Source organism: Vidua macroura, chromosome 5 (assembly GCF_024509145.1).
Source record: "Vidua macroura isolate BioBank_ID:100142 chromosome 5, ASM2450914v1, whole genome shotgun sequence".
Taxonomy (NCBI): Eukaryota; Metazoa; Chordata; class Aves; order Passeriformes; family Viduidae; genus Vidua; species Vidua macroura.
The window spans coordinates 19,568,467-19,711,848 of record NC_071575.1 but is presented as its reverse complement, the minus strand read 5'-3'; the positions used below and the strand labels follow the sequence as shown (position 1 = coordinate 19,711,848).

At 44.6% G+C, this 143,382-nt stretch overlaps 1 protein-coding gene across 1 annotated transcript; it reads left to right on the top strand.

The window, feature by feature from the left end:
* Window positions 1-57,228: 57,228 nt before the first annotated feature.
* CACNA1I (calcium voltage-gated channel subunit alpha1 I) lies at window positions 57,229-142,478 on the top strand. The gene is made up of 35 exons (XM_053977999.1): window positions 57,229-57,321; window positions 58,307-58,440; window positions 74,820-74,917; window positions 89,863-90,022; window positions 92,191-92,533; window positions 93,149-93,241; window positions 98,990-99,299; window positions 100,679-101,079; window positions 108,106-108,257; window positions 108,860-109,045; window positions 109,719-109,836; window positions 110,298-110,453; window positions 110,934-111,024; window positions 112,949-113,151; window positions 114,281-114,697; window positions 115,608-115,708; window positions 116,758-116,881; window positions 117,710-117,778; window positions 118,653-118,837; window positions 119,176-119,302; window positions 120,365-120,490; window positions 120,961-121,050; window positions 121,472-121,664; window positions 122,794-122,945; window positions 124,674-124,783; window positions 125,388-125,521; window positions 126,233-126,303; window positions 129,195-129,273; window positions 129,834-129,955; window positions 130,689-131,015; window positions 131,623-131,769; window positions 135,956-136,072; window positions 136,450-136,618; window positions 137,478-137,674; window positions 139,474-142,478. Exons 1-35 carry the CDS (start codon window positions 57,229-57,231, stop codon window positions 140,176-140,178), a joined length of 6,300 nt encoding a protein of 2,099 aa, XP_053833974.1. The 3' UTR covers window positions 140,179-142,478.
* Window positions 142,479-143,382: the final 904 nt, after the last annotated feature.

The window sequence follows — 143,382 nt, the reverse complement described above, 5'->3', positions numbered from 1 at the left end:
GGCCAGTATTTTGGACACCAGGCTTCCTGGGGTGAAAGGTCAGGGCTTAAAGGGGAGACCTGGAGGTAGGATTTAAACAGAGGACATCACTCACTGGCTTATTTAGAATGAGGAAAAAGACCAGGGCTCTGCAGAAGTATGAGTTTATCTGTGAAAATAGCAGATTTCTGCTGTCTCTGGAGGGGATTTCTACATGGCAGGGTGGGATTGCTTCTTCCTTGTATTCACAGGCTGCTTCCATCCCCCTTTAGAGCATTCCTAGTCCAGGTCAGCTGCTATCTTCCTGTGCTCTCTGACATGCTAGTGGCATCTCTGACATCCCCATCCTGAACTGCCAGTGTGCAGGAGCACTGAGCTCATTTCTCAGCAGCAGAGTCCAAGAGGTGCCTCTACCTGGGAGCAGGGACAGGCTGCAGGGAGGTGACCACCTCCTGAGCCAGCCTGGGTGACGCTTGCTGCTTCATCAGCTGGCCCTGGCCTTCTCTGGGATGTAGCTGGTGCTCTGCTAATCCCTGCTAACCATGTCTGGCTCTTGTGGGCTGGCACAGACAGATGTGAGCTCAGCATGCTGGCTGGGAGCTGTGTGGCTGCAATCTCCTGGCCCTGTGCCCCAGCTTGGAAGCTGGGCAAGGTGCTCAAGGATTCACTTGCAAAAGTTGAACCAACAATGCTGTCTCAGCCTTGTTCCTGACCCCTGGACCTTTGTGAGGGCTGTTTCATCCTTACTTTAATAACTTGGTATTGTTTATCACTACTTCCCCAGGGTAGCAAAAAATTGCTGAAAGGGGCTTTAAGCCTGCTTGTAGGAACTGGATGCTGTGAGAGGCAGAGTGAACCAAATGTACCTCTTGGGGGATTTCTCTTCTCAAAGAGTCACGGATTAAAAAGGCTAACACCAGTACAAATTCATCCAGGAAAAAGCTGCTGAATCCAGTGCTCGTAATGCTAGCTCTGAGATTTGCCTCAACAGGCAAGAAGGGAAGGAAGGAAAGAAAACACATGGTAAAATATTAACCTCCCTATTGGAACAGGCAGTTTGCAACAAACAGCAGCTGTTCTCTTTCATGGCATGAAAGATGTAGGAGCTCAATATTTGAGGGTGGAGAAATATTTTCTTCCATGCAGAGGTTGATAGCTTCTCACATCAAAGATCCAAAATATCTGCTCATCTTTCAAGCCCTGCTTATTATTTGGAAGCATACTGAAACATCAGTACTTGGCAAATCTGCCTTGCCCCATCATTCACACACCCCAAAAGGAAATCTCCCTGTCTTTACCTGTATCCTGCATCTTGCTTTGCAGCCAAGAATGCCTCTCTCTAGTGTTCCCCTAAGAATACCATGTCCTTATTTTCTACAAAATGCTCTACAGATCATTTACCAGCCAGCTAGCAGATGTTAACAAGAATTGTTAACAATAATCAAGCTAAAACATATTTGAGAAAAGTAGGTTTTTTGATGTGTTGCAGTTTTTATGTAATTATTTTTGTTCAGATATTTACCAACTTGTGATGTAATATTTGCTTTGAGTAAATGTCTTGGGATTGTAGGTGGTTTTGGAGGGCTCTGCTTTGTCCACATGTGAGATTCAGGCCAGACCTTGAAAATGTTTGTTGTGAGTGAGTTATATTAAAAAAGACAGGCTTAGAGAAGAACAGCAGTAATAATATATTGCCTTTGGTACTACCTGATGTTCAGTGCCACTGGCCAACTGTGATATTTCTTAATGAAAGATTTTTTTTCTCTCAAGGCAATTTTTCCTGCTTTTTTTTTCTTTCCCTATGGCTCCTTTCTGATTAATTTTCTTGATGGAGGAGGATCCTTCCCAGCTTGGGAGTTTGCTCTTCTCTTCCTCTTCTCTTCCTCTTCTCTTCCTCTTCTCTTCCTCTTCTCTTCCTCTTCTCTTCCTCTTCTCTTCCTCTTCTCTTCCTCTTCTCTTCCTCTTCTCTTCCTCTTCTCTTCCTCTTCTCTTCCTCTTCTCTTCCTCTTCTCTTCCTCTTCTCTTCCTCTTCTCTTCCTCTTCTCTTCCTCTTCTCTTCCTCTTCTCTTCCTCTTCTCTTCCTCTTCTCTTCCTCTTCTCTTCCTCTTCTCTTCCTCTTCTCTTCCTCTTCTCTTCCTCTTCTCTTCCTCTTCTCTTCCTCTTCTCTTCCTCTTCTCTTCCTCTTCTCTTCCTCTTCTCTTCCTCTTCTCTTCCTCTTCTCTTCCTCTTCTCTTCCTCTTCTCTTCCTCTTCTCTTCCTCTTCTCTTCCTCTTCTCTTCCTCTTCTCTTCCTCTTCTCTTCCTCTTCTCTTCCTCTTCTCTTCCTCTTCTCTTCCTCTTCTCTTCCTCTTCTCTTCCTCTTCTCTTCCTCTTCTCTTCCTCTTCTCTTCCTCTTCTCTTCCTCTTCTCTTCCTCTTCTCTTCCTCTTCTCTTCCTCTTCTCTTCCTCTTCTCTTCCTCTTCTCTTCCTCTTCTCTTCCTCTTCTCTTCCTCTTCTCTTCCTCTTCTCTTCCTCTTCTCTTCCTCTTCTCTTCCTCTTCTCTTCCTCTTCTCTTCCTCTTCTCTTCCTCTTCTCTTCCTCTTCTCTTCCTCTTCTCTTCCTCTTCTCTTCCTCTTCTCTTCCTCTTCTCTTCCTCTTCTCTTCCTCTTCTCTTCCTCTTCTCTTCCTCTTCTCTTCCTCTTCTCTTCCTCTTCTCTTCCTCTTCTCTTCCTCTTCTCTTCCTCTTCTCTTCCTCTTCTCTTCCTCTTCTCTTCCTCTTCTCTTCCTCTTCTCTTCCTCTTCTCTTCCTCTTCTCTTCCTCTTCTCTTCCTCTTCTCTTCCTCTTCTCTTCCTCTTCTCTTCCTCTTCTCTTCCTCTTCTCTTCGTTGACCCACTGTTTAGCAGCCTTGTGCTGACAACAGCTTTCATCTTCCCATCTTGAGCCCTCTCTGGAAGTGGGATTTTAGTGAGTGGAGGAGGCTCTAGATGTTATCCCACTTGTTTTATACAGGAAAGTCCTTTGGAGACAGCAGTCTTCTCACTGTTTTCTTGTAGCATTTTTTTAAATTCCATGCTACAGTTTCCCAATTTTCTTTTTTCTTGTAGCTTGACCCTTTTATCTTTCCCTGTGCAGAGAAACTCCTCATATTATAAGTTTTCTTCCTTCCTGGGTGCTGAGTAATGTTTCGCCTTCTTTTCCTGCCCAGCAGGATCTCTGAAGAATCTCACACAGTTCATACAAGGGCCAGAACACAAATAGAACCAAAGACACGGAAGGCATAGTTTCCATTGTTACATGAGGTAGTAGCATGGTTTTCAAAAGCTGTCCAGCTTTTCCATTGTAGCAGTCTTTTTACCCATTAATAAAACCTTGATTTGAGGTCTTGGAGGCAGGGACCAGGCTAAACTCTGTGAAGGATACTGAAGTGGGGGACTGAGAAGCTGAGGAGGAAGATAAGGTCACTGTGTCAGGCAGCCAGCAGGGATCTGGAGTGGAAAGCTTATCCACCAGGTATCTGCCCTCCAGAGTGGAGGGACTGGGCAGCAATGGCATGAGGGAGCAGCCTGGAGAGTGGACTGGTTGGGCTGGGTGAGGATAATGGAGGGGTGGGTGAGGAGAAGGTCTGGATGGGAGAAACTGGCTGAGAATGCTGGGGCAGGGAGCTCAAGTGGAGGCAGGGCTGCAGGTCTCAGCCTGCAGCAGGAAGGGGTGAGATGGGAGCACCCCACAGAGTGAAGTCGTGTCCCTATCCTACAGCCTTCATGCTTTGCATTCCTACTTATTTCTGTTTCCCTGCTGCCAGCAAACTCCTGCAAGCTCACAGGCTAAAGTGTCACATTACTGTCTTCACTGATGCCATCCTTCCCTGTGGGTGCAGGGATCCTGAGGGGAAAAAACAAACCTGAACATGTGAACATGCAATGAAAGGTTGTGGTGTGGAGAGGGAGAAACTGAGATTCCACATTCATCCTTAATTCTGTCTTAATTTATTGGATTGAGTCATATCAGACAGTCTCTTCTGAGCATATTCAAAGACCTCTTTTTTTTTTTTTTTTTTTTTTTTTTTTTTTTTTTTTTTTTTTTTTTTTTTGGCTATGGCAGCTGCTAATTTGTCTCCATTTGGATGGGTTGTTAGAGGGTGAGTGAAAGAGGTCTTGGGTTACCCTGCTGCCCAGTGTGGAAGCAGTGTTTCAGAGCATCCAGCAGCAAATGCTAGTCAAAAAAACATCTGGGACGCATAAGAACAGACAAAATAAGTTTTTTATTTGCAGTCATTGACATTCAACTTAGTTTTTCCTCATAGCAGTCATACCTGCTATGTAAGTCTCAGCTCAAGCTGCCAATCAAATGAAGCTCTAAGCAAATGAGACAGGGTGTTGGAAGGAAGAAGAGTTTGTGGTAGGATTAATTAAAATTAGCATTATCAGTGTAGCTGCATGCAGCCTTCCACCATAGAGGTCAGCTCTCTCTGAAGCCTCAAGTTTCCCCTACAATGCCATAATTAACTATTAAAGTAGGTACTTAAAAAAACATTCCTCCTCCAGAAAACCATAACCCAAGATTTTTTTTCAAAGCACAGAATTAATTGCATCCTTCCACAGTATCTTTGAGGTGCTGTTATTTCTTTAAAATGCATTTACAGCATATTGTGATATGTCACACATCCTTTAAATATCCAATAGCTTTTTAACTTTTAAAAATCTATTTCACACTTAGTGGCATGTCTGTAATGCATTTTTCTGGAACGTGTGGCAGATGTCTGGGGAAACTGTGTTTTCTCCCATATGGGGGTTATTTTACTGGAAAATGAAAGAGGGTTGACACTTCATTTGATTTTCCTGAGCTGTCACATCAGGGATTCTCTGTCTGGGTGTGAGACATGAATCCAGATCACATGTAAACTGCACAAGGGAAGATGTGCTCCCTTCCCTGGCTGAAAGGGGACTTCCTATTGAAGGACTTCCTCTGAGGGCTACAAGTGGGGAAAACAGGATGGGGAGGTCTGCTGTAGGATACCCTGCTCCATGGGACATTCCAGCGTGCTCTGGGCATACAGAAGTAACGTGAAGTTTGTCCTTGGACCTTCCTCTGAGAAAGAGGCAGGTGGCAGCTTTGAGAAACCTTAAGGAAACTCCTGATACTTGTGACCCAGGTTCCTGAAGTGAGCTGGCACTTGAGGGTTGTGTGGTGCTGAATTTTGACTCCTGGAGAGGCATCATACATGCCAGGGCTGCAATCACTTTAGATGTGTCAGACTGCCATTGCATGGTTGTGGTTTATGGACAGACAGAAGGAAATTTGTCATCTGTGTTGGCCAACAATCTCTGTCTGCAGATCTGCTTGCAGATCTGTGTTTCTGTTCTGACTCCTTCCTCTCTGCTCTGTCTGAATGTGGCTTTGTGTCCCCTTGTCCTTGTGCTGTGGTTGAGTTGTCCCTGTGTTTTCTTTCCTGTTCCCAGACTGAGCACCATGCCTGAGGCAGGCCCCTCTGTTGTTTCCCCTGCAATGTCAGGGGGAGGGGAGGAAGCTGAGCAGGAAAACTGCTGCAAGCCCCTGAAGGTAATGCTTGTGCCAACATCGCCCCTTTACTGAGACAGATGCAGTGGGGAGAAATAGCAGGTGTCTCTTACCGAGTAGTTAAATGCACCAGCAGTCCCTGTTTTATCATGTTAGGACAGAAGAGCCTTCCAGCTTTATATTTCAGCCTGGGAGACACACTCCTGTGTTTCTGGGCAGTACAAATGCCCAAGAATTATTTGGCTGTGGTAACAGTTGGTGTCCACACTGCTGGTATGTGCGAGCACAGGCTCACTGCTGTTGAGGCATTTCTGGGCAGAGTTTCCTAGAGACTAAGGAGCACAGCCCTGGGGGAAGCTGTCACTGAGGGCACAAAGCTGGGAAAGCGGGAAGGTGCTGGATATCCCTGGAAATACAGGCACGGAGGCATGCCTCCTGTGTGGAAGCAAGGGGATGGGGTGGATGACCTGGAATGTCCCCCACCAGACTGAGGGTGTCAGTGATCCCATCAGTGGAAGCAAAGGTGACAGGTTAGACAGATGTAGAGGGAGAGCACAAAAGTAATTATTTCCTTCCCCAGCCACTTGACTTCTCTGGGTACTTTTTGAGTGTGATTAAGCTGATTAGTGTCATGCACTTGAGACTTTGTCTTGTACCCATGGCATTTCCCATTCTTGTTTGCATGTGTGAAGGATTTCCTCACCCATGGTTGTGACACCTCTCCTCCCTGGACTCAGGATTATTCTTTTCTGATGATTAATGTTTTCATGGGTCTCAGCTTTTCAGGAACACAAAGACGTTCCCAGTGGAGGATCTTTAGTTGCTGGGTTTAATAGTTACACCTGGGATTATTTAATCCCACTGAATGGCCTCTTCTGAGACACTGCTGCTTCCCCCAAGTGGGTTTGTATTTGTAGGCTTATCTCTGCACCCTTTCCCTACCAAGTGTGCTGCTTATGCCTGGTGCCCTGAGGCATGTAGCTACACGCTTGTGCTTGAAAACTGTGGGAAGTTCACCTCATGCACCTCATGGAGTCAGAGAGGTTCTCTGAAATGTGGACAAGCAGCAGTCAGAACACCAAAAAGCATTGAGGATTGGCCAGAAAAAAAGTATAGGAACTGTTAGTGCAATGTATGTATTGCTTTTATACTGTTAGCTCCCACATTGATACACATACACAACGAAGATATTTGACTAAGTGATACAATTACTACATAATAAATCATCTGAGTTCTTTATTATTCTAATTTATATGCATCTGTATAAATCAGAGGTGTACTCACCACTCCTTTGCCATCCCTGAAAGATGCAGGAGGATTAGAAAACATTTGCATTGATGAGTCTTGGGTAAATATTTGACCTACTGGTGAATTCCTCTGCAATTATCCCTTGGAGAGATTTGCTGTGCCTTCCCCTGTGCATCTGTCTGGGTGATGCCAGAGGGAGAAGGAGGGGAGCCTTTCACTGGTGTTTGGAATCCTGGGGGAACTGAAAAGGTTTTGAGGGGAAGGTGAGGATTTTAACTTGTTTTTACTGATCAAGTTGGTAGAGGGAAGTCTGGAGTTATGAGGAGAAAATAGGTCATGTTGTTGGAAATCTAGTGAGCTGCTGTATGTTGGGCTATGTGGAGGTCACTGATTGTGAGGGTAGGGACAGAAAGGCCATGAGACAGTAAAAATCAGTGAGCTCCCAAATGCTCTTCAGGTGTGTTGAAAACCCAGTGTAAATCACCAATGCAAGAAATTGTGCTGACGGTGGGAGCAAAGTCCTCCCAACTCTGGGCACCTACCTGTGGGATGACCTATCCAGACAGCCAGTGAAGATGAGAAGTGTGATTTGGTTAAAAAATGGGATGTGCTACAGGGACTGGAGTCCATATCCAGGAACTGGGCTGCTAATGAGAGAGCCTTGTTTTGGCAGAGGTGGGCAAAGGGCTGCCCCTGCCTGCTGGCTGCATGCAAGGTGTGTTGAGCCTCCAAAGCTGCTGGGTTTAGTGCAGATAGGTGCTCAAGCATTTGAGTTGTTATGTGCTGTGGTTAATGAACTCAGACCACTCCAGTGACTTACAGAGCTCTCTTTGCTAACCCCAGTTCAGGGCCTCTCAGGTTTCTCAAACTGGGTGTAAATTCTAGAAGAGAGAAGAAGCTCTCTCTTGCAGAGATGTAGCCACATTTCTTGTTTTGGTCAGGGTGAGTATACCATAAAGAACAGCCTTTGTGTCTGTGCTGGTTTCATGCTTCTGTTCAAACCAGGCATTTACTGAAACAAAATTAAATCTGAGCTGGCAAGTTGAGTTTGAGTTTCGGCTTCAGTTGGCCTGTGCTTTGTTCAGATTAATTCTCTTTTCCCCCGAATGCTCATACCTCCCACCCCATCCCCCAGACAGGGAGGCAGCTGTTGTCATTTCTCTGCTTTCACAAAGGCACAGTGGGAAGAGGAGACAAAGCAGAACATCATCTGCCTTCTCCTCTGGTGGCAGGCAGGGAGCTGAGCTCCCAGAGGAGCTGCTGCCTAGCTGCTGCCTGTGCATTGGTGGGATGCTGCTCCATGGGGATGCTCATCGGGCAGGTCTCGCTGGACAGGAACAGGAGGAAGGTCCCTGAGAAGAAGCAACAGTCCAAACATTGTGAAGGTTCCCAGTTTGGGTACTTCACTGGTCCTCTGTGTAGCTGTCTGAGGGAGAGCTGCTAGGGAGGATCTCGTGGGATGGCCAGGCAGCCTGGAGCATGGATACAGCACGGGAAAGAGGACATGGGGGATGAGAGGGAGCAGTGTGTTAGTGCTCCTAGGAGCTGGTATGTCTTTAAAGCTGATGTGTTGCCATGGTGTGCCTAGCAGTAAAGCTCCCTTGTTGCTTCTCTAATTCCATTCAGGCAAAGAAGAATGGTGAGGGGAGTAAAAACAATGCAGAGCAAAGGCTTTGTCTCCTGCTGTAGTGTGCTCTCCTTGGCTCCTGCACCCTTCACCACCCAGGCTTCTCTGCAACTCAGTCCCCCACAGGGGTTGGGTGAGACAGCTTCCCTGGTGCCTGCTGCCCCAGGCTAATGCATTACTTTCCTATGTTGTGGGAGCCTGGGAGAACACCTGCCACAGCTTCTGCATGAACAACAAAGCAGAGAGAGAGAGAAAAAAGAACTTTCTGGAAAGCCAGGAGTGTGGGTGTAGGACTGAAGGCAGCAGAACCACTGGCAGTACTTCCACTAAGGTATACAGGAACAGAACTGGGTTTGTGGTGGTCTGATGTTAACTAGCTTCCTGTTCAGCTGTTTTTGAGTGTGTAAATAGTCCTGTAGCAGAAATGTCAAAAGATCCTTGACTACAAGATATTACAGCTAACGGTGACCTAGAAAGATTAGTAGCAAGGAAAAGACACAGTATGACACTTTAACCCTGTTCATCTTGCTTAGCTCTGTCTCCTCCATAGAATTTTCTCACCATTGTCCATCTCACATTGCCTGTCTGACTGTGATCTGACTGTCTCTAGACCTCCTGCCTTCTGGATCCTTTGCTGTCCCTGCCTTGGCCCCTCAGCTGGGTAAGCCACACTGTTCCATTGCAGGGTGCTGGGGACCAGCCCTATCAAATCTCACTGTCTTCACCCCTTGCCCCTCCACAACTCCACTCCAGTCCTCTGACTGTGGCCCAGTGTCTTGCCCCCCTATCTCTCATGGTCTTTTTCTCTCTAAGACTTGCTGTGACACAGGAGCCCCTGTGCAGCCAGCATGGCCCTCACATGTCTGTGCCTACAATCATCCTCCATCTGCAAAATCACTTTCTCCTTTCGCTCCCCTTGTTTGATGGGGAGACAAGAGTCGAGTTGAGCATTTAATATGGGGGAAATAATGTCTACAGTGGGAGTTGTGGTGGTAGAGGGAGAAGCTGCTGTTCTTCCTCTACATGGGGTTGACCATTCTAGAGTTCTTGAGCAGTTCAGGTGATGTGGGATGGAACTGCTGCAGGGGTTGAGCCAAACCCCTGCTCAGGGAGGGAGCTCCAAAATGGTGAAGAAACAATCCTGTTTCTCAGACTGCAGCATGCTGAATCTCTCCTTGCTTTAATAAGCACCTGCTTTTCCATGGAGAGGTTCCCTGTCCCATGCCAGCTCCTGTTTCAAGACAGCCAAAAATACTCCTGTATTAGCCAGAGGCACTTCTAGTGAAAAGAAGCCTTTTCCTGTCAGGGCACAATACAAACAACCTTTGCTTGGGAAAACTGGACTTGAGTCTTGTCACAGGTGAGGTACCCCGGGGGAGTCCTGTTGGGGAGCCCTGCTGCTCTCTTGCCCCAGGCTGCTCTCTGCTTTGTTCTCTGTCCCCCTTCAGCTCTGTGGGGTTCCCAGGCCCCTGTGCAGCTTTTCCAGTGGGTCTTTCTCCTTCACAGTGAACTGCCAGGCTTCTTGTGCCCACACTTGGTTGCTGATGGATTGACAGTGTCTGAAGTTTGATTATTAATCCTGACCTAAGGCAATATCTCATTAATGAAAATAAAACTGAAAATTAATAGAAGAGGAAATAAAGAGGCTGAAAGCTGATGAAAAGGAAATTGTGAGGGAGAAGTGCGAAAAAAGGGAAGAAGAAATTCAGTTTGGGACTTTATTTCTCTGGAGACAGAATGGAGAGAAGGAGAAATCTAAGCCTTAATAGGGCAAGAGAGGACAGAGAGGTGGATGGAGAGAAAGGAGGGTCAAAGGAGCCCTTGCCTAGGCAGTCTGCCATGGGCCTGCTGAGAAGTCAGCAGGGCCAGGCTGAAGCAGATGGGGAGCGAAGGATTGCAAGCCTGAAGGCTGCATGAAATATTTAAGATGCTCCATCAAACTATCTTCTCAATGGTGGTGAGATTCTGGGTAGGAGGGAGAAGAAAAACTTGACTGATAAAAAGAAATAATAATAAAAAAATCTGACAACATGTAGCTCTCTTCTTTATGTCTCTCCTCTTATCTCTGGGGTCCTGGGCAACCTGATCTAGTGGGTGGTATTTGTGGGAGGGAGGGAGGGCAACTGGAACCAGATAATCTTCAAGGATCCTTCCATCTCAAGTCTTTCCAGCATCTTACTTTCTCCATATATGAGATGTCAAGTTATGCTGGACATAAATCCAGGTTTCTTCAACCATTGAGGTTTCAGTTTGCTTTTTCTTGATATTTCCTCACATTCTTCCTCCTCTTTTCCCTATTCCCCAAACTCACAGCACCTGTCACACAGTAACCAACTTCAATCTAGCTGGATATTGCTCCCCTTTCCTACCCCTGGGATAGGGTGTAGCTCTGTCCCCTTTGGACACAAATGTGTCTTCCTTGACCCTCTCAAGCCTTTTCTTCCTCCACTTGGTGCCTGGTCCTTTTGACATCTGCTCTTGGCAGTGGAATGACTTGACCTGTATCTCAGTTCGGTGAAGCTTTGAGCTCAACCGAGGTGATGCAGAAACAGACCCTGGTTGTAAAAGTGTCCACAAGGATTTCTGCCTTTATCCCACGTTGGCTGACAAAGGCAAAAACTTGAAGTGTAATGAGTGTCTGAGGATCCAGAGAATGGCAGAGCCCAAGAGAAATCAGAAAGCTCAACTGTCTCAGCTCATGAAGTTTTGTACCACTGTCCTGCATTCTGCCTATATACAAATACCACCATGCAATTCCATCACCCTTTGCTTTTCCCACTTCCCTTCCCTCCATGGGAGCAGAGAGAGCTGTTACCTTTAGACTGGATGTGTGTAATCACCGTGACCTAGTTTGAGAGCTGAATCTAGAAGGAGAGAAAACCATGTCCGTTAAGTTAAAAAATACAATAAATAACTACTATGTTCCCTCCCCATGCGCTGTAAATCCAGTGTTAAATTCACTTAGTAATTTAGATCAGGCTTTGGTTATGTTAAAAATAAATCTCAACACCTGTAGCAGATGTAGTTTTTAAATGTAGAAGGAGTCCAGACTTAATTCTGAATGCTTCAGCTCTGGAGACCTCATTTAGGGGTGGCGGGTACTGCATCTTTCTTTTGTGATCTTCCTGTGCGTGGTGTGTCCTGGCCACTGTTTGCTGCCTCCCTGTCCCTGTGAACCGTGCCTGATTTTTTTCTAAGATGGTGGAATTGTCTGTTCCTGCTGCTGATCCAGCTGAGGTCTGCAGGTGACAAGTTAGTAGGTCCATGTTAGTTTTTGGATTTGAGGTTTTTTTTTTTTTTTTTTTTGAGTGGGGAGATAATGGAAGGAAGAACATGAAGTGAAGTACATTTGACATAGTTCATGAAGCAAGTGAGCCTGGGGCTGGTCTCCAGGTTTTCTTGATTGCTCTCTGTCTGGCATCAGAAAATATCACAGGACACAAAGAATTGCTACTGCATTTAAAGGCAGGATGTGCTACAGGTCTATACCAGCATGAGTTAATAAATGTGAAGGAGTGAACAAAAAGTAAATGTTATCTCAGACGACAAAATAACATGCTTTCATAACAAACTAGCATCCCTTCCTAGGATTGATGGTTTCCAATAAACCTGAGCTGTTTTTTTTCCACCCTTTGGTATTCACAGAGAGAAAATGTTCAGAAAACCTTTTGAGTTTTTCTCCCATCATTTTTGTAAATGTTCCTAGGTACTGAAATATGTGGTTATGGCTAGACATAAAACAGCCACAGTACAAGACAGTTGTATTTCGTCTGATTTCTTCCAAAGATATGAAACACGTATCTGAATTTGCAAGAGCAGTATGGAGTTCATATCTGAGTAGATTATGCATGGGAAGCCTGCATGTTGATGCTGTCTCTCTATAATCCTGTATCAATACTGATATTCAGCATTACCTTATCTCTCCTCAAATGTTTTTATTCTCTTTGGCTGTTCTCATTCCTCCTTCATTAGGAGGAATCCGTGAAGGAGGAGTGAAAAATATAGTAACCTGGCTCAGGAAGTCCTTGAGCTGCGAGTGGTTGGCAGCTGGAAGAGTGCCTAAGGGAAGCATTGTGTCTGCTCATCCCATTTTTACACACTTCTCTGGGCAGCTGTGTTGCTGCCCAGTCTGGGCAGATGCTTGGTCCAACTTGAGATGCTCATTTTTAGTTCTTTTTGTTATATTATTCTGACACTCCTTGACTTGTGTAGGCTGGGAGTCTGTAAACTCTTAGGTTAATTGTGGTTTTTATTTTGTTTTTAAACATCCTTTCTGCTTAATTCTTATTACCATCTGCCATCCCCCCCTTCCCCTTTTTTTTCCAAGACACTTGTTCTTTTGATGGGTGTTCCCATTTAGGGGGACATGGGACCTCCAGCTCTGAAGGAAACAGTATCTGCTCTACTCAACACCTCTTGATAGAGACTTCTTATTCATGATCAGTAAGTGTGTGAGGTTGGAGACCACAATCTCAGCACCTGGTGGTGCCCACCCCATGTTTTTACCTGCTGCCTGGAGCACTGAGGGACCAGGCTGGACAAGTGTCCCTGTTCTGGCACTGTGGTGTCCCATCCTCCATCCCTCCACTGAAAGCAGATCAGGAGTAAGAGCTCTCCCACAAGAGGGAGGTAAATATAGGTTGGGAAAATAGATGCAACATAAAGATGAACTGCTTGTTTTGAGAGGATGGAATACCCTCCAAGTGGGGGACCCTTGGGTGGGCACATTAGCCTGGCTCTGATTAACCTGTACACAGAATTCTACTTCAAGGCTTGCTTTGTTTGTCATCTCCCTTCCTTTTAGTGTATGTGAGCCTTTGGTCTAAGCATTTAATTATGGTGGCATTTTCCTTCTAGGCTGTGATAGTTACAGTCCATGATTATAAAGAAAGGTCTAGACCAGCTTATTTACTTGTTGGAGGCTCAACCAAGTCTTGAGGCTCATTTGAGGACAAATCTGCACAGTAATCAAGTACACAGGCAATCCAGCAGCCTGAGGCTGCTGAGGGAAAGCACTGCCTGGGCAGAAGTTTTATTTCCACTGCACAAAGGCACAGACCTGTTGCGTAATTACTGCATTTCCCATTTATGGCTTTACACGAGATTTTCAGTGTTTTCTGTACTCTTACAACAGCTCAAGCTCCCACAGGCTGGAGTTATGATTTAGTCATAACACCAATATATGCCAGCAAGAGATGCAGGTGACTTAAATGGAACTGGTTTTCTTTTGCTGTTGGATGGGTGTTTGTGTGAGAGAATCGCTTCCTTCTGGCTTTTCTTCAAAATCTTATTCAAAGTAACTTGTGTTATTTTATGATGTTGTCCTCCTATCCTCCCAACCCAACATCTCTTTTATGATGGATTTAGCTATGGGTGCTGTTCCCAAGCCTCTTTCTTTAGACTCAGCATAATTGGAGGTTTTAAGACTAAGCTGTTTTCTAAAGTCATGCTTACTGTTCAGGAGTACACCTAATAAAATACTGCAAGCATGAAGTAGTCTGGACTGAAGGCAATGGGATGATGAACACAAGCTTTGATGGGCATCCAAGAAACAACCCTGTAAAGGGCTCAGGGTCAGGCAGGAGTGTTATTTAACTTCTTAATGAGAATGATGAGCAAATGCTGCCAGCCTTGGTAAAGCATGCTTTCGATCCCCAGGAGCTGGTCCTTGTTCACAGGTGTTACACTGACAGTAACACAGACCAATGCTAATGGAGGTGAAGGTGATCAAGGCTTTGGAGGGGTGGATTATCAGTGAACCCACTCCTTCTTAGAAGAAGCATCCTGTACACTTAGAGAAGTCAAAAGGGAAAATGAAAAAAATGGATACAGCTGATGTTAGCAGTTTTGAAGAGAATTTAGGTTGAGGGCAGGACAGATGCTGAAGGGAGGGATTAATTCAGAATGGATAAAGTGCCTAATTTGCCTAAGACGTTGCTTAAAGAAAATGACAACTTGTAAAAATTCTGCCTAGCACTGGGCTAGAGTTAAGAAGGTGATAATGATTGTTCAGCAGCCGTTGACAACACGGAGGGAGTTCCAGAGGTGCTCATTTGCCAGCGGGTGGCGCAGCCTGATGGGGGCAGTGGGTAGGGACACTGGTTCATTTATTTATCATCCGGCTGAGCTCTCCCTCGTGGGTCATCCCTGTCTGGACAGAAGGCAAGATGACACTCTGTGAAAGAGCCCTGATTAAAAGAGGAGGAAGGATGAATATTGTGCTCCTTAGGGAGGGGGGTTTGTAGGGAAAGCACTCAGGTGTATGTGCAACATTACCTTGAAGTCTCCTGTAGTAGAATATAAATGTGTTTGCCTTCTTCCCAAACCACTCTCTCAATCTGTTTTATGTTTTAGGCACCTTGGTCCCTACCTAATGTTTTATCACCTTGATAGCTCTTGCCTTATTAAGTATGTCTGCTTCTATCTCTCTAATCTCTTCACATCACCTCCCCAGGGTGCTTTCTCCTTTGTCTCTTACAGTTCTCCTTTACCTGATGCTATTTTTTCCCACCCCTCACCAATGCACTGCAACCTCAGTTGACATTCTGCTTTCCCTTGGAGCAGTGGTGAGAAGCGCTGCTTGGTGGATACAGAAAGGGATTCAAAGTATATGGAGTGCAGCTGTAGTACCCTGGGGGAGCTGGACATCCCCTGGCCTGGGAACTGGCCCCTCCAGGCTCCCTATGTAACTTAAGTCAGCTCTGACCTCTGGCATAGAAAAACCAGTCTTGAAAACCTTGGCTCTATGCTCATGCAAGGATGGAATTGATGGGCTCAGAATCTTTCCCCAGTGTGGCCGGTGAATCTCAGAGATGTTGCTGTAGTGAGCCTTTTGCTCCTGCATTGGCTCTTCCCATGCATCTCATCCCCTGGGTCCTGGTGCACAAAGGCACTTTGGGCAGCAGAGGGACAGGAAAACATTGTATGTCAGAAGGAAAGAGGGCTTGACGATGAGAGCAGAAGATAAAGTAACCTGGAACATGCATGGATTAAAGCTGCTTGGGGCCTGGGGACAGACCCACATTTCCAAAAAGGTGCAACAGGAACTGGCCAGAAGGATGTGAAACTGGCAGGAGGGCTGATGATGCTGCAGCTCTGCAGGATGGTTTTCTATCCACCTTCAGCAGAGTTTACCTGTGTGATCGGCCAGCTCACCTGAGAGGCAGAGAGCCCTAGATGTCTCCAGGAGCTGGTCCTTGTTCTCTCTGCTCTCCTGGAGCCCTAGATGTCTCCAGCCTGTGCAGACCTGTTTTGCATGAGCACGCTAGGGAGAACTGCTAACAAGAGCTGCTTGGGTAGCAAAGGGGCTGTGGTCAGCTGCAACCTCATGGCAGAGCATCTGCAGGCTTTAGTCTGTATTCAAAGCACCTTGGCATTGCAGCAGCTCTTGAACTCAGGCGAGCTCTGTGCTGGTAGACCCAAGTCACTTCAGAGAGCCCATCCCCTAGGAGTGGGTTTATTTGTGTGAGAGTTGATTTCTCAGTTTGACAGGCTTTTCACTGGGGGTGAGATGTGGAGGTGAAGGCCCATGGGGAGATTTCAGTACCCTGCCAATGACTAGAATGGGACCCTGATTTACTAACTTAGACTGCATCCCTACCTTCCCATGGGCTCCCTGTCTCCTGGCTGAAGGGACGTGAGGGGAATCTGAATTGGGTGTGTGTGAGAGAGAGTTATCTGCCATTATCCCATTATGTGTAATGAACTTGTATCGTTTGATTGTTGTCCTGCTCTCCTGGACTGCCATCAGCCAGAGTGCACCATCTCTGTGCTCATCCTATCCTCATGGGGTGCTCTCATCAGGGATGAGGCTGGCATTTTGAGTGCTGGCAGTTGGGCTTTGTTCCCTGGTGCTGGTTTCTAGGAGGTGATGAGGCTGTCAGTGGAGCTGTGTGTGTGTGAACGTGCGGCTGCTCCTCAGGCGTAGGGACACGGGGAACTTTAACTCCTGAGCTCTTTCTGCTGTTGCCTTTTCTCTGCCTTCACTCCCCAGATCCTCTCTATTCTTTGCCTTGGCAGGAAGAGGTGTCCCAGTGTGCACAAGACTTTAAAAAATGCAAGAAAAATTGGAAGCGTTTCAGCTTTTTTGTACATGTTTCAATTTTTCCTTGCAGTTTACAGTGCTAGACGCACTGGATCTTATCATATAAAGATGTTGTTTCTTGTCATTAATCCAATGTGTGGTGGCTGTTGGCGCTCTCCTAATTTGCTTTCTCCTTGGTGAACGGATATCTCATGGCATGTACAGACTTGCTGTAGTTTAACCCTGTTGAGAGTGCTTGCTCTTTAACCCTAGGATAAGAGGAAGTATCCTTTCATTTTTTGGTTTGTTTAATCCTCTTAATTTTATTCATGATATAAAAAATAACTCTGGCTGAAGCAATAGAAGTCCAGCAAAAACTGGACAACTCTTTCCAGGGAGTAAGACTTTCCAGGTTTGTCCATTCAGTTTAGGCAAGAGTTACAGCACTAAATTTTGGGTCCAGTGGAACTGAGCACTGGATTTATGGCCCCAGTTTTGTCTGGAAATGCCACTTTAAACTGCTGTGAGGATCATTTCCCACAGAAAGAAAACAACTATGGGTGCTCAGCTGTTCCTTCTCTTATAACTGTTATTAGAATGTCAGTAGTAATGTTTGAACACTTTTCCCTTTTCTCCTGAATCGGGATGCAGAAAGCATTGTCATTACAGCTTTTGTGTCCTCAAGCCTGGTCTTTCAGTCAAGGATCTGACTAGAGTATGAGCTGCTGTTATGGCTAAATCCCACCTGGCAACCAAGTACCATGCAGCTGCTCACTCATTCTGCCCCAACCCCACTGGGAAGAGATAGAACTTGTGGGCTGAGATAAGAACAGTTTAATAACTGAAACAAAGTAAAATAACAATACTAAATATCACTAATTATGATAATAATTGTAATGAGAAGGAGAGAGAGGAATAACACCTGCAAAATACAGTTGCTCATTGCCCCCAGCTCCTGACCAGCGACTGGTGGCTCCTGCAGTTTATATATTGGACAAGGTGTTCTATGGCATGGAATTTTGCTTTGTCCAGTCAGACCAGCTGTCCTGGCCATGCTCTCTCTCAGCTTCTTGTGAAGCTCCTCACTAGTGCAGAGCACAGGAAACAGAAAAGTCCTCAACTCAGGGTAAGACAATACCTAGCAACCACTGAAACATTGTTGTGCTATCAACAGGATTCTTGTGCTTAATCCAAAACAGCACTGTACCAGCTACTACGAAGAAAATTAACTATTCCAGCCAAAACCAGGATAGCTGTCCTGTTGTGAAAATTTAAGACTGAAATCAGCCAAACTCTCACTTTCCCTCTGAGGTTGACCTTAGGTGTGTTTCTGGACGTGTCTATATTTCTTGCTCACCTGAAAATAAAAATAATTGTGCTTTACCACTTGGTGTCTAATTAAGGCCTCCTTAAGGAATAGAAGGAGAGGAGGATGGAAACATAAGGAACTGTTTCAGAACCCAGTCCTCTGCTGTTCAAAGGGACAGCATTAAATAAGTTGGCTGGTGCCTTTTCTTATGTTTTCACAGGCCATGTTTTTTCCCATTGTTCTCCTACTTCTGTCAGATGCTTGAAGGATGGTGTTCACTTAATGAGCAGCCAGATTACACTGTGTTTCCCTGTGTTTGTTCAATGCGTGGCTCTGGGCCTTATTGACACCACACTGTGTAAGTCCTGCTCTGGAGATAGGATTATTGATTTCCTCATAGTCCTTTTTATTTTTTTATCACAGTAGTATCTGAGTGCTCATCGCTACAGAACCCAAGTGCTTCACAAACATTAATTTATCTTTACAATGCTCCTGGGAGGAAAGGGCTTTTCTTGGCTCTCAGCTTATACAGAGGAGATGGAAGTGGGCACAGATTGAAATCAGAAGCATTCAGTAATTTTGAAATCCTAATTAGAAGTACATGGGATTAGTAATTTTCAGAGTCTGTGGAGTGTAGCACTTGCTGTATTCAAAGTGCCTTAGATGCAGAAGTGAGCTGTCAGTCATGCTGTACTTGGGATTTCTGGTCTGCAGTGCATAATGAAAATAACCAAATTAGTGACTGCATTCTTGAAATGGCTAATCTTAGAATCATAGAATCATGAAATTTGAAAAATACCTCCAAGTTCACTAAGTCCAGCCTTTGACCAAACCATCATCATGTCAATTAAACAGCAGCACTCAGTGCCAAGTCCAGTTACTTCTTGGGCACTTCCAGGGGAGGTTATTCTACAACTTCCCTGGGCAGCCTGTTCCAGTGCTTAACCACCCTTGATGCTGCTTCACACCACACTGGAATGAATCATGTGATGCCCTGGCAGCTGCTCCTTCAGATTACAGTGGTGAGACCCTTGGCTGTGTAGCTCTTGCTGAATTTCAGCAGGGCTGGGAGCTGCAGCCTCCTCAGGGACAGCTGATCACTGGGATTTTGCCTTGGCACTTGGTGGGAGCATCCATCAATTATTGTTTTGGAGCCAAACACCTGTGTTAAACTCTTGTCAGTTTTGCAAGAAGGGAAATATGGAAATATTCTGCTTTTCCTGTTCAGGGAATATTTGGGAAATTTCCCATGTGGGAAATATGGTTCCACTGAAGGAATTCCATTTTGGTCTGTGTACCTATTTGAACTTCTGTCTGCTTTGTCTTGGGTATTTCAGGTAAATATTAGTTATTTGCTCTTTTGTGTCTTTGTATTTTGATCTCTTTCAGAGAGCTTCTCATCACAACTGTCTTTCAACAGAAAGTAGTCTTATTAATTTCATGGAAGCTTTGCCATGAAAAGAGTCTCCTTTTCACAGAAAAGGATTATGTGGGGCAACAAGCACAACACCATGGGGCCTGCAATGATTGCTGTAAGCCCTGAGTATCCAGGCTCTGCAGTAAGTTCTGGCTCATAACAGAGCAGGTCAGCTGCAGGGTATGAGAGCAGCCAGACACCTGTTCTTGATGATGCCTGGCTGCCAGGATTTGCTACTCCTGGCTGCCAAAATAGCTGCCCTGCTTTAAAAAAGCGGTATGAACAAGGACCAAATACAGGGAGAAGTCCAAATGCTGAACAAGTGGATAGCAGCCCCATGGAGCCAGATTTCAGAATTAAAGTAGTTATTTTTTTTTTTCTGTAATCAGTGTTCTGATTTAATGTCAAGTAAAAGTAAAGATTTTTCTTTATTTTTCTGTCCTGCTGCCCTCTGCAGTACATAATTGCATAGCTAGCAGGGCTAGTAGCTTTGCTTTTTGACTTCCAGCTGTAACTGTTTGATCTCAGCCATACTGGTTGATTGTCTAAATGATGGTTTTGTATGTCATAGTAAAATTTTGGTTTATTTTGCCTCTTGCCCAGCTGTGTTTGCAAGTCTGGGGTTGCTTGGATTTGGATAACTGATGTCTTGTGGGGGATAAAAGTACTTGTTTGCCTACTTGTTGGCATCTGTGATGGGAAATCTAATCTTTCCATTGGTGTGTCTCTAGGATCCAGCAGAGATAGATATAGCTCTTTATTGTTAGTTTTAGCTCTTTTTAGTCGTATTTTTTGCTGTCCAATGGGATGTCTGGTTCTCTGTGTGCATCTTGATGAGGAAGTAAAAAGGTGAAATGAATGTGGTTTAGTGTAATTAGAAAACTTCACAGCTAAGAATTGGTCTCCTGTGTTTCTGTTTGCAGTAAATGACCTAGTATGCTGTTTGAGCTTTCCTTCCCATTGGAAAAATTAAGTCACTTTGTTACCTGCATTTTGTTTCCGAGGCAGGAGTAACCGCTATGCATTTAAGCAGTGTCTCTTTCTCAGTGTTGCTCAAGTAATCTGTCTTGCTTCGTGTGAGAACGTTCCCCTCACTGATCTCTTCTGTCAGTGGCCAGTGCCATCCCAAGCTGCATCTGCTGTAAGCCATCTCTGGGAAACTGCTAACTGCTGCTTATGTAAAACAAGGCATTTCTTTGTCATTTGGCTTGAAATGCTGCACATCTGGATGTGAGAGACAGCTGCTTTTCTGAGGCTGTGACTGCCATCCTTTGGATGTGGGCACAAACTCTGATCACCTGCACTCTGAAGTGGCATTACCTGTGGCACTGAAATAAAGCAATAAAGCATATTGAGTGTTTCCCTGTGCTCAGTGCCCTGCTGGCGTGGTCACAGCTTCCCCCTGCGTCAGAGCACAAGTGTGGGGTGTGCATAGCTTTTGTATGAAAAGTCTTAGAACTGAGCAATAATAAGGCCAGGGCAGGTTTTGTCCCTCCCAAAAGCTGTGAAAACCTGCTTATGTGAGTGTTGTCATCTCTGAGTAGTGCAATGCGCACGCACAAGCAGTAAACACTAAAAAATACCTTAAGCTTTGGAGAATGAATGTGCAGTTCTGGTTCTTCCGTTATAATGGTGCCAGTTTTCAAGACTCTTTGCTGAAATTGCTTTGGGTGGAGAGATGTCCTTTGAGGCAGGAGATTTTCTAATGAAAGCTGAGACAGCCAGTTGTAACACTTGCATGAGAACTGCAAGTCCAAGTGTTGGTGGGAAAGTGCTCTTGCTCTACCTGTGGGAGCAGCTGGTCTGCTGTTACCTCCATACTGACAGATGTCACTCTGAAGCAATTGCTGATGTGGGTGTGCTCAGCTTTTTCATAAAATCACAGAATGGCTTGGCTTGGAAGGGACCTTAATGAACATTTAGTTCCAACCCTCCTGTCATGTGCATAAACACCTTCCACTAGACCAGGTTGCTCAGAGCCCCATCCAGCCTGACTTTGAACACTTCCAGGGATCAGGCATCCACCAGTCCTTTGCACAAGCTGTGCCAGTGTCTTTACCCTCATAGTACAGACTTTCTTCTATTATCTAATCTAAATGTACCTTCTTTCCAGTTGCAGCCATTCACTCTTGTTCAGTTGCTATGTGCCCTTGTAAAAAGTCCATCCCCAGCTCTCCTCTAAGCCCCCTCTCAGGGACTGAAAGGCTGCAATGAGATGTCCCCAGAGCCTTCTCTTCTCCACACTGAACAGCCCCAGCTCTCTCAGCCCTTCCTAACAGGAGAGGTGCTGCAGCCTTCTGATCATCTTTGCTCCAACAGGTCCATGTTCCAGTGCTGGGGGGCCCAGAGCTGGGCAAAGAACTCCAGGGAGCTTCTCATGAGTTTTCTCTGTTTGTGCTTTACCTGGAAAAAAAGGGCAATTTTTTGCTACCTCCCATGCATCACTACGCAGTTGTTTTTAGAAAAGCAAAGTGGATCTGTTAGGTGAAAGAAGCTCCATCATCTTTTCAGCTTTGGCATTGTATATTGTAGTCTAGGTGCTGCTCCAAAGCATGCTCTTAAGAGGAGCTCACAGCCATCTGTTTGATATTTATGAAATTGTAATTTTAGATCAGGGAGTTTATTATTCTGTATTAAAAGGTAAGCATAAAATAAACTAAGCTAAAGGGCATACAACCTTTCAAAAGGTTTTCTGCTAGTTAAATCTTTCTCTCTCTCTCTCTCTGCTATATAATACTATGTTTTAAAGCAAGGTTACAAAACACCTGGATGTGTTTTCTCTTAGCTCTGTGTCGAGATTGCAATCCAAATGCAACTGGCTGCTGCTCTTGAGGGTATAAAATGCCTTCTGAAACTTTGGGGTTGTTTTGGGAGCAGGGAGGGAAAGGGATAGATGGTGCTGGCATTACAGCTGACTTATTTAAATTACAGTTTACAGCTAGCCTGTAGACCAGTGTGTTTAACTGTTCTACATCCCTCAAACCAGTTGCTGGAGGCAGGCCAAGTTCCAGCACTTTTCTGGAGTGTTTCTATTGTTTAATAGTAGACTTGCATTTTTTTCATTCAGTTTTTATCACACTCACAAATCTTTGCAGATTGGGTTCTGGTATGGCTGTTTCTCCCATAGCCTTTATTTTGTTTTCAGCTGTATTTGTTCATTGCTAGACAAATTTTATGTAAAAGGGGGATGATCCAGAGCTTGACTGTTGTTTGGCTTCTGGCTGGACATAGGTAAAGAATTCTTCTCTGTGGTATCTGCCTGTATTTCATCAGGAGCTTATGTGTGTGTGTTTGTCCTTAGCTGGGCTTTTGAAATGAAGATGAATTGTGATTTATGTGCAGAGATGAACTGCTTGCCCTGCAGAGAACAGCACAAAGGAATGTCCACATTGTTTTCTGAACCAAAGTGCTGCTGGATGCTCCAGCAGATGTGAAATGTATGCTTTTAAAGCTTTGCATATAAATATATGTCCATTCATATTAGCTTTTCTGTGCACATGTAACCATGAAATAAAGCTGCTTTCATGTATACATGCAAACCTGCACACAAGTTTATCATGTGGAAGATCCATCTCTTCACTTTGTTGCATGGGTGAGTGCAGCTGTGATCAGCCCATAGCTTATGGATTTTGTGTGTGGGTTGCTTGAGTTGAACACGTGGCAAGATTGAAAGCCTGTATGTGACTATTGCAGCACCAGAGAGCACCTATGCCAGCATGCTGAGGTTCTCAGCACCTAATGAGACATGTGAGTGGCCATCCAGTTTTTCCCCATAATCCTCTCCCTCTCAACAAGTAAAGGTTTAGCACCTCTTGGGACCAGAACATTTTTGCCACCCTGAAGTGTGAAGATAGATGGATAAGTGAAGCATGATTAAGGAAAGCCACTGAGATTTGTTACTGTGGCAGAATACTTTAACATCTGTGACCTTTATCTCAAAAGGTGGGGTAGAGTGACCTTGGAGAACAGCAGGAATCTTGTCTTGGGAAATCTGTGATGTGGTTTGGAGTTGAGCTGTTGTGTGGCTTGCTGAAAGCTGTGTCATCTCATGAATCTCAGCTGTGGAGAGCAAATGGATTTTTTCTATTATAAGAGTGCTTTTAATGCATTTACTAGTTAATGCATGTGTATTTGTAGCAAAGCTTGTCTGTAGGGTGCTCTTTACCACTTGTTATGTCATGTTCATGGCAGAATCCAGGAGAAATTAAATAAAACAGGGAGAATTAGGCCCTGTACACTAATTGTTCCTTTAATGGATTACCCTAATTAGAAATGCATTATTTAATAATTAAAATGCACTAATTTGTAATTCTGTAATGATCTAAGTAGTTAGTCTTTGCAAGACCTGAAGAGGAGATTTAAAGCCAGTTAGAGAGCTCTCATATGACATCCAAACAACGTGCACAATCATTAATTTAAGTTTAATCCTTGCTTTTTGCCAAAATGCTTGTATGCACCTGCATATATAATGTCCTGTGTCTTTTGGGAACTTGGCTTTTCTCTTCAGCAGTGAGTTTTCTCAGGCAGTGTTCACACTTTCGGTAACAGACATAAACTAGCTTTACGGGAAGCTTTACTTTTTTTACAACTCCTCAGACTTTCTATACTACTACAGTTTTTGCATGCTGGGAGAAATAAAATTTTTAGCTCTGTCTCCTGAAGGAAAGTTCCATGGTGTCTGTACCATCCATCTCTTGAATCCCTTGGTCCTACTTGAGTCCCAGTTGGCAGAGAAGCAGAGGTAGCAAAGCAAAGCCACTGCAAGGAGGTCACATGAATTTAAAAGACCATACAAAAGTCTTTGCAGCAGAAATCCTGCCGTGTGCACCCAGTTTATCAGTCAGCAGGGACTCCACGTGGCTGCTCAGCCTTGGAACACATGCATGCAAAGGTGCAGAGCTCCTGTGCCTTGGGAGTCTGCTACTCATCTGCTTTAATGTCAGCAGAGGGGAAACCCTCATCCCTCAGCTATCCATGCAGCTTGGAAGATGAATATTTGTACACAACAGAGGTGAGATCATCTTCAAATTATTTTTTTATAAGCTACTTTTTCTGGAGGCTCTGCCTCTGAAATGCATCTGAAAGCTGACCTCCAAGCCTGAAGGTTGCTCCCACCTCCTCTTCCTTCTGCTTGGAATTTGTTTTCCAATCCCAAATGAGTGACTCAGTGGTGATTGGCCTCCATCTTAATGCAGTCCATGAAGGGAGGGCAACTCCACAGAGGAGCCCTGTGTTTCTCTGCTTGCAGGCAGCCACGCTGTACCAGAGGAGTCCTGCAGCCCATGTCCCTGTGTCTGGCACTGCGGTGACGCAGACGTCCAGGTACAACACATTAGTCTGTGTGCACTGTATGGAAAGTTGTCACCAAGTGCTACTGCTAATTTTTTTCCTCTGTGACCAGGGTGAAAATAGTTATTTGCACATGTACTTCGAGTCCTGAATAAGCAGTATGCCTTGCCTTACAATTTCTGTGCATTTTCCTTAGGTATGCTATTTACTTTCGATGATTAATGCTGCTCAGAGCACCAGTGTCTGGCATAACAAGATAGAGTTCTGGCTCTATTCAGCTGTAGCTGCAATCACAGCATCACAGAATATCCTGAGCTGGAAGGGACCCACAAGGATTGTGGAAGTCCAACTCCTGAAGCAGTTTGCACTGTGGTCACCACAGTTACCAAAACACGGGGCCACTGTCCCAGTGCTGACCAAGCATGCAGGAAGTTTTGTCTGTAGCTGTGATGTAACTTGGAGAAAACATTTCTTGTGTGTAAGCACGATGATGTAATTGACTAAATGCTAAGTGTTTTCTGGTTTGGTTTTTCTATTTGTGTAAAGTTTGTTACAGCTGCAGCAGAGGGTCTTCTTTTGGCTGTGATGAGGTGTGAAGTTGGCCCTTTGTAATTCTAGTTTGATCTGTGATTGCTTTAGTTTTCTGTATCTTTTGGCTCTGGGGATTTCTTTGTCTCTTTTCCCAACGATGTCACCTGGAATAGCTGCTTCTGTTGTCTCGAGCCTAAATTTGCATTTAATTGTAAAATGAATTTGCATTTCACAGATTTTTTTCAAAATCTCTGTGGCTTGGGTTAAGGTTAAATCAGCTTTCCACATGAGTCTGTGACTTGCTCGGTCCTTTTGTATTCTGTGTATGAACCTAATCTCTTCACTAAAGAACCATATTTCCTCAGACTGACATATCTGAGCTTTAAGTCTGTCATATGCATCTACTGATTCATCTTTCCATTGATGAAGAATAAAGGAGGAAGGTCCCATACCAGTATCTCTCCACACAAAAGAGGCTCCTTGCCTTGACATCTGTCTGTGCCCTGTGCCTTGTTTTGTCATCCTCCCCTTCATCTGAAAGCTGTGCATGTCTCCTTTGCTGGGAGCCTGCTGCAAGGAGGGATTGCATTGCCTGCTCTTAAAGGTTGCAGAGGAACACCCACCCCCTCCACCCCAATTTCATATTGCTGCTGAGATTTGCTTGGTGGTTTGTGGTGGAGGGAAGGCGTCATCTCTTTTTCCTTTGGGTAGCATCTGGGACATGGGCCCTGACTAGACCAGGGCTTGTAAGCACTGCAGTTGTGCAAACAATTAGTAGTGCTAATTGCAAGGTCTCAGGCAGCAGAGGAACGCTTTGGAGCTGGGCAAAGAAAGGCTTTATTTTGTGACAAGCAGTACGTAGAAACTGCGAGTCTATCCTGGCTACCATCAGCACAGCTCTTTTGTGGTGGTGCTAGCTTCTCTTTAATCTTGCGTGGGCTCTTGGCACTTCTGACCTGTGACTTGGGAGGAGCTAATTTATTTTAGCCTGCTCATAGGATTTGTTGTGTGCTATCCCCAAAACTGGTGCTCTCCTCTCTTCATCAGGTTGTCTCCAAATGAGGTTTGCACCTCTTGCAGGGGGCAGCCCAGGGCTGTAGGGGGGATGCTGGTCTCTTGATGTGAGGTGGTCTCTGTATGGTATGGGTTCCTCTAGCCCTGTGGTGTCTGGTGTGTCACTGCCTGCAGGTCTCTCCCTGCTGCCCCCTCCCACCTCAGTGGCCAAGGATATGCACCAGACCTGGCACACCTTGCTGTTGCACCAAGACTGACTACCTGGGCTTGTCAGGTGGACTCCATGGTATTGGAGGGGGACATGTCCAGAGCAGCAGAAAGGGCTTCTAGAATCTGGGTGAGATACTTTGTTTTGTTGCAGAAAAAAATCAATATGGCCTTTCCCCTTTCTTGACTTCTTGGTTTCCTTTTTTTTTTTTTTTTTACTTTATAGTTGTTTACATTTTTCTCCTTTCAGTTAATGTCCTCTTTAAAAAGGAGCTAAAGAAAATGACCTCATAAAACCTTTGCTCGTGATTGACAGAGCTGCCTTAACACTGAGGAACAGAGGCCTGATTGAAGGGGGGGAAAAACAAATGGTGTTCTGGTTAATCTGAGAAACAAAATTATTTTCTTTTCCTTCTTTTAGTAAGCCTGTGTGAAATGAAAAGGGGGAAAGGTAAAGTAGAGGAGTTTGATTTCTGCACCAGGGAAGATATTGGTGTGTTCCCTGTGCACAGTGTGTAATTATACCCAAAATAGAGCAGTGAACTGAGGGAGGGAGGTGGGCTAGAGGACCAAGCAGGGAGGGGGCAGGGTTACTCACTTCAGGAGCACTATCCAAAAATAAGTCTCTATTTCTTTCCTGCTTTGTTTGATAAATGGGCTTTGTCTCATTAATACCATTTCTGGTTTGCTCTCTTTCTATCTTCATCTGCCCCCATTCTTTCTGCTCTGTCACCATGGGATGTGATGTCCCAGCTCATGCTGGATCTGCTGTGCCTGGGATGCACCTGCAATGAAGGAGACTGGCAGCTGTCTGGGAAGCACTGGGGAGTTATGGGCTCAAGGAACTCAATCTGTGTTGATTGTAGCTTGCAGCTTTCTCTAATGTGTTTTCTAATTAGCTCTGTGGGTTTGGCTTTGTATTGTCTTCCCTGCCCCTCAGACTGGAGCCTTTTCCTCTTGGTCCAAATATATTTCTGTAACTCTTCTTCGATCCACTGCGCCCCCATGACTTTTACCACATTTACATACTTTGCTTCTGTGCCTTATTTAGCTTTGATTTCTCTTTTTTCCTTTTTCTTTGTTCTGTTTACACATCTTCCTGCTTCTTCTATCTCATTTTCCTTCCATTTATGCTCTCTGCTTTATTTTTCTCTCATTGCATTGCATTTTTCTAGGGCATCACACTTACAATATAGCCATGAGGTAAAGGCCAACGGGCTTGCAAAGGAAACTGCTTTGCAAGAAAGTGAGAAATTCAGGTTAATTGGATGCAATCAGGTCAAAATTTAGTTAATCTTTGAGTGGGTGGGTGTGTTAGCACAAGGCTGTGTATGCATGCCCAGTCTAGGGGCTGATTCAGGCATATTAGTTTCCAACTTTGTATGAATATGCACATTCCCTCAGACTGGGAGAGTGATGTGCATCTGGGGAAAACGCAGAAATACAAAAGTGACATCTCTTCGTGTCATAGCAGAGAAACTTCTTCCTTCTCTGGCAAGAGAACAAGGCTGTCAAATCATAGAGTAAGGGTAGCTGTAGAGCTGTAACACAATAAACAAGAATGAAAGATCAAATAGTGCATCTGTCCTCAGGAAAGGATGCTCTCTGTAGAGGGCAAAGGGATACTGCCTTTGTGTAGGATGAAGAGAGGGAAGATTCACTCAGATATATCTATTGATTTTTGTGTGTGTGTGAGATTAAGGAACAGGTTTTGTTTTTCAGAGCTGTTCCATTTTAATTAGCTATTGAGATGCTAACTGTATTTGAATGTCTGGATGGGATTAAAAGTTAAGAAAATTGGTGCTGTAGTTTTGAGGGGAAAAAAAAAAATCATTGTATCCTTTAGACCGGAAGGGTCTTCAGTGTGTCGCTCAGGAGTCTGATATCCTGCTTAAAGCAAGGTGGGCATTGAATTTAGGCAGGGCTTTGTCCAATTGGGTTTGGAAAATCTCTGTGTGGAGTCTGCACCACCCCTCTGGGCAATGGCTGCAGTAGCTGCACTGTCTAATGAGGAAAGACTCTTTTGCTTCCATTTCATTTAAAAACTACAGTTTCCTTTTATCCTTCTACATACTGCAGTAAAAAGCCTGGCTCCATCCCCTTTTTGTACTGCATAGAGGGCTGTTAGTCCTCTCAAATCTCTCCAGGCTGAACAAGCCCCAGTCTCTCAGCCTCTCCTTGCAGGACAAGTCCTTCAGCCTCCTGAGGCCCTTGGTGGCCCTGATCCAGTTTGTCAAAGTATTTCTTGTGCTGACAGATCCAGAGCTGATCCATGCATGGTCTAGCAAGTGTTGAAGTATGAAGGGAAATAACTGCTTTCCTTAACCTACCAGTGAAAGTCCTGCAAATACAGTCTTACATGTTCTTTGTTAGCTGCCTCTGTTGCTGGGCAGAACATGTACTCCTGAACCTTTCCTTGCTGTAAAGCAAGCTGTCTGATGTGGCCAGTATGGCATCTGAGTGGGGATCACCCTGCTTGACAGCTGACTGTCCCCCTTCTAGGCCCTAAAGGAAAAGGATATGGCTCATCATTTCTGCTATGAATTTGGCATGTGGGAGAGACAGCCTGCTGGGAGTGGTAAGGGCTCTGAAGGTAAGGTGGAGCTGCTGACCTTGTCATCAGAAATAAAGGGATGATTTGATACTGGGTGGAAGCTATTGCAAAGGAAATTGCTGCTTGTAAAAGAAAAAAACTTGCCTCTTTTAGGGACAAGCAAACAAAACTCCCCACTTTTCTTATTCATTGGGAATTAGTAACAATTTGGCTTCTATCATTTAGTACCATTAAATCAGGCCAATTAGAAGCAAAGCACTTGGAGTTCCTATGGCCAGGTACTCCTCATGACTGAACACGTGCTTCCAGGTACTGCTAAAACACTGGAATCTTGTTTAGGTCTGCAGAGTAACTGGCATGTTGTCCATCTGTGTAGACAGGAGGGCACTTTAAATAATTTCAGTCCTCCTGCAGTCTTAGGTCTTGCTGAGTGTGGTTAAAGGCACCACTGATCTAGGCTCTGATGTGTACTTTAAATTCCGAGCCCCATTGTGGCGTGACAGATCTTTGCACTTCTTCACACAGTGAACACTTGTCTTCATGCAAGCAGGTGTCCTCACCTGCGTGGCTTGGTGCGACCACTGAGCTGTAGGTTCACAAAAATACAGCCTGTTCAAAAGCTCTTTTACTTCCTGTGCTGGTTTTGACTGTGTGATTATGGGCTAGAATCATTCACTTGTACATCTTTGCATCTCAGTAGCTGAAATATAGTATTAATTAATTAAAGAGCATTTCTGAAGCAATTTGAATATTCAGAAATAAGGTAGAAAATCAGCAAAAGGAATAACAGATAATTTGTAGGGAGACGCCATTCAGAACTGTAAGCTGGGTCCTCTTTCTTTTGAATTTTGTTATAAATCATTCATTATTAGGGTCTGTAGGAGGATGCTAGAAAAATGGAGATGTAGGAAACTTCTAGGAAGCTGGAAAGAGTGCACTGTCCTCATGTAACCTCTAATTTAATAAAAACTTTGTTTCAAACATGTGCTCTGTCCACACTTCAGGGAATCTTCAGTGCAGCCAATGACTTAATGTTGTAAGAGGAAAGGCCCCAGTAATGAATCAGCTGGTGCAACCAGTGGCCCATGAACAGTGAACATTCATGTTCTTCACGTGACTTCCCATTTTGGGTCAATGTCAGAGCAGGGTTTGGAGGATGAGAGAGCTGCTGCACAAGTCATGGCTTCGGGCTGGGGTGGGAGGTGGATCAGGGTGAATTAGACACCCTCCCTCAGCAACATGGTGGCTCTTGGCTGTCTGATGTGGTGGGTTGCCGTAGGAGCTTGGAGGTTGTCCATCTCCATGCTGCAAAGGAGATACCCACTCCATGTCCTGTTGATCTTGGAGACCCCCTTACCCAGGATTGAGGTGCCTTTGTGTCAAGGTGGGAGCTAAGATTTAGTCCTTGAGGAGTGAAGCCCTGATACTTTGTGTGCCCCCTGGTAGGGCCCTTAAGCCCCCAGGGAAGGTGGCAAAGCACTCAAGCAGAAAGGTGGATGTGATGTTGCATCAATGAGGGACTCTGTACCTTTTATCCTGTAGCTGTGCAAAGGCAGCCCACAGACCTCTGGCTGAAACACTTTCAAACATCTTTATCTGTAGCATGCTAAATGCTCGTGATTAGTTTTAATTCCAGCTATTTTGAGCTATTAAAGTGCTGCTTTCCTTGCATGGCCTCGTGCTTTTAATTAGCCAAAGCAAACCCGTGTGCTACAAAATCCTTTCCTTCATCCAAAAGGAGGAGAGTTTTATAATTTCTGCCACCGCTCCTCTTTCAGACACACAAAACATGATCCAGTAGCTGGGCAACCCTCTGAGCTGCCAGGAACCTGCACTGCTGCAGACTGTTTCCCTGGTGTAGGCAGAGAGGGATGGAAGACCCCTTTTGCTCCATGTATTTGCTCCTTGGTGCTCGTGGCCAGGAACGGTGGGGACCAAGGATCTGCAGTACAGACATGCCATGTCCCCTGGGCTGCTGAGTGGCACATGCAGGACCATGAGGCAGTGCCCACCTCATTGCTCTAGTCCAGCTCCCCTCACAGACCCCCACCTGCTGTTCCTGCAGGCACCCTCTCTCCTCCTTTCTCCTCTGCTTTAAGCACAGATTTGCAGATAAGTGATACAATATCATCTTATTTTGTGTTCTATCTACTGTGCTAGCTGTATTCTCTGAACACAATAGCACAAATTACTTTACATAACAGAAGTAGGGAATTCAATAATAGCAACAGTAGAGGGAAGGGAGAAGTGAACCACTGACAAAAACAAAAGATGTTTCCAGCTATGAGCTTTAATATACACAGGAGTTATATTCAATGCAAGATTGAACTTTTTGTGGGCCAGTCATGAAACAACAGAGACACCTTCACAGGGAGTGACATGGGGGGAAATCCAGGTGTCTGTTTTTCCTGAAATACAGTGGAGAAGATAGGGGCACAGGGAATGGCCTTAGGATAAATGGGTACTCAACCTGCAAGAGCTGTCAGTGTACGTCCTCCTAAATTTCACAGTGGGATTGTAGTCATAGCTTTATTTTACTCACCCTCCTCATTTCATTTTTTTTCCCATTTTTCCCCCCTCTTTGAGATGGTGATCAGCACTGCATATAATAATCTGAGTGTGATTCCAGCCCTGAATTATAGAGGGCTCAGCACAGTCTTTGTATTGCTTCATCCTGTTCCTCCTGTGTTCTGACATTGTGGTTGTTCTTTTTTTTTTGGTGGTTTTTTTTTTTTTTTTTTTTTTTTTTTTTTGTTTGTTTGTTTGTTTGTTTTTTTGCCACAGCTGCATAGTAAGCTGAGCTCAGCATTCAGCTGTTCCTATTGCCATCTAGATTCCTTTCTTTGGTAAGAGAGTTATTTCATAAATTTGAAAGATGTGTGAATAACATGCAGTTTTCTCCTCTTTGGAGGTATTATTTGCATTTAGCAACACTGACTATAATTTCTTATCACAGTCTATTTGCTTGGGTCTCACTCAGGTTCTTCCCTATTCCTTTTGGTCTTGGCTACATCAAATAACTTTGTGTTGTTTGCAATTTTGTCACTTGCTGTGTGTTCTCATTTCCAGCTAAGTGTGTTTAAGTAAAATGTGGCACAGCCTAGAAATGAGTCTTTATCTCTCACAAAATTCACTGCCATAGTAAGGATTTTAGCACTGATGTGGTGCAAACATTGACCGATTTTATTAATTCACTAGCTTCTCATGTTTGAAATATTCAGAGGGTGGTAAGACACTGGTTTCTTTAGTGTATTAAAAAAATAGTTTGTCACAGCATATACTTCCAGATGTTTAGATACTATGCTTTTAAAGATTATTTTGTGTCAGTTGTGAGGCCCAACTTGAAATTGTATAGAGGTTTCTGAGATGCTTTCCAAATGTGAAGTGTGGCCTGCTAATTCCCCAATTTGGTTTATGTTACTGACTTCTTTAGTGATGGAATTACCTCATACTGCAAGTTATTTAGAGATCATTGGTGTAATATTTGGGAGTAGAAGCTTTTGGGTTTTACCATGTTGGTTTGTTCCTGAGCTGCTTCTCCTCCTGGCCCTTCAGCCTTCAGCAGTGTTGTTTCACTTTTATTGAAGAAAAGGATGGAAAAGAGGCCAGAGACAAAACTTTTAAAAGGGGAAATTTAAACTAGTTTCTTCTAAATGAATTGGAGATTAATGAATCTATTCAAGACTAAGAAAGATGATAGCTTTTCCTTGTACAACATGAACAATAAGAGTGATACTGGGGGCATGGTAGAGTGAAGTGAGACTTGAGGCAAAATAGGGAAATGGGTCAGGATTAGAAGAAATGAAAGTGTATATGAAGGTTGCAGTGAAGGGAGACTCAGGAAAACTGTAATGATGATTAATTAGGCTTCTCCCTGAATAACTCTGTTCCCATCTGTACATCTGAAAGCCATTCAGATGTACAGCACACGTTTGGAGAGTCCTACAGGTAATAAAGGTAAGTAAATTAGGTATGGAGTTACAAATCAAAGTATCAGGAAAAAGATCATTGCAATTTTGAACTGCACCATTAATGCTATTACTACTGTTATTTTTAGCTCTGTTTCCTAAGGAAATGAAGGTGATCAATGCCCCCCTGTAAGAAGCTTTTGGCTGATTTCAGTCTCAGGTGGGTGGATAGAGGAGAGCAGTCATGCTAGTGCCCTCACCCAAGGAAGGATGGGCAGGGCAGAGATGCTGTCTGTTCTGCTTGATCCACCAACTGCTGAAAGGCAGTGACCTGTGCTGTGCCAGGTGGCCAAAGAGCACCTGTGCAGAGCAGGAGCAGCTCTGGTGGCTGCCAACACTTGCCAGGCTGGCAAGTGCATTTTGTGCTGAGTAGGGTGGGAACAAGGAATGGACCTAAGTATGGTGGCAAACTCTTGAGGAGATGTTGGGAACATAGGGAGGAAGCATAAAATGTTGTGGTGTGATGAAGAGTGCATAGAGTTGTAGGAGAATTTGACCTGAGATTTGCTGGTAGGTGGGCAAACACAGAGAGGATGAAGAGATTAGTTTTGTGAGCAGCAGAACTAATGATGCCTCATGTTTGTGTCTCAGCTGGTAGGAGGGGTCATCCTGAGGAGCACAGGCCCAGAGACCTGTTCCTGAAAAGGAGACTTCCAGAGATAGAGATAAAAACTGCAAAAGCTTAAATTCTGCAGTTCAGAGCACTTTGCTCTTACTGTTATGTGGGAGGATCAGGAACTGGCTGTGGTAGACCTTGTGTAAACATAGGAAGAGAAGATGGTCCCTGCTTCAAAGAATTTGTTTAGGTGCACAGCAAGAAACCACATTGTAGACCTGGCATGTAGTCCTCCTTTTTTCTGTGTGATTGCAGTTGTTACACGATGAGTACTCTGAGTTCTGGGAGGGATTTTGGGAAGAGCAAAACAGGAAAAGCAGTGAAAGAGAAAACAAGCCAAGTGCCAAAGGATCTGGATGGATTGTTTTTTGGGTTTTTTTTTTTTTTCCCTTTCTAGCAAGAAAGAATTAAAAGTTCTAATTATGGGTTCTTCGATTTAGCAACAAGTCAAGGGAAAGCCTGGAAGAAATATACAACAATAGGAAAAGTTTCTGTCGCAGAGATGAGAAGGGATTTACTTTAAGGCTGTAGAAATGCTGGAGGCTTTTGGAAGAGGAAAGGGACAAAATATTTTCAATGTTCAAAGGAGCTGTGTGCATGTGAAGGTGTTAGGCTGATGAATGCCTCGTTGTGGCTTGTGGCACTTGCCACCCAACTCAAAGGCACTGGGAACGGTGTTGCTAGGATCCTTCAAGGGAAAGGGCCTGGCTGCTGCACATCTCTGACACTGCTGACTTGCATCTTGGTGCTGAGATGAGCTGAACTGGTTAGAGCAAGGTGCTAATTACAGCAAGGTCATGGCTTGGTCCCGGTATGGGCTACTCGCTTAAGGGTTGGACTTGATGATCTGTGTGGGTCCCTTCCCACTCAGAATATTCTGTGATTTCTAGGGAGAGAAGCATCAGTTCAAGCACAAATTTAAGGGAATATGCTAATTACTAGTCAGTCAGACTGAAAGCCCTATCACTGTTTCCTTGGCTCTAGCCCAACCCCACAAGCAGGTGTATCACAAATGAGGGGAAGCTGGGCAGGAACAAGAGATGCCAGTGATGAATTCCAGGAGCATAGAGGTGCTCAGCATATAAGGTTGTGCTAAGGTCAAAGAAAATGAGCCAAGAGAAAAGCTCATGGTTTGCTTTGCAGAAGAGGAGATCATTAGCTATCCCAGGCAGTTCCAGTGCTCTGGCTGTCAGAGCCTGATCTAAAAACAGGCTGGGTTTATGCTCTGTATAAAAATGAGAGGCGGTGTTTCCCTCCCCCCTCCGCTTTCCTGAGAAGAGGGAGGGCTGCAAAGTGAGAATATGTTAGGGCAAAGGTGGAAATGTGCAGGAATAAAAGTAGTGACATCTAGCAAGTGGCAGGAGAGTAATGGAGGAGAAGAAATTTGGAATTGTTACAGTGGGGCCAGGAAAGTAGGTGGAGGGGTGGAAGAAGTGGGAAGTGATGCAAGAGGAAAAAGAGATGAGGAATACCCCGAGGGATGTGAGAAGGAATAAATAATACCCTGGGAGCAGTGAAAAGCAGCAGCAGGCAGGGAGCAACGTTATTGAGATTTAGACTAATCTTACATTGAAAGGAAGCAAAGTGCTCTAGCTGCTCATAATATGTGTGTGTAAGCTTCAGTCCTGCATGCATACACCTTTACAATGATAAGGAAATTGCTATCAAATTAATTAGGAATTGGGAGCATTGTTCTCATTGTCTGGCAATCCATAAAGAAAAGATGGTGAAGTGCCATGACTGAAAAGGAGCTGGAAGCTCAGAGAAGGCCTGGGCATTTGGCAGTCAGGCTAACTGAGCTAGATAAAGCAATGCAAAAAAAAAATTGGCTGGCAAAGCAATCTACTTATCCTGAAACTGGCTTGTGTCACTTCAGCAGTTCTCAGTGCAATACCATCTTGTAGCTGCATTTTCCTTGGATGCAGAGTTAAGCAAACATTCCTCTGCCTGCTTATCTCACAGAAGAAGCTGATGTGGAAAGGGATAAGGATGCTGGGCAAGTGTGGTGCTGGATTGAGTCTCATATGCTGGTCTGGCCTCTCTGACAGTGGCTGGTGGGGAAGGTGACAAGCCTGACTGGTGCCTGAAAGGTGTTTCTACCTTATGGGCTGTTAACTAGCATGGGAATCATAGCAGTTGTACTAGTAGAAACAATGTTTCTATAAATCAAAAATGGGGTGTTAAGCAGGGTTTGCTTGGCCTGATCTGTAAAGGTCTGACTCAAAATGATGAGAGGAAACTGATCGTGGGAGCAGAAAAATATGCAAATGAGCATCACAGAAGTTAATGCCGATGCCCCTTTATCTGCTGCGACTCGTAGCTGCCCTTTACTTGCTTCATTCTCTGGCTCAGATGTTGCTTTTCTGCATATGACTCCAATATTCTTAGGCACTTCAAAAAATCAAGCAGTAAATGTGATTGCCTTGATTATAAATGTCATCCAGCTTGGATGAAAGAGGAATGGCTGAGCTGGTGTAGTACATAACTGCTGGTGATTAACCACAGCAGGGAGCACCTCACAAAAAGGTGTCCAGACCTTGCTGCAGGCAAGTGTGGATTTATCCCCTGTGTATGGGTTAGAGATGGGTGTAAGTGATGGGCCTTTGAGTCTCTAGTAATGATAACTCTGCATATGGATTTATTTTCCTGTGAATTGATTGGTTCTGTATTGAGTGATGTGTCGATCCTGGTCTTGCTGCCTTCTGTGGCAGAGTTCTGCTGTTTAATCATATATTGAAATTGGGAGGAGGGGAGTGAGAGCAGAGCAGTATTTCATTTCTGCCAGGTTGGATTTGCCATCTTCTAATGACTGTGTATCCTCCTGGCCCTGTGCTGGGAGCACAGAATTTCTCCTGTTATTGGTTTTATTATTTCATGCACTTCTATAATTTTTTTCTGTTCAGATGAACTCAGGACCAAAAGGGATGGCTGGAGTTGCCTTATCAGGCACCCTGCAATCATGAGCCCCTGTGCTAAGTCCAGAAAGAGCTGCCAAAAATGTACTCTCACACGTCAGAGGCTGTGAAATATTTTTGTGTGCTTTACAGCAGATGTAGGATCAATGCAATAGCAGATCAAAAATCCCCAACAGTAATATTCTGTGGTGACAGCCCTGCCTGGCAGGAATCAAGGGTATTGCTAATGCAGTTGGGGCTTGTAGTAGGGAATAGGATTTCCTTGGTAAAAGGGACAAGAAACCAACCCAAAGTTTTCCCCTCCCTGGAGACAGCAGTGTTCCCAGGCTGTCCATCACTTCTGCCACCTTTCTCTGAACCCTCTCAGGTTCCGCAAAAACTGTTGCAACCTGAGATAACCAATCCTGCTTATTATCTATGTCCCTCCTCCTTCTGGTCCTTTTGCGGCTGGGCAGTTTTTCTGATGACAGTGTGCTTGGCTGGGCAGTGCTGAGCTGGGTGTGGAGACCCCATCTCCTGTGCACTTGCCTCTCAAAATCCTGTGAGAGGACTTGGAGCAGCTTTAATGTGGGTTTTCCAGGACAATCAGTTTGTTTTAATTGACAGTGTCACTTATCATTGTGTTGGCCATCTGCCTTGCTTTGGTTAAGTCTCAATCCAACACCCAAGAATTCTCTCTGATCTTAAGAGGCTGTTTTGAACTCTCCAAAATAACCTGAATCCTCTACAGACTCTGTGACCCCACCACAAGCTCTCTTCCCACATAATTTATATATTATTTAAACCATCTGTACACCACTTGCTTCCTTTACTCTGAATTAATGTCCTTCTGAATGACTCCTGTTGTGTTCTGAACAGTCTTCTAAAATCTAGTGTCATTTGTGTTTCTCTTGATTCACTACCTCCTCCTAGGCCACTGAACTCAATTACATTGTGAACCATATTACTTAAGAGCTCAGATATTGTCACTTCTTGATTTAGTTCCTGCATCTAACTGAAAATTAAGTCAGGAGTTGCTGCTTTTCCTTGTGGGCACTTGAATTAGCTGTTCCAAGAAGCAATTGTTTAAAGAGCTGAGGAGCTGTTTTGTTCTTTGTGCCAGCTTACAGGTGAATTCCACCATCTTAATTTTCTAGAAATTGTCTTCTTTCAAAACTGCATACCCAGCTGTCTTTAGCTACAGCCCTGATGATAGATGTGCAGTATGGGATTATAAATGTATTGCAACTCCTGAGGTTGTGAATTCATGCAGAGTTGATAGTATGATCTTCTGCACATAATTTTCTCCCTTAAGAGTTTTAAGGTTTTCTGAATTAACTCCACCGAGGTATTGAAAAAACTGCATTATTCCTTCAACCCTTTGGCTTGAACCCACTTTTCTGTATAACTTGCTTCCAGGTATTATAACATCTAATTTGCTTTTTAGTGTTCCACCAAGTTTCTGTCATTCATAGTGTATTAGTCATCATCCATTGCCAGGATATCTAGTTCACCTTAAAATCAGCCCGTTTTGAGATGTTTAAAGCTAGGCTTGAAGGGGAGAGAGGGGAGTAAAAAATAAAAAAAGAGAAGTAGTTGTAGAAATGCTAATGTCAAACTTTTCTCCCTTGTTGAAGTCTGGGTAAGGTGTTACTTGACTGGCCTTTCCTGCTTCTGTCTCCTCTGACAATGCAAGAAGTGCTGAGGGAATGTGATTGATTCCTGGGCTTGGATTTGCTGACTAAATGGTTTGTTTCTTTATCTGCTGCAATGAAAACAAGCAAATTGGAGTCAGCAGGTGAGAAAGGACTGACAGTAATTCCCGTTACTTCACCCTGCTGTGTAAACCTGATAGGTTTAAGGGTTTGAGGGCTATGGGGCTTTGCTCTGTGTCCCTACTACCATAATATACTGTGCTGAGAGCAGGGCTGCCAGCTCCAGGGTATGGAAAATGAATACCATCTCCTGCCCCACCCCACTGTCCTTCAGGATTGGCCCTTCCCTAAAAGGGGAGAGTGGGCACTGCAAAGCAGCCAAGTCCAGTTTGGAAAACAGGATTGAGCATCCTGGGGAATCAGGTAGCTTCCTCCGAGGGGAGCATCCGCCATAGGCTCTGAGAGCTATTTTATGATTATGCCAATCATAGATTATGCCAACCCTTTGCTGTAGGGCTCTGCAGGGAAGAGGCTGAGGGGACCTCCCACAGATTAATCTGGTTAAACTGTTCTTCACAGGGTGGATAATCTCTGTGTCAGCATTTGTGAGTTCAGGCCCAGGGATGAAAGCTACTCTGCAGCCAGCTGGGAGCTGGATAAATAGGGCAGATGCTGCTGAACATGATGGCTTTCAGCACTCTGTACAAATATTTGAAAGTCAAAGAAAGGGAGCCCAGTGGAGAAAAAGGGGCCAAAATTGGGTGTTTGAAACTCTCCAGATGTGCACAGTGTCTCAGATGAACACTAGGGAAAGCATGACGATTCCCAGTGGTGCTTCTGAAGAAATTTGCCCTGGAACTGGGTTCAGTTGGAAATTGCTGATTCAGTGAAGTCAGCACAAATTTATTGTCACCCTTCCGCCCCCTGGAAATGATGTGCATGTTTTAATCAGCTAAACAGATTTCCTTTGGCTTTATATGTTAATGTAGAAGTCAACATGGTAATGGTGATAGTCAAAACCCTTAGGTCAAAACAAATGTACTTCAAACAAGTCAAAGCAAAATGCATTCTTGAATGCATTGTTTCAGGCCATTGCAAATTAAGATGACACAGGCTTATGGCCTGTGACGTTTGACTTCCAGCAACCTATTAGGAATCTGTGGCCTTAATGTCCAAACAAATGTTTAATAAGATTCAGTTTGCTTCTCTTATTTTTAACCGAGTTCAGTTTGATAAAGGCTGTGGGGATGACAACTCTGAACAACAAGCCTTAATGCGTTTCTGCAACTCACATCTTTAAAGCTTGATGTGTCCTGGCAACTCCACCCCCGTTTCTGAAGCTATCTTTTATCTTTTTTTTTTTTTTTTTTTTTTTTTTTTTTCCAAAGCTTCTGATGTTTCCTAGGTAGACATGAACTACATCTATCAAAGCCCCAGTTTAGCTGCAAGGTGGATGGTGGATTGCTGCAATGCAACCCATGTGGTTTCCCAACATTGCTGGCTCCAAGCCCACCCCTTGTGCAGGCTTGGAGGGTTTGTAGCATGCTCAGGCTGCTTGTGACAGCCCATCCAGACTGCACAAATGAGAAGAGACAGTGCAGGGCTGAGAGAGCAGTGCCTGGGCTGGCACAAGAACTTACTGCAGCCACCAGGTTTGCAAGAGGGGTAAAGATGAAGCCTAGAGGGGGCAGTGGCTGTTGGATCTCTGTGCAACCCACCTGTCCAAGACATGTGATATGCTTTTGGGTGGTTTTGGATAGGAGTCTGCTTCCAAGCTCACCTTAGAACAGGCACAACCCTGCAGGAAAAAGGACAGGATGAGTTCCCAAGGCATCCTGCTTGTCCTCCTGCCATCCTGCAAGAGTGGAGAAGGCAGAGGGGTGAGCGTTCCTTGTCGTCCTCGCTCTTTTGTTGGCTGCCGTTCCTCAGAATGTGTGTGCAAGCAAGGGCCTGTGTTGGGAACCAGGCAGGGAGGCAGGGCTGTTGCCTTCCCCCTTCATCACAGCGTGGAGGAAGGGCTGCGAGACAGGAGCAAACATGCCAGGGGTCCTTGCTGGGCATAAAGAAAGGTGTATATCTCACCAGTGACCATGGCAGCATGAGCCTTGTTCCCATAGAGCAGAGCCCATAGTACCCCTATTCCTGTATCCTCCCCTATGCCAGAGCTATGTGGGCCAGCTGGGGGGAACCAGAATACAGGCTCCCTTCCAGAGCTGGAGTGCTGTGAGGAGAGAAACAAGTAATGGAAATTGAAATGCAAATTCTTTTTCTGAGTGTAGAAAAGGCCCCCATAAATCAGGAGTGATAAGAACACAAAGACACCATCAGGATGCATTTGCACAATCAAGGGATGTTTCATATATCTGAGAACCAAGGCACAACCTCCGCTCCTGAAATAAACCAAATCCATTTTTTTCTCATCAGTGAAGCAGACTCTGAAATTCCCTGTTTGAAGAGCAACAGAAAAACAGAAAGGAGATTTCAGCTAAATTTTACTCAGATGAGGCATGTTTTCTAATCCAGACAGGAAAATATTTGTTTTAAAGGGTCAGTGATGAATAAACAGTTCTTCTCTCCCTACACATCCAGCAACATTACAGGGATCTGCATTTTTTTTTCTAGATTTGTCATTGTCAAATAAATGGTACAGCTGTTGAGAACCTTGATGATATAAGTGTGTAGTCTAGAAATAGAGAAACCTTATGGCAAGAAAAGAGAGCAGAAATGCATGAACAGAGAACAGAGACCCTGTCCACAGAACACTAGAAAAAGGAGCATGGCAGCATGGAGAGCTTTTTCTAAGGCTTGAACCTAAAACTGCAGCTAGATGTTTCACTAACCTGTGTGTAAGGTGAGGCAAGCTGGAGGTGGTGCTATAGGAAGAGGTGGAAGTTTTAATGTGAAATCAGAAGTGACAGAGCTGAGTGACTGAATTTTGTCAAGCAAGCCCTGTCCTGGATTTTAGCTTCACTCTTCATCATTCTGTCACAAGCCCCAAATCTATCTGTCTTTTGCTATAGTAACTGATAAAACCCCTGTGTCTCACTGTCTTCCAGGTTAAACTTGAGACCAGTCTTCAGTCTTACTAACTGGTTTTCCTGGTACACAGTGTGTGTTGGGCATCTCTCTACTTCCACTTACAGATTCCTGAGAAGCCTAGCTCCCATGGGTGAGATATCTTTATCCCAGCCTTGCTGCGAGGAAATGTTGTGTGCAGTTTTCAGTGAGTGTTTTAAAACCAGGTTGATCCTGCCCGGTGCTATCTCTGCATCACAGAAAGCATGATCAGATATGTGCAAGTGGCCTCATAAATCAGCTGTAACAGATCTGTGCTCTGCTTTTGGCTGCAATTGTGTGGTCCTGTCCCACAGGTAGTATTGGGTCACCCTGGCAAGACTGAAGCAGTTGCCATCTTCTGTTCCCCTGGTTTAAGGCCAGATTGGATGAGGCCCTGGGCAAGTGATCTAGTGGGTGGTGTCCCTGCCCACAGTGGTTGGAACTAGAGGATTTTAAGGTCCCCTCCAAATTAACTAATTAACTAAGATATGGTTCTGTGTTGATATGTTAAATAGGTGTAGAGCTCCACAGACTGATGGAGTTATAGGCTATTCCTGCCCAATGTACACATATAGGACCCTTCTGAAAAGCCATTGCTTGGTAAGCACTGGAGTTGTCCCAGTTTGTATTTTCTTCAGCTGAGCCATCGTGCTCTGCTATTCCAGCTGTAGAACGAGGATTAGGCAGACAGGCTTTACTGATGCGATTTGTACTGGGTTAAAACTCACAACTGAGTTATGCAGGTTCTGTGTTAATAAAACCTTTCCATTACGCCACCACATGCTCTAAAGCACATTAGGAAGCGGCTGCATTGTGAAGGGCTTGGGGAATTCAGATCTGCTTTCCTGCAGCTGTTTTTCTGTCCCTGACAGGGTTAGGTGCATAATGTGCCATTAGTTTCCATCTGCTAGGGCTGGAAAGAACCATGTCTGTTTCTAAAAGATAGTCCATGATAAACTCCCCCAATGCTAAACTGTTCTTTTTCTTTTTTTTTTTTTTTTTTTTTTTTTTTTTTTTTTTTTTTTTTGAGCCATTTCAAGACTAGTAGGGAAGCAGAATTGCTAGAATGTGGGAGGCTCCTTCCTATGGAAGGGTGATTCTCCCTGGATCAGGTACAAAACTGGCTGCGTTTCCATAGGAATGCCAAGTGTTTCATGGGTTCCTGCTCTCCTCTGCATGGGTTGCTTTATCCCAGCCTTGTGCTGTGTCTCACCAGCCTGAAATGAGAAGCAAAACCTCACTCAGAGAGTGATCACAGTGCCTGGGTGAAAAGGGAAGGTTATGCTACTCTTGCCCCAAAGAAGCAGGCAAACCTGCACATGCATATCCATGTAATATGTAAGAAAATAAGCATGGATTCCCAATTAAGGGCTATTGAGATTAGCACTTACCTTGGTGAGGTAGCCAATATTAGATGGGGTCTGGGAAGGGGAGACAGTTGTCTAACCCTAAGTCAAGTTGTCAAGTGTTTGGAGAAATTCTCTGTGCTGTGGACTGACAGGTGGCTGCTTTACTCAGGACCCTGTCTGTGAGGATGGAGGGATTTCCTGGCTTCAGTGGCTTTGTTTTGGACCTTGATGGTGCTACTTACAAGAGAGGGTACTAAAGGATCACAGCAATTCCTTATGCAGAGCAGAGGCTTTCAGTGCAATGAAAAATGATGATTGCTTATTTCTCAGTTTCTTTAAATTAGGGTTAATTGAAAAAAAATGGGCAGTTCTCAAAAATGGGAAGAAAAAACCTTCTCAAGAGAGAGATTAAGTTTTCAAAGAGGTATGAATGGTTTAAAATAGAGGACTTTGATAATTTAAAAATAAGTGCATCAAATGTGTCATCAAAAACATCCTGGGCATCCTAATGAAGAAATTAATCACTTGACAGACTATCAAATCACCTGAATGAAAATGCCTTCCCAGTGAAAGACCTGTATCAGCTGATGGTTCTCCTATGTATGTGGCCTATATCCTTGTGTATGTTACACATGCATGGGCATGTTTGCTATGAAAAGCTGTAATGCAGCAGCCAGTAATGAGGACAACATTAGTCTATAATTTCCTCTTTATCCACCTTCAAACAAAATCCTGTCAGGCAGCATGGGGAAGATGAAAGGACGAGCATGAGGGGAAAAGTGCTTACTAACAGGAGAGGGAAGGATCAGGCATGTATGTGGAGTGTTTGTGGAAATAGTCTTAAAGCAAGGAGGTAGACAGGACCATTAAAAGCTTTGTACATCAGAGTGCAGCCCGATGTGACAATTGTCATTTGGAAACTTATGGCTCTGTGAGGTTAAAAAATTTTTTTGAAGTGTTGCTAAAACTAATTATCCTGAGAAATGAAGCTAAACTAAAGCAAAGAAAAAATTATACTATGGGTCCCTGTGCATAAAATATGAGTGCAAATTTGATTTTTCCTTTGTACTCCCCTCCCCAGTTTTCGTGGCATGTGGGTGGGAAGAATGCAGAGTGAAGCAGAGTGGTGTGGGGAAAATTGCTTTATCAGCCTGGTGCAGCATGCAGAGGTTTGGGTGGGTGTATGGTTCCAGACCTGGCACACTGTGACTGCCCTGGCCCCCAGTACTGCCTGGCAAGGGTGCCCACGGTGCTGCAGAAGCTCAGCCATCTTGCTGTTAGCTGGGGATTTGTCATTGTCCCTGATGGCAGAGGGGTGGGGAGCAGAGCTGGCTTTAGGGACAGGCTGTTCTTTCTGTGAAAGATGGGAGCTCTTTTGCAGTCGCTCTTTGAGATTTACCGTGGGTCCACAGTGGCTGTCTGCTCACAGTGTGCCAAGTCTGTCTTTACTATCCTGACCTATGCTCTGGTTTTTCTTTCCCTTCCACTCACTGTCACAAATAATGTGGAAGCTCTTTAAGCGCAGTGCAGTGGGTGCTCCAAGCGTGCCTGGGAGGAGGCTGTGCTGCACACACTGTGCTGCACACCTGCTGCACACGCTGTGCAGGGGCTGACACCTCCTGCCTCAGCCTCCTGCCACACAAACAGGTATGGCAGCTCCTCTTCCAGAAACAAGCAGTGCTGCAGAGGGGGTTTTACCTCTTTCAAAGAGATGTTATGACAGGGCTGTCCCTTCTTTTCCTTGCTGACAAATTTTAAATTATTTTTGACCCTTACCCAACTCAGACCAAACCAAATGTCCTTCCTGCACAGCATTTCATGGGGATGGGCACTTGAAGCACCTGCATCCTGGAAGCAAAATGGATGAGTGCTTGGGGCATATAAGAGTCTGTAGGAAGGAAGTCTTGAAATATAAGGGTAGATTATGAGTAAGGAGCCTAAATCTTCTGTGGTAGTTTTTCCTACTACATCTCTGACTCTATGTCTGGTTGTATCTGGGCAGGAAGAATCATTCTCAGATGAACAAAAAGGTTGTATAGAGGAGATAAGTTTTATTAAGTCACTGCTAGGTATGTTTGAAAAAGGATGCTGCATGTAGGGTTTGAAAAATAAATTTGCAGAAGTTGATGGGTCTTTCAGCTGTAGGTATCCAGAGTCTAGTAGGAGATGGTACGTTATCTGAGAGAGCAGCACATGAAGCTACTGCTCCTGATGGGTCCTCTGACAGGTCTATACAGGGCAGGAAGCAGCCATCCCAATCCACCAAGAACTAATTTATCACATATATCTGGTCACTGGTGCTCCTCCAGATGAGACTGACAATGTCTCATCTTGCTGAGCTGGGCACATTACCAATAATTTGATGACTCTTTGCCTTGGTGATCTGCTGAACCAGGGGCTGAAATGTCTGCATCGTGATGCAGCCTTCTCTGCAGCAGACCTCTGCAGACTGCTGAGACCCTACTGGAGCCCTGCTCTCTGGTTAGGGGAACACGGCTGGGTTTTATACTCTGCTCACCAACATTTTGTACTAGCTATGTCTCAGCTAAGCAATCATCTTTCTTCCATCCTCATGGTAAAGTCACTTAATTGTGAGAAGTGGAAGGGAAGTTTTGGAAGTGTTCTGTGGAAGTGATGTAGTTAAGTATCATAGAATGGTGTGAGTTGGAAGAGACCTTACAGATCATCTTGTTCCAACTCCTCTGCCAAGGGCAGGGACACCTTTCAGAAGACCAGGTTGCTCAGAGCCCATTCAGTCTGTCCTTGAACATTCCCAGGAAAAGGGACTGCTTCTTTGGGCGACCATATTCAGTGCCTCACCACCCCCGATAGAATCATACAATAGTTTGGGTTGAAAGGGACATTAAAGATCGTCTTGTTCCAACCCTCTGCTGTGGGCAGGGACACCTTTGCAGTGGCAGTATTGAATCAGTGCGCACTATGGAGAGGAGGCAGGAATGTGAGGGTAGCTGACCTAGTGAAGGTAAGGGAACTTGCATGGCACAGAGGACATGCACATGATCCCTCAGTGTTCAGAAATTAATGTGACAGAAGTGGATGTCTGTGAGGTACTGAAAAGTAATCCAATAAACAAGCAGTTCCTACAGAGTCAGGCAGAATGGGGAATGGTTGTTAAAAGTTAAAACTAAAAGGCTCATGAGAGACTCTGAAAAGAGAAAAGGAAATACTTGGCATGGCTAAAAAGGAAGGATGGGGTAATGGGCGAGGCTATCACCTGTGTGTCTAAAATGAAGTGAGATTGATGCACAACTGAAATTTCTGACTGGAAAGAGTATGGGGAAAAATAAGTTAGACTGTAAATAAGAGGAAGAAACATGTATTTCCAGAGGCTGTCAAAAACTCTAGAATAAATAGAGTGTGAAGTTGAATCTATATGAAAACAAATAGGTCACAGGAATACAAATGTGGTACCAGTCCTAAATCTGAATAGAGGCGATGAATACAGCAGGCAGAAAGACATCAAAGAGGCAGTAGAGCTATGCTGTTCTGATTGATGAAGGCTTTAGCTAGCCTGCCCTATTAGCAACATGCTGTGTAGGACCTGCCTTTTGCAGAGATGGTTGGTCTGCAGTCAGTTGTGTTGGTAACTTGCAGTTATATATCGTGTTTCTATTAAAGGAGCCTGGAGTGCCTTGGAAGGTAGAAAATTCTTTGGCAGATTGGAAAAGAGAGAGATGCGTGGGTGTTAGACTGGTTTTAGTGTTACACTATCACAACTATGGGCTGAATTTTATCTTGAGGTCCCACTGAAGGTATCAGTGGAAGATGGAGGTAGAGAGTGTGTATCTTCTAGCTCTTGCCTGATTATCCTGCACACCTGAACAGCCAGAAACCTCTCTGAATGCAGGGAGCCCTGCATTTATGATAATCTATTTGCAGTACATTACTTGCCTCTACACATGGAACTTGGACACTTCTCCCATTGTTCTTGGGAAAGATTTTTGGGGAAATCATTTTCCCTGTGAGCACTGTCCTCATCAAATGCAGTAGTAGTTGAGACAGAGAATGCTCTGAGGTCAAAGATGCTGGAGAACAGTTTGGGAGACTCTTGCTTAGTTCCCAGCTGTGCCCCATGTCTCCAGTCTGCCCTTGGGTAAATGCATTCATTTCTCTGTGCTCTTGCTTCTTGTGTGTGAAGCAGAAATCATAATGCATCGTTAGCCTGTCCTGTTCAGTTAGATTAAAAACCCTTTGGAGCAGGCAGCATGTTCTACTGCATGTTTATGTAACATTTTGCATAATTTGATCTTGGCTAGCATCATCTAGGACACGTGGAGATACCTCATAAATAATACTAATAATATTTTAATATTTTTAATGCTTAGCACATTCACAGCATTTAACATCCCCCTAAAACAGCACTCAGCACTGTCGACATCACAATGATTGAGCATGAGTCATGTTGGCTCCTTTCCCTGGCATGGTTCAATCTGTCAACTAGCCAGAAAGCTGAGGCCTTTAGTGAACATGTCCTGGGTGTCAGGAACACCTGGATCTTAATGCAGCCCTGGCAGTAACTTATTGTGTCATTGCTGGGTAATGCTGTTTGTTTTGTTGTTTTTTTTCCAAAGCGAACTCTGGTCCTTGGCCATCTCACTTGAGATAGTGGGACCCAGAGGCTCACAGAGCTTTTCTGTGCTAGAAATTAAAAGTATTACACATCCTGAAAACCAGGCTCTAAGAAGCTCATGCATTGGAAAACCCAAACTAGGGGACACTTTTGAAAAATCCTGCTCTTCTTGTGCTTGCTTTCTAATCAGGAACAAAGGGGAAGGATTTATGTACCTTAAGAGGTAGATGTGGAATTCAGTAGAAGTTCACATGGTGTCTTGAAGGAAAGTACTAGATGATTTATATAATCTCATTTTCTCTGACTGCGCTTTGTTGCAGGATATAAGAGGAGGAATGGAAAAGAGACCAGATGTACTAGGAGAGTGCTGACACATCTGCTCACCCACCACAGGGTCTCTTTTCCTCCTTAGATGAGAAGCTTAAATACTGAGAATCTCTCCTGCCCTTTGTCACACAGACACATCAGGACCTTCCTTTTCTGGAGTGCATCCACAACCCAGTTGTGTGCTCGAGGAGGTTCCAGCAGCTGCTGTGAGCCTGTATGCTGGCTGGAGCTCCTAGCTTCCAGTTATCTGCTGAGACAGATTGGCTCAGTCATCTGCAGTCTTGTCTCCAGGCATGTGTCCTGCAGGACATCAGTGCCAGATCTTCCAGAATACCCTCTGGGAACCAGGGTAGAGTGGCCAGCTACAAACCTTCAAAATAATTAAAAACTGAGAAGAAAAAGATGTGTTCAAAATAGGGGGTGGTGACAACTTAAACTCTGAAAATTACACTTTAATTACAGCCAATAAATGAAAAAAACAACAGGAGTTCATATCCAGTTCTCTGTTACTGCCCTGCATTTTGCCTTGAAGTATGCAATTTCTTCTGAGTGACCTTGCCTGAGCGCTCCCTACACTTCTGAATTAATCTTTATTTACTTTGCTGCAAAGCTTTGTCCCTGCATGTATTTTTTTTTTTCTGTATTGAAGCACTGAAAAGCCTGCTAAGCTAAGCACCGAGCATAGGATTTAGTGATGCTGCAGCCACTGAAAACATCACGCTGCTGGGAGAAGAGAGAAAGAATAAAGCCACTCTGCCTTTCTTTCTGCCCCTCTAATCTAGGACTTCTACTAGAGGCAGGGTGCTCTCTAAAAAAATTTAGCCTTGGAAATTGGCTGTCTGGAGGAGCAAGGTGCTCAATTCCACATCCTTCACCAGGTGATGTGCTGGGGTATGTGATACTGCCCTGAAACCTGCAGAGAGAAGAGCCCCTGTGCAGAAGGGCATACACACCTTTTAAAACTGTGAGAAGGTCCTTAATCTGCCTTTTGTATTTTCATTGTCATCTTTCCATTCCTGCCAGGCAAGATGACCTTTTATTAAAGGTGCCCTGAACGCCCTTCAGACATATTTGAGTTGTACATCCCTCTAAGCTCAGCTTGCACTTGTGTGGCCTTTGACAGGGATAGGTAGGAAGCTACAAAGAACAGAAAAAGTAGTCTTTAACATCTGAAAACTGCTATGGGCTAGAAAGATGGCAATGCTGAACAGAGAAACCAGTGCAAGGAAAAGGAACAGGAGCACAGTTATTGTTTGGTGGGCTTTAGTCCTTTGGTGCTGGTGAAGTTTCTTCTACCTTATTTCTTCTCAAGGGAAATGGCTTCTTATTCAAAGACATTCCATCCTTCCTTTGTATTTGCTGTAAAGTTCAGTACCCAGGACTCAAATCTCATGTCCTTCATGTCCTTCTGTTCTGTGCCTCCAATCTGGGGGTGGTGACTCCCAGCTCAAGCCTGGGCAGTTACTGGGAGCTGCATAGCAGCACCTGCTTCAGGAGGTTCATTGGAATATCCCTTTCATGCCCCACAGATGGCTTCCCAAGGCACACAGAACCTAAAACCCTCAGCAAGAGGCAAACCCTACACCCATCCAGAAACAAACCTGACAACATTAGGAGCAGTAAGGGGGCATAAAAATAAGGCTTTCCTTTTCTAAATTTCTCTTCCCTGCCCTCCCAAATCTAACATCGCTTGTTCTTTCCTCTTCCTTCATTGGAATTGAGTCACACAAACACTGCTCTTATGGTGCTGTATTTATTTAGTGGTTATGTCTAGTGGGCCCACCCAAGATGAGGACCCTGTTCAAACCTATCATAATATGAAGGTAAAAGAAGGGACTGCAGCACTACCAAACATGTCAGGACTGTTGCATCAGCTTGACAGGTGCTGAGGAAGACTTACACAACTTTGGATGAAGCTGCTGGGTGACAGGACAATGAAACACAGAAGCAGAGGGAGGACTGGGAGATATTTTTTTCCTTTCCCCTTGCAAAATACTATTTTTATGCTTTAGAAGGAAATTTCCACCAAGTAAGCTTGACCACAGCCAGATTAAATCTGATAAAAAGTGGCTCAGGCTCTCGTTAGAGAATGGTGACTCCACCAGTCTCTCTGATCATGTCACTTCCCGGGATCATGGAGGATGGGGCACTGTACCAGAACATTCAGCTACACTGGTAAAATTCAGATTTTGTCATTCTGGAGCACATTGCTAATTGAAATCACTTCTGGACTACAACTACCTTCCTGTTTTGGCCTGCCAAGTTTAGCTCTTCTCTGGAGCAGAGGTCCAACTGAGTCCAAAATCAAAGACTAACTCTTCCAAGGTCCCTACTTTGCCACTGGTGTCAATAGGAAATTGCTTGTGCTATGCGAAATATCAATAAACAATAAGAACTTTAACATTTGGACCCCAGTTTTGTGGTTCAGGGGGTTTTCTCAGCTGGTCCTTCTCTGGTGTCTGTTACTCCTCTGACTCCATTTGCTGTAGGAAGCAACTGCTGGATCTGCCACTCTGACTAGGAGCTTTTGGAGCAAAGTTCTTTCACCTGTCATACAGCATAATAATGTTCCAAGCTGCAGTCCTATAGCCTCATGCTGTGACCTTGTTGAAGCTCCTAATGTGAAGCCAGGTCAGATTTTGGATAGCAATCTGCAAGGCAGAGCCAGAGTACTGCAGGAGGCACCATTTGGGAGTCAGCAGGAGGTGTGATTCCTCAAGTCAGTCTTGAACTGGTTCCACAGCATGGTGGAGTATTGCTTTCCTGGCAGGAAAGAGAGGCAACCTCAATCCCAGCCATCTGAGGGTATTAAAAACTCTTTCTCCAGGAACAGTCATTATCTCTAATACCGTGCTTAAGTTTAAACTTGGGTAATTACTTTTATCTGACCTAAAGAAAGATTCTCAGGTGTTTTTTTTTCCTAGGTACAGTATTTTTTCATGTTTTCTGTAGTAAATAGCTTTGTAGGAATGCTGTTAAACAGATGCTCGGTTGCACCCTGAAAGATAGATGCAATTTGGAGGTGGGTCATTATCAGTCGAGAAGCTCTGGGGCTCAGCTGCTACAGGCAGGAGGTAATCATTAATAGCAGGGCTGTGCAGCAGCATTGATGAAGATGCATGGTATTTGTGAGGTATTTGAATTATTAGTGGTGGGATCCGCACACCTCTCCTGGAGAAAACGCCAGACTGCTTTACAAGACCGATGTATGTCCATGTAAGTGGTGTGACAGCCAGCCAGAATTCTTGGTGTAACTCATGCTAGCTTTAGTACCAGTGAGTCCTGGTGGTCAAGGGTATCTTAAAAAAGCCTTGCTTTTCCCTGCAGCCTCCTGTTTGATTAGGGGCCCTACACTAGGTCAGAGATCTCCTGTTGTCTCCCATTTCTGGAGTATCTGAAGAATTGTCTCATTGTGTTAATACTTCTTTTTTCTTCAGGTTCCTTCTTAGCCTTCTAATCTTCACTGTATGTTTTTCCTGACAGAAATTTCTTACTACTATTTTTGGGTTTAGTGGACTTGAGAGTTTAATGGATGCATTTAGAAGATCTGAATAAATCATTATGGAGAGAGTTTTAAGAAAGGAGATATTTGCTTCATCTTGTTTCTGTAATGAAAAAAAGCAATCCTAACAAAATTTTTCAAAAGCCATCTTCAATCCTTACCAAACTTTGAAGGAGAATATGATGTGGTGCCTGAGAAACAACTGAAACAACTTAAATTCAAATTTAACTTAGAACCTAATGAAAACTGAGCTATGCAGCCAAAAGCCTATGTGTCCTCGTACAGGACCCATTTTCTGAGCAGCCCTTGGAAGTAAGATCAGAGGGTCTGACCAGTGGTGCTTTGTTTTTTTGGTGTTCACATAATTTAACATGGGAACACCTGAATCTTTGTCTTTTGCAATGAATCTGTCCTTGATAGAGCGTCCCTTCCAAAGGGCAGAAACATAGAAGCGTTGCCAACCATTTAAAATTTCTCTACTGCATCTCCCTTCTGCAGTTGCTTGTCCTGCCTGCCAGTAACACCAATGCAAGTTAAGCCTTCCCCAATGCCTCTCAAATCAATGTAAGAGTTTCACTGCATTTTGCTGTACCACAGTCCTTTCCTTGGCATCAGTATTGTTGAAGGCTTGAAGACTGTAGCAATGCTTATGTCAGGTGCCTGAAGTTCAGGTGCTGCTCTTTCATGAGAAAAGTGTATAAATGATGGTGTGATGAAGGCAAATGTGTACAAGACTGCACAACATGGAACATCCAGAGCATGCCAACCTTGAGTGCTTGCAAAAAAGCTTTATAAACTGCCCTTGTGGCTTGGCCACCATGAAATCCCAACACTGCAATGCTGGCTGTTGGCATTTGATTTCCAACAGAAACTCAGAACTCCAAACCAGGGTGTACTGTTGGGTCCAAAAAAACAACCTTTTTTTTCTGTTACATTGAATTTTTTCTTTGTACTAAAAAAGACAGAATAAATGCTTCAGTCTTAACAAAATAGGATTTTTAAAGTTTCTTGTTTGCAAAAATGTTTTGATTGTTTTGATCTATTTGAACACAAACTCATTTTGAGAGGTATTTTCTTTCACGTGAACAAAGTGTTACATTCAATTTCTTCTAGTGAGTTAGCTCAGCAGACTGAGCTGAAGAGAAAGAACCCTGTTGATTCTGCCAGCTTATTTTGTAGGAAAAGACAAAACTCCCATGTATCAACACAGAAGGAAAAAAAACCCACAAAAGGTGAATGTTGATAAGAAAAAGTGGGAGGGGGCAAAGAGTGAAACTTGCCTGTTGAAAACATTTTCGAAAGACAACAGCAATGAGACAGAGAAAACGAACATTTCTTTCCTTGGCACTCTTGCCTTCTCTGACCTTTACAACAAATCCCTCCTTCCATTATAAATGGGATGTTAACTGTCCTGTTTCAAGTACAGCATCCTACAGGCTTCTTGCAGGACAGTCACAAAGCAAAGGGAAGGAACACAGCTCTGTCCTTAGCTTGTTTCAAAAGGAGGGAAAGAAAACGTAATCACTGCAGACTGGAATGACAGGGTTAAGCCATTTAGCTGGTGGGAAGGATGGGGAGATGAGTGGTAGGTGGGGAGGAGCCCGAAGGGGAAGCAGAGAGGAGTGCTCATGCAGATGTGATGCAGAATGTCCTCAGCTGAGCCTGCCTGGCAGCAGCTCAGAGATGGGAGGCCACAGGGAGTTGTATGAGGGGTGGCTGGTGTTTGGGATGCATTTCATGGGGCTCCATGTTCTCACATGAGTCACTGAGCTATTCTCTCCATTTTGGGGCAGGAGCAGGTTCTGCCATGACAAACCACAGGGCTGGCAGGCTTTCCCCCTTGCTGTAAATGCTTTATAGTCAGACATTTCTCTGCACATTAAACAGGTCTGAGATATTCAGGACTTTAATTGGCACAAGGCATACCCTAGGAGTAGTTTGGAAATAGCAGCAATAAACACTGAGGGATTGTCATACTTATAAAACTTATATATTTTCTGTGCTATTAGGAGTGCCAGCCTCTGGGGAGCTAACTTGTGCCTCTGCAGCTGATGACGGAGGAAGAAGAGAGGGGTCCCCAAAGCACTGTTTTATTTTACTCTGTTGTGTTTTTGTCAGTGATAGAAAATGGAGATTAAGGTCAATCCCAAGAACCTTAAGTGGTACTCAGCTTTTTACGTGCAAGGTATTTACAGCTCCAGCACAGCAGTCATTTCTTCTGCCATTTGTCATTCAGAAATTGAGCCCAAAAGCTTTGCCTGTCTCCTATCGCCTGTTTCTAACATCATTTTCCATTATGCACAGTTGTGTTATCAAGCACTACCACAAAACATGTCCCAGAAACCTCTGCATATCTCCTTAAGTGTCCTGTAGCTTGTGGCTTTCAGTGCATCCCAGATGGTTTGGGGTGAATGCCGGGTCTCTCCTGGTGTGTGCTGGTGATGCATGTCTCTGTTGAACGTATCCTCATCACAGGGCTGCCCTGTCCAAAGGAAGACAGGGTGTGGAGGGTCAATAGATTCACTGTGGCTGTCTCTGGCCAGCAGCTGGCCAGGCTCTGCTCAGGGTGCAGAAGGACAGGGTTGGCACCCAGCAGCAAAGAAAAGTCTTACTGCCACAGGTAGGCACCAGCTATAGAACCAGTGCAAGTTTTCTAGGCAAAATATAATTAATCTATATATGGATCTTGATGTCTCCAGACAATGCTGCAATGAACAGAACTTTTTTTTAAGGAGGAGAGACTTCTGTGGATAATGAGACCAGCTCAATGATCCTTGTGGATCCTCCCAGCTGAGAATATTATTCTGTGATTAACTCAGGAGATACTTCTTTTGCTGTATTTCTTTTTTTCAAATGAGGTCCATGGTCTTTTTATCTGAAAGGGTTTAAATCAACTGATTCAAACTGAATGAACTGTCGCAGTTAGTGGGGGGGGAAAAAACCCTCCCTTTAAGGGCAAGTTATTGCATAGTGGATTGCTGTGAATTTTCTGGTACCTTCCTCTGAAGCACCTTGTGGTGGCAGAGGAGAGAAGCTGACCATGGGCAGAATTTGTGTGGGTCTCCTTTTAGTTTTTCAAACCATTTGCAGGCCCCAAAACTCACCAGGAAAGATACTGGGAATGAGGCTGTGGGAAGGCAGAGAAGCAGTGAGGAAGGGCTGGAGCGGGGTGGGGAGAACATGTGCATGGGTTTGCTTGTAATTAGGAGATTTAAACTTTGAAAGAAGTTAATTAATAATGAAACTTCTGACTGAATGATGCAGATTATGAAGACTGGCTTTGTCAGCAGCTGCAATTAATTACAGGCTCAGGCACAGGGAAAAGGAGGGGGGTGAGGGATGTGGGAGAGGGGAGGCATCACCAAAAGAAAGATGATAAACCTGGCTGCAGGCTGTTGCTGTGGTGACAGGAGGCAGTAGCTGTGGTTGACAACGGTGACACATTGAAGGCAGCAGATAGTCCTAATTACTCCCTCCACCGACCCAAGCAGGCAACAACCCCTCCTGATTCAGGGTAGGAGATGCTTTGGTTTTCTCCTTGCACTTTGCTCCTTTCTGCTGTAGGTTTGATGTGCTTTTTTAGTGTTTCCAGCTGCTCTGAAAGGAAAACCATGGGGCAGTGGCTTTTTCTAATGCCACTGTAATAGCCTGGGAATGGCCAGTGGTTCTGTAATATTCTTGGGAAGCCTGGACAATACTGGCAACTTTTGAGAGCCGATATCTAAAAAGCAGGGGAGAAGAATCATCTGCAACTGGCCATGGCATTTTGAGCAGGAAGATGAGATGAGATTGCACAGCTGGCCTAAATTTCAGGCTTTTTGGGAGCACTTGCCATGTCTTGTTAGGTCTTGTGCTTCAGGGTCTCACCAGAAGCTGACAGCACCCTGCCATGGTCTGTGGGGGGCACTGCAAGGGCAGTGACAGAAACATGCAAGCGTGCTGCCCTGGCATTGATGCTGCCAAGGCACGTGCATAGAAGTATAGATCTGTGTTAGATAAAAACTCCTGACTTTCCTGAGTTGAGCTGTAGTCAGAGTAACACTCTCTGCCTCCAACTCTCTTGTGTCACGCTTTCTGGAGGAAAAAAAAGCCAACTGGCTTTTAAAACAGTTTCTGCTTTTCATTGGTCATGCATTAATTTAATCCAGGAATGTTTGAGGCCCTGATTTTGTCCACATATCTTCTGACCTCCTTATGCCTAGGAAGAAGGACTTTTGCAACCATTGACTCAGACTGCTCTGAAACTGTTTTGGCCCCTTGAAGAATGTCATTCAGCACTGATCCCTCTATCAGGGCTTCACTGGCGCTGCCTTTCCAGTAACTGTCAAAGCACCTGCAAAAATGGAAAGGCTGAGAGAGCTGGGGCTGCTCAGCCTGAAGGAGCTCTTATCCATGTGTTAAAATACCTGATAGGAGGAATAAAAGACACAGACTGCTCAGTGATGCCCAGTGACAGGGCAAGAGGTAATGGTCACAGCCTGAAAAGTAGGATATGTCCTATTTAAAGTTAAGAAAACACTTATTTTCTGTGTAAATAGTCAAATGCTGGAGCAGGTTGCCCAGAGAGGTTCTGGTCCCTCTATACCTGAAGATATTCAAACCCCAAGTGGATTTAACCCTGAGAAATCTGCTGTAGTTGATGCTGTAGTTCCCTTTGAGCAGGGAAGGTGGACAAGATGACCTCCAGAGGCCCTACCAACATCAACCATTCTGTGGTTCTGTAACAGAATGGTGACACCAAACAGATTTTGAAGTCCAGAAGAAGAACTGCAGTCTTACCTAAAAACCCTGTGTGAGCTAATGGAAATCTCTCAAATTGCTTCCCTGGGCTTCAGATCTGATCATTAAAGAAATGTGCAAGAGAGAGGAAGGTGGGAAGTTGAAGTTGTGTTGCATAGACCCTGAGTGAAAATACTTGGTGCCCTTTTGGTGTGCATTCCTCTCAGAAAAGGGCCTGGTTTTGAAACCTACATTGAAGGTGGGCTTCATGTGCATTACTTTGTAGAGCACATGGGATTAACTTTGTGAGGGATAGTGATAACACATTCTTGAAATCACTTTAGAGCACAGTTGGAACAGTAGAACTAGTGCCCTGCTCTTGTCTGATTTTGCAACTGAAGGTAGCTCACCACAATCCAGGTGGGGGAGAAGAGAGAGAATTAATAATCTTCTAGATCAGATTGTACAGTTTAGTCATAAATCACTGTCAGAGAATGAGCATGGAAGAGTTGCTCAGAACAAACCACAGAAGCTGAATGTCTTTCAGAAGTGATCAGAGATACAGGTCACTCTTTTAGGTTCAATACTGAAAAGACTGAAAATGGATGCACTCAGTGGGTTGTATTTTAAGTAGATAATTTTGTGCCTCTCCTATTTAAAAAAGGCTAAAATGTCTGATAGTGGAGACTGGGCAGATTTGTTGTTGTGAGGTGTGTAAAATGCCCAAAAATATTTCTGCCAGAGGCTGGAGGTCTATTTACTCTTTCTACATCACTGCTTTGCAATTGGAACACTGGAAAGTGCTGCACAAATGTACCCACTTTTAGAACTAAAATACTGTAAATGAGGTCTTGGATAAGCATGTATCAGGCTTTAAAACTCCTTCAGGAGGACAGGGGGCAGCTAGAGTGTATAGAGTACAAAGGTCACACAAATACACCATTTTTATCTACTTCTCTAATACATAAATGAAGTGGCACTTGATGAAATTATAAGACAACAAATTAATAATAAATAGGAGGGAACCGTTTTTAATGTAAAGTATAATTAGCCAATGTAGCTCCGGGCTGCTAACTATTATCAAAGCAGATATTTTAGCAAGATTATCAACAAAGGATTCAAATGAATAAGCAAAGCATCTGCAGGGACACCAGTGCAGCTGAGAAAACAATTATAAGGACTATCAATCCTCATGCTTTAGGGCATAAACAGATCACCAGCTGGGGTCAGAAACACAAATTCTCCCTATAGTTAGTGAGTAACTTGGGCTCATTGTGGAGTTTTATGCAGCATGGGTCACTGCTGGAAACACAGTAACAGGATCAGTGGCACTTCTTGACCCCCAACTTTCTCTGAGAGGGGAAAAGGGAGAGTTCCAGCCTCATCTTGGACTCCCTTCCCAGAAGGGCAACAGTCGTGCAGAGATCAATCTGCCCATTTTGATTTAGATCCCTTGATCTTGGAGATCTGTGATACATTTAGGTATAGTCCACTTTGAAAAGTCTCTTCCATGTATTTGGAAGATTCGGTAAACCAACGAGGGAAGGGACTCTGCAAACCAACGGGAGAGGAGCAAACCTGTGTTTGACTATGGCAATGATTTGATTTGTGTAAGTACTTTAGGCCTTTTGTGCTACCACTGCTTTCCCTTTTATAAAAGAGTTTTGGCTTAATCAAAGAATGGAATAGTGATGAACTGGGTGCAGAGACTGGGAATGTAATAAATCAGCATACCAGCACTTCTTTCCCTCAATCTTCCTACTTTGTTAATCAAGCCTAGAGCAAGCTTATCTCAGCCATGATGCTTTTGCAGAAGTTTTCCTTGACTCTTTTCCACCTGGTTCGAGTGTGTCAGCATGATGGTGATTTTGCTAAACTGTGTTACCCTGGGAATGTACCAGCCATGTGAGGATATGGACTGCCTTTCTGACAGGTGTAAAATCTTGCAGGTAAGCAAATTTCCTTCTTGTTGTGATGCTGCTCGAGTCCAAGTCACAAATTTTCATGCATGCTTTCCTTCAGCGTGTGGGCGATACCCTCCCGGAGAGGCTGGCAAGGCTGTCCCTGGCAGTGAGCTATCCTGTAAAATGGCAAGAGCTTGCTTTGAGCAGGGGAATGGGACAAGAGAGAATGAATGAACTTTACTTGTGACTATGCAATACTGAACACTTGCTAATATTCCTGAATGTAAGCAGGGGTTTCCTGACACAGACACCTACAACACACATAGGTCGGGGTTAAGCCAGGGAGAAATAACTTAGGTGACACAATCCAGGCAGGAGGGAACAGCAGCTCCCAATGCATTTGGTAGTCTGGTGATGTGCAAGACTATTACTGATTCAACAGATACTGTGGAATTCAGGATGCCCAAAGGGAGAGGAAATAAAGAGAATGCTTAGAAGGGCCATGAGTACATCCAGACTGAAACACGCCAGCTGTGCTTGATGCTTCCCCAAAGAGAAGGTGACAGCAAAGGGTGTCATCCACAGTGGCTAAGGCCTTCAGGTATCTGAAGCTTCTCTCTGTGACGGGTGTGTGCTGTCCAAGCTGTGTGGGAAGCTGCACTATGTCCTCAGCTGAGCCATCTGCAGCAATGTGATGAGGAGTCCCTCCTGGGGGGACCTTGGAAAAGCAGTGTTTTCCTGGCCAGGTTTAGATCTCCTGGTGCTGAACAAACACCACTTTTCAAGTCTATGTAAGGAGTCTCTGAGTCTGCATCAGTTACTTCATCTGTGGGTGAAAAACCTATAAAAGCCCTCACTAAGTTTGAGCAGCAAGAAACTGTAATGCCAGGACTACATGGAAGAAACTTTTCCAGCCCTGCCTTGATCTTATTTTCAGGAGTACTGTAATTAGTATTTTTCTCACATTCTGTGTTTGAAAGTCCAGGCTGAGAATGCTTGTCAAATATGCTCTTGGGTTTCTGTTTGGCAGGTGTTTGATGATTTCATCTTCATCTTCTTTGCCATGGAAATGGTCTTGAAGATGGTGGCCCTGGGGATCTTTGGCAAGAAGTGTTACCTTGGAGACACCTGGAACCGCCTGGATTTCTTCATTGTCATGGCTGGGTAGGTTGATAATTTCTGGGTTGGTTTATTCTGGGTTTACTAGAGTCTTGTATGGAACAGAAATGATGTAACTGAGGAGAAAGTTTCCACTCTGGTGCTACTTCAGTGCAGCAGCCAAGCTGGATTTGGGCATGCTGGGGTTAGCAGCCAATGGAAGAAAGAGCAGACAAGGTATCTTAACTCCTCAGCTGATGTGCAGCCATCTGTCTAGCACAACTTCAGCAGAGGGTGTTCATTCGTACCAACTGAAGAACTTGCCCAGAGACATTTCTGGGGGTTTGTGTTTTTAAAATGCCTAGGTAGAAGAGGTGTAACCTTTACCAGAACCAAACTAAAGCTAGCATTTCTGTTTCCAGCAGCAGTGTTTCAAGGGTAGGACTGTAGGTTTTTTATTCAGGGCTTTTTGTTTTTGTATTGCACCAGCACTACCCGCAGTACTACTGGGACAAGTTGACATTTGAGGACTTTTTAAAAAACAAAGTTGCTATGGTGAAGCTTTGATTTTCCCCTCTGCATGTATCAAGTGGAAAGTCTACCAGAATTTGCCTGTTAAATCACAGCAAAATGTCCATTTCTGATACCAGTGGGATGTGCTTTTTTCCCTAGAATTCTAATTTTCAATTAGAATGCCTTGTGGGATAATAAAAAAAAATCAGAAATAAATATGATATATTGCTCTTCTCACAGAAAAAAAGTGAACATCTTTTCAGACAGAAGCCCTCAATTTTGTTTTTCTTTAGCCAGGAATTACCAGCTCAACTGTTGCCTGGAAGTGCAAGTATTACTGACTGAGCTAGTAGTGAGTTTGAGTTCACTTTGCAGTTTTCTCCCTGGTGTGGAGCAGCACTGTCTTTATATTTGCTTTGGACAGAGTTCTTCTACAGCAAGACTTGAAAGTCATTCCCTCTGGAGGAGCATATAATTGTTTGCTTCTGGGAGGAGCAGAGATTTTCAAACTCGATGCAGCTGTAAAAATTTGAAGGCTGATTCTTAGCCAGGTTGTGCATGAAAGAGGACAGGTAGATGAAAGCTGTAGGCTTTTCTAAATTAACACAATGTGTGTGAGATGGGAAGACCTTTCTTGTAGCTGATTCTGCTGTGGTTAACATCTGATTTAAAATGGCCCAACATGAGAAGTGCCAGTTAAAGCCCCTGAGACTTGGTGCTGAGGAAAGCCAGATCATTGTATGTTCTAGCCTGAGCTCCTGGTGGCTAAATTGCTGGAGACTGGATGCAGGGAAAGCAAAGACCCTAGCACAGCAGCCTGTGAGGAAGGAAAAGCTGGGTAGGTTTGAAAAGGGGACCTTGGAGCCAATGGTGCTCCTGTGTGCGGGTGATGTGCTGCAGTGTGCTGGAAAAAAGACTCTGCTCCAGATGGACACAGAAAAACCATGATATGAGGTTAAAAGGCTTGGGAATTGGGGGTCTTGCTCTGCCTGGGGTCCCTGCAAGCATGGTATGTGAGTGGTGCTGTCTGAAGAGATGGTGGGGCAATACTAAATGAAAGAGGGAAAGCTCAAATACTTCATGCAGAAAACAAGTGAAAGCCACACTACCTAGGCAAGATGGGAGCAAACTCCCTTACACATTTCTTCTATCACCATTGCTAGCAGGAATTTGAGGAGAGACAGAGTCTTTTGTACATCTGATAGCAGTACCACGAAAAAAGAAGCTCATATCTGAACTTCTTTCAATGCCAAGGAGACTTTGAATCCACCCCTTAGATATGAAATTATCTGTGTGGAGGATTTTTTTACTTCAGGTCCAAAACTGAAAGAAATTTGTTTCCTGATTTCTATTCAATTGTCCTCATGAAGTGTCAGAATGAAATGATAGTAATCTCATTAGAATATCTGATCTCAAAGGACTTCTGCTAAAGAAAGATTTTTCCATTTAGTTATATAGAACTAATGACTATATAATGTATTTTGAGTTATAAAAGCTTGTGGTTATTAATTCATTATTCTTTGAAATTCATTAAAATTGTCTGAGCTGTTTAAATCAAATCCAAGGCTTTAACTTGTCCTTACATACTGTAGGCTTTTGCTTAACCTCAGATGTAAGCCCCAGCCTTTATCCTTATTGATTCTACACCTGGATCATGTGTCCAGCTGCTGCCTTAGCATTGACTTAGGGAGGACATCGAGCATTAGGTCTTGCACATTTCCTCCATGCCAGGGAGTTAGATCCTGATCAGAGGCTAATCAGTTTTCTCTAAGAACCTTCTCCTTTTCATCATCCTGGATTCTTGTTTTCTGTAAGGAGGGTCATAAACTTGGCTCCTAAGGAAACATCCCTGATGCTGGGGAGCAATGCCCAGCCTAGAGTCCCTGTAGCTTCTCTCAGTTTCACGAATATGGACTGTACTTCCCGGCCCTTTTGCCTCCCTTCTCCCTTTCCAAACAAACACCAGCAAGGCAGCGAAGGTCGCAAAGAATAAACTGTAGCATGGAAAAGTGAAGTGCAGGCAGGGCCCATTCTGTGGGGCATTCCTGGGCAGCTGAGATGTCTTCACCTGGTTCGCTGCACGTCAGCACATTTCATCAAAGAGCATAATGAGTGTTCGCTGCTATGGCCCCAGACGGTGTTTTGGTTACATAAACCATGTATTCAGGCAATCATTCGTAGTTATTTCCTCACTTCCTTGGAAAGCCAGAAGCTATAGTTTTAGTTAGCTGAATTCCCTCATGTGCCCTTGCCCTGCTTGCCCCTGCAACCCAGCAGCTCAAGGAGGAAGACTCCATTGTCACTAAAAATGTTCTGTTTCCATGGCAATAGGAGCTGACATCACCAGAATTTTCTCCCCTTTCAAACACTCCCTCCCCTAACCATCTCAAAATGGTTTTTTTTTTTTTTTTTTTTTTTTTTTTTTTTTTTTTTTTTTTTTTTTTTTTCCTGAAAGGGTAAGGAAAAAACCCAAAACAATAGTTATAAGTTAATGTTCTCCCTCAATATTCCCCTCAGACCTTCAAAAATCATATGAAGCAATTTGGTTTGAAGAGTGCCAATGCCCCTTGTGTGCACAAACAACCAGGGCTGCAGATTCAGCTTGTTGATGCTCCCATTCCCAACTGCTTGCTGGTGACAGGAGGTTGCAAGCTCCCAGACGTTTCAAGCAGGCTGTGCTTGTCACCACCAGCTGTCCTGGTGGGAGTCCCTCTTCCCTTTCCTTCGTGATTAGGTCTTGTCTGTCGTCATTTGTTTCCCACAGTGATGGGCATGTTTGGAGAGCTTGAACTGAGGCAACTTCAGAGGGCAGCTACCTCAAGTTGAGAGCCTGTGGTGGTTTGAAAGTTGAGATAATGAGAAAGATAATCAGATTGGAAATGTCAGCCAGACACTATATTTGTGTGAAGTTAGGGGAGGAGACACTTGTTTCTGGGCTCATACTCATCAACTTTCTAAGCCAGGCAGTTCTCTAGCAATGCAAGAGTGAACAATTGCCCCTGCTCACTCTATTCTGTGAAACAATTGCATTCACATGTAGTTGGAGATGACGCCACTATCATTCTAGGAAAGGAGATACCATTCCTTTATATATCTGACCTGAGGGTCTCCCTCACCTTGGGGGCATGAATTCCATGTAGGGAGAGGTTGTTCTGCTTCTCATGATCCAAGTGCTGTAATTAACCATCTGTGGTGGGAATTCTGTCTGTCTTTGCCCTCTTCTGTGGCATCCCTGAGACATGTTAGGTAAATTAAGGGGCAGAGGACTTCACTACATGGCAGCGGGGTGGGGTGGTGTGTGATTGTGATTACACGCGTGTCCCCAAAAATATGCCCAAAATCTTTCTCTAACTACTTGTTGCTTGATTTCCATTGACTGAGGAGAGGGTCTGTCTTTCACAGAATGCTGTCTTTACCTCTTCCCATTATCACAGTGGAGTGTGCCTTGTAGATCTCAAACTGTGGTCAAATTCCATCCTGTCCTTACCTTTGGTGTGAGGAATGGCATTTTGGATATTTTGGCATTTTGAGATATTCTTGAGGTGTTCTTAAACAGCTTTTAAAAGTGGTGCATTTCAGAATAAGACAGAGCATTCTGTCAGTGCTTCAGTCTGTTTCAGTGCCATTGGTTGTAGTATCGTCTTACTATTCCTGCCTGAAATTTCCCGTTTCCTGTAGCCAAGTATTGCAGTAGCCTGTCCATTCAATCACAGCACCTCATAATCAATACATTCAGCTACTTTCTTCATTGTGTCCAAGCTTGATCGGTTAGGGTTTGTTTTTCTCTTGTCTCTTCTTCTGAAGAGAGAAAACCCCTTCCTATTAGTAGGAACAGTAAACTTTGTTCACAGATGTATGTTGGTTCCAGTTTTTTCACACTGGAATACTGGAATACATATTATTTGCATTTCCAAAGCAGTTCATGCTGTTCTATCCCTGACTTGTCATCTTCATTTCTTTTCTGTTCTCCCAAAAATACGCCTCAACTGCAAAATCCATCAGTGACTTTTTTTAGTTTTCTGTCAGGTTGTGATAAATAAATAAAGAACAGAGTGGCAAGAATTGTGCATTACAGAAGTACATCTGCTCACAAATGAATTCCCATTTAGTGTTACATGTGAGGTTTATTACTTAGACAGTTTTTCTCCAGCTAATGTATGTCATGATGATTACATATCATTCCAGCCATATCAACCTAATTACTTGTGTGAACCAGACTTGTAATCTCATAAGAAATTATAACACATTAGTTTGATGATGTCTATTTTTCCTTACACTTGTATTGGATATGGTTAATTTTGTTATCCACTTTTAATCCATAATCTATCCAAGATGCACATTGACAATTTCATCACTGTACTGTCACCAGCATCAGTCCTGTCACTGAGATCATTGTGTACTGGCACAACATCAGAATTCCTTTGACCCTTGGATGCTTTCCCAGTTTTCTGAGTCTAATCAAAAATTATCAGTACTGGTCCAGATCTTTTCTGGCCGTCTCTTTTAAAACTCTTGCATACAAATTGTCCAGACTTGCTTATCTTAGAAAATCCCTATTTAGGCACAGCCTGAAATACTTGATCACAGCTGGAGCTGAAATTAGCTCATTATGATCAATGGTGCACTTACATCATCTGACCTTCCCCAGAGGACTTTTATTTTAACTGATGTTTTCTGCCTTTTTTTACACTGTTAGCAACAGTTCTGTTTTCTTGTTCCAAAACTTATACCATTTTATGTGCTCTTTCAGTTCTCTTACAAATTTTCTACAAGTCCATCTCCTAATTTATATTCATGAGTATCACCTTCCCCTTTCCTGCTATTATGTTGCTGCTTTTGCTTTCACTCATGTTGTACTATCTTCTTAGCCTGTTCACCTTTCTTGTCTATCCTGAAGCTTCTTGGATACCTGAGAAATATTCCTAAACACTACTTGACTGTACTCCACGGCTCATAAATTGAGGTCTGACTAGTTTCACACTTGGAGCTATTTAAAAGACATGTAGATGTGACTGGTGCTTAAGGACAGGGTTTAGTGGTGGACTTGGCTAGGTCAAATTGTACTTAATGATCTTAAAGGCGTTTTCTAATCTAAACAATTTTATGATTCTATGGTTGTTTCTGTGCGCTTTCAAATTCATGAATATGGCCTCTCAAATCCACCAGATATACCTGGTACTGTTGATGACCTTACATAAGTTGGATATAACACATGAAATCAAGTTCTATAATATTTAGAAAAAAAAAAAAAAAACTTGATAGAATATCCATCTTCCATTCTTGAATACCATTTTCTGTGATTTGTAAGGTTGGGAACTTCCAAGGAGATTTAGGTGCCCCCAATGCATTGCTCAAATTTAATTCTTAGAGGTGAATTGAGAGAGTGCTTTTATCATGACAGCTAGTCCCACCTGTATTCTGGTGTGATCTGGACATACCTAATCACATTCACAGGATCATAGGTAACCAGAGCTGGAAAGGGCCTTGTAGGGTCTCCACTCCAATCTTGTTCAAAGGAGGGTCAACAGCAAACTCAAGTTAGAGGTGTCCGGTCAAGTCTTGACAACCACCACGGATGGAGATGGCACCACCTCTCACCATCCCAGCCCCACTGCTGATATATCTATCTCTTAACTAGTCTCAACCTCCCTTTCCTCTTTGTATTTATATTTGTTGTGTCTTGTTCTCCTGCCGTATGGTACTGTGAAGATTCTGGCTTAAATCTCACTGCCTTGTAGGTACCAAGGAACTGCTGTTAGGTCCCACCAAAATCATCTCCTCTCCAAACTGAACAAGCCCACATCCTTCAGCCTCTCCTCACAGGACAAATGCTCCAACCCTGAGCACTTTGGTGACCCTCCACTGAACTTGCTTCAATTTATCGACACCTTCTTTTATTGGAATGTCAAAAGTGAATGTGCTATTTTAGACATGGTCTACTGAGTGCAAAGTAAGGGGCATAATCCCTCCCTTATTTAACTGCTGCATCTTGGTGTGTCCTTGTCCTTTCCTGCATGGACCTGTCCCCCAGGACTGGCAGCTCCTTTTCAGCAGCACCTCTGTCCCTCAGTCCAGCCCAAATGCAGGATCTTGCATTCATCTGTTGAGTTTCATGAGGCTCCTGTCAGCCCATTTCTCTAGCCAGGAGGAATTCTCTATATGGCAGAAAATTAATCGGTAAGTATTTTGTCACTGACTCTGTACTAGAAAATGCCATTTCTAACAGAGTGTGTTACTCCCCCTCTCTTTCTGTCCACTTGAGCCTCTTGGCTAGGTTAAAATCCTTGATTTTAATATTCCTTTCATGCAGATTTTCCCACCAGGCCTTCCTAATGCCATTTAGGCATTATGCTCATAAAATGAACAATTCTTGTTCTCTTTATTACTCAGGCCCCTGGCACTGGTGTATAGGCAACACTGTTTTTCTCCTCTTTACAACTTTTAGTGCCTTGATTAGTTTTGTTCTTGACATGGAGGTTCTGTAAGAATTAACTCTTTTCCTAGTTTTATCACTTTCCCCTTTGGTCTTTTATTTAATCTTCTGACTGGTCTTTTAGTTCTCTAAAACCCAATTTTTCTTCTAATTAAATGCTGGTTAATATTTCTGCACAGGATGAGCCCAGTTCTCTGCCAGTCTCTATGTGGCTGACCAAGCCAGCACTTCATCACCAGATTCCTCCATCACCTTTTTGCCTGTTGGCCAGAATGTGCCGCTAATGAGTTCAGAATATTTCTTGTCCAACTTCTTCAGAAAGGTTCATAAATCCAAGTCTATAATATGTGGTATTCTCATGATAAGAAAAACAATTCGTTTCGAAACACATCATCATGGGTAAATACTGTCCTTGAAGTCTGAGTGCCTTTCTAAATTTGATTTTTAATTTCACCTTCAGTATGGCAGCACAGCTCTCCTGGAGCTCCATTTCTTTTCCAAAGCACCCTTTCCTTTCTGACTAGTTATGCAACCTCTGAGGAGAGGGTTTTATACAGCTGAATCTCCCTTTTCAGGTAAGCCTGGTAGCCCTTTAAGCTTAGTAGAACATTTCTTCTCACTCTCTGTCCCTTTTGGCTAGTTGCTTCTTTAGGAGTGCTTTATGCAGGTTCCACACCAGGAGGCTGGAAAGTATTTCTATTAACTGAGATATTAATTTTACGTTTTCTTTCTGATAGTTCTCTACTATCAGTTCTCTCTGTCCTTGTGTTCTGTTCTCCATAACTCCCTAGATATGGCATCCTTCCCAAAAACTTGGAGTGATGATGCCTGCCAAATTCATCCATCCAAGCTCTTTTCAGACATGTGCAGCACCACTGTGAACAGCAACTTTCTCCATACATGGAAAGCACTTATGGCCCCAAGTTCATCCCTCTAAATTTCAGCCTATGAAAGGGAACTGGCAGCTCTCTGAAGGATGTGAGGTACCAACCCCCCATGCTCAGATGCCCACCTGTTTCCAGGAAACAAATCCATCACTACATGGTGCCCTTACACACTGGGAAGATGCCTCTTAGCTCGAAACACACCAACTGGCCTTAATCTCACAACATGGGGAAGTGTTGCCAATCTTCTGATTTTTCTTTGCTTTTAATTAACTGCAGTCCTTCAGGGACCTGGCCAGAATTTGCATAGTTATGACTTTAAAATCTCAGATCATTAAATACTTATTAGCAGCAGGGTAAACAGCAGAATGCTCAGAAAATCCTAGTTAGCTAATGTTCGATGCCAAGTAGAAGTCTTTACAAAATTATGGCAACTGAAAGAAAACTGTAATAAATATAGCAATTAGGTGTTTCAAGTAGTGATCAGAAAAAGATGGAAACCAGCAAGCAGCAGGCTAAATAGCATCTTAACCAAAGGTAGAAATAGCAGCAGCACAGCCCTCCCCTCAAACATGCACTCGCTTTTCCCTCCTTAATGATACTAATTATTTCATTTGCTTTCTCCCAGTAAAGCTATCCCTAGATGTGCAACATATTGAAATGAAAGCAGTCATCAAAACGAAATGAATCACACCAGAGAAGAATCAAAACAAGGAGGCAGCGCTACCCTGCCTGCATAACGGGTAGTTCTCAATTATTGCCTCTGATTTTTTGCCTTCCTGAAAGTTAATTCCCTACCATGTGAATGTTAGGTTTCTTAAAAAAAACCCAAAACATAAACCCCCAAAAAAGGTAAAACCAGCAGGCTTATATGACCAAAATGCAGGCATTCTTTTTTATTTTCCTTCTTTTTTTCCCCTAAGCAGTGAAATACAGAGCTCAGCCTGTGTTCTGACTCTTGGTTTTTAAAAGTGAGGCCCCATCACTCGCATTCAGTCATCTGAGCTTGGCGAGTCCTTCTGGCTTTCTTATCACAGTGTGAAAACCTGCTTATGTCTTTTCGTATCATGTCTCTGAAACTATTAAGAAACTCTGACATTTTCTCTTAGTACACAGTTTGGAGAGAAATCTGAGTGTTCCAGGGTGTGAAATAATCACATTCCAGGCAGCAAGGGACCAGTCTCACAGGCTCTGGAAGCTTTCAGCGGCTTTTGCTTGCACAGCAATATAAAAAAAAAAAAAAAAGTTAAAACATATTTTGCACTGGAGGGGGGAGAGTTGCAGGTTATTTTTTTAAGAATACAAAGCATCACAGCTCAGGAGCTGACTGTGTAATTAGTAATTGATCTATAACTCCCTGAGGAAATGTCTTTTTGCTAACAGAATTATAGACTCTTTATTATTATTATATTTTATAAATGGGGGAAGAAAAGAGTGTAATTTTTGCATTTCTTCTTTTACTAGCAAGGCTTTTTTTTTATTTCTGTGTTTCAGTTTTCACGTCAGCAGAGAGTTGTCTTTTTGCAGCGTAATGAGCTCTAAATTTAAAAGAGATAAGCAGGACTACTTAGCTAAGTACACTGTGGTTTGCAGAGCAATTTGGAGGCCTACTGTGTTATTCCACTTTTTCTGTGGTAGATGTTGAAACGATTTTGGATCCTCTGTTTAGGGTTCATGTTGAAACCTGGCCCCAGAGGCACCAAACTGTGCAAAATGGGTGCAAATGCACAGTTTATTCTTCAGGTATCTATATCTATATAGATATACCTATCTATCCCAAGAGAGCTGATGGGGGGTCAGTGCTGGGATCTGCCTGGCAGCCCTGTGCCTCCTGCACCACTATGTCCATATAGCAAAAGAGCAGGTCCAAATAATGAAAGAGTCTTTAACTTTTGCCATAACCTGCTGGACCTTTGGGGAAAGTAAGGATGTGGCTCCAGCTATAGAGCAAAATGGTGAGGGCCTGGGGCAGAAATCTTAAAAAAATAGGTCCTAGCTGGGAGCTCTGCTGGTCTAGCAAGTACCCTGTGTGCATCTGCTGCTTTGTGTGCATCCTGTGGCTGCAGACTCTGAGTAGAAGCAGTAGCACTTTGCTCTTGCCCGGTGTCTGATCAGGCTCATAAAAATCTCCTGGCCCTGCTTCTAATGTGTCCAGATGGATTTCCAAGAGATTGGATTCACCTTCCAGCTCTCTTTGTGTATAAACTCAGGCATGTCCAGCCTTAGCAAGGGATGACAGGAGGGATCCTGAATGCCCCATGCACCCCATGCTCTAGATCTTTATCTGTGTTCTCTTTCTCCTGCTTATCTGTGCACTCTTCCTCCTGCCTCATTGCTGTTACTCCAGTGCTGGGGGTCCCCACTATCTAGGCAGTTGTGGACCCCAGTAAGTGGATTTTACTGCCTGCCTTCCCTTTCCACAGCACAGATTCAGCTGATGGAGTCTCTGGGGCAGCCTGGCCAGCCCTGTTGTCCACGTTCCCTGCCCATTGCTACACCTCTGGCCACAGAGGACCAGGGCTGTGTGGATCTAGCAATGCACATGCCTTTTTTTTACTTTCCTTCCCCTAAGATGGATCAATAATGTAAGAAGGGAGATATGGGACCACTGGAGTTCATTGTCCAGTGCAAATATCAGCTTTGCTCCTTCTTTTGTATTGTAGCCACAGTCTTTGAAGTCAGAGCAGAGGCAGTGAGACCACCTTCTCATCCTCGTATGTATGACTGAAGTGGAAGAATTTAGAAGTAAATCAGTCTCCCACCACCCCACAAACTTCAGGTGGAAGATTTGAGCTCATGTATCAGGGGCTAGACATTTTGGTAAATGGAGAGATGTCAGCTCCAACCTTTGGCATAGATATCTGAATAAAATTTCAGTCAGGGAAAACTGATGGCCTTATGTTTTTCCTATGGACTCCTATGTTCTAGATCTTCAAAGTGGTAGAAATTCCAGTTTTGCAAAATGTGATAGCCAGATTAAAGAGCCAAGAACAGAAAAGCATATTCCTGTACACAGAAGACATTGATTAAATCCCATCTACCCATGGTATAGGTACACAGCAGTCTTTGAGCCATCACACAGCTGAGATGCTGAAGGAATTCAGAGCAGAGACCAATCAAAGTCTTCTGACCTGGTCATATCAGGTGCTCTTAGATGTAGGGATCAAATGGAAGTCCACAGGCTGAAAAAGCTTTATTTCCCACAGAGACCCACAGCAAGTCTGAAATTAAAGCTAGAAAGTCATAGCCATGATATTTTTGGCTTCAGTGCCAAACCAAAATTTATTTGACAAAAATATTAATTGATTAGTCTACAGTTAATTAGATTTCAATTGAAAACTTCTATCAGAGAAGGGGAATTAGGCAGCTTTTGAATTTGACAAAAACATATTGGCTTTGTGTCATAAGAAAAATACTGCATTGGTATTTTTCATGAATGATTTCAGAATAGGTTTTAAATACCATTTCTTGGCTGCTAATTTTCAGTAAATAGTAGTTCAGAAGCCAAGATTAGGAAAGTTAATAAGTATTTAATAAAGGTATAAGGAGATGTAAATATGAAGAGGTAAATGGTAATGTTTGAACTGTTTTAATAATGGATTTCATTGAATGTAACTGCAAGGTAGCAGCTAGCCAGGCATTGCATAAGTATATTATCTTGGGTCACACGTGCAGCAAATAAAGTCTGCATTTTCTGGACTCCTTACATGGCTTTTGTATTGTCACAATGTCTATTTTAGATAGCCTTAGCTTTATTCTCCCTTCTGCTGGTCAGTCTGCTCTCCTGTGCCTGGCACAGAGCCACGCTGGCTGTGCATTTCTGCTGTTGGACAATGAGTGCTGCTCCTCTCGAGTGCCATGGCAGATCCAAGCCCACTCTGGAGCTCGCAGGTGCAGAGGACCAAAGAAGTGCCAAGCTGTAGCTGATGAAGCCGTTCTGGTGTTGTCGAGGTCTCGCGAGCGTTGAAGGTTTCCGTGCCCCCGTGTCCCTGTGCACTCGCTGTCTGCTCCAGTGGCGTGACATGGGACAGAGGGACACAGACCAGGCACATTCTGGACAGGGTCAGCGTGCTAACAAATTGCTCACTTGTTCCCCTGCAGCTCCTCTGTTAACTCCAGGTCCTTTGTGTGTTCAGCTGAGCAGATTTACCTAAATGGAAAAATATGAAGGGAAGTCAAGGGGCAAATGGAAAAAGTGGGAATTAAGAAAGATTGAAATGAGAGATGGAAATGCTGCAGGCAAGCGTGCATCAGAGGGATGTAAAGAGGCAGGGAGCGGGTGGGATCCCTTGAGAGTGGGGAGGGAGGCAGAGCTGAAGCGGAGAAGTGTTCCCTGCCAGGCATCCCCCTGCTTCTGCAGGATGAACCCCATGCGTGCAGGCAGTGCCCCTGTCCCTTTTCCCACCCTGACAACGTTCCCAACATGCATCAGTCTTGAGCTGTGTGGTGTGAGGACACTGCCTGTGCCAATCCCCTCTCCTTCCAGAAGAGTTTCACGTGGAAGGTTTTGAAAAAGAAAACCTCTAGCAAGGGAAGAAGAATTACTGTAAATATTCAATTATCTTGACAGCTCTGGGCTCAAATTCCATCACAGATGAGAAGTTTGTCTTATTTAGCATAATTTAAGCTTCTGAACCTGTCCTTCTACTCACCCATTCACACAAGAGGCCACAAACTAGTTTAGTGATGCCAGAAATGAGCTGCTGCTTCCCTCAGAAGAGATGCATATCACCCTGTTCCCTCATGATAAAGGGGAAGGACTCACACCCAGCAGAGTCTTTTTTTTTTTCTTTCCTCCCCTTCCCACATCCTAGACTTTGTCTGACTGCCCCCAAACCTTAAAGCATTTATGGTGTTTACTAACAAGACATGCCTTAAGCAGCCAAGAAAGAGAAGAGAACAAAATGAAGGGTAGTCAGGTAATGGGGGCTACCCTCACTCATGGCACTGAGCTACAAAGCAAGGACAAGGAGCCTGGGAGTCTCCTGGAGTTCAACAGGTGGCAACCAGTTTGTACTAGCTGTAACCTTACCTTGGTTTCCAAACACCCAGCAAACACAGGGTTCTGCAGGTTGCTGATGTGATAAGGATCCAAAACCCAGCTTAACAAGAGTGCAAACAAGCACAGTACACCTGACCCACCACCACAAGGTCTCTAGACACAGGAAACATGACCCTCCTGAAATAAACCTGCTGGCAGCTTCTGACTGATCGCTTTTTGTGATGAGTCCCTTCGACTCTGTCTCAACCTGACAACACCCCCACGGATGGAATTAGGAGATGGGGTTCAGCCCACACCTAGAGGGGGCGAAGTCCAGAGTTTCCAGGCTGTAGGGAGCAGGGCTGGCTGGAGAATGATAGTAACAAAAAGAGCTGGGCTAGCAACCCCTGAAATGCTGCAGATTCCTGGAGACTCCAGCAGAGTCACTTAGAGATCCTATTTCATTAGAGAATGGAGGCAACATTTGGATTTTATCAGTTTTACCTACACAGAAGATGGGTGGGTTTTTGGTAATCAATGGAGTTTCACTGCACTTTGGTCATCTGCATTGTGTGGCCATGCTACCATTGCACAAAGAGAAGAGTGAACATAAGCTGATGCTGAAGTATCACTAGAAATGAAAAGGCAAAATTGAGCAGGCCTAATACAAAATTACACTGGAATTGCATTGAAATTGTTTGGATACAATCTGCATGACTACAATAGTAATATCTCATCTGCAGGGATTTAAGCATCCTGGATTTTTCTGTTATTACAGCCATGACCAGGAGGCCTCAGGAAGAACTGTAGGCAGAAGAGGTCTGTTAATCGAGCTGGAGACTCCTAGGGCTGAGTTCATTTTTGTTACAAGTTGCTCTCTAAAAGATTCAGCGTTTGCCCTTTTCTAACCCATCCTTGGGAACAGCCTGCTGTTTTCCCTGGCAGTGTGATTGTCTGTTCAGCTTTTTTATTGGGCTACACTGGAACATAATGGCAGTAAATCTGTGACTCTGGCCACTGAGGGCTGCAGGAGGCTGGCTTGCTGCTGTCTGAACCACAGAGTTGAGTTAAGGCAGCATTTGTCTTGTGCTGAAAGGACCCACAGTCACTACTTGGATGATTAATAATTTTCTAGTGACACAGGAACTGTACTATATAGGTGGCAAACTCATTCCAGCTAGGAGAAGGCAGTGATGTTCGCTGGGTTAAGGTTACTCACATGCTGTAGCCACAAGAGGACAAAACCCAAATGGTTTGAAAACATTTTAAAATTAATTTTGCATGGTTAAGGCAAAGAGAAGATGTCACCTCCATTTCATGTCACCCTTAGCCCTGTGCTTTTCCCCTGTGCTCGGTTTCTCTGAGTATTATTCAGATCTTCTCATTTGGGTCCTCACAGTTCAGAAAAAAATACTTTCTGAAATTAGATGTATTTGGGGCCAACAACTTACTTGGCATTTGACTCTTGTTTCGAGTTGTTCTGCTACTGCTCAAATTCTTTTTTTTTTTTTCTTTTTTTTCCTTTAGAGGCAACCCAGTTCTCTTAGGAGATAAGTGTTTTTAGGGGAGAGGAAGGAGAAGTTCAGTGGAACTTCACCAAGCTTGAGGCCTTTATGTTTCTGTGCATATACATACCTCCACAACAGATTACAGCATGGGGGTTCCTTCAGTCAGGAAGCTGCCTCTGTGTGTCAGCTCTCTGTGAAGAGAGCTCCTGGGAGCCATACAACTCTGTATTGTCTGTAGTGTGCTTTGCCTGTAACCGTAATTCCAAAGTTTCAGCAGGTCTGTCTAATTCTGAAGCAACAATGTGCTGATGAGACAATCTTGCTTTCTTTGGAGCAAGGTTGGTCAGTGCTTACTCAAGGCCCTTTCACTGTGTGCCTTTGCACCACACAGAGATGTCCTGTAGTCATCTCCATGCGTTTTTATCTCTGTGTGCTCCTCCTCCTTTAGTACCTGCTTTCCAATTTCATCTGACTGCCTCCTAAGCCTCTGTCTATCACTAATTCTTTCTGTAGGCTGGTTGAACATTTATGCTTGGTTTGGGGTCGGGGCTTTTTTTGGGCGTGGGAATATTTTGATTTATCTGCATGAAATCCCTTGTGTCTTCTTCTGCACTTGGTATGTGTGGAACTGACAACTCCAGGGAGGTAAATGAATGCCAGTGCATTTCAGAGGAAGAATTATTTCATGCAATTACCCTAAAAGTGCAGGAGAGAACAGACTGAAAGGAATGAGGGAGAGAAAGAAAGAGAGCATGAGAGAGGATAATCACAACACTTCGACAGGTTTAGCCGGAGTGTTTGAAAATCTATCACTCTGACAAGTCCCCTTTGTGAACGGTGTAGACAGATAACCAGGCATTAGCTCTTCAAGGTCCTCTTGAATGGAGGGTAAAAGGATCTATAAAAGGATCAGTCCACTGCTCCATTTCACTTAATGCCTCTCCCTGATTATTTTTTACAGACTGGCTGTACCCCATTTCCTTCTCACTTTAGCTCTCATTCAATTCTCAGTGATTCCTGGTCAGGGGAATTTGGGTAAACTTTTGGTTGACTTGTGGGTCTTTCTGTATAAATTATGTTTTTCTTCTGAGAAAGGGTGCAGTAACAAAAGGCTGTTCCCCCAATCCTTTCTTGTCTCTTGCGTCTTGTTAAAAGGCCAGGGAAAAGGGAACTTTTTGTAGTTTCATTATTCATATCTGAGAAGAGATTCAGTAGAAGCAGTTCCTATTCTGACTCTGCTGCTATTTCACCTGCCAACTTTGTCACCCTCTTGATCCCATGCACAGACCAGAGTTACCCAAGGGAAGCTGGTGACAACAGCCCATGTCTTCCTGGGGGCCTCATGCATCTCTCTTCATGAAAACAAGAAAGATGATTTGGGGTCCTCAGGTGGGAATTTCTGGCCAGGATTATCATTATATCATTATAATTATCGAATAATCATTATAATAATTTCCCACTGTGCTTTTAAAGAGACAGGACCTTTGCCATACTGGGTGAGGAGAGAATGCTGGGCTAAGGACTGCTGGGCCAGGTCACTTTTTGTCACCTGCACCTGCTGCTCTTGCAGCAAAGCCAATGCATGAGTCACACCTATTTGCACTTTGAGGTTATTTACAGCACATGTTGTTGGGTTAGGAAAGCTAAGGTCTAGCATATGTCCTAAAATTAGCCTTTTCTCCTTTTGGTTGGTGTCAAAAAGGAGTGATTCACAGCCTGGAAGCCTTTCCAGCTAGTCAAAGCAGTTAGTGCTTTAAGAAAGAGGGTTTATTTCAGTGTGGAATAAAGCAGGTTTAGCTGAAGCTGCCTCCTGAGACCACACCCTGCAGTGGGAGATGAGGGGAACACAGGGAGCGGAGCACCCTGCTGTGCCGCAGGTAACTCCCAACAGAACTGGCCACACGGTCCTGTCCTGCTGGCTTTGTGTGCAGTGGCCACCCCACACGTGTGCCCTGGCCAAGAGTGCCAGGACAAAGCTCAGGCTTCATCCCCATAGAGTTTCTTCCAGAAACTCTTCAATGAAGAAATGATAAACCTGTGGCTCAAGCCAAAATTCTGGATTCTTTTAAACTTTCTTTTTCTCTCTTTTTTTTTCTCTCTCCCCCTCTCTCTTTCCCCTCCTACAGGATGGTGGAGTACTCCCTGGATCTCCAAAACATTAACTTGTCTGCAATCCGTACTGTCCGTGTCCTGAGACCCCTGAAAGCAATCAACCGAGTGCCCAGTAAGTCGCGCTTCCCTCTCACACCTCTCAGCTCCGCTTGTGGGGAGGACACGATCAATAAGGCTGCCTGTGCTGGTGGTGTCCCAGCAGGTACAAATGAATAGAGGCTTCTGTAGGGTGTGTGCAGGCTTTTCCTCATCACAGGGCCAGGAGGTGTTGCTGGATGGGCAGGAAAACAACAGTGTCCCAGCATATCTGCCCTGAGCATCCTTTGTGCATGGCCATGTTGATGGAACTTAGGAACCAAAGGTGAACAATATGCAGTAAATGGAAGTGGTTTTTCTTTCTCTTACTGAAAGACATCACAGGTTTAATGATGTCTGTAGCCTCAAAAAGGCCTGTGTGTGAGGTCTGGAGAAGGATGAGCTTCAGGAATCAGGAAGAATTAGTTTGCTCAGGCTTTCACAAGACCTTCGAGATCCTCTCATCTGAAAAATTTTCATGCCATTAGAGGTTAGGGGCACGTAGCACCGACTCTTTTGTTTTTCCTCCTCACTTTGTGCTTTGTATTCTCCTTCTTGTGCCAGCTATCCCCTCTGTGACCTGCTGTGTGTGTATGAGCCAGGCCTGGGGCTGCCCAAGCCCAGATGTGTCAGCCCTGGGAGACTTCAGGCATTTCTTCTGCAAGATTTTCAGTCTTATAGAATGCAGGAAGTCTCTTCGCTGTTCTCCACAATCTCCCTGATTAGGCTGTCTGCAGTGGCTAGGACCTTGCTAGAGCTCTCTTAATCCTTCTCTCAAACTCAGGTGCTCCTTTTTTCTTTTCCAGACCTGAGAAAGCTTGCACAGTTGACCTCCTAATCTGCATCATATGTTTTCCCTTGTGCCAAAGTAATTTCCATGATGTCACCTATTTCTCGAACGTGCTGTGGAGGTGGATTTCAGAGACTCTGGCTTCATGCAAAGCTCTTCTATAAGAGGACCTTGTCTCTTTTCCTGGATGTACTTTTATCTTTGAGCAATAGCCTCGAACAGAAAGTGCTGAAAGATGTGAAACAGAAACTGAGGCACAGTCCTGTGTGCCCAGCATGGCAGGAGGGGACCAGACAAAAGAGCCACTGGTTGGGGCACTGAGAGAACAGCCAGGAATGTGACAGGTCTATCATGGGATGATGAAGATGAGGTTCAAGAGAAGCTTTTGGCTATTCACAGTCAGCAAAACAACCCCCCCAGTCTGTCTCCATCTGGCCCTTCTCCAGAGAGGAGAGGACTGGGAACCAGCCCTGGTCCTGGGATTGATGCCCTGAGAGGCTACCTGAACAGAGGCTAGACAGAGTTAAAGGAATAAAGTAGGTATTTATTAAAAGGCCTCCAAAGACTACACCTGGGGCAGTACAAGAGCCTGGCCATGGCTCCACCCAAGATGGATGCCTGATCACGAGGTTTCACACTTTTATAAGTTTTGGTCCATTTCCATATTGGGGTTAATTGTCCAATTTCAGCTTCAGGTTATGAAGTGCCATCCTCCCAGATGGCTCTCCTCAATTTGCTGTTGTTCACAATTTTTGGGCCTGAAGCTGCAACGGTGTCCATGGTTCTCAGGCTGGAAAGGATTGTTTTGTCTACCTGCCCTGTGAAGAGAACTTGCTAACACTTTAAATGAAGTTCAGAGTTACACACTAAGGCAGTACAGAATCTAGAAAATATGAAAGCTAAAACTTAAGGCATCACCCTTCTGTGAGGGGGTGGCCTGGAGGCTGTGCATGGCAGACTCACCCCTTCCAGGAAGACAGGGGCAGCTATGTGAGAGCAGCACTATCCTCACATTGTGCAGCCTCCTTTCCTCCCTGCTTCATCAGGTGTGCCATGAGTGTGCTCAGACTGCTTGGAGAGACTGATCCCTGTTATCAGGGTAGACTTAACCTTGGAGGCAAATGGAAACATCTGGAATGACATTTTAATTACAGGTGTCTGCCATTTTAATTGCTGGACAAAGGTGGTCAGGAAGAGAGCTTGCCTGGTAGAAACGTAAGGCTTTCTATTATTGTTATTTATCTCCTGGAACAGCCAGAGATGCCCAGGGAGGAACAGTGTGAGCCATGTCAAAACTGACCTGCTCCATCCATGCAGAGGCACCAGAGATGCTTTCTAGCATCTTTCCTGACCTTTGCAGAGCAGATGGCATTGAATTTTTCCTGGCTGTCCCTGCCCTGACACTGCCTGTTTGCTCTTTTCATCAGTATAGAACTACACCTGTGTGAAATTGATGCTGTTTTAATTTCCACTCTGTGGTTAAACGTTTATGTATTTTTCTTGCTACATAAATCTGTGGTTATATGCAGAGACTGTTTTGGAAGAAAGACAGCCTGCTATTAATTAAAACAAAAACAAAACAAAACAAAAAACCCACAAAAAAAAAAAAACCCAAACAAAACAAAACAAACAAACAAAAAAAAAAACCAAAAAAAAAAAAAAAACAAACAAAAAAAACACCAAAAAAAAAAAAAAAGGAAAGAAACTGGATTCCCTGGGAGAGGAAGCATTGACTTGAGGGCTGAAAACTAGCAAAGAGACTGTAAACAAAGGTTTTTGATAAATGGCAGTGAGCTGCATTAGAAGAAGGTGCCTAGTGGGCTACAACAAACATAATTAATGGGACCTTTGGCCACAAATCTTTTTTTAATGTCTTTTTAAAGTTCTTCATTACTAATCTGAAGCAAGAGAAAGTCTATTAGTGAGATGTACTGATGATACCAAGCTGGAGGTGTTGCAGGTGCTACCAAAGAAAGTGGGAAATAGGACAGGAGGAGGTAGGGGGAGATTGAGGTCATGGCTATGAGTGTGAGATGTCTGGGGAGAGGCAAGGAGTGGGGAGTGATTAATCCCAAAGGCAGATACTCAGCCACGTTCAAAAGGCTGTGATGGGACAGGGGAGCCCAGTGTTTACCTTGGGCATTTCAAAGGCTTCCACATGGACACCCAGGTAGGGACTGATTTCCACAGGGGAGTCTGGCTTTGTGGACTAAATAATGGCAGTTTATTATCAGGAGAATGGACCAAATGATTAGGAACCTGACTGATTAGAATACGAGTGGAAGAGTGCTCAAGTGGTCTGTCAGGTAGATTATTTAGTGCCTAAAGAACTCTACTAATCTGCCAGTGTTTGAAAAGTCCACATACTTATGTGAGAAATTTCTGGAGAAGTTGGATAGAAATTTTGTACTACATGGAGGAAAAAGAAAAAGGCAATAACAGAAAATTAGAAGAGAGGAAATTCAGAAGGAATTTCTAAGGAAACAGTAGCAACATGGCAGAGGAAAAAGTTAAATAAACTTATTTTATATTCTTAGCAGGTGGGCAAGGCTGAAGCTTAAATGCCCAAATTCCCAAATTGGATGTGTCTCAATTCTGCTTGCATGTGCTCATTTGCAACATGAAACTACTGAAAACCCTTCCTCACAGTGACACTCCTGAGGCTTTGAAACAATATCCCACAAAGAGCTGTCAAATTCTATTTACTCATTATCTATGGTATAAAGGATGCATGTAAGGATGTAAAGCCTCTCTGAGTCATGACAGAAGAAGAAAGGGACAAGTGTAACCAAAAGGTGGTAAATGTCCACTGAGGATGACAGTTTCTACTCAGTTTGTAGTTAGGCTGTAAAACTTGCTGCCACAGGGAGTGGCACTGTGCAAGTAAAGGAAGTAAAATGGGATTTTCCAATGGGATTTTCCCATCCCTGGAGGTGTTCAAGGTCAGTTTGAATGGGGCTTTGAGGGACTGGACTGGTAGAAGGTGTTCTTGTCCATGACAGGGAGGTTGGAAGTAGATGATCTTCAATATCCCTTCCAAACCAAACCATTCTGAGAACTCACATGGAGACACTTCTGGATTTCAAACCTCTTTGGAGTTAGAGCTGATCTTTAGCTACCAGTTATGAGCAATTGACTGCATTTATTGCAGTTCTCAGCAGGATGTGCTACTGACCATTTCAGGTTTCCTGTCTGAAGCAGTCTGGGGTTCTGCCCTGCCTGATCATTCCTCCATTCTCATGCCATCTGTGGAGTGTGCTAGAGAAAACATGAAGCACCCTGGTCTTGCAGTATGTACCACACCTTCATTAACATTCCCTCTTGTTCTTGCATTCCTGACTACAACCCCAGGAACTCTGCCTTTTGGGGTCATGTTTAAAAATGCAGGAAATGAAAAATCAGAGATTGGTCTGGTCCTATTGCCATGTGATTCAATTCCATGGCAATGAGTTGGTGTGACAAGCCCTGCAAGTCACTGAATCAGTGAAAAGAGTAAAAAAATACCCTCCAGGTCACTGTCAAGGTAGCTGCCTTCTGCTCTGGGCATGTCTGTGTCCTGGTCTTGGGGTGAAATTCCACATCCATTTGTTGTTATCCATTAGTGATTGCGTGGCAGGTTGCTGGGTGAAATATTACTTTTTGTGCTGGCTCTTTTTTTGTTGCTTCTTCTCAAGGCAAGGCACAAGGTTTGGGGAGGGGAGGCTGGCTTTGTTTTATTTTTGCCTGCTTTTGAGCAGTGAATCTGTGATTATTTCTGGTAATTTGAATTTCTTGTTCTTCTTTTATTAAGTTTTTTTGACATTGAAGAAAGAAATGTTTCTTCATTTTACTCTTTCTTGTCACATAGACCTTATGCAAAAAAGAGTCCTTGCATTTTGCTTGATGTCTTCCAGTTTCCACTTACAATTTAGTAGCTGATTCATCATTTGGAAGCAGATTTCTTCAGCTGGGTACACTGTATGAAAGTGAAGGAATCCGTTGCAAAGCAACTTTACAGAGTAGAAAGTATATATATGTGCTAATACTCTGTCTGTAAGTACAGTAATATTTATGTGGAGTTATAGGTATTAGAAAAGTAACAATATATGCTTATAATTTGATGTGCAGGAAATAAAATTCGAGATTTGTGGGAAGTTCTGCTTTCTCTAAATGTGTTTTTTTCAGTCAGAACAAAAATAATCTTTTCCCATCCATTTTAATACAGCTTTATGCTGCCTAATTTTAGAAGATTTGCTTCATTTAATGCTTTTTCTTATACTGGGTCCTGACAAAGAAGTCTAAAAATCAGAAATCCTTAATCATGCCATTCTAGCATAAGAATGCTTTCCTCTCTTCTTGTCCTCCTTTTTTTTTTTTTTTTTTCTAAATGCTTTAATAACTATTGCACTGTTTTTATTTCAATCAAATATCATTTTTTTCCTAGTACAAGTGTTGTGTATAAGAAAGTCTTGGTCTAGTTCCATTTTTCTTTATTAATGATTGTAATTATAGTAGTTCCATGGGTCCAAATAGTCTGGAGTTTTTGTCTTTTCTTCTACAGATCTCAAATATATAAACCATGGCTTGTTATTTTTAATCTTTCTTATGTTTCACCCTAGGTTAGTGGGACTCAGTGAGTGTCACCAGCAGACTCAGTAATACAACTGACATCTCCTAACTCCTAGCTCTGCTCTCATCTCACTAGACCAAAGTCCCATAATAAAAATAATCTGAACCATCTGAGTGCTGAAATGGGAAAAGCAGATGTTTAACCTGTATATGCCTGCTTTAAATCTGTATTCCACACCAAGGTACCTGTGCTTGGCGCTGTTACAGTGCCTAAAACACAGTAAGCTGGCTACAAACCCCGCACTTGGCATGGGGGAAAAGTGATGACATTTACTTCTCTAAATGTGTTTTTGAAGAACTAATTTCACTGATGAGCGTGTGTGAAATGAGCTTCTGACTGAGATATATAAGGCTGTAAAGCAGTCTCATTTACAGCTAGATCAGACAAAAACCAAGCACATTTGACAGGCACAGTCCTGCCCTAGCAGTTGGAAATGCAAACGGATTATGAAATTCCTCTTCCAAGTGCCCCCCATGGGGTCTTTGCTTCAGAAGCTTCAGTGTTTTTGCAAGAGGACTTGCTTCATCTCTTCCAACACTGATTCCCTTTCAAAAATGTACTCTTCCAAATGAGTCTTTTGGAAGTACATTTGTTCCCCCTCTCAGCTTTATTTGTGAAGCAATAGCTGAAACTCAGATACTGTTGATTTTTCTGAATATTTAAACTTACCCAACTCACAGTTCTTTGTATGAGGTGCTCTGTAAATACTTATTATCACACCTCAGTGACAAACAAACCACACTCTCAACGATGTGCTAATGTGTATACACACAGATTTATCCACATACAGCCTGAGCAGGTTAGTAAGGGCACAGGAGTGATGTTCTCTGACAGCACCCATTCAAAAAAATTAAGAGGTCAGAAAGTCCTGTTCATTCCCTGATCAGGCTGTGTGTACTTAAGAGATGGAATTGTACTCAGAGCTGCACTATCCTGTATGTGCAGTTCTTTATCAAGGGTCTTTATCAAGTCAAGCCCTAAATTAGACAGGCATGCTCAGGATAAAGGGAAACTGTGTGAAGGGGAGCAGAGCAGAATGAAGATCAATAGAGATGAGAACAGAAATGAAGGGGGGCTGGAAAGAGAAATGCACAGGAGACAAGTGGTAGGGTTTGCCAGGCACAGCACACAAAGGCCTGACACACCTCTGTGTGTAGGATAATGCAGAAAAGTGGGGGGGAGGAAATCAAAACTGATACAAAGTCAAGGACAGTATAAAGAAAATCCATTGACTCACAAATATGTTGGATGGGTTTGCAAATCAATGCTTCTCTGAAGGTTTTTAACAAACCAAGTGGTCTGTAACCAGACCCACATTTTGCAGTGCTGGAGGAAGCCCTCATAGAAGCCTAGAATGGTTTGGGTTGGAAGGGACCTTAAAGATCATCTCATTCCAACCCCCCCAGCTGTGGGCAGGGACACCTTCCACTAGAGCAGGTTCCTCAGAGCCCCATTCAGCCTAGCCTTGAACACTTCCAAGGATGAGGCATCCACAATTTCTCTGGATGTTCCAGTGCCTCACAACTCACAGGAAACAATTTTTTCCTGTACTTAATTTAAGTCTTCAGTCACTGAAAACAGGCTCCAATTTTATTTACTTCTTGTCTGATCTCAGTGCTGTTTTTCATGTGGATTACAACTGTGCAGTGTATTGCCAGGTGTTTAGCTGGGCAATCAAAGTAAATTTTGTAGAAAAACCCGAAAACATAATGAAAATTATATTCCTTTTTTAAATGTAGCATCATGGCAAGGAGCTGGGAAACACTGAAATGCAGGAAATAGAGACCTGGAGATGCTTTGTTTTGTATGATACATAGCTTAGTTTCTATTTTTTGTGGTCACAGGTCATGGGAGAAAGTAATATTTCCTTCTCTGAACCAGTCCACTTCATTTCACTATTATTAGCAAGAATTCAAAAGTCACTAATTGAGGGCTTTTAAGTTTTTCAGATGTCTCTAAAGCCATGGGGGTTGAAAAAGGAAGAACAATCAGAGATTATAGTTATTTATTTTTTCTATGGCTTTCAGACCTTTATACCCGTGAGTCATATCTTTTTTTTTTTTTCACTCATAGTAGTGGGGAATAAAACCTTCTCTCCTTTTTTTTATTTTTTTTGGCTGTAATCTGAGATTTTTAAGTCATAGCAAGATTTCCCACCTGAAGGTTTCTGCCATGCATCCGAAGACTGATGATAAAAATCACAAGAGTCTGTAACAACACTTCAGAATTTGTGTTACTGAAAGTAAAGCAAGCCTGAAAAAAAACAAACCAAAACATTACAGGAACCAGTCATAGCAAGACTTTTGATGGAATCTTTATTTCTCCCTTCTCCTGTAGGGGAAGAACCTGCAGAGCCAGAATTTTAAAAAATGCTTAGTACCTCACAGCTCCCATTGTGACAATTCTGCTGCCTGTTCAAACAAGCTCAGCCTCCAGTGTACACAGCAATCACGAAAGCCCAGCCATGTATTTTGCTGCCTAAATGGGAGCTGAGCTGTTTTGCAAAATCTGTCGCATGGGACCTATCAAGCAATGGATACCATGGAAATGTGAGCAATAATGACAGTGTATTATGAGGTGAATTATACTGTCATATTACACTAATGCAAATGAAACTTTGTGTGTGTGGGCAAGGAAATTTACAATCATAACCTCAAATTTCTCTATCTTTGTGTATTTTGGGACCTATTCTCCTGTTCACGCTCATTTCACGTAATGTCATGTCATTGCCTGCAGTAGAAAGAAACATGATTCATGCTGGTGACAGCAAGAGGAAATTAGTCCTGTTAAATCTTACCCAGAAGTTGCATTAATACTGTTTTACATAATATTTTGCATTATTCTGTCCCGCTTAGCACTAGAGATGTGTAAAGAATTTAAGGATATTTATAGAATGGAGGCAAGTTGCTGGCAGCCACAGGACTGGAGTTGACTTTTGTCACTGGTGTTAGGTGGCTCCTGCAATTCTGAAAGAAAAGCTGGCACTGTATGTTTTTAATAGACTCTTCACCGAAAGTGAATGCAGTCATCACTGCAGTGATAAATGGGGAAAAAATGAGAAGATCAGTGAATGAACTACTGTAGCAGGTGGTAGTAGGTGTTGCTTATTAGATGTTCAGTATTACAAAAAAGAACAGAATTACAGTAATCCCCCAGAGAGACACCTCTCTAAGAAATAATCTGACACCTGTCATCATTTTCCAAGACAAGGTTGCTTAACAGTCCAAAGCTTGCAAGGGGATAATGGCAAGACAATGAAGAAGGGGGCTACTGACTGGGACCTTTGCCTGCATCCATTTCTGCTAATGTCATGGATTATGTGGCTACCAACCATGCTGTGGTGGCACGTACTGAATGTGACCGCTGTGGAGGAGTTTTCAGTTGTTATCTGTGAACCTTATCTGGGCTTACAGCATCCATCATAAGGTGCAGCCTGCTGCAGAGCTTGGGTGAATCCTTCTTTTTGGATGACAGAAAAGCATGGACTGTGGCCACTCTATTTCCAGAAATGTCAGCATTTAGGTGTCAAGGTAAATGCTCTGGATTTTGCTCTGCTCTCTTTCTTGAGGCCCCTGCAACCATGGGGTCAGGTCTGCAATTAGGAGGCTTCACTTCTGAGTTTGCTTCTTCATATCACCTGGCAGCACCACCTGAGCCCCCTTTGGCAGCCTGCTGAGCACTGTGGCTCTGCAGTGCCTGTGTGTTTATTTGCTCCTCTTCCCTCCAAGGAAAACAGCTTATCTCTGGTTTCATTTGCGCTCTCTTTTCGGTGGTTGTTTTAGCTGAACATCAGCTGGGAGGTGTTTTAAGTGGTGCATTTTTCTTCCCTTACTTTCCTTTTTCATGCTCATGACCTGACCAGCTCCATGGCTTGCTCTCTGACTAAAAAGAGGTGAGGTCTGTGTTAGCCCCTGGATCCTTGGATCCCAAGGGTTTCTAGAGCCTTGGAGCAAGCTTAAAGAAATTTTTTTCCTCTTATATGAGTGTACTCTAAACCTAGTCTGGAAAGCTCTGTTCCAGCAGGGTAAAGCTCTGGCCAACAAGTTTTTTTCCTGGAGTTTGTCTCTCTTTTGGCTACCTCAGGCTTAAGCTGAGAAGTACCTTGAAAGTAAGGACTAGGGCCACTTAATGTTTAAACTTCAGTATTCTAAGGGACGTCATTGTATGAAGATGAGGACTGGTATGTCCATGCTCCTGAGAAAATTAACAACAGCTCTCCATACTGGCTGAAGCTTTGTAAGTGCTGGAAATGTCATGTTTTGATATCTTCTGTGGTTACACTGGGGAGTGACAAAGATAATTTGAGGTTATGTCATCAATAGGCTGTCTAGGATGAGGTGCCTGAGCCAGTCAGGGATGCTAAAAGGCTTTGCTTGTCAGTAAGGCAAGAGTGGGGATTTGGTGAGGAACTGACCAGTGCTCCTGAGCTATGGATCATGCTGACCATCTGCAAATGCTAATCCCCCAGCTCTAAATGTGTCCTGCAAATGCACCCAGAACCTGACAAAGAGACCGATGGGAAGCTTTACTTTTCTCTGAATGAGGCCAATGTGTCTGGGGCAGTTTTTCCTTAGCAGCAGAACTGGCTTAAGGTCTCTCAATACCTCATACTGTCAACTGGACCTGTCTTTCCACAGAGTTGATTTAATTTGGGTCTGGCCATCCATCTGGACATGCTCTCTGTCTTGCCTTGGTGCAAAGCAGGTGGTGATGGTTTGCAGCGCGAGTGAGGCTGGCTTTACAGCTTGAGGACAAAGCATCTGGAGCTGCACACTGGCTCTTCCAGCTGAATTCCTTTAGCTTGCATGTGTTGTTTGCAGAAGAGGCCTCAGTTAGGAGGAATGCATCAAAGAGAAAAGATCTGTGTGGCAAGGGAAGCTGTGGGTTGTAGTATAGGTCAGCTTGGCAGTGTGTCTGCTGTTGGACCCACAGCTGACTGGTGTCTCTTGATAGTGTTTGGCCCAAGTTGGAGCTGATGTTTATGAATGCAATGTGTGAAATGACAGCTAAGCCTCGGGTCAGCAGGAGATCAGTGAGGGCGGCCACAAGTTGGAGCACCAGCTTGCACTGTGCACACAAACTGAGATTATTTTAACTACAGAGGTTGGCTGCAAAATTGAAAAAAAAAAAAAAAAGGAAAAAAGGTGCACATGTCTCTCTGTGTACTTTCTGCACAACCTCTCTGCTGGAATGGTGCCTCGGTTCTGAAAATTTCCATAAAGGAGCATGCACCAGAAAATCCTGCCAACCCCATGCTAGCTGGATGGACTGCCATGTGTCCTGGGGCAGGGGAGGAAGGAAAGAAGGCACGCTTGGACAAGCAGCCTGGCTGAGGGACATAATGACACTTCATTTTCTGCATTCTGCAAAATGTCCTGCCAGCTACAGTCACAAGTGCTGACGGGAAGGAGATTTGTTTTTGTTCCAGTTAAAATGACAATTGGTAGTTTGGTCCACGATGCAGGTGAGATGGGTGCTGAGAATTATGTTCTCCATCTGCTTTACCCCAAGCGAGGGAAGGATTGCCTCAAACTGCTATCTCCTTTTGACTTCACATGCATTGGCTTTGTCCCTCACGCCATAGCTGGGGTGGATTGAAAGCCTCAGAGGTGAGAAAGAACAGAGTTTCTCACCCCCTCCTCAGCCAGTGCCCCGTTCGTATCACAGGGTGGTTAGCACCAGGGAGTGAATCGTCTCAGCTGTCCTGGCGCTCGGGAGGCGGCAGGCGGGGAGAGGGCGAAGTGACAGCGCTGCTGAGCCCCGGAGGTGGCGGTGGCGGGCACAGCTCCCCGCACGGCGGCTCGGCTGCCCGGGGCTCGCCTCCAGCCCTGCCCTGCCCAGCCCTGCCCGCTCGGCCCCGCCGCCGCCGCGCTCCCCCCGGGGCAGACACGGCAGACGAGGCAGACGAGTCCGCTTAGCTGCGATAGCCAGGCTAATCAGGGCTGATGGCAAGTGTCAGGAGGGAGCTAGGGTCATTGTAGTGTCTGCTGAATTTGTCAGGAAGGGCCTCTGGGTGCCGCCAGGGTGAGACAGACGATTTACTTCTTCTGAACCACGGAGGGAGCTCAGAGAGTTTGCTCAGCCCTGTGCTTCCTTTGATGGTCACTGCCGGGCACTTCTCTCACCTTCCCACCATTTCTCATCCCTGTACATACTTTCCCTCCATCTCCTGCTGTGTTTGAGTGGTGAACACGCCTGTGGCTTTGCTCCTGCGGGATATCTTAACAGAAGCAGCCCTGCCTTCGAGGTACCATCGAGCACCCTTCTCTACCCCTTGCTCAAGGGCATGGGTGAGCAGCAGGGAACCATTATGTGAGCATTGTTTCTTTCCTTGGATGCCCACAGTCAAGGCCATTTCATTTCCTCCCTTCCCCTGGTCTCCTGGTCAGAGTGAGTGGAGAAAAGATCTTTCGGAGCCCACACCTGGCACTCATGAATATTTAATGTTTCTTGCTTTTATTTCCCTTGAAGAGCAAAACCTTTTCATATTTGATGCCCTGGAAGGCAGTTTGGTTGCTGAATGTTGTTTCATCAATGCTGTCCCTCCTTGCTTTTCCCCCAGACTGCCCAGCCTCTCTTCCTTTCTCTTCTTGAGCAGCGTTCCCTTTTTTTACAAAGGATGCTTCAGAAAAGGTCACTGTCCCTTTCATATCCCCTCCTTACTGTGAGCCAGCACGGCTTCTGCTCTGCCAATGGTAAAGGACAAACAGGGATGTGGGGAAAGGCAGCAGTGGGGAGGGAGGCCAGGAGAAGTATGCACATAAGCTGAGGAGCAGCAGAGAGGCAGAGAGGAGTTGTAGGCAAAGCAAGAGGAAAATGGCTTAGCAGCAGGTAGAGGCTGCAGAAGGTGGGAAGGAGGCAGCAGCAGGATTTTGATGAAGAATGGGCTTTCCAGCACCTTTCAGAATTTGTCATTCAAGATGCACAGGTGTTGCTGTGGATGGCAGCTTGTCCGGCAAGGGCCCTTTGGAAAAGGGAGGCATCCCAGTTCCCCAAATCAGAATACTCCCAAAGCTGCACTTCCCATTTCCACTGTCGGGCAGTTGCTTTAGAGACCCCATTATTTTAGCCACCAGCTTCTATGGTAAATCATCACCTGTTGGCCTTAGGCCATTCAGCCTTTCTCCCTCTTTCTCCTGCAATTGCAACTGATCTTTGAATGTTTGGATGGGTGTAGATTCAGCATTACTGCTTTTGAAGAGCCAATCTCATATGCACAGTCAACATCAATGGGAAGAGAGAGATGAATCTGTCTAACTGTGAAATTAAAAAAAAAAAAAACAAAAACAAAACCCCAAACTGGTTTAATTTGGACTTAGAACCTGTTAATGTTGAAATTCTTTGTGATGTGGAAAAGATACCACAGGGGCCACCTGCCAGTTCTTGGGTCATGGCCCCACGTACCCCAGAGGGCCTAACATGGGGGCAATAGGTATGATCTTGGAGCTGTGGAGAGCATAATCTTGTACCATCAGTAATCCCTCTGAGAGTCAGGATGGAGAATGTATGGGCAAGCCGGATCTTTCCAAGAAAAAGGCAGACAAGTTTTGCACTTACTTTCTCTTGGAACATAGACAAAATCAATTTTGGTAAATTTTGACCCAAAAAGGATGCTGTCTGTAAAATTCTGGTGGGAATGTCTGTTTTTTCTGTTCTGCATTTCAGCGTAAGGGCAGCCTCATCTCTCCCATTACTCAGCTCTGAAATGGAGCTAGCATCAATTGATCTGAAAAACACCATGCCCTCTTGCAGCATTACTGGCACAGCTTCCCACGTCACTTGGCTCTCCCTAATGTACTGGCCAGGACAGTTTATGGGAACTACTGAGCTCGTTCTGTGACACAACATTAATGCTGGGAACACGTAGCACCACAGTGAGGGAGCACGGTCTTGAAGTCCCAGTGCTGTCCAGAGCATTTCTCCAGGGCCCAGCAGGTCTCAGTGGCTGTGCTGTTGGACTTGGTGTGCTGAGAGGTCAGAGAGCTGTCAGTGACTCAGGGCACAGCTGAGCGAGTGGCTGGAGCTGTGTCCCTGATGTACTCGTCTAGAAGCTGCCTTATGCAGTGACTGGTGACACAGCTGGACAGGCAGGCAGCAGGGCTGAACTACTGCTCCACAGCCTGGTCTTAGAGCTATTGCTATCATCCCTTATCCTTCATGATCCCATGGAGGCACCAATAAGCATCTTCTCCTTCCTACACATCATGTACCTGTAAATATCACTTCTGTCTCTTCCACTCTGCTCTGTCTCCAAAGCATTCTTTATTAATCTAAACCAGTCTGCTGTTCCACAGCAGGCACACTTCTCCCTCTTCCTTCGGTGTTTGTGAATTCCATACCTGCCTGCCCCACCACAGGTGCCACTTCCCTCCCCTCTCTGTGGGGTGAGCCTGTGGGGAATAGATACGGAGCATAATGTATAGTATTGTGCAGTAATTACTTGGTGCTGGGTACACAAGGGAGATTATCTTGTGCCTCAAAGGGCTGTCAGAGAATCCTAATCTTATCTTCCCCTCCTCTTTCCCCTTCCACTGCCATCTGAAGCAATGAATTGGTTATAAATACATAATTAGCTAATTATTTGCTGGCCTACATGGAACATCTTCAGTGAAGGAACTCTCTAGGTATCTGGGGAGGACCTCCATGGAGACAAGGAGAGACAACCTCGTGAGGTATGCACAGGGATAAAGGCAGTACTGTGATACTCAGAAGAATTTCTAGACTTTCACCATCCCTTGGAGAGCAGAGGAAAAGCCATTAGCTCCATGGAGAAATGGACTATGTTTACCCTTACTCGTGGCTGTGCGTTAAAGAGCCAAGGGGAAAATAAAACCACACAAATAATTCATTAGGTAATTAGAGAGTAAAAAAAAAAATTTTTTTTGAAACATTTGCACTGGGCAGAGATTCTGTGCTGGAAGCCTTTTGGGCTGTGACTGCTACTTGTGTGCTCCAGCCCCACTGGGACATGAGGACTAGCCAGGGGAGGAAATAGTGCTTTTCATGACTGTCTCTTGATGATACTGTCACAGAAAAAAACCCAATTATCTATGCCAGTTTATATGTTCTGAAAAGGTTCATCCCACTGGCAGGCTGGTCTTGGTCTGTCCATGTGGGTCTCACAGGCTGCAGGATACAGTTGCTGTATTGGGATGACCTTCAGTTGGATAATGGGGCTGTTGAGCTGACATGCCCCTTTGGGACAGTTGTCACTCTGTTGTCCTTCTGCAGGGAAAGGGGAGGGAGGTATGTCAGTCAGAGAGCTGATGGCACCAAAAGTCTCATTCTCTTTTCTTTTCTGCTGCAGATGGAGGCCTAAGGTTAAGAGATCACAGCATCACAGCAGCTCTGCTGGCTGCCTGTCAGTAGAGGTTAGGACAAGAAAGGGCAATAACCATAAATCTGGCCGGGTCTGGACAGTAGTTAATTTCTGACACTCTGCTTTTATTCTCATGGGGCTTTTTGCCTTTTTTTATGCTTATCTTGTAAACTTCTTTCCTTTTCTTCTCCTTTCCTTCCTCTCTCCCTTTCTCTATCCCTGTGTCCCACACTTGCTCCTTCTGGTTCTCTTCTCCCCTTGCAGGCATGCGCATCCTTGTGAACCTGCTGCTGGACACTTTGCCCATGCTGGGGAACGTCCTTCTTCTCTGCTTCTTTGTCTTCTTCATCTTCGGCATCATTGGGGTGCAGCTGTGGGCTGGGCTGCTCCGCAACCGCTGCTTCATGGAGGAGAACTTCACAGTGTGAGTGACTGGGAGACAACATCTCCTTCCTTCCTTCTGCGGGTGTTTCTCTTTCCCTCTGCCCGCTCATGTTTTCTGCCAGGCTCTCTGTGTATCACTGGCTCCAAGTGTGGGGTGATAGTGTGCGGGTGTTGGGAACGTCTTGCAGTGGAAAGGGAGGGTGGGCAAAGACAGCTGGTTTTCTTCTGTCTTCACAGCAGGTGTCTGGGCTCACTTGGATTTAATTAAGGCACATGTTAGCATGACTGTCCCTTCCAGCCATGCCTAGTAATACAGGATGGTGCTTCTACAGCCAGAAAGAACTGAAACTCTGAAACATGCTGCTGAAAGATCCTGAACCTGCTCCCTCTTCAGAAAACAGCACTTGCAGGAGCCTTACAGAAAGCTATAGTGCTGCCTGATGCATCCAGGAACATCTTTGACACCACCAAAATGGAGCTAGGGTCACTGTTTCAGCAGTAGTGCATTACCTTTGGAGGGACACTGAGAAATTTCTAAAAAACTTTGGGAGTAGAATTGCGTGTGGCCAGTGCCATGGGGAAGGGATAGAGGGCTGCTGGGAGAGGTGTCCCACAGCTGGGTTAGTAGAAGTGAGAGCATCTGAAAGCAAAGAATGAATGTTTGAATGGGACCAAAAACTCATGGGGAAACATGGGAACAGTTCTGGCAAAGAGAGCCTGAAGCCACACAGGGGTCAATTATAGGTATCTGCGATTTATTTGGGGGGTCAGGGGGGAGTCTGCAGAGCACAGCTTTACTCCTCCCACAGGCAGTGGGGTGGAAAAGCTCCTGCCTGCCATGAATTCTCCGATTACTCAGTTTCAGGGCACAGCTCTTCCTGTTGACTCTCTGGCTTTAGTAGATCTCAGGCTTTAAAATGTTTCCTTAAAACCATATGCTAATCCCAGGCGTGCTATCAGTGTAGACCGCTTAAAGAAAACCCAGAGCTGTCAATCTGTTTAAACTGATTAAACAGTTATGAAGCTTTGGAGCACCTCAAATTGGAAAAAAACAGTGTGAAAATACAATGTGCAGAACAGCAGCAGAGTTGCAGAGTAGGAGCTGCTTAAAGCAGGCATTTCCTGTGTTTATTTATTCCTTGGGGAAAAACTACTGTTTAGGATGATTGTCCTTTATGTAAATCAGGAGTAGCACTTCTTTAATGAGCGTAATTACATCCATGCAGAGTTGATGTAACTGGGAAGTGAATTGGGGCCACAGCCTTCACAATGACAGATATTAGAAAATATTTGGGTGACCATTACTAGGGAAATCAGTTCTGAAGGTGCCCATGCACCAATGATGAGGATGAGTTGCAACATACCTTTGTAGTTTAGTCCTGCTTAGTTAACAATCAGAGCCTTTTTCTTTTTCATCAACACCTGTCCTCTTCCCATGACACTTAGTAAAAAAATCTGCATTTGCACAACGTGAAAGTTGTGCATTTTAGCACTGCAAGGGATATACCAAATAGAGCTTAATACTTTTTTTTTTTTTTTTCTGTATCTCCCCCTTTCACTTTTTCTGATATTAGCTCATCTCCAGCTAGGCAAGCATAGATGATTTTAATTATTCATGCATTTGAAATGTGCTTGCATTATTTGGAAAAAATACATGAACTTGTCATAAAACATTGCACCCATAATGCCAGCTGTCAAGGAGGAGTCAAAGTTAAGGTTAAGTCAATTTTATCTTTCCATTTCCAAATTTTAAGGCTTATCTGTGCAATGTTAATTATGCATGAACTGGATCTTTTTTTAGAAGTACAGAAGGTTCACTACCAAATGTTATAAAACATGTCCAGCAGCAGTTACATATATGAACATATTACAGTAAAGCCTGATGAACTTCCTTAATGTCATTGCATCTGATTTAGCTTTGATGTTAATGGCGAGAGTGATCAGACTGCAAATCTCTGCATTCCAGCTTTTCTTCATCTCCATGCAAGCAGATTGTGCAATTTGGCCTGGGGTGATCTGATGGCAGGAAAAGCTCTGAAAACTGGGACCTTACCCCAGAAATTTGCTGGTTTTCAGGAGCCCTCTCATTCCTCCCCTTCTCCTGAGTCAAGAAACCTGGAAATCCCCTACCCACTGCAGTCCCTATGTCAGAACGGGGGCCCCCAGCCCCATCAGTATCACTGATAGATAGGAAACTCTTTGTCACAGGAAATTTGACTGTGGGTTCTTTTGCAGACAAGGTGACATTGTCCTGCCCCCTTATTACCAACCAGAGGAAGATGATGAGATGCCCTTTATCTGCTCGCTGTCAGGAGACAATGGAATTATGGGCTGTCACGAGATACCCCCACTGAAGGAGCGAGGCCATGAGTGTTGTTTGGACAAGGACGATTATTATTATTACAATTCAGTCCGGCAAGAGTTTAATGTCAGTGGCATGTGTGTGAACTGGAACCAGTACTACAACGTGTGCCGCACAGGCAACGCCAACCCGCACAAGGGTGCCATCAACTTCGACAACATCGGGTACGCCTGGATTGTGATATTTCAGGTAAGTCTGAGTTAGCCTCCTTACAAAGCTCAAGCTTATATTTCTGTTTTTCAAATTCAGTCTTTCTGGGCTCCAGTGGTAGTTTCTGCAGGGTGTGACAGAGATGCAAAGTAAAGGGCCTTGTAACTCCCATGGTAAGGCAGACAGTGCACACATGAATGCGCTTGCCGAAATAAGCTCCACTCTTCAGGCTGGCTTGTACTAGTTTTCCCTCCTGTCCAGACAGTTATAGTAAAGGAATCTTTTTTTTTTTTTTTTCAATTCCCAGCACGTGTTGCAGATGGGAGCTAAAATCCATGCCTTTTTTTTTTTCCTCTGGCTGTACGCGGTGTCCAGTCCAAGGGCCACAGCAACCCCTGCTGCGATGCAGGGAAATGAACTATTTTAATGAAATATTCCTGCTGTGGACTAGAATGATCTCACAGGCTTTGACAGTATGCCAGTGTCACCAAGCAGTACCATGCTGATTTCCCGAAATGGAAATTTGGCTTCGTTGAAATGAATTGTTGTTTCTCACCTTTCTTGGGTTGCAACCGTCCTGCCAGTATCTGCTTGTTATACACTGAGGAGTCAGCTCTGGAATACCTCTCTTGTTTCTCTTGTTTGACTTTGCAGGTGATCACACTGGAAGGGTGGGTGGAGATCATGTACTATGTGATGGATGCCCATTCCTTCTACAATTTTATCTACTTTATCTTGTTGATAATCGTAAGTATAAGGTTTGATGAATGTCAGCAATGCAAGATAAGAGCTGACAAAACACAGGTTTTAGGTCAACACAGATACTGGGGAAGCAAACTTCTAGAAATCTCAATAATCTGGCTAATTGATTTTCACCAAGAGTCTGAGGCAGGATCACATATATAGTTGTCAGCCAAGTTATTAGCTTTCACTCAAAAATATACTTAAGATTGATTTTTAAAGTTGTACGTGCCCAGTGTAGAATGATGTTCTCACTGGCAGATCTTCTTGAAAAGTAAATTCTCCAAACCAGTTGACTTAAAAGCCAATTCTTTCTCTGCCCTTCTACTAGGGCTCTATACAGTTTAAGCTCTTGAGTAATTTTTGAGCCATGTTGAGTGAGGAGCTTTTGGCAGCACCTGGGTTTATCAGGTTCAGAGTCTCAGATTTGCATTTTGTTAGATTCAGTGTCTGTCATGCTGAATTACTTCCTCACCATGAACGAAAAGGAGCTACTGATCCAAAAGTGTCAGCAGTCCGAAATAAACAGGATGTTTGAGATCCTTTGTGAATGATGGGATGGAAAGAGAGAAGTGTGTCAGCAATGAGAACTTAATAAGCAGTTTATAAGCCCTGTGGATTTATACAAATGAAGTTTGAAGGTTGGTTTTCTGCAAGGATATTAATTATCAACACCTGGGATGAGAGGTGAGAAACATGGTGTCATTGCCTCCCCATTCCTCAGGCTTCCCTTGCATAAGTGTGTTTTCTTGGAGGGAATCTTCTGTTTCTAACAAGGAAGGATTTTGTTTTTTATGAAGGCTCTTGCACACTGCTCACCTGGGGGACCAAAGTCAAGAGTGAAATGGAAAGACAGGATGAATTATGGGAAGTATAAAATCTGTACATGGTAGATGCAATTCAGTTTCAGGTCACTGAGTAAGGACCTCAGTGTGTATTTCCAAGGCCAACATGCATTTGGATGAATGGACCTGGCCAGGACTCTGATCTTCATCCAACACTTGTCGTATAGGGCCATGCCCTTCAAGAAATAGGATCTCTAGAAGCAGTCACCCAGTACCACTAACAGACTGACCTAGTACAGGATCTAGTTTACATTCAAGCTGGCATGCAGTGACTTGAAATAAAGCAGACTTTAATCCATTTCTGTGAGAAATTCTGCAGCCTGTACATATGGAGCGTGGCCCAAAAGAAAAAAAAATCTATTGGCCTGTTCAAGTCAGACAACTTAAAAAAAATCTTACTATATCCTTGCACTCTGCCTTATGGCCTTTTATTCTCACAAGGGAAAGACAAGGAGATAAAAACAGGAATATGACATACTCCCTGTTGGCTGAAGCATGAACCTGGACAGCAGAGGTGAACTATACCATAAGGAATGTTGTTTTTACTTTGATACTGGACAGTCCCAAAGAGACAATGCAGAGATGTGATTGCATAGGATGGAATGATGGGGGTGAGTTTCCACAGGCTCTGTTCTCAAGGGCAAACTGGACATCTACTGCTTTTTGGGAGTTCAGAAAATAATAATTTCCCAATAATTTTGTTCATATACCCCTCAATTCAATAGATATTTAGTACCCACCTGCATTTTGACTTCAAGCAGCATAGTCAGGATACCCAAATTTGTAGAATATGCAATTAGACACAGACTTTACTCCATGTCCCACAGCCCCAGTCTCTCCCAGAGCCAGGAAGGACTGTGCAGAATCAGTGTTTAACCACTGGGGCACATATAACCGGTCTTTTGTAGGCCAGTTCCAGAAACTGCCCTTCCCCCCACATTTCAAACTACATAAATTCTGACAGCGTATTTTTGGTTTCTAAGTATCCTTCTAGTGCTGGCTCACGTCATGTGGATTCACAGTGATTCAAACTGTGTCTCTGAATTTGCAGGCACCTAAAACCCTCAATTAAACACTCCACCTGAGATCTTACTGCAGAGTGTCATTGACATTTCTAGACACTCCCTCCTCATTTGCAGAAGCCATATATGTTTATTTCTGTCAAACACAGGAGAAAATGAATCTCAGGTTACTTTGGGGACTGCTGAGAACAAAGGAGTTGTATTCTAGGTGGAATATTTTCTTTACCTTTGGTGGAGTTAGGCCAAGGAAGTATTTAGCCTTCCTGCTACATTCTTGGCATGTGATGCATCTTTTGCAGCATATAGCAATGCCAACTTTATATCATTTGGGTGCATTTTCTATATGAATCTTCATATAGAAATAATGATCCCTCTTTAAGTCTCATGAAGTACGGCCCTTCCAGACTTTATCCTTCCCTCCTTCTCCATGTTTTGAAGGCCTGGCTTTCTAAGCAGGATTGTTCTGACAGTCATACTTTAAGCCCTGACTCTTTGCTTTTCCACACACATTCTAGCCTTGGCTCAGACTTACTCTTCTGGGGCTGGATCTCTGCAGCTTCTGTCTAGAGCTGTGCTTTCATCCATGACTTCTTTCCTACAATGATATCTGCAGACACCTACATGAGGGCATTATCTGCTACAGCTCATATGGCAGGAAGAAGGCTCCACCACCTGGATATACTCCCAGCACAGTTAGAAATCCTGCTTAGATGTGCTTCTCTGAGGGGAAGGGTGCTGACTGACCATGGCACTCTTGAATGGCCTTGTAGAACAATCTGGGAAAAGCATTTTATGTGTTGAGCAGATTTTAAAATGCTTCCCCCTTGACCAGAGATCATGGACATGACATGAAGGAAGGACTACTCCCTGCTCTTGGGTCAGTGTTTCACTTGGGTTTTCCTGCCTGAGGTCCAGGTGTCTCTTTGTCACCCCTCCAGCTACTTGGCCACTGCTATGGCTCCTGGACTGGAGCAAGCTCTTCTGAACTCTTACACTGGCACCTGCATTGCAGCACTCAGAGGCTCCTTGAAGGGTGCTGTTCTTACACATGTGGGCCTCAGAAGGCAAGCTGGATATCCAGGCATAAGCAGTAAAAGTAATTGACGAGTCAGGATCTGCAGCACTAGTCAGATTTTGTTAGATATTGCAGAGATGGGGCTTGATCTTTGGGCCGAATGATGCCAGGATGTGCTTTATCAAAGCACAGCTCTGTCTCAGGACACTGTGTTGGGACTCAGAATCGAGGGTCTCCATTTGCTTCTCTCAAATGCTTTGACTCCATGTCTGACTCTTTCTGTCTCTCTGCTCAGCCAGCTGAGATGAATCACTCAATTAGGAGCCTTCTGGGACCCGTCCTGTCCTTCTCCTAGCTGGGAGGCAGTGCCAAGCTCAGCAGAGACTGAGAGTTTATGGACTTGCCTGTGGTTTTAAGGATTAACCAAGCTAATTTGCTTTGTGTTTGATGTTCCTAGCTAAAAGGATAAGGACTGGGGAGAAGTTCCCATATCCACTCCTCTCACTCCCCCCTTTTTTGTTCATCAGGTGGGAGAAGGCAGCAAATGGTGCCTGTGAGGACAGGGCTCAGGGATGTGAACCTGAACCCCACTCCTGATTCAACCCTAGGCTGACAGTGTGGTCCTGGTAAGGGCATCTCTGCCCTCAGCTCTTCCTCTTGTGGCCTAGAGAGAAGGTGTTGCAAGCCCTAATTGCTTGTTGTTTGGGAGTTGTGGGAGGTTGCAGAGTAAGGGGCGGTGTCACAAGTGGTGTTCCAGAAATGCTCACGCAGCTGGTGTCCATCTCCCTGCCCTGCCTCGCTCAGTGCCAGCTGAGGGACATAACCAAAAGGGAAAGCCTGGGTGAGTATCATGCTGCTGAGGAGAGTGCATCAGAGAAGAATTTGGATTCCCAGTAATATGCTCATCAGTTAAAATAAAACATGCAAGACATCACAGATTAGGGAAAATGTTGGGTGAAGGCAAAGGAATCTGAACGAGGCATTATTTTAATTTTCAAGGCTTCATGCAGAAGCTGAAGGAAAAATAGGCTGAAATATGGGGGAAGGAAAGAGAAGGGTTCAGTGATGACGGGAAACAGAATTAGAACAGCTTTGAAGGGTGCTGAGAGGAGGAGGGGCGGGGGAAAAAGCCCTTTATTTTGAGATACTTTATTGTCCTTATGTTGAATCTGGTTAGAAAGAGCTTTGTGTTTCAAAGCATCATTGAGATGCTAGCAGGGACGCCTCCCCTTTGGACAAAGGGCTCCTGTGTCCAAGAGAAAGGATCACCCAGAAGCACAAGCTGGTCAGGGGGGCAGTAAGGGCTATGAACTGAGGGAAAGGCTGCTTGGATAGGTATAACAAGCTCTGAGGTACTTGCTGAAATAAACCTTTTTTCCATTCACAAGCACTGGGGTCAAGTTATCAGCAGCTTTGCCTGCTCTGTCCCCTTTGCTGGAAAAGCTTTACAGGAGAGGAGACATGTGGAGACAAGGTCAGGACTGAATCCTACTCTCTGTCAGAGTTGTTTGCTTGCAAAGGAGGGACAGTGAGGTGAGACTGGGTCCTATGTGGGTTAATACAGGAGAAACTGGTGCCAGGATGCCCCTTAGCAGGGATGTTCACAGGTCCAGGGGAAGCAGAAATCTTGAGCTGGTGCTTAATCTCCTCCCAGGCACTGCCCCATGGAGTCTGTTTCAGAGCACTGCAGATGCAGATTCCTTGTTCAGAGTTTAGTCTCTGCATTTTATCAATGCCCTATTAACACAGCTCTGCAAAGAATAGGCACCAATCAAGGTGTCATAGCTTTTGAAAATTATTTTGAATGTAGTTATTAGCCCTTTTATGTATGAAATCCTCATCATATTGAAGCCCAGGATTTATCCTCTATCTATCTATCCATTGATAGATCTCCTGGTGGAAATTGATCTCTAATTTCATTATATGTAACACAGGGTGAGTTTATTTTGCCCCCAGAACTCTCAGAACAAAAATTGCTTGCTCCATTTTATAAATAGGAAAACCGAGGTTTAAAGGGAGCATGCAAGTTTTAAATTAAGCCTGGTAGACATTTGAGCTTCTGTATGGAGAACAGGGAGAACTTGGGCATTTTGTATGCTCTTTCTAAGCAATTGGGAGTGTGTTTTTTACAGTTTTTGTGTTTGAAATGAGAAGCCTATGTAGGCCAGAGGACAAGTTAAAGAAGAGCTAATATGATATGTCTTGTATCAGAAGAATAGAAAATAAGCAAGGAAGTCTGGCTTTACCAGACTACGCAATGTCCTTCTAAAAGTTGTTTGACCTTGTAAAATCTTTTTTGATTTCAAAAGCTCACTCATTTCAGGAAAGCCCCATCTCCCTATTTGGAGAATTAAGGTGCAAATGGTAGAAATCAATAGTATGCCCCACATATACTAGTATGTCATTAAAATTATTTGAGAATACTGACATTTCTTCCAAGAGGTGGAGACTATAAATGGCAGTGCATGATTTTTCCAGTGGTAAATTAATAAGCAGAGGAAAAATCAACCAAACTGGTTCTCTGTCTCCTACCTTCTATTTAACACAAAAAAGAGAGGAAAATAAAGTCCAGTTTTCATCAAACCCTTTGTATGTAACTTATAAGTGATTGCTAAGAGTCCCAAAACTTGACGAAAGTTGGACCTGTTTCCTGAATTTCAATGCATACCTTTAAATGCTGCATGGAAATTATGTCGAGTGTGCTCTCAAAACCAAGCTCATGCACACCTGGCTTTCTCTGAAACTTCCATATGTAGACTGGTTCCCACTCCTCTGCCTCCAGCCACTTTCCCCTCCTCTCTTCTCTTACATTCCTGCTCCCACACGTTCTTTTTCATGCTGATATTGGTCCTTTCTTCTCCTTTGCTGCTAGGTGGGCTCCTTCTTCATGATCAACCTGTGCCTGGTGGTCATCGCCACGCAGTTCTCGGAGACCAAGCAGCGGGAGCACCAGCTGATGCAGGAGCAGCGGGCCCGGTACCTCTCCTCCAGCACCGTTGCCAGCTACATGGAGCCGGGAGACTGCTACGAGGAGATCTTCCAGTACGTCTGCCACATCCTGCGCAAGGCCAAGCGCCGCACCCTTGGGCTGTACAACAGCGTGCAGAGCTGGCGCCACGGCCACGTGCAGGAGCCCGGCGATGCCAAACCTGGTGGCAACAGGAAAAGCCAGAGGCACTACAGTAAGGATTGCGTGGGTAAAGCTGGAAATGCCAGTGGGGGAAATGTGAGAGTAACTGAGAGGATCTCCATGTGCCAGCTTGCCAAAGGACCTGAGCCTGTAAAGCACAGAATTAGAATTAACACTGGCCACTGAGTGTGGCACCGTGGCCAGCACACCAGACCAGCAAGGTGAGGGTGACAGGCAAGAATGGGAATGAAACAGGGCTGGCCGGCAGGGAACATGGATAATCCAGATCTGAAATCCAGAGACCATAAAGAGACAAAGGCACTGAGGCTTGTAAATAGCTCCATGTCTGGTATAGCCAGGTGTTAGCAGTTTGGGAGAGAGAAGAATTAGGGCATATAACAAAGTGGGACAAAGGATTGGACCTGGTGGCACAGCAGGTCTCCCAGAGCTCTCCTCCCAAAGTGAGTTGCTTCCAGACCTCAAGAGAGAGGCAAAGAGAGTTGAATTGCAATAAGGTGTTGCCTGAACCTGAGGAGTGATGCTGAAGAAGTCTGGTTAATATGCAAAGACGATGGAGACAATTTCTCTTGATGGCAGAACACGCTGTTGCGTAAAATTAGACGTGAGGTATCGTTTAAATTGGGTTCCTGGCTGGAAAAGTCACTGTAAAAATGGTTTTATAGAGTTAGTATTAACTGCCTGCCCCTGCCCTTCCTAAGTTATGCTCCCATTAACAACCAAAAAGGCAGATTTTCCTTCAGCATATCTTGCATACTCAAACTTTCATTTTCTTTACTTGCTGGGAGAAAAGTTTCTGCAGGCTTCATGCACTGTGTTAATGAATTAATTGCTTCATTTCCCCCAGTGTCCATTTGATCTTCCAGGCTAAAATGGAGTATCAAGGAACACAAATTTAGATTTCTCTGGTTCATAGTGCACACTGCCAGGAGGAAGTGTTCCTGTGTTACCCCTTGTGGTTTCTTGAGTTGCTTTGCTAATGTAGTTTCTCTAATTTAGAGAGTTCAGTTCAGCCTGGGGGTTCTCAGACCCCACTTGTAGCAGTTCAGGCCAAAAGCAGCTCTTGTGACCACTTTTCCCCACAGGTTCCACTTAATACAAGCTAGTGAGTCTCAAGCTATGATTTCTGCATGAGACAAAGCAGTTCTTTCTCTGATGGACATGAACCCTGTTCAGCCTAATCACAGGCAAGCTGAACAGTACCATGTGTTTTGGAGACACAGCCTGTCAGCATAGAGCCCCCAATGGCAACAGCTCCCATTGCTGCCCTTGAGATGATATGTCAGTGTTTAATCGTCCTCACAGCTAAAAAGCCCAGTTACCCTGTCTAAATACCCAGAAGCCAAGCAGGTGTCCACTTTGAATGTCTTTTTCATATCCTCCTTCTTTAAGCAGCACCATTTCTCTTTCCAGGGCTTTGCCAGCAGCATAACTCTCTTGGCCGCCCTCCTCAGGGCTTAGTCCAGCCCATCGCTGTGACAGCAACCTCTGATCCCACCAACTGCCCCCGCTGCCATAGGGCAGAGCATGAAGCATCCAGAAGGCTCTCAGTCCTGGATAGTGCTGGCTCAGACCAGGAGGATGGAGGAGCCAGTGAGGGGGAGGGAGAGGGCAGCCAAGAAGACCAGGGTGCCTCAGCGCTGGAGAAGGAGGAGGAGCTGGAAGAAGGAGGACGGCTGAAGCTCTGCAGTGACATGTGGCGAGAAGTGAGGGTCAAGCTTCGAGTGATTGTGGACAGCAAGTATTTCAACCGTGGGATCATGATTGCAATCCTAGTGAACACCATCAGCATGGGCATTGAGCACCACGAACAGGTAAAGTACCTCAAGGCACAAGGTGGGCAGCGTGGACTCCCCCACTCCTGCTGGGGGTTATGGCCTTGCTAAGCAGCTGATGCAACTTGGTGGAGACAAAGACTGAGCAATTTGGACCTCAGACTGCAGCACAGATGGTCCCAGCGTGACTTTGGAGAAAGCCTCAGGATCTTGCAGGGTCTCTTACTTCCTTATACCTGTACTTAATCGCTTTCTTTCTCTCTCTGCATGTATTTTCCTCTCACCTCTTTTCAATGCCTCTCTTTTCCTCCTCCCTGGTCATTCATCCCACTGTTTTTCTTTTTTGCCCTGTCTCCACGTTCTGTCTGCTTCTCTCTCTGTCATCCTTGTCTCTTCCGTCTTCCTCTTCTCTCTCACTCGTTTCTCTCTTCATTAGCTTACTGAATCCTTAGTCTATGTGGTTAATTTAATGTGCCCTCTGGGGATGTCAGAGGCACTTCACCAGCATCTCAATTCAAATCCATCAGCTTGCTAGCCTTCCCAATTTAATTAAGAGATATCTGAGCACATTCTATCTATACAAGAAAGCTAGGAAAGGCACCACCTCCAATCTCCAGTCATTTTGGGGGCTCAGGCTGCTTGAGCCTTTCCTTTGCCCTGAGAGTAAGAAGTGATAGATAGGTCAGACACAAGCAGCAGGTGTGGACACAGGCTTGGCTTTCACACCAGTAGTTTGCAGGCAGCTCTGAGTCAGCCTCAGGATAAAGTACACTTTATCCTAATGACAGACTTGTGAGATAGAGAGGGATTGTGTGCCCTTATTTTATAGCTGAGAGACAGAGACTGTGTCTACACTGTGATGGGCAGTGCCAGCATCAGAGGGGGTTAAGCAGGCCCATGACCTTGGATCTTCATTGCTGGTTAGTAGCTCTGCTGCACTTTACATTGAATAGTCCATGCTGTACATCCACATCTCAGATCTATGCTGCTACTCTGAATGTGGCCAAGATTCACTCCATGTGTCTGCCTGTATCACAAAATAAGAGATCGCTGCACTACTGAGATGCTGACTGTATTGAAGCTCTGGAGCCAAGGTGAAGTCTAGTCCTAAGCACAGTCTCAGGCAGCAGAAAGACAGGCAGTGAGCCCAGTTCAAGCAAGGCACTCAGATTTGTCCTATGCTGTATCAGGATGAAGATACCTTGAGACCCAGAGTATCTTAAATTCCCTGTTTGAGGCAACACAGTGTCTGAGCCAGTATTTGAAGCCTCAGACGTCTGGATCCCACCCACGTATCAAGCTTTAAACCAATTTTCAAAGCCCAGCTAGTTTCTGATACAAGGCTGTGACACCTTAATTTGATCCCAGAATTCAAAACTGCACTGGTTGCTTCAGTACCAGAAAAATACTGGCAGGAGCCCAGAAGAGAGGAGAATGAAGAAGATGCTGGAGGGGTTGACTCATGGAAATAGATAAAAAAGAGCAAAGTATTTATCACGTAGCAGAGAGATGACTAAGGGCTGGAGCCCAGGACAATTTGAAAACTGCCCACTGGTATTTTAAAGATGTGATCACCAAGCAGGGAGAGCCATTGTTCATCCTGGTTTAATGGACACAGCGTGAATAATAGTTTGACAGAAGAATACTTGAGCTGGAGATAGAGAATTCACTCTCATGTTCTGGCTATTGTATGTGCAGATTTAAGCCCTTCTAGGATGCCTCTGCTGTGTTTGTACAGCCTGCAGCACAGTAGGATCTGCCTCTACAGCCTTGGGGTTTCTCATAGCAGGTTCTTAATGATAGTCCTTAAAATTGTACTATCACTTTTTATCCATAAGTAGTTGGGAAAAGTTTATGACCCTGCATGCTGTTTCTGTCAGAAGAGCTGTCTGCCAAACTGATCATAACTGAAAAAGGTGGTGCAGCCTGTTTATTCAAAATGTGTACTCAATTCTGTTATCCTGGTACAACAAGACTGAAACATTTTCAAACCATACCATGAATTTTGGGTTCTTTTCTGTCAGCAGTCAACTCAGAAGCATACAGACATTTGTACCTCCCTTTTGTCTCCTCAAGTTTTTCTCAAACCATGCCATCAGTATACCTTAGGCTGATGCTTAATTGCCTACTTATTTCTCCTTTCTTTCTCTTTTTCCTATTGTCTTTTCTCCCAAAAGCACAAATTTTCACAGAACAAAATCCAGCAAAGCCCCTCTGCCCAGAAGGATCTGTGATTTGCAGGGTGACGCCATCCTATGACTGAAGAAGCTTCTGTTGCTTCAGCTATTTCATCATGTGATGTCTTCTCACCCAGAGCTAATCTCTGTGGAGACCTCTTGAGCTTTTATTTTCTGGTACATGGGATATCACAAGCCCAGCCACTCTCCAGGGACATACCTGGCTGGGCAGCTCACTTGTGTCAGCAACTTGCCACTCCACCTTATCATGGGCTGCTCACCAGCAAGCTGACCAAAGCACCCACAGCCATCAGGTTAAGGGGTGAGGCACAAGTTTCAGGCTTATAAACACAGCAACGCAGGGGACAGAGCACATGCGTGAGTGCTGCCCGGTCTTGACCAACAGACAGAAAGACATGAATTTAAACTGTTTGTTATAATTCAGGGGTTTAATATTCATGGTGGTTTTCTTCCAGGAGACTTAACCTTAAAAACTCAAATAACTTTACTCATATTCAAATGACCTTGGAATTTGGCTTCGTTTGGCTTATTCATTCAGTCCTTCACCCTGTCCTGATTGTGTGGCCAAGACAGTTTCCATCTGCATATATATTTCCTGTGAGGGAAATCAACTCATTTTAGGAGAAACTGCATTTCTATGAGTCATTTTTAATCCATGATCTTATAACAAGATATCTTTTGTAAATAGCGATGTTTATTTAAATCCATCAGTGTGCGATACACCATGTAATATTCTCAGTATTAGGCCTTTAGATATTGCTGAGACATTGCATAAGCCAAGCCCCATCATTTCAAGCTTTGTCCTGCTTGAAATAGTTTTAGCAGTTCTTCAGATCTGCCTCTATTTGGAAATGTCTATTTTTAAAATCCAGTGTAGAAAATATTAGATTCTTGTGGCTGTCCAGAAGAATTCTTTTAAGAGGCTTACTTTTTTCTTAATATTCACAGTGGGTCTGGTGCTGCTGACTTTTCTCCCTTATTCAGCATGAGAATGAAAAGCTTGTCCCAGCTGAATCTGCCTTTCTCATCATGTATTTCTTGAATGGCCTGTTGGACTCAAGCCTCTCTGCCATTAGCAGCCATTTTAGACAACTGCTGAGTGACTTGTTTTATCTTCTCCAGTATGTACTTACAGTTTTCTTTCATACTTTAGATCAGTACTTTATGAGGTCTCTCTGTGTGGATTAGATGATGATCCCGTTTCCTAACTAGACCCATCCTGTGAATCAGTACCTTCATATCTTTTAGCCTGTGTGATTTCCCTTTATACCAGCATTTACTGCATTCACAAGTTCGTATTTTACAGTTATTGCTTCTCTTTTTGTTATTTGCTCCTTGTCAGAAACATTTGACAAATGTCCAAGCCAGCTCATCATACTGATGTTTAGTGAGGATGGAACAGTCTCCCTGGAGTGGTGGATGAAACCATGCTACCTCAGCCTTGTAGAACCAGAGTATAACAGTCACATAATCCTGCATTGGTTGTGGGGTGGTGATTAAACTTATGTAAAATTTGGTATGTTCCATAGCTGATTTTTATGGCTCTTCTAATTTTTGCCAAGTGACTTTGAAATTGTGAGTAAAAATAGACAGGCTGGAGAGACGTCTTTATGGAATATTTCTTTTTCATGTTCTCATCACAGAGGCGGTGATGTGTAGGTTCAGTAGGGCTGGTCTGCATAGGTCACATCAATTACTCTTCAGTTCCTAGACAGTTGCAAATTTACTCCTGGTTAGGAGAAACTTTTCCTGCGGGGGATTCATGGTGATCTGTATTTTCTTAGCCTTTCCTATGATGCAGGAGTTTCTGTCTGCTGCCAGATAATGGACTAATTATATTTTCAGTCAAATCTGGCAAAAGAGTTCCAAAGTTAGTGAGAAACTAAAAGGGAGAAAAAAGCTGAGCTGCTGCCCTCTATTGCCCCAGTTCTAGTTTCTGATCATGGGACAGGAGTGCTGAAGTAAATCTGAATCTTATCTTTAACTCTCAGTATTTGATCTACATTGTTAGAGATTGAGGACTTTATTCCACAATGATGTGAATTAGATTGTTTCAGGGATTGGGTAAGAGATCCATACACAGGATAGATTAACCATTCTGGTTAAAACACTGGCTATGGACATACCTTGCCCCCTGGGATCTCTGCCCCTTCAAGCCACCCTCCTTATCCCAATACTCAGCTCCCATGATTATGTTCAAATTTCACTTCTAGTGTGATGGGTAAATAAATCAGTCTGTCCTGTCTTGGCAATGTGAACAGACTACTTGTGGGGAGATTTCTGGTGTTCCTTTCTTTTTCTTGGACTAAAGCAGCCTTGAGCTCAGTTCTTTCCTTAGAGATTCTTCAATTTACAGTTTCTAGGTAAACCTGGGAGGAGGAAGGGTTTAGATGCTGAATGCCTGAATGCTCTCTGTGGGAGCCTGGGGAAACCTCACAACTGCAAGGTGACACATCCACTATGTTGGAGAGCCCATGTGTTCATAGGAAGAAAAGGAGAGAACCAGTTTTCCCCTTTGCTTGTCCTCTTCATCAAGTTCACACTTCCCTGGCCAGAGAAGGGTCCCCTGCACCAGCCGAGTCCCAGACACCTGCCTCATCCATTGTCACTCCCACCCACCCTGCCCTAGGAACAAGGTCATCTCCACACAGGACACAACCCCTGGTAAACCCCACCCTGCAGCCTTGGCCCCCAGCTGACGGCTCTTTGCACTCTGCCAAGTTAGCTCTATCTCCCGAAAGGGCTGCAATGCTGGATCTGCCTTAGTGCCTCTCCATCTGGCTCCTCTTTATCACCTTTTTTCTTCCTGAGTTAATTTCTTTTGTGTTGCTCTTCCTTTCCCAGCATTTACTGCTTTGCTACACTATTTAAAACAACTCTTTCATTCTCTACTTCTTGTGGGTGCTAGTGAGTTTAATTCTTTTCCAGCTTTGTTTTTTTTATTATTTCTCTTTTTCTGCTTTTATCTCTGCCCAGTCTTTCCTCTCCCTCTGTCTAGGAAGGATGCTTTGCTGGGGCTAATTGATGGTCTATTAGAAACAGATTAACAGGTGAGGATTGACTAGAGAAACAGATGTCAAAGAGGGAAGGAGAGACAGAGGAACAGATGACCCTTTCCACAAGCAAGATGCAAGCATGGTTTTTCAAACACCAGTTGCTCCCTACAAGAGCATGAGAGAATGTATGGAAAGCAGAGAGAAGGATAAGCCACCATCATAACCCATTGCTTTTTTGCATTGCTTATTTTCACTGACATAATGGTTTGATTCAGACTGAAATTGGCACCTTAGTTTAACATATAGACCTCATGTTCTCAGCAACTGTTACTGCTGGGTCTTGGTGAAGTGATCTTCATCTCTCCCTTCCCACATGCACTTGTTCATTCCTTCTCTCACTTCTCTTATCTCCACTCCTTCCTCCATCATTTACAAGGTGGTTTTGCTTTTCAGATGTAACTATGGATGGAAATGGATCTATCTCCACTTTTTTCACTTTAAAGACATGGACTATTTTAACAAAAACCTGCAGTGAGGAGTGCAAAAAATTAACAAAGGTCATGGGAAGACAGAGATGTGAGGAGCAGTTTCCAGTTCATTTGTTCACCTGGAAGGACCTTGGCCCCTGGGGGCCTCAGAGCAGGGGTTAAAGCAGACCCCAGCTTCAGGCAGAGAGCCAGAACCAGAACTGCATTCCTCCCTCACTTCCCTTTCCACCAGCTGTATAGGTAACAGGCATGGCCAATGCAAAGGCCACCCTTCAGCAAAACAGCAATTTTGCAGACCATGGGAAGAGACCATGACTTCCCTTCCTCGTGGGCACTAATATTGATTTAATGCTAAAAATATTGGCTCTGACCTGCAGGGACTCACTTTTTCATTTCTGCAGTGCCAGGAATGTCTGTCCTCTCTTGCTCTCTGCAACAGGCATTTGCAGTTTTCTTGTTCCCATCCATTTTACGTGATGCTTAAAAGAGTGGCTTGGTGGCCAGGCACAGCTCAGACCAATGCAAGGGAAGATGCACCCTCTTTATTTTTCAACAGTCATCTTGTTTCATTCTTGGATTTTTCACCATAGTGCACTTGTCTTTCTCCTCTTTCTGTCCATTTCTCTGTATTCTTCACCCTGTCCTTTTCTCCCTGTCCCTTACAGGTAGGTTTCAGCAGTGTGGTCCTCCTTGCTGTTGCCTTGTCTAGTTCAATATTTCCTTGGGAAATTATTGAGACCACTCTGAGGATAGAGGCATAAGACTGATGGAGCAAGACCAGGAAACTAATGCATACAAGGGTTTGGTGGGGAAAGGGGGAGGGAAAAATGGGGAAGTGAAAAAATAGAGAGGAAAGGGGCAGATTGGTGCAGTGATGTTTAAGAAGAAGATGGGGAACTGTTTTCCAGTCATTTAAATATTTTCCAAATTTCAAAGGAAAAAAAAAAAAAAAGACGTGCCAGCTACCTGTGGAAACCTGAGGAGGAAGAAATTCTTGAAGGAAGAGGTTGACTGCAAATCAGCCAGTTTTGTTCTCCTTCAAGAAATACTCAAGTCCTTTGCCCAAAATAAAGCAGCCTTTAGCCAGGGTAATGAGATATGGGGTGGGAGGTGGGAGATGCTTGGTCAGCCTTGGCTGTTGAATGGCTGTGAGGCTCCTGATCGCTTCTATTAAAAAAAGTTGTTAGGGGTCTAATCTGTGATGAAGGTAGCAAATCTGCAAAGGAATTGGAGTGCAAGTGTCACTATCCAGCTCCACTCCATTCCAGTAAATGGAAATTTACAACTCCCTACCAACCCTGTTCCCTGGGAAGGGTAACACTTTATTTCCCATAATTTCAGGGCTCTTCCAGTTCTGACTCTCTGAATTTGCATTCTCTCTAGCCAGAGGAATTGACCAACATCTTGGAGATCAGCAATGTTGTCTTTACAAGCATGTTTGCCCTGGAGATGATCCTGAAACTTGCTGCTTTTGGTCTCTTTGATTACCTTCGCAACCCCTACAACATCTTTGACAGTATCATCGTCATCATCAGGTGACAAGGGCCTTGGGGATCAGCTGGAATACACACATAAAATAGTACCACAGAGCTTGCATACTATTTCAAAAAGGATTTAGCAGCTACAATGAGAGGAGCTGGGCTGATGTACAAGGCCAAGGACTGGGAGACCAAGATGTCTTTTCCCAATACTTGGTGTTGGTGCTATGTAAGCCACACAGCATTTCTGTCTCTTAGTTCTCTCCTCTGTAGAGTGGAGGCAGTTGCAACTGCCTTGTTAAGTTCACAACAAATATTAGCTGTGAAATATTTTGAAAATGCACAAATTGAAGATGTTACAAAGGTTTGAAGTGTGATAGAAGAACTTGTCTTGCTGGAATTTGATGCTGCAAACCTTTCTTCACTCCTGCAACATGTACTGCCACATTCATCTTCTTAAGGCATAAATGCAGCTTTCAACATACAAGGATAAGCCTGTAGTTATACTTCTGCCTTGCTCAGATAGATTTTTCTCTCTCACCCCTTTGTACTGCCAATGCCAAGGTGAAGACTTAGCATTGTTATTCCTTGTTTTCTTCTGTTTCTTCACTTGTATTTTGTTTTTTCCCTTGTACTTCCCATGCCTTTCTGGACCACAGCATCTGGGAGATCATTGGCCAGGCAGACGGGGGCCTCTCTGTGCTGAGGACATTCCGACTCCTCCGGGTGCTGAAGCTGGTGCGTTTCATGCCGGCGCTGCGCCGCCAGCTTGTGGTGCTGATGAAGACAATGGACAATGTAGCCACCTTCTGCATGCTCCTCATGCTCTTCATCTTCATATTCAGGTGAGCAGGCAGTCAGCTCACAGTGTTCTGGAGTGGCACTGTGCGGCTCATAAGGACAGCAGCTTCAGAGCATGACTACATAACTTATCTTGCCCATTGCTCCAGGCCAAGACAGTACTGACAAATATTTATTTTTTCATAAGGGCTGAACTTGCTCCTGCCTTAAATTGGATTCAGCAGCTGAGGATTTTGGCCTGGATGGGGCAGTGAAATGCTGCCAGCAAATGCAGACATTGAACATAATGTCCCATTGCAGGATAGGTGAAGTCTCCTGCTAATCAGCACTAGCTACAGGAACAGTTCAGTCTGGAGGCTGATTCTGGCAGAAGAGCAGCAGGAAGCAACCAAGAAAGTTTGTCTGTGCATGCCATGGAAGCCCTGATAGCAAGATGAAGACATATGAGAGTAGAAAGGACAATAGAGAGGACAGATCTTTCTGACAGGTTGAAGGCAATATGTGAGCTCTGAGTCAGCACAGATGGAAAGCAAAGTTTTTGGTGACCTACAGGGTTGCAATATGTAGTTCCTTCTTCACAGATAGCTCCAAGTGGTCTGCTGTGTTGTTGTATCCCTTGCTGCTATGATATTGCATTAGATTTTCAGAAGAGAATTACTCTGATGAGTTCATTGTGGTGGCAGAGATATTTACATTTGACATCATCTTGTTCCAAAGCATCCTGGGAATGCACATCTTTGGTTGCAAGTTCAGCCTCAGGACAGACACAGGAGATACAGTCCCTGACCGGAAGAATTTTGACTCCCTGCTGTGGGCCATCGTTACTGTCTTCCAGGTAAGCCCACTTTGCTCTCTATGGGTGGGCCAGGGCAAAGTGAAGAGGATCAGGAGATGCTTTTTCCTCACTGAGGAGCACTGCACTCACTCCTGACAGCACAAAAGGTTGTGGAGGAAGAACAATTGCATATTGGAACCAAATGACTGGTGTATATCTCAAACAGGGGACCTTCCTCCTTCCTTGGAGACGGTGTGCAAAGGTCACTCCTGTTGTGGCAACTCCCAAGTTTAACACTCTCACCTCAGCACACGACTGTCCTAATGGTTGTTCTTGTTTCTTCTTGCTCAGTTGAGGTTTTTGGTGCAGTGCCACAGCTGGACAGTGACAGTGGGTGTGTGTTAATGGGGAAGTTCAGAGGCCTGATCTGGTCCTGATGTGTATTCTCTGACTGTCCTTTTCTGGGAATACACTTCATGTTCTTCCTTCATGTTTTCTGACTTTATCGTCCTCTCTTGCAGATCCTAACCCAGGAGGACTGGAATGTTGTACTCTATAATGGCATGGCCTCCACCTCACCATGGGCTTCCCTCTACTTTGTGGCTCTCATGACATTTGGCAATTATGTACTCTTCAATCTTCTGGTGGCCATTCTTGTGGAGGGATTCCAGGCTGAGGTGAGCTGCCACCAAGGCTTCATCAGGAAGAGGAATAGAGGGGCTAAAAAGGGATCCTTTGTGACACTTTGAGGATACTGGACTGGAGGACTTACGAAGTATCACCCCTCTTTAATTTCACTCATGAAATAACCCTTGTTAGGGTAGTATTCCATTAAACAGAAGAAAAAAAAAGAAAAAAAGAAAAAAAACACCAAAAAAACCTAGTGTTAATCCTTGCAAGGAAAGAGGATCTCTGGAAGGGGATTCACAATTTCTGTTCTGTGTAATATAACAGAACCTACCTTAAGGTAAGCCCTTTACCCATCCAAAAGCAGCAACGCAGTCTATCAGCCATCCCAAATCACAGAAGACTCTTTCCAGTGATCACACTGGATGCCTGACTGCCAAGGACAATTTTGCAGTTATTCTAGAAATGAAAGACAAAACCAAATGTTTTTTTCTGTTTGAGTTTCCAACTTCTAAATGTGTGTGTTCCAGGGTGATGCCAACCGGTCATACTCAGATGAAGATCAGAGTTCTTCAAACATAGAGGAGTTTGATCAATTCCAAGAGGTCCAGGAAGGCTCAGGTACAATAGCTCAAGCAGTCTTATTTGCTTGTGTCCTACTGCTGTTTGGTGAGAAACCTAAAAGCAGATTCTGCAGAAAATTTACTCCCACTTCTGAGAACTTGCCAGTTTTTATTTTGAACTTTATGCCAGTTTGTGGTTATTTGTGGAAAAACAGAGACATGTTGGCATCCTGAGGAATGTGGTAGCTAAGTGGAACAGTTTTTGAATGACCTCCAGAACAGCAACTGCAAGTGAGAAGTGAGGCTGTCTCTGATTATCTTCAGGGTCACTATTTCAGGAGCACTGTATCCAAATCTGAAACCCACATTTGGAGAGGGGATAAAAGGACTCAGGCAAATCTGAAAGCCTTGCCTCATAGTGAGAGACTAATGAAGCTTAGAGAAATCAGGAAAGTTACTTGATCACTGTCTCTGTACTTGTGGACCAGAAGGAGGGGGTTGTGGTGGTAGATAGCTCTTTAATTGAGCAGAAAAAAGCATAATGAGATTGGAAAGGTCGGAAACTCAAGCTAGACAAATTCAGGCTGAAAAAAAGCCATATATTTTCAAGGAGAGATAATTAACAGTGGGAACAACCTGAGTACAAACCACCTGGTAAGGTCTCTATCCCTCAAAGACTGAAAGTCTTTCTACAAGAAGTATTATACTTCAAACAGGACTTGGTGGCAGGGAGCAGTGAGAATAGCTTGCTCTGCAATGGATGGTGAGCCAGGAATTGAAGGGACAGAGAGCCAGGCAGGAGGGCAGGGGCCACGCTGCACACTCTTGCAAAAGGTGAGCAGAGCAGGCCCACTGACACTAGTAAGGGTCTGCCAATGTTTTGGTAATTACCAGGCAAGCCCACAGGGGTGAGGAAGGTCTAAAGTCAAGCCAAGAAGTCCAGTCAGCAAGACAAGATCAGGATCAGCAAGGTGCAAGGACAGGCACAAACATACTCACAGCACAACTCAGACAAGCACCATGGGCACATTTCTAAGCATAAATGCAGCTCCCACAGCAGGGAGCAGTGGCTCCAGTTTTTGGCTCACAGTGTTTTCCTGCAACTTAGCTCTTTTCAAAGCAGTCCTATTCTGAGTTACATAGCTGCACCATATCAGAGCTTGTGCTGAATGCAAGCAGTCAAACCCCTGAGATGGCAGAGGAGGAAGAGGTTACAGAGGTGTTAGTGGACTCATGGCTGTCTGTCATGCAAATGTGGATAGGTGACCTTTATTATGCAATAAGTAAAACAAAAATTATTGCTCCAGTCCTTTCAGGCATTAAAATTCAACACCCTGTCCTTTCCATGCATCTCAAAAAATGCTGATGGTCATCTACAGGACTTAAGATTTGCCTCAAAAGTATCCTGGATCTTAAAGGTCAAGGATCGGTCATTTGAAGAAGGCAAAGTGTAGTAGGATAGACTGGGATGCAGTTTTTGTATGCAGTATGATTGCAGGAATTTTAAGGTGACTTCAGAACATGGATGGCTGTGGCTAACCCTACATCTTAGTCTCTTGCCCAATGTTTCAGCCTTACTGCTTTAAGGAGCCAATCTGACAACTGGTGGAATTTGTTCAGACCTGAAGGTGCTGGTGTCTGCTCTTGGCGTGCAGAAGCACACTCTTGTCCCTCTGTTTGCCTTCATGCTCTGCCTGTCAGTCTGAGGCTGCCTGGCCACCACTCTGCTCGTCTGTCTGTCCCCAAGAAGAGACGTGGTTGGTTTTGGAGGCTGATGAAATTACTTTAAAGCCTTCCCAGCTTGCACTGCCTTTGTCACCACACCCTAAATTAGAGAAACTGATGTTGATTGGTGCTAAAGGGCTAACAATCTGTTAGCTGCTGTTAACATGCTAAACTGTTTAGGCATCAAAACAGTCACTGGATAGTGAGGAACCCAACTTCTTCTTTCCTCATTCTTCTTTCTGCATCTTTCCACTTAGATCCCAAGCTCTGTGCAATTCCTGTGACACCTAATGGGCACCTGGACCCATCCTTGCCCTCTTCCAACCCACCAATGGCTCCTGGGGGGGTCACCAACTCTTCATGCAACTCACTGCAACTTGACCAGATCCGCATTGCCGTTGGCTCCCGGAAAAGCAGTGTTATGTCCCTGGGAAGAATGACTTATGACCAGCGGTCCTTGGTGAGTGAGGGAGTATAAATGCGTGTCATACCCTTCCTTTGAAGGCCAAGCACTTTGTTGGTTTTCTGCTGTCATCTGGGGATTTCTGAGAAGGATTGCCCTGCTGCTGTGGGCTTCTAACATAACTGCATTGCCTGTCTTTAGAATCCAGATCAGTTCACATTATTTTTCTAAATTTCCAGATTTTGAAGTCTACTTCCAGGTTAGTTATATATATTCCTTTAAGTGTGGGAGAGGGAGAACACTAAGAAGACAATCTCCCTCTTACAGTGGAACATGTTTTTCTTCCCTGCCTTTTCCTCGTTCTCCTAGAGTGAAGGATGCAAAATGTTGCCTTAAGAAGTGATGCCAGAACCACCAAGTCCCATTACAGATGGGATTTTATCAGAGCTTTTGTAACAGTGGAAATCTTGTCTTTGAGCTCCCCGTGGCAGATTCTGCTGCCCCATAGCACTTCCCCAAGCATGCAGGTTTGTCTAACCAGTGTCTCTCAGACCTGCCCACCTTGTAACATCAGCTTCTGGGCTTTCTCCCCACTGGGATACACAGCTCTGGGGAGTGCCTTGGTGCTTAAAGGGTTCATGCCCCTGTTATTTCCAAACAGGGAGTGCTAGCAGCCATGTGATACATAATACCTTGCTAATGTGGTTGGACTAGGCTGTAACCAACAAGCCTGTTTCTCTCATTTCTCTCTTTTACTAAGACTGGACTCAAAGATGGTGTGTCAGATGATCCATCACCCTGTACCTTGTGTTATCCTTAATCCCAGCGCACTGTATAAAAAGCTGCCAGTCAGATTCTTTGAGAACTTTACTCTTGCTCTGTGCTGGTGTAAGTAACAGTATCAGGCACCTGGCCTTTGGCTTTATTACTTACCTTCACTGAAAGTGCTTTGCACACAGATGGTGCTATAAAGTAATCACAGTCAACACCATTGCTAACTCATTACCAATTTATTGTCAGATTTACCTAGATTGCTGCTGAATTCCCACCATGCAACTTGCTCAGTGTCTGATAAATGGCAGCCTTCTGGCTTAGGGGATCAGGGAGCAGTCTGTGATCTGAGAGAGGATCACATGCTCCCTCCTTGTGCCCAGAGTCACTGAGTCCCCATCCCACTCCCTTACAGTCCAGCTCCCGCAGTTCCTACTACGGTGCCTGGAACCGCAGTGGAGCCTGGGGAAGCCGTCGCTCCAGCTGGAACAGCCTGGCCCGGGGACACAGCCTGAAACACAAACCTCCCTCAGCTGAGCACGAGTCCCTCCTGTCTGGGGAAACGCACAAGGCAGCAGATGGGGAACCGGATGGGACAGGAAGGGTGTTTCATCACCGCCGGACACTCTCTCTGGATAACAAAGGCTCCTGTGACCTGCTGGAGTTGGCCTCGGTCCCTTCTGGCCACAGAGTGACCCATAGGCTGGGAGCACCACCTGGGGCCAGTGAGCATCAGGACTGCAATGGCAAAATGCCCAGTATTGTCAAGGAGATCTTCCCAAAGATGAACAACCACAAAGAACGGGGAGAGGATGATGAAGAAATAGATTACGTGAGTGCTTGCTGGAGGAGCCTGGAGTTACATCACAGTGCTCTGGGATACCCCAAATCCATCCTCAAATTTCAGTCTTCTTGCGTTGTGGATGGGAAAGCTTGCAAAGCTTTAGGGAAAGCTTGCCAAAGTGCTTTAGGAGAGCTGGAGGACAGCTGGAGGACTAAATGCAGAAAGGACTTTCTAGGCACAAACAAGCTCACACCACATTGTTAGGCTGCTTGCAAGGCAGGTGGATGGTGGGAGGAAGGCAGATGTGCGACGTACGTGTGGTCGTTCAGGGGCTGTTATTTCAGAGCAGTGCAGCCAGTGATTTCAACAAGATAGGAGAGGTCAGGCTGTGCAAGAGTGAGAGTTTTGCGTGGGGAACATCAGCAGACCAGAGCAGGAAGCACAGGCACCACAGGCAAGACAAGTGGATTTTGTGGTATCAGCCTGGGGGACAGCAATCTGTGAGCAGATCAGAGAGTGAAAAAATTGGAGTGAGGAGGGTCAGTAGAAATTTGAACAGATATAAATGTCTGTATGAAATTCTCAGCACAAGTGCCAACAGAAAGCCTTCTTGTTCTGTCTTCTCTTTTAGCTGAGGTAGGGAGAAAACATTGCCCTTGTGTAACAAAGTCCCTCCAACACCTCTAAGAAGGCATCATGGGACAGTATCTACTCTAGAAGGGGCACCAGCAGTTTTATTTTTCATTAGAAGGAAATCATATGCCAAGAGGTAAACAAGCCCTGGCAAAGCAGCTTCTACCTTCTTTTCCATGACTTCTACTTTAGAGTTGATTTTCTCAATCGAGGGATTAAGAAAAGCAGGTAGTGGTGCATTTGAGTCAGATGTGAAAGGAAGAATGTCTCTCTCAGGCAAGTGGGAAGGTGACCAGTGGCAATTGCTTCTGCTGAATCCCTACAGAGCCTGTGCTTTCGCATCCGGAAGATGATGGAAGTCTATAAGCCAGACTGGTGTGAGTTACGGGAAGACTGGTCCATATATCTCTTCTCTCCACAGAACAGGTTTGTGCAGTTTTTGCCATGAGAGGGTTGAGAAGATGGGGCAGATACTGTTGCTCTGCTGGCTGTATCCCCTGATGCTAGGTGGCAACTTCAAACTTAGCAGCTGAGAATGCATATTTTCTCCTCTGTTGTCCCTTCTACAGCCAAACAGCATTTCTTTTCCTAGATTGTGGCAATGAAAGCAAAGTTGAGCATCCTAAATAGCTATTGTGATCTTCCCTCCCTTTGGAGCATCCCATTTTTATTTTCTGTAATCATAAATATTTATAGCAAAGCAAGGCAGGGAATACTAATGTTAACACAAAGAGGATAAAGAATGTATTATTGATGACTCCATAATACTGATATTTTCTCTCCTGGTACCGGAATAGAATCTTCATTTAATTTACAGTACCAGTACCAACTTACCAGCAGTTATATCACATCTTTTAGGGTAAAGTTAGAATTCTTCTTGCCTAAAAAAAAGGAAATTTTTTGAATTCTTCCTATAGAGATCTCACCAGGAGAAAATGTCCATGTACCTCAGCTAACAGTATTCTCACCCATGCATATTGCCCCTTGAAAAGAAAGGGCTTTCATTATAGGTCATAGGGGAGAGCGTTTTGCTCTGTGTGACACCTATGTTAATGTATACAGTGTCTTCCAGAAGTGTGGTCCCCACAACTGCCAACCTACCTGCCTCTCCTGAGCTTTCAGTATGTGGCCTCTTTGCTGTGGGGTGGTACAAAGTGTGACTTTGGGAGGAAAACTGGAATTCAGCCTCTTTACAAGGAAGAGAGGAGCACAGGGTCATAGTGGTTAGGATACTACTCTAGCACTGGAGAAATCAATGGAGGTTCAGCACATTGCTCTGCCCTTGCTCTGCTCCAGGCTCCCTGTGTGACCATTTACCACCCTGGGCTATTGCCATTCCAAGGGACATCTGTATCAGAGATAGGAAAGTTGCTATATCAGAGCACAGTTTTGGCCAGAATGCTTAATTCTGTGTCCTCTTTGCTCCTAAATCCATTCTGCCTGAGGCACAGGTGCCTACTGGAACTCTCTTGCAGGTTTCGCCTCCTCTGCCAAACCATCATTGCTCACAAGCTCTTTGACCATGTTGTGCTGGCCTTCATCTTCCTGAACTGCATCACCATTGCCCTGGAAAGACCCCAGATTGAACACAGAAGCACGGTGAGAACCATTGCTTGTCACCCACTTTTTATCAGAACCTCCAACAGTAAGTGGTTCCTGAGTGTTCCTGGTACTGGTATGATCTCTGGAAGAACTTCAGCATTAAACACCAGCTCCAACTCATCTATTCAAATACTGAAATATTAGTAGTTGACATAAATATGTGTTTCCCCTGCAGGCTCTTATAATGAGGCAACCCAGTTTATAATACAGAAAGCCTAGTTCCTTCTGTCTAGGAAAGTAAGAGTCTCCTCCAGGGACCTGCATATAAGGGATGAATGGCAAAAAGGACAAGGAGTGGAACTGAGAGATAGAAGTAACTTCCATGCTGTAGGAATGGCACATCATCATTCATGTATGCTGCTCTTGAGCTATCTTGGAGGTGGCTCAAGTTGGCAAGTGGAATTACTTTTTCTGCTTTTCTGCCTTAGCTGACTCCCAGACTTTGCTGCACTTGGACACAATCAGTGGTCTGTGCTCAGCAACTCTTCAGGAAGGAGTGCCAGGTCAGTGCAGCAGGTTAGGCCTGAGCAGCATTGACAGAAAAGGGCAGAGGCTGCATTGAAACCAGATCTGCAGGATGCAAAAAAATCTCATCCACTATGGTCTGGCAGAGCTGCGTAGGATCCTGTCCCAGCCAAGGTATATGAGCTGAAAGCTGCCTAGCACTGACCTCTGCCAAGGCTTCTCCCTTATTTTATCAACTTTCAGACCCTTCACAGGAATGCAAAAATATCAAGATCATCAGCGGGGACTGACAGAATAACAAGAAGTAGTCAAAAATACATTCAAGGTCTTTTTTTTTTTTTTTGCTTATCTTTTTTCTAGGAAAGAATCTTTCTCACTGTGTCCAACTACATTTTCACAGCAATCTTTGTAGCTGAGATGACACTGAAGGTAAGTTACTGGAGAAGAACATCTCAGAGCCTTTTTTCAGTGTGAAACACTGTTCATCTTTGCTCAACATCCTTTTAAAATGTGTTCATCTTTTTGGTGTGCCAGTCTTTTCCTCTAACTTTATAAAGGCAGATACTGCCTGGGGTTCAGTCTGGTCTTGTTAGGCATATAGGAGATGTTTATCATAGGCATTAGATCCAGTTGGATCTTAGTATTCACGAAGGATAGCTGATATTCAAGTATGGATTTTGTAATAATGTCAAATGTCCAGTCCCTTTCTCTTGGAGCAAGAATGGGGGACATTACAACAATATTAATGACATGCTCAAAGTTGAGATAATTATTCAATAGATGTCAAAGTACTTTGCAACAATCAGAAAACCTTGTTATTCCATTCTCATATTTGGGGAAAAGTCCTAAAACTGTGTGCTGGAAGTTAAACCCTTAAAATTCATATTTGAATTTTGACTGTGATTTGCAGGATGTATTACCTCCCCATGGCCACCAATTTCTGTAGCACCCACTGTTTTTGAGAACTGCTGACAAACAAATTACCCCTTTAAGAGCCACTGTGTGGATTTGGTGCCTGACTTTACCTCTCAGGTGATCTCTGAACCAGGAGACTTTCCTCAAGTCTCTGGTATGGCAGAGAAAGGTTTCCTGTGTGTCCCCTACAGTGTCATGTTATTCAGGGAGGCAGAAAAAAGGTGTTTTCCTTCACAAACACCCAGGTGAAAGGAAAAGATTATGAGATGACACTTCAGTGTCATGAGGAGTTGATATCTATTCCCCCTCCTCCCATTCTCTCCATAGTTGCCCTCTACCAGGTAACATTGGAGCCATTTAACTCCCTCTTCTCTCTCCTCTCTTCCAGGTGGTCTCTCTCGGCCTGTATTTTGGGGACCAGGCTTATCTCCGCAGCAGCTGGAACATTTTGGATGGCTTCTTGGTCTTCGTGTCTCTCATTGACATTGTGGTCTCAGTGGCCTCTGCTGGCGGTGCCAAAATCCTGGGGGTGCTGCGAGTGCTCCGGTTGTTGCGCACCCTGCGTCCCCTCCGGTCAGAACCCCACCGAGCCCTGCTTGGCCCCCTCTTCCCATTGGTTATCCCCAGGAGGGGTCCCAGGGTCAGATCCAGCTGTCCCAGGCAAAGTGTGGTCTTTAACATGCAGTAAGCCACAAGTAGGTCCCCCTTAGCCATATGGGTCTAATGCTGGAGGTACCTCACAAAAGAACAAATCCATGGGAGAGAAAAGGTTTTTTGATCACAGGGGAGGGATGTCCACTGACGCATCACTGCACATGGAGACGGGAGTCTGCTGCTGCTGAAAATGCTTAGCTTAGGCCAAACATCCCTGCCCTGTCCCTCTTTCACCCTTCCCCTTCCTTCCATTCCAGAGTCATCAGTCGAGCCCCTGGTCTGAAGCTGGTGGTGGAGACACTCATTTCTTCCCTCAAACCCATAGGAAACATTGTCCTCATCTGCTGTGCTTTCTTCATCATCTTTGGCATCCTGGGTGTGCAGGTAAGTCGTTACTGTCCATCAAACAGCCCTTGAGCCCCCACCCCATCGGCACCTGTACCCCCAGGTCCTATAACAGACACAGGAAGCCAAGCAGAGCAGGAGAGACAGGGAAGCCAGTGAATTTTCTGTGTTTGCCCTCTTCCACAAGTCATCTGCATAATGACACAGCCTTTGACAAGCACAGACAGGTGCACAGCAAGTGCAGGCATTGCTGGACATGAGAGACAGGAGTTAGCACTCACATCTGGCAGCAGCTGGGTCAGGGTTTGGGTCAGTGTCACAGCGAGAGCCCAGAGCTGGCGCAACACAGAACCCATCCATGTCACCCCACAAGGGCAAGCAGCTCAGTGCCTGCTCACATGAATCCTGCCCCCAGTCAGCTCTCTTTCTCCCCCTCACTCTGAGCCCTAAATCCACCCACAAACTTCTTTAATTTTTTTATTTAATCCTCTTTATTTTTGGCTGTTGCATTGCAGAGGAGCAAGGGTGTGGGCGTTACTTCCATCTCAGGGAATGCGCTATACTTAGTTTTCTCTGATGCATCTGTACAAATGCACAATCCAGTACCTTCCATATGGGGAAAAAAGCCCTGGGCAGAAGAGTCACAGAAGTGCAGTGCAGCTTTGTGAAAAAATATATATGAGAAGAAGAGGATGTTTTTTTCTGGTTCTTTACCCTCAGATGAAATCTTCTTTTCCCATCAGCACTCTCAGTAACTGGGAAGCAGGGAGTGAAGATTACTCTAGAGGACTGATTAGAAGATACTTTTTCCCTTTGTACCCAGAAAGACTGCCTTAAGGGCTGTCAGATGGTGGGCTTACAGTCACTGCTGGCCTGGAGCGATGGAGGAGGCTGAAAAGCCAAGTGTGAGCTTACAAGGGTGGTCCTGGCTCCTTCGCAATGGTTGAGCCTGCTGTACGTTGTGTAGGTGGTGTCCCTGTCATGCTCTATGTGGCTTGCAGTCTTGCAGGCCATGCAGCATCTTGGCAGCTTCTGTACATCCCAGGGAGCATGGGAAACCCTGTGGGGAAAGGGACTGATGGGGTCACTCCCCTCCTGCAGCTTTTCAAGGGCAAGTTCTACCACTGCCTGGGGGTCGACATCAGGAACATCACCAACCGGTCTGACTGCATGGCAGCTAACTACAAGTGGGTGCACCACAAGTATAACTTCGACAATCTGGGACAGGTGAGTTTGCCCACAGCCCCTCCCTCTGATGGGAACCCAACAGAGGGTTTGTCTCCTCCCCAGGGAACAGATGCAGTGCCTGGAAAGCCAATGCCTGGGCCAGAAGGAGCAGTTATTTGGCATGCATGTCCATGCAGAAGCTGTGTCACTAGTGGGTTGGTATCAGAATGACACTTACAGGATGAGTGGGAAAGAAAAGTGGTGGCAGCAGAGAGCTTGATTTTCTCTTTTCTCCTGCCATGAAGATGATGTTCTTCACAAACTCTCTCCTCTGGTGGGTCTGGCTGCACATGGCTCCCTGTCACCCCGTCCCTGTCCTCCACAGGGGAAAGAAAGGGGTTTTGATGTGTGCAGAGACACAAAGAGTAGAATAGTTCAGTGTTGTGTGTGTTAGAGCATAAACCCACAATATTTTTTTCCTGCCTGCCAGATGCACCTGCTTCACATCAGCTTTGTTTTATATGTTGCAGGCTCTGATGTCCCTCTTTGTTCTGGCTTCCAAGGATGGCTGGGTCAATATTATGTATAATGGACTCGATGCTGTGGCTGTTGACCAGCAGGTACATAGACTTTCTTGTGAAAGGACCTTTTCACTTTCCCTGTGCCTGTAAGGCAGAAGCATCCTTTAACATCCTGCTTCAGATACCTCCTTCAAACCAAGAGTCCCTTCCAGGCCTCTTCTGAGTCTTTTGCTCACCTATTTGCAAGGGGTCAGGTCCATGGCCTTCTCTAGTCCATGCAGGAAGTGTAGCTGTGGCTATTCTGTGGGTGTCTGTGGTAGGGTCAGTGGGCCTTTATCTATTTGTAATGAAGAACCAATAATGCCATGTCTCTTTCTGGGCATGCTGGCTCCCTCCTGGCCCACACATGGTTATTTCAATACCTTGTATTGAAATACAGGATCTGTTGGGCTGCCACCCACTGCATCCCTATTCCTCTACTGCTAAGACAATGTCTGCCTCTGTTCTCCTCCCACTCCAGCCAGTGATCAACAACAACCCCTGGATGCTACTCTACTTCATCTCCTTTCTCCTCATCGTCAGCTTCTTTGTGCTCAACATGTTCGTGGGGGTGGTGGTGGAGAATTTCCACAAGTGCCGGCAGCATCAGGAGGCTGAGGAGGCGCGCCGGCGGGAGGAGAAGCGCCTGCGACGCTTGGAGAAGAAGCGAAGGAGTAAGGCACAGCCTAAGTGTTTGGTTGGTTCGTAGGCCAAGGTTTTTTGAAAAAAACCTTTTCCTCTTATTTTTCTTTCCCAATGAGCTGGTCTCCAAAATCCATCGCTCGTGGCCGTGCTCTCAGCCTTCCTCCCCACACCACTGCTGTGTCACCACACACCTCACTGGGGCGGTCTGGGGAAGAGGGGTGGCTGAGGAGGTCTGCTGGGACTCCAGGGAAGGCACTGGGGAAGGGTTTTAGCACCCTGCTCCTCAGGAGATTATGTACCAAAAACACCCCTGTGCACATGCTGACAGGCATTGCTGGCATGGGGTATGCACACATGGATACGCTTCCTGTACTTGGGGTAGAGTCCCATCTGGGCTTCCTGCAGCTCAGCTGGTCGTTGAAGAAGAACCTGGACAGACCATTCTTTGTGTTTAAACTCAAATCTAAATAAGAGGGGGGAAAAAAAAGAGGAAGAACCCTGTGTTTTGTGTCCCAGTGACCCTAGTGTTGGAGTGTCACTCCTTGGGATCTCAAACCCTCTGTGGTGAAGGAAACCTCCTATTCCTAGTGTTTCTGTCCTGTTTTGTGTTACCTTTAGATAAAAATTGCTGAAGCATACTTGCTTCTGGAAATCATCCCTACTACCCAGACTTCCATTCACAGCCTATGGGCATGCTTTGCTTTCCTCTGCTCCAGTTTTCCCCTTCTCTCCTATAACACCCCAGGGCTTCTCCTTGAACCATCTGCTCCCTTTTATCAAAAGTGATCTTAATTTGTCAAGACATGAAATGCTGCTTTAGCACCATTCCCACAAACACAGTCTACTAGATTTTTTTTCTATTATTCCATTCTTTGTCTTTTTTCCTACATATTATTCCCCATTTATTCTTTCAGTGTTTTTTGGCTTTTGGTTTTTTGAGTTTTTTTTTTTGTTTTGTTTTTGTTTTTAATTTTCCCCCCTTCCTCCCTATGTCCTTTACCTATTCTTTTCTGGTTTTTCTCTCTCCCAACTACATTCCAATTCCTTTCAATACCTATCACCAAGCTTATGCCTTCTCCCTCCTCAGTGTTTCTTACCCATTTCTCTCTTTCTTCTAATTTCTTCCTAACTCTGCCCATATCCCTCTTTCCACTGAAGAGGCACAGCGTTTGCCGTACTATGCTACCTACTGCCATATACGCCTCCTTATTCATTCGGTCTGCACCAGCCACTATCTGGATATCTTCATCACTTTCATCATCTGCCTCAACGTGGTCACTATGTCCTTGGAACACTACAACCAACCTGTGGTGAGTGAAATCATGGAGATAAATCCTGCCTCCAGACACTGTCATTTTGGTACAACTCTCTGGTGACCACTGCCCATCAGCATAAGTAGGACACTTGGGTGTCTCTAAAAACTACTATTAAGGTTTTGTAGGAATTAGTTTTGTGGTAGGCAAATTTGTATGAAGATTTTCATGTGTATCCAGAAAGGTAGTTCCTACTCAGACACTTGTTATCCATTAAAATCAATAGAGAGAAGGTGTCTGAACAAGAGTCAAGCCCCTAGAAAGCATGATGCAATTAAGACTCTGTGCTTTATATTAGTAAGTGGATATGTGGGTCACCCAAATTTAGCTGCCTGCTCTGCTTTTCATGTTCCCCTGGATCCTAATAGGAGTGGTGGAAGCAAGAGTGTCCTGGGAGCTTCAGGCTTTGCATCAGATTTCCAAATGTCAGCCCAATTCCCCTGCCATAGGGCCTCAGCTGAGAGAACCAGAGTGGCTGGTTGTATGTCATGGGATGGGCCATCTTTAGCAAGCCATCTTTACCCTTCTTTTCTTCATAAAAGAAGCTGCAGGGCCCAAGTGCTGAGCAGAGCCTCTCTCAGATGCAGAGTGTGGTTCCAAATACAGCACCTTGGAGGCCAAATAAGTTTTACACTTTGCTTGGGTACAGACCATGTACCTCTCAGTGTTCCTGGCAAAGCTGTAGATGCCTTTGGTGGGAAAAATGTATACTGCACATATCAAAGGAGCCTTCTGCCTCCATATGTAGACAAAGCATTCATCATGACATCTGCCCAGTGACATTTCAGTTTTCTCTTCAGAAGACCCTTGGTTTAGGTGACAGCTCTGGTGTCTGAAGAGATTGCCTGAGGTAACCCAGGCTTTGATCAGGAGCTGAATCTATCCTCATTCAAATCTATTGCTGGGCTCCTCTGTTTCCTGCCCAACTGCCCAGCTTTCATCTTGCCCTAGATGGTGCCCAGTTTTATATTTCAGGAACTCTCAACCTTTATCTATTGGCATCCTCACATCAGATCTTTGTTCCTCAACAAGTCACTCCTCTTCCTTACTCTTCAGCTCCTTTCTTTAGAACACAGCTCCAGCCAAGCCAGCCTGCTGTCAGGCTCTGTTAAACAATCTTCTCAAAGCACTTCAAACCCTTCCAGTACAAAATGCCACCAAAAGCTGCCCACTGCTCACACTGGTTCTTGGTGGTCATGAAGAGGCAGCATGTAAAAGAACCAGAAACCAAACAGCTCAGAGATGTGATGTGCAGGCACCAGACCAAGGCACAGTAGGATTTCCTCTGGTCAGAGATGACCTGAATCCACAACCAGAGTAACCTCTGTGCTTCACTCCTGGTTGATAGCTATGCCAGTGCCATTAACAAGGTGTCATTCAGGTAGCATGGGCTACTGGCAGAAGAAAAGCCTGATGGCATTTTGTGGATCCTCTTGCAATAGCCTCCTCCTCCAGATTATGCTGAACAGTACAGATGAAAGGAGCAGTAACTGATCCTGAGAAGAACACGGGCAGAGGGGCTGGCTGGTGGTTGCCCTTAGTAGGCGACCTCCACATTCAAGTAGGTAGGAAGTGTGGGGCCACTTCCCTACCCCACAATGAATACCTGGGACAGCTTCTGCACCCCAGGATGAGTTCCTGGCACTTAGGAGAGTCCTCACACAGGGGGGTTATGTGTTTGATGTTGCTTTTGCCTCAATTCTTTTCCTTCTCTTTCTGTGGCAGTCCCTGGAGACCGCCCTCAAATACTGCAACTACCTGTTCACCACCGTCTTTGTGTTTGAGGCAGTCCTCAAGCTGGTGGCATTTGGTCTGCGACGATTCTTCAAAGACAGGTGAGCAGAGGGTTGTCAGCTGTAGCTGTGGGTCTGCTGAGTTTGGAGTAGAGGTTTGGGGATGGTGCTTTATCTAGACTGTGAAGTGGTGGCAGAGTGTTCTGACTGCCTCCCAGTTCTGCACACATGGACCTAACCTCATCCTCCACAAGCTGCAATGCCTAAGCAATACCAAGAGTTGTCCAAAAATTGTCTCTTCGTTGCAGTCTGCTGGTTAGGCTAGAAAGCAAAGGAGATGAGGTTAGAGAGAGACATTTTTTCTCCTGCCCTTGAGGCAAACTGTGAGCATGCCAAAGAAGAACATATATAGCAAAGTTGATTCAAGGTAGTAAGGCCGTAAAAAGCTGAGCCCATTAGTCAAGGCATAGCGCCATAGTAACACAGCTCCATGCTTTCAAATCAGGCTGGCTTGCCTCTGGCTGCTCAGGGTGTGTGCAAAGTGAATCTCTGTTTCTCTGGAAAAGCCCATATAGGCTGACTCAGAATGGGCCTTGAACTCATACATAAGGAAATGTTTAGGATGAAGTGGAGACAAGTACCTTTTTTTCTCAGGAAAATGGAATAACTCCATCTTCATTTATTCTCTTCAATTTTTCTTCTAAAGATGGAACCAGCTAGATCTGGCCATTGTGCTGCTGTCTGTCATGGGCATCACACTGGAAGAGATTGAAATCAATGCTGCTCTCCCAATTAACCCCACTATCATCCGGATCATGAGGGTGCTGCGTATCGCCCGGGGTGAGAGAGACGCTGGCCAGAGCAGGGGTGCATGTGGCCATTGAGTGCAACTTGGTGCCATGACTCATTGAGCAGTGGCTGTAAAGTTTTGAGCTTGCCCTGTCCCCAGCCCTCAAGGAGCCTCTGAGGTGTCCTTCATCATATCCCAGTAGGGATTCTAGGATCTAGGACAACCTAGAAGCTCAGGCTTTCTGATTCCCTGGGAGGTGAAGCACGGGGAGGGTGGGCAGATCATGTGAGAGCTGAACTTTCTCTGTTTCTCATTTCTGGGGCAACTATAGTAGTGGTGTGGGGAGCAGAGGCCATCGAGCAGGTTGAAATTTGCCAGGTAAGGTGGTGGCCAAGGTGTGCAAAATGATATAACAGTGATTGCTAAAGGGAGAGAAAGTGATAGAAGGAAAAATCAAAGCAGAAGGATAATTAGGATACACATCCCTGGGAAGAAGCATGTGGCTAGAGTGTCTGGGTGAAGCAGCCCAATAGACATGGGTGGCAGAAACAAAATATTTGGTAAAAAGGATATGAACTTGAGAAGAAGGAACAGCTGGGGTTGTACCATCAAAATCAAGAAGAGGAATGAGGAGAAAATCCAGTTCTTTTAGGCCAAGGAGAGACAGGACATGTGTATTGTGCTACTGTTATTAGTAAATCACACAAAGGATGCCTCTGAGCTCAGTCTGAATGACACTTCTCTTGTGTTTGTTGTGGCAGTCCTGAAGTTACTGAAGATGGCCACAGGAATGCGAGCGCTTCTGGATACAGTTGTTCAAGCCCTGCCACAGGTAAAACATCTTCCCAAAAGACTCTTCTCTTCTGTCCCTTTCTCCAAAGGGTTGATTCTTGTGGGGTCTCAGAGGTGGTGTCAACTGTGGTGTGCAGGCAATTGCCTGAAGGTCATGTCCAAGTTCTTGTGTCATTCATGGGGTTAAAGCTCACCTTGCATCTCTCTTCTCCAGCCTGTGAAAGAAATAAGGCTTGACCACTGGATAAGGGTAGGTTTCTTCCCATCACATCTAGCTAGTGTCTAACTGTTTGCAACTAGTCCTTATCTCCTTTCTCCCCTCTCCATAAGAAGGGAAGAGTAATTGGAAGCCATTTCAGGAGGCAAGGACATCTTTCTCTCACTGCAGCTCTCACCCTTCCCTGAATGTGCCACCTTTTCCCTCCTTCTCCTTCATTCGCACTCTCCTTTTCTTAGCCAGTGCTTCCCCCTTCCTATTTTTTCTTCTTTCCTCCTCCTGGATCCCTTTGTGTTTCTGAGCATCTCATACATGAGAAGCAGTGACACGCTCTGTTGTGGCTCACACAGCCGGCAGTTAAGTGTCTGCTGCAAGACATCGAGACAGAAGGATCTCATGAGCTGTGAGTGGCAGCTGCTCCCAAACGAGATGCTGACATGGTGCTTTACACAGGCTTCAAGCCCACTGTGAGCATCCTCCATGACGGATGAGCAGTCAGGGAGTCTGGTCCCCTTCCTTTTGGATTATTGAGGGATAATTGTTAAGCAAGGAGTAATGGCACCAAGTGGCTCTGTGGATCATATATCAGACTGGTCCCTTGGCAGGCCCTGAGAAGGCAGCTCTACTGCATGATATCAAAATGCACAGGCATTTGTCAGTTGATTTATCAGCTAATGTGCCAGTGCTGGTGAGTGATGATGAGCTGGGAATCAATCTGAAAACAGCATGAGTAGTTACCCAGGGAATTTACTTCTGGTGTTGGTGACAATAAATGTCAATCTGAATTAGTGGAATATGATGGCACAAAAGTGAAAAGGAAACTCTGTGATCTTTTATGGATCCTGAGCTCTGTCTGATCTTCCATGCTTTTTATTAAGCAATAATTATTTGTGGTTTATGATAATAATAGTAATAGCAACAATATTAATAATTCATGTATAGGATATACAATATCATTCAGGATAGTTGTGGGCTGAGATACACTGGACAATAGAAGGAAGGGGAGATGAAGGATGTTCCTTAGTGCAGGCAGATCTGGAATGTAAATTTTTATTGGTTCTGGCTCTGCTGCTACAGACTGGCTCAGTGCAGCTTCTTTGCACCTTGCTCTTTTCCATTCCAGGAGCCACAACAGATTTTTCTCAGAAAAGGATCTGGGACAGTGCAGGTCTTCAGATCCAGTGTCTGCATGTCTGTGGCATGTTTATTCTGAAACCCAGATAAATGCACACAGATATTAAGAGCTGGATGAAATAGTATCCATAAACTGTTGGTAAAAGGATTTTGCAATATATTTGCACTTAAATGATGAGATTCAACTTCTACCCCCCAAATATAGATAATAAATAAGAGAGGAGGAAATATTCATATCCCTGTCATGTAGACAGAGAAGCAGAGTCATCAGACAGTTAAGTGTTTTGCTCAAGATGGCAAAGAGCACAGCTGGGTCCTGTGAGTCTCTGTTTCTGGTCCTAGCCACAAACCACAAGTATATTCTTCCATACTTTCTCACTTCTGATTTTTCTGTCTCGCATTTGCCTATGGCTCCTTTGCTAACCAAGTTTGTGGGCCAGGTCTTTTGGAGGTTAGTAATACCTGCCTCAAAGCAAGCAGATGTCTGAAGTTTGGTCTCTAGGTATTCCCTGGAAGATAATAACAAGCAGTACTTAATCCAGCATCAAAACCTCCAGCATCAAAGCCTATGACTTCCTATTGACTGCCTTTTGCTACTTCTCGTAACAGGTTGGCTTTGATTAATAAAGTTGTGTAGCAGGGAAAAAAAAATCCCTCCATACTTATAGTTGCATTAAAATCTGAACTTAAAGGTCCAAAATCCATCCGTTTCAGCATTAAAAGAATGAATCTAGTCTCCATATTTTATACACTGGGTCTTCGGGGGACAATTGAATTATCTGTAATATTATTCTTGAAGATTTATTGGCTTTGACAAAAGAAGTAGTTTAAAATAAGCTGTCCTTTCCCTTGTACTTTCTCCTCTTCCTGACCTTTCTCTTTTTGTTCCTAGAGCACAGACTCAAATCAGGGATTTTGGCTTGCTAATGGCATACAAGGCATCTCCAGTTGTCCTGTTTCAATTCCCTTCCTGTCTTTGTTACACTGCAGCAATTCTTAATAGTGAATAGAGCTTTAATTTTAAAGAACACTTTGGAAATGTAGTCCTTAGCTAACTTTTATTAACTTCCTTTTCTTAACGCCCTCTAGATACAGACCCAGCACTGTGTTTTCACAGCATTTACTATGGTGTCTAATTTAGTGATCAGAAATTATTCCTTCCAGTGAGATGTAGGGAGCCAGGATGTGGCAGTCCAGGGGAGTGGGTGGGCTGAATCATTTATTTCTCTCCTGAATTTGGATGGCACAGCAGTTGCAATGACTAAATTAGATTCCTGAATTGATGATCCTAACATAAGCCCAGTGACCACATGCATTCAGACCAGAAACTGTTTAGTGTTTCAAAAAACCCATTAGGTCCTTAATTTTTCCATGCCTTCTCTTCCCACCTTCCTGCTCCTCCTCCAGCCTGATGGCAACTGGAGCCATCCCTGAAAATTTCTGAAGTGTTGAGCAATTCTTTGGTTGCATTTGTATATCGGGATTTCACTGCTGTTCTCTTCAGACTTGGAAATGCAGAAACACTTCCTGTACAGATGAAATAGGCTTTGGGATAGGCTGACAGTGCCATTTGCTTTCAGGTGGGAAACCTTGGACTCCTTTTCATGCTCCTGTTTTTCATCTACGCTGCTTTAGGAGTGGAGCTCTTCGGAAAATTGGGTAAGTCTCAAGCAGACCATGCTTCAATGTGAGCTACAGACATGCTGGTTGGGGTTTCTCAAAATCAGAACTCTTCAATAAAGGGACTGAGTTATTTGATGCACTTTATTCTCCCTTATGCATAATTGATGTAAGAGGAATTTCCCTCTAAATTGTTGTTGTCCTAACAGCCTAACAAAATAAGAGCAGCCTCCATCTTCTCTTACATTCTTAAACATTTGCTTTTCCTGCACTCTTTCCCTGACATTTCCTTCAAGATTACAAGAAAAAGTTTGTGAAATTTTATTTACATCTCTTGCCATGGAATATTGATCAAGAAGAAAGGCAGCACAGCGACATGCTGGGAGGATCCCCCTGAACAACAGTTACACTGCCTGATATCCTGGGGCTGGACCATCAGGGATTTTTCCATATTGATGGCCAACAGCCAACTGTTGGGCAGGGTGCTGATACCATTCATTACCTGAGGTCTTCAGGTTGTGAGTTCCTGTTATTGGTCTCTGTTTTTGGTAGCGTGTCCTCCCCTGAGTGTTGTGCTCTGTGCTCCCCTTGTTTTTCAGTGTGCAATGATGAGAACCCCTGTGAGGGCATGAGCCGCCACGCCACCTTCGAGAACTTTGGGATGGCCTTCCTCACACTTTTCCAGGTGTCCACGGGTGACAACTGGAATGGAATCATGAAGGTAATTGGGACTTGGAGGCAAGGATCTCCTACTTGTGGGGAAAGAGAAATTCTGATGTGTGGTCTGTTCAGCAGAGCTTGGGCTAGCAAAGGGAAGGGGAACAGAACACAGAAGCTGGGTTGCTAGATAGGGTCCCTGCTTGGTCCAGAGTCTCTCTCTCCACTATGGTAACTCACGCCTTGGGCTCGTCTAGTCCTAGAGACATCTGATTGCGAAAAGTGCCAATTTTCCTTGGGAGGAACAAGAAAATCATTTAGGCTGAGGGAATATCCAGTGTAGTCAGGACTGCACAGAACATGCGTGTTGGACATGGCACTCATCTGCAAAGCTACCAGGAAAACAGAAAATAAATACTTCCTTCAGAGGACATGGAGAAAGAAAAGTTCTTTTATCACAAATGATGCTTTTGAGAATAGATGGGAGAAGGTAGTATCAGCCTGCTCATTTTTGGTCTTGTTCACATGTGTGGGGCTACAGTGGCAACAACATGTCATGGTCTGAAAGTTTGCTTCATATGCCCTTGGATGGTTTTGCTCTGAAGCAAACAGAATATGAACAGAGAGTGTCCCAGATTCTTTGGGGAATCATACCAAAAGGTATGGGGTGATGGAAGTGTCCATCTTGTTCCTTCCATTAGCATCAGTGTTTTTTGACTGAGAACAGCCAAGCTTCTGTTCTTACTTTAGTCTTTCCTTCCTTCCATCATTCCCTCTCAATCCTAACTTCCCTCAAGGATACTTTGCGTGACTGCAGCCACGATGACCGGAGCTGTCTCAGCAACCTGCAGTTCATCTCCCCACTGTACTTTGTGAGCTTTGTGCTCACAGCCCAGTTTGTCCTCATCAATGTGGTGGTAGCTGTGCTCATGAAACATCTTGACGACAGCAACAAGGAGGCCCAGGAGGATGCAGAGATGGATGCTGAGCTTGAGATGGAAATTACTCACGGGCTGTGCTCCCACAAGTCAGGCTCTCCAAATTCAGGACAGGGAACAGGAGGAGGTGGTGGTAGAACAGAACCTGAAGGACATCTGTGCATGAGATGTTACTCTCCAGCCCAGGTGAGTACACCTTTGAACTTACTAACCAGAGTGCAGCAAGGAGCTGTGGGCATTAGCTGGGCAGCTCAGATGATTGAGGGCTTAGCAGTAGCAGTCTTCCACCTCAGGGTGAAAGGTTTGCTTTCAGCGATAGACTTCTGAGTTGATAGGATCATGTAGGGACAAGGCTCTGACAGCAGTGTGTCCTGTTCATTGTCATCGTGGTGTAGGAACCTGAGGGCCAGCAGAGTAGGGATGGAGCAGATCAGCTAAAGGTGTGACAGGAGCAAATTTGAGAGGGGAGCTCAGGAGAAGAGTGCAGGAGAAATGGCAGATCAAGAGTGAGTGACTCTAGCAGAGCTGGAAGGGAGATGTGAGCACTGAAAGTGAGTGAAGACTGTCCCTCCTTTTTTTTTTTTTTTTTTTTCATTGAACTCTGGCACCTTTACACACCCTGTGGAGCAAATGTTCCCCCCAGTGACCCTGTGCAAGTACCTGCAGAACAAGATGCTGCTCCAGAGGAGTCAGGGTGGAGAACCCAGCCCCAAATTCACATGAAACTTGAAAGCAAAAAACTCGACATTCTTAAAATGATCTCTCCCATCCTCCCCCCTTTCTTGTCCCCTAGGAGAACTTATGGCTGGACAGTGTCTCTTTAATTATTAAGGACTCCTTCGACGGGGAGTTAATGATCATCGATAACCTATCGGGCTCCGTCTTCCATCATTACTCCTCGCCGGCCATGTGCGAGAAGTGTAACCATGACAAGCAAGAGGTAACCTGCGTACGAGGATGTGTGAGGGGACTCTTCCCCCCAGACCTGCACACCCACACCCACGTGCCCACAGGTCATCCCATGTGTGCTCCTCGCTGTAGATTGTGTAGACAGTAGAGCTTGTTGACCCGTGTTTTGTTATCTGTTGTGAAGTGCTGGTACTGCCTCTAGTACAGGCCTGCCCTCCTCAGCCACACGTGGATGTTTGAGGTGGTGGAAAAGTGAGACGTGACAGGACACATGTCAGGAGGGACAGAATGACCTGCAGAGAAATGACTATGAAGGCATCCTTTGGCAGCTCTTCTTGTGTTCAATTCTGCAAGAAAAGTCTAGGCTCAGGCTCATGTTGGACAAAGGACTCTAAGGATTTCACCCCAATGAGACCACTCAGGAGCAACTCAGTGGGAGATTTAAGCTTGTGTTTTGTCCTCATTTTAAGCATGTGCTTGCTTATTCCCTATTGAGGTCAATCAATTAAGCACATGTTTAAATGTTTTGTTGAATAGAGTCATGTCTGTGAGCAAGGATTGGTTTGTGGTGAAAACCAGTTAATTCGTTTGAGCAAGAACTAAATAAAAGTGAGCCCACTGAGAAGGTTTGTTAGCTGACAAATGGGTTGTTGCTAAGAGCAGGACAAAATGGCTTAGACTTGAGCTACTGAACTTGGTAGATGCTTTGGAAAACTCCTTCTTAAACTATTAGTCTTTTCAGGTTGTGAAACTTGAGGAGCAAAATAGTCTGTGAAGGGTTAGGTGAGTAGCAGAACTAATTTAGTTCAGAAATAATTTCATTGTATGTAGGTGCTCTGATTTTGTGTGGTCAGACTTGTAGCAGTAGTGTGGCTCTTCTGAGAGTAAACTGGTACATCAGTGGCAAACTTCACCCTCTCCTTCCCCATAACTGACTTGATATGTTCTTATAGCTTACAAAGAAACAAGGCAACTTGGGGAAACAGCTCTTATTGGCAGATCATTCTATTCATGTTTGAAGAAAGCAATATTTTTTTTGGTCTCAGATGCCTAGTTCTGAAGCTCTGATGTTTTTTTCAGCTTCTCAGCTGCTTTTTCCCATTGCTTCCTTTTGAAACTATCAAAATGCAAACATTGCTGTAGTTTATCCTTATTGAAACACTTCACAAATGAATTCTGCATTAATGCAACCAAATAACTAGTTTTCAATTAACTGCAATTTCCATTGCTTTACTTAAGTATTTATGTTCAGCAATCAGTGCTCAGCTTTCTCAGCAAATGAGATCTAAGGCAGTCCAGAATGATTGTCCCTAAGTCAAGTCATTTGCAGCTAGTTTACTACATTTGAAAACCTCACAGATAGTCTTCAGTATCCGCCTAGGAATAAAGACAACAACCCATTTTCTTACCTTTCCAGCAAAGAAACTAGATTAGCAAAATCTTCAAATGCAGCCCACAGCCAGAGCAAAGAATTTGATGCAATTATCACAACTGAAAAATTATTCTTAGATCATACTTTCTAATGGGTGTTATAGAGCCATAAATTACTTTCAAAAATGGTATTTCAATACATCTAAAATGTGGAATTGAAAAGAATTTATCTATGCAAGAATGGGTTTAGTAATAAAATACAGATATTTTATTTTGGATTATATGAGTCAAAGTGATACCTTAGGATTTTATGCCAGGACTGACCATGACCTTCTTTTCATATTTCAAAGTAGAAAAAAAAAAAAAAAAAAAGGAAGAAATTTAAGTAGTAAATCACTATATGGAGTCATAGCTAACATCAGGAATGCACAGAGTCATTAAATTATAGTGTACTCTGGTAGATCGATATACCCAAATGAGCATTGTACACAGACTGAATTGTAGAGTCCCAGAAGCAATTGACAGCAAGTTACATAGGCAAACTATTTAGTGCTCTTAAGTGCATGTGTGTTAGAAAAAACCAGTATCCTTGCTATCCACCCGATCAGCCTTAAACCACCCTTCTGATAAAAATCACATATTAGGCAGAAATGTCCACTCCAATTTCATTGTTAGTTCAATTCACCAAGATGATGAGCACAGTGGATGGACACAACATTTAAACGTATGCTCAAAGTCGTTAATGTGTGCTAAGGTTTTTGTGGCATTGAGCAGAAGCGCTCAGTGCCTTTCCCAATTATGCTCCTGATACTTTATTTTCAAACCAATTTTTTGTACAATTAAGGATTTTTGTGATCGTGGGTCTCTTCTTAAAGATATATCTGCAAGTAGCTGTTTTCTAAAGGATATGTGTGCATTGTTCAGTATCTCAGGCTGATGCTCCTGGCAGGTTTCATTGATTGGGATCTAGTCAACAGCCCTTTCTTCCTCACTGCAATTTAAAATATCTTTTTGTTCCTCATCTTTAGTCAGCAGATTTTAAAATATTCTACCACAAGGGAAACAAAAAAATCAAAACCTCCCTTTTTCATGATGCTAAGCTCTTCTCTTGTCATTTCTATCCTTTCACTCTTGGCATGGTTGACAGACTTCTGTATATGGATGACTGAAGTGTGTTTAGCCATGGTAGGAGTTTATCAGTGAGCACCAGTGAAATGTGTTTTCACACCTGCAGTTTATTTAGTCATGACTTTGTTGATTGTGGGTTTTATGTAGATCTCAGGGTGGTCAGAATTTTCAAGCAAGTGGTTCAGTGACAAACAGATTATTCTGGCTTTTGTTGAAATCCTTTTTTATGGATGACAAAGGTAGTCACAGATGTTACTACATGTCATGCTCACGTCTCTACAAGCACAACTGTAAGGCTGCTTTCGTGTAGCAAGCACTTGGAAGAGTAAAAGATGAGTACACACATTAAGTGGGACTGAATGAAGTACAAGATTTGTTGCTTACTGGTGGTTGTGTAGCATCCCTGGCATAAGTTCATTGTGGGCTCTCTGTGTGTTCATGCTCTGAGAAGCAGTTGTTGGTTTTGGGCTTTCTCCATGGTTGAACAGCACCATGTTCCTGTGTCAGAATAATATCTCAAATAAGGATGCCATTTGTGCACTTTATTTAAATCCAGTTCCAGTTTTCCATTCTGTTTGTTTAAAGTGCATTATCCCTCAGATGGAGACCTCTTCCAGTCTCTGGCATTGGCAGAAGCCACTAAACTTCCAGCTCAAAAGTCATCTCTCTAAATGTTTCAGCTGCTGTCATGGTGCAAGAGCTGTACCTGCCTCTTGCAAAAACAAACACATGGCCAGAAGCTGTCCCAACTGAGACAACCCAGAATACAGCTCTCAAGAGTTAGCTGCTGGTGGTGCAAATTTTTGGCACTCCAGACACCAATGATGGAAATCCAAGCACAGGAGGGACAGAGTAACTGCTTAGGCTGGTAGAAAAAGATGCTTTTCAGGCATTGTGAGAAAGAGTTGTCAGGCAGAGGAGATTTAAAAGCTTGGAGGAAAAAGGATGGGAGAGGGGCACATGTGGTATGAAACAGGCCAAAAGATGAAGCAAGGTCAGGCATGGGATTGGAGCAGAGCTGAAGCACAAGAATGAGAGAGATGCAGTGGTCAGACTTGCTTTCAGAAAGTAGGAGAGCTCAAGTGTGGGTGTGTGGGAGGGGGCTGAGTTTAGAGATGGAGAACAGAATGGAAGATGGTATTAGGCAAGATCTTAGGTAGGTTCAAGGAGAGGGGAAAGGCAAGATGCAGGAAAGCTGGAGAGAAACAGGGTGTCAGTAATGAAGGTAAGAGAATATGAAAAGCATGACACTGGCATGGATTGCAAAAGGCATGACTTTCCCTGGAATGAAAGCAACTTCATGTTTAAGCAGGGCTGTCTGTGGTGCCTTCAGAAAGAGGGGTCCACTCCTCATCCCTCAGCAGAGCTGGCTGCCCTGTCACCAGCCTGAGGGACCCCTCTGCCTGCCTGGCTTTACTTGCAGGGTCTTGGGCCAGCTGTACCGCTGTGACAGATACAGGACTCGTTCCTCCAATTCTGGACTAGAGGAGCATGGAGTGATAGCAGCCTGCTTGCAGATCGTATATTCAACCTTTCTCAAAAAGTGAATTCTCCTGCCCAGCCCAGTTCTGGGTTAGGCAGTGCCTGATATATCCAAGGAATATAACCTAAAATTGATTTTGGGTCTACAGGCTCTCACTTATCCACCATCAACAGTGTGACTTCTTGAAATGTGGATTCCAGGCATGACCTGTGACAGCTCCTTTCCCTTCCTACAGGTCCAGCTGGCTGAAATGGAAGCATTATCCCTCAACTCAGACAAGTCCTCTTCCATCCTTCTAGGAGATGAATCAGACAATCGAAATGCTGCTCAGCTGAATCCTAAGGAGATCGAGGTTAGCCTCAGACAGCCATGGGCACCTTACACCGTGTGCTGTACTTATGCCCCTGCTCATTTCAGGTGTTCTGTATTCATCCAGGTGTCCCTGCTGAGGAATATAATTCTAGCCATTTTTCAAGAGCTTCTCTATAGAGGCATACTGTGGAGTAAGATTTGAGGAGAACAAAAGAATAGATATATTTGAAAGTTCTCTTCACTACTGTTAGTAACTACTTCTGAATTAGTCAAAAGGAGATTTGGGCTGGAAAATTGAGCATCTCTTAGCTAGCTTGAAGTTATTATCAGAATCAGTTCTTCTTGAGGCTTTGAAAAGTCTGCTCTATCATCTTCCATTAAATTTCACAAGGCTTTGTCCTCACTTATTTTTTCCAGCAGGATGTCCAGGAGAACCCTGACTCCACTGGGGCAGACTGTCTGGGGGAATGCCTGCTTCCAGCATCCAGTGAGGATGGCTCTACAAACCCAGACAGTTACCTGTGTGAAATGGAGAATACAGCTTTCGACTCGGTTCAGTCTTGGTTAAAGCATGAAAGTAACAAAGGTGAGCAGGGCTCTCATTCTCCAGATCTGCTGAAACTGTGGCTTGGTTTAGCTCTGTTTTTCTCCTGTTTTCCCTCTGCCAGGGGGAGAGTTAATGTGACTTGGGGTTACACTAACCAAGAATTAGCTTTCAGTTTGCTAATTTGCTTCAGGAATGAGGGGAGGAGCAGTTCCTTCATTTTTATTGCTAGTTTTTATATCTTCTCTCAGACATGACTCTGTGCAATATTGTGAAAGTGCTGATCCCAATTTGCAGTAGTGCACCCATGCACAGTCAGAAAAGACTGGGGACAGATTCTCCTGACATGGCAGCTGGATGAGCTGTGCTCACTCAGCACAGAAAAAACACTGCCGCCCCCTGAGACCAAGTAAAGGTTCAGGGAACATGTAACACATGTCTGCCCTTGGTGGAAGTGCTCCAATTCTACTCTTGAGCATGCCCTGGTCTCCTGTGGTCCCCAACTTTCCCAAACCACCACTTAATTTATCTCCCTTCATCCCTTGCCTTGCAGGATCTGGGATGAGTGTCCTCTGGCAGTGATACATACTTGAATCAAGTATAGGTCAGCATTTCTCTGTGAGAGCAATAGCAGAGCTGGCCTGTTACCTTATGGCTCTGAGCTCTGTTAGGTCTTCCAGGTCTGGTGCAGGTTATTGTGCAAAAAGTGGGATCCTTAGTCTGAACAGCAGACTGAGGCTTCTTGGCCAGGAGCGCATGTTCCTTAATATCCTTTGTTTGTTGGACCTGAGACTTTGCTCAGTGTAACAGCAGCAAAGGCACAAAATAAAATCAGAGGACCCTTCAACTTTTTTTTCCTTCTATTTCTGTTCTCCTCCCCTTTCTTTTGATGCTCTGTCAGTCCCTCCCAGACCCTTCTCTCCAGGTGCATCTTCCCCTCTGTTACCTGTACCAACAGAATTTTTCCACCCAGCCATCTCTGCCACCCAAACAGGGCCTGAGGAAGTCTCATGTCCACACAACCTTCCTAAGATCTCTCTGCAAGGCTCATGGGCATCACTGAGATCTCCAGGTGTGAACTGCTCACTTCTCCATCAGGTGAGGAACCTCACTTCTGTCTGCTAGGAAAATTCAATTTTCACATCCCACCCAAACAGAGGGGACTGAACGAGGAAAGCAGAGAGAGGCAGCTGTGGTCACGGGCTGGGTAGCCTGGATAACCTGGATCTGCAGGAGGAGCACAGTGGACTGCAGAATGCAGAAAGATAGGGAGGGGAGAGGGTAGTATAACAAAGTACTGTTGGATAGCTCTCACCCCATGAAGTCATTTGTTCTTCTGCTTTGGATTAACAAATAGTTTGACAGCTGCAGTGGGCCCCACACGAAGATGAAATCACATCACTCTGTAGCTCCCCCCTGGGTGCCTGGCACTGGGTGTGCTGCAGACACCTGCGTGCATAGCAGCCATGGTGTGGGCCAGGGGTGGTGACAGCTGCACAGCCTCCTCGGATCCTCTTAACGCTGTGACTCCAAATCATGCACCTTCTTGATTGGAACAGGCTTCTTCCCACCTGCATCCTCCACATCCCTTAGTGCCCATCCACACACTGTATCCCTAAGCTCACTGTTTTGCACTGCCCACTTAACTCTTGCATCCCAGAAAGGTGCCATCTCTTTCTGAAAAGGGAGCTATTTCTCACTAACAAAAGAGAAGAATAAAAGCGGGGGGACATCCGGTGTCTCTGAAGTGCAGAAGACGCAGAGATGAAAGCCCAGTAGAGATCCCTGCTATTGTTCTTGGAAGATACTCCATGAACAGGAGTATCATGTTCATGATACTGACAAACTAAAAACATAAAATCAGATGTTATTCAGCTATATATGACAGACACTGTTGGCACAATACCAATGTGTATAAATTCACCAAGGATAAATTTTGCCTTGGTCTGAGACTGAGTTGTTGCAGTGTTGCAACTTCTGGTTTAAATTAAGACGCAAAAGAGGTAGAGCCCTGGAACTGGCACACCACTGGGACAAAAGTACTGAATTGTTGTAAAGGAGAAATTAGTAAACTTCTGATTATTTGACACAGACTGTGTTGAATAACTATGGAAACTGCTTCAGGAGACTGCTCCTGTCCTACATGCATCATTCTCAGTGCAGCGTCCCAGTGATGATCGCAGACCAATTTCCTAGAAACAACTAAAATGCAGCTTAACTAGATGAGCCCTGATACAAGGAAATTAAGACTGTTTCCTCTTCCTGCTGGAAGGGCACCCCACCTTTGTACCCTAAATGAAAGGGTAGTTGCTGCTAGTGCTGGTCAAAAGAAACATGGGGCCTCTTTTCTCTCACCAGATATTGCTGATTTTTTAAAATCAGCAATAGGAGGTCTGTACAGAAGTCCCTTGATTCCTGTGCAGCTGATAGATGTGTCCACAGTCTGTGTGGCAAGTTTATAGGGAAGCCATGAGTGGGGAGCCGCAGGGAACCTCTGCTCTGCTGCCTCCTGGACCATCAGTGCTCAGGGAGAGCATAGTGGTGGGGGCTGCAGGGCTCACATACACAGCATCCCTTCCCTTTGGTGGAGCAGATTCACGTGGGAGGGGCAGATTCATCCTGAAGCAGAATGAAAATAGCTCAAAATATCGAAACCTTTCCTCCCCTTGCCCAGAAGGAAATCCCCATGGCAGGCTGCATGGCTATTTGTACCATTGGTTGGTTTATGGCTCCCTTCCCTAGCAAAGAACAGTGAGAGAGGAATGGAGTTTTCCCCCTTTCTGTAATGGTGGCTTATTTTCACACCCCAAAGTACCCCCAAAACCAATAAGGTAAAGTCTCTTGCCCACTACCCATCTCCTTCCTGAGAACTGTGTTTTCGTGCTCCCGCTCCCCAGTCCCCCGAGAGCGACACGTCGCTGGACAGCCGGAGCAGCAGCTCGGCCGGCAGCCTGCAGACCACGCTGGAGGACAACAGCCTCAACCTCAGCGACTCTCCGCAGTGCACCCTGGACCTGCCGGTGGCTCTGTGCCCCGTGCCGGCGGCGGGCAGCCAAAGACCCCTGGCAGCCCCCCTGTCCCCCACCTCCCGCCGCCGGAGCCTGCGGGGCCGGGGGCTCTTCAACCTGCGGAGCCTGTGCCGCCACCAGCGCAGCCACAGCAGCGGCGGCAGCACCAGCCCCGGCTGCACCCACCACGACTCCATGGACCCTTCGGATGAGGAGGGGGCGGGCAGCAGCCTGCGCGGGGGTGGCAACAACAGCGAGCCCTCGGAGACGCTCAGCAGCCTCTCGCTGACCTCGCTCTTCTCGCCGCCCCCTCCGGGGCTGACCGTGGTGAAGAAGTGCAGCAGCACCAGCAGCCTCCACGCCAGCCCCTCGCCCCGCCGCCCCGCCGCTCACCACGCCAAGCCCTTCTACACCGTTGACCCTCGCGGCTTCCTCTCGATGCCTTCCTGGGTGACGGACTTCTGCAAGGACACCCCCTCGCCCAGGGAAAGAGAGGAGCCGGATGGCCCCGGCAGACTGGGGACAGGGGACCGCAGCTCCCCGCTCCCTTCCGGGCTGGAGCTGGGAGACGGAGTTAGCAAGAGGAACAGATGAGGGTCCCTGAGGTGCAGGGAGGGAGCATTCGGCCGCTGGCATGGGGAGCATGTTTCACTAGCTTCTCCTTGGCAGCAATTCCAAAGGATTTGCAAGAAAAAGGAAACAGGCAAACAAAAATTTATAAATATATATATATATACGTAAATATATATATATATACATATATATAATAAATATTCTGGTACCGTACCTCAGAGGTGTGGGAGAGTGCAAGCAATACGGGAACAGTCCTGCCTGAGGGCAAGACCTAGACCATCACCCCAGAGACTATAGTGACAAGAAAAGGCCATGGGGCTGGCAGGGACATGACCCTTCAGCCAGGTGACTGCTATGTGGCAGCTGTTTAGTTATATACATATACATATATAGAGAGATCAATTTATTTATTTTTTTTACTGAGAGATTATGAATTTCAGAAAGTGCTAAGGAGGAACGAGAGAATGGGGGGCCTAAAGGAGCTGCTACACCAAACTGTGAGGGTGGGGTGAAGGGAAGGGAAGCAGGGTAAGTGGCAAGGGAAGAGCATCTGGGGCTTGCCTTGTGTGTTTCTGGGAACTTCTTTATTGTCCATGTTTTCATTTCCAAGGTTAAAAATTGTGGGCCAGATCTTCAGGATGAGCATAAATTGGCAAAACATGCTGTTGGTGTAAAGCAGCAGAGTTCTGGCTTGAGGTGCATTCATGCTGATTTACAGCAGGTGAAAATCTGGCCCCAGGAACAGAGACAAGCAAATAGCCATGGACCACAGGGAAACGTTTTGAGGTGAAAAGCCTTGCTTTGAAGGGAATGTGTGAACACAGCGGGCACGCTCATAGAAGGAGGGATGGAGACTACATGGCTTATTTTTGTTGTTGTTTTGTGGGTTTGTTTTTTCATTTTCCAAAGAAAACTACAAAGGGAAAAAAAAATTACAAGGCTCATGGGGATATTTGGAGTGGGAGAAGTAGGGTGGAAGGAAAGCGGGAAGTAAAAAGGGAAGAGGAAATCGAACTTTTCCCCCTTTTATTTGCAGTAATTGTGATATTTTATTTTAGAAGCCCAAAGGTGCAAAAATTATCTCTAGAGAAACCTATCTGTTATTTTTGTATCTATAGCTATATATATTAAAAGAATACAAAACCTAGAATATTAAAAAAGACAGTAAAGGGGGCTTCAACAACACAAAACACAGTCAGTCCCTTGACTGAGGGCTAACCCTGTTCCAAATTCCAGTGGGAAGATCCTACAAGGACATCTTCACCTCAGTGGTGGTTCTGTCTCCTCCCTAGCATCATCCTCTGGCATTTTCCTGGTTTGCATCAGTGTAGCTGGGACCAGAGTCCTAATCAATGCCAACCATGGGCATGGAGAGCAGCGAATACTGATTGGAGAGTGTGTGTGTGTGTTTTTGTGTGCATGCCATTGTAAGGATGCTGATGTGTGCTGTGTCCAGGCCAACTGGATCACCAGCTGGAGAGATGGGTGAGAGGGACAGGGAGAACTGCAGCTCTCCTTGTCTCTGCCTTGCAGGGCACTGGGAGCAGGGAGGATTCCAGTGGGTGAGGTCAGAACAACACCTCAAACCATGACCTGCCTCAGGATCCAGGATTCTGTCCAGCATGATCCTCTTCCAATGTGGTTGCAACAAGGCTTCCAGAGGCTGCATCCCTCCTTGCTTTTCCGGAGGTACAACTGCACAAGTATCCTTCCTGGCAGGGCCAGCCTGGATCTCCTCCTGCAGCAGCTCCAAGGTTTTGTACCCTTCCCAGATTTGCAAGTGGGTAGGAAAACCAACCACCAAAGGGGAACAAAGGATTTGGATGTCATGTACCACCCCAGGGATGTTCCACTCAGGTGTGTCAGAGAAGACAGACTGGGAAGGGCAGCAGGGAGATGATAGCAGCCTAATGGAGACAGGAATGTTTAGAGCATGAGGAGAAGGAGCAGGGCTTCCTGTCCCATTTTTTCCTCAGACCAAGAGGGCCTCTGCAGCCCTCACAGAGGTCTCCCAGCTGGCATACAAAGCATTGTGAAGAGAGCAGCACAAAAGATGTTCTGTTTATTGTGACCTGTCTGACTTTAAAGCAGCTGCTGCATCTTACAAACCAGGGTTGTAAACAGCGAGCACATCACTTGGGACCAGCAGCCAGGACAAGGATAATTACTGTGGAGACTTAATTCATTTGCTCTGTTGCAAGCATGCATGCTGACTGCAGGGGGATCAGACCTGTGAGTAGAGAACAGAAGAGCCTGGGTCCTTGTCCTTGCAGAAAGGATGCAAATACATATTTATTAAAGCAATAATAAGGGTCTTTAAATGCTTTTTTTGCACTGGTGGTTCTTTGGGCGAGTTGCCCCTGCTCACTGTCCCATGGGCAGAGAGGAAGGACACGACACATGGTTTCACATCCTCAGGGAAGGAAGTCAGTCCCTAAATGGCTGAACAATGAATTTGGGTTGCAAAAGGCTTCGACCCAAACCCAGAGCTGCTTTGAAGCCAGAGGTAGGGCTTATCAAAAAACCCAAAGAGTTGAAACCTATCCAAACCCCAGACACTTCAATGCACAGAGTGCTCCTTGGAAGCTTATCACAAGAGAACACGGAGGTGGGACTCCAAGCTGTCCTGGCAGTTGTATGGGCTGTGAAATGTTTCAACTGAGCAATGGGAGAGACATCAGAGATTGGTGGAGTGCTAGAAATTACCTCAATATTTGATCATGAGAGAAGCATGGCCTGCACTTGGGAGAGCTGGGAGGGAAGAAGGGTAAAAAGATGGTGGTGGTGACCTCATGGGGTGACTACAGCCCCTTGGATGGATATCTCTAGGCTTATTCCTGGTTGTCCCTGGAAGCAACATCTTTGTTTCTCCTGTGGTTTGGGGTTTATGGCAGTCCTTCTGCTCTGCAGGATGTCTCCCCTTCACCTCCCAGCAGGGTCATGCCACCTCACCCACCTCTTTGCAAAAGGGCTTTCTCCCTCTCCTCTATGACTGGAGCAAAAGGCTTCTGGCTTAGGATGGAGGTTGCCATGGAAACAGAAGACTAGATTATCCTTAAAGACTATTTTGTCTCTTTCTCTTAATTATTTACTAACTGTTTCAATAAGAAGCAGAAAACATCTATCCTTTCCAAAGAGGAGGCAGAACACTAAACCCCAGCAAGAACTTTGTGGTTTTGCTGGGGATTTCTGCAGCGCTTCAGGTTGTGCAATTTCTCCTGGTGA

What these genes read in the sequence shown, in the direction of transcription:
- CACNA1I (XM_053977999.1), top strand. Translation starts at nt 57,229, where the DNA reads ATGATGGTGATTTTGCTAAACTGTGTTACCCTGGGAATGTACCAGCCA. An exon ending in CCTGGATTGTGATATTTCAG is followed by an intron (nt 92,534 to 93,148) that starts GTAAGTCTGAGT and finishes TTGACTTTGCAG; the next exon opens with GTGATCACACTGGAAGGGTG. An exon ending in TGGAGGGATTCCAGGCTGAG is followed by an intron (nt 110,454 to 110,933) that starts GTGAGCTGCCAC and finishes TGTGTGTTCCAG; the next exon opens with GGTGATGCCAACCGGTCATA.